The sequence below is a fragment of the Phalangium opilio genome, unplaced genomic scaffold (genome assembly GCF_054372755.1).
Source record: "Phalangium opilio isolate 3A_F unplaced genomic scaffold, DU_Popi_V2 ptg000390l_1, whole genome shotgun sequence".
Classification (NCBI taxonomy): domain Eukaryota; kingdom Metazoa; phylum Arthropoda; class Arachnida; order Opiliones; family Phalangiidae; genus Phalangium; species Phalangium opilio.
This window is the reverse complement of record NW_028324234.1, coordinates 7,595,303-7,735,257: the sequence shown is the minus strand read 5'-3', so window position 1 is coordinate 7,735,257 and position 139,955 is coordinate 7,595,303. Positions and strand designations below refer to the sequence as shown.

Genomic DNA, 139,955 nt, shown 5'->3' with positions numbered 1-139,955 from the left:
AACACCGCTCCCGGAGGGCTCGAACCACCAACCTATTGGTTAACAGCCGAACGCGCTAACCATTGCGCCACGGAAGCCCAAAAGTTAAATGCTCGTCAGGTATTGTGTAAAAACCTTGACTTTTTACGTCACATCTGAGACCTCACAACACCGCTCCCGGGTGGGCTTGAACCACCAACCTTTCGGTTAACAGCCGAACGCGCTAACCATTGCGCCACGGAAGCCCAAAAATTAAATGGTCGTCAGGTATTGTGGAAAAACTGTGGCTTTCTACGTTACATTTGAGATCCCACAACACCGCTCCCGAGTGGGCTCGAACCACCAACCTATTGGTTAACAGCCGAACGCGCTAACCATTGAGCCACGGAAGCTCAGAAATTAAATGGTTGTCAGGTATTGTGTAAAAACCTTGACTTTTTACGTCACATCTGAGACCTCACAACACCGCTCCCGGATGGGCTCGAACCACCAACCTTTCGATTAACAGCTGAACGCGCTAACCATTGCGCCACGGAAGCCCAAAAATTAAATGCTCGTCAGGTATTGTGTTAAAACCTTGACTTTTTACGTCACATCTGAGACCTCACAACACCGCTCCCGGATGGACTCGAACCACCAACCTATTGGTTAACAGCTGAACGCGCTAACCATTGCGCCACGGAAGCCCAAAAATTAAATGCTCGTCAGGTATTGTGTAAAAACCTTGACTTTTTACGTCACATCTGAGACCTCACAACACCGCTCCCGGGTGGGCTTGAACCACCAACCTTTCGGTTAACAGCCGAACGCGCTAACCCTTGCGCCACGGAAGCCCAAAAATTAAATGGTCGTCAGGTATTGTGTAAAAACCTTGACTTTTACGTCACATCTGAGACCTCACAACACCGCTCCCAGAGGGGCTCGAACCACCAACCTATTGGTAAACAGCCGAACGCTCTAACCATTGCGCCATGGAAGCCCAAAAATTAAATGGTCGTCAGGTATTGTGGAAAAACCTTGACTTTTTACGTCACATCTGAGACGGCACAACACCGCTCCCGGATGGGCTTGAACTACCAACCTTTCGGTTAACAGCCGAACGCGCTAAATATTGCGCCACGGAAGCCCAAGATTAAATGGTCGTCAGGTATTGTGGAAAAATTTTGGCTTTCTACGTTACATTTGAGACCCCACAACACCGCTCCCGGGTGGGCTCGAACCACCAACCCATTGGTTAACAGCCGAACGCGCTAACCATTGAGCCACGGAAGCTCAGAAATTAAATGGTTGTCAGGTATTGTGGAAAACCTTTGGCTTTCTACGTTACATTTGAGACCCCACAACACCTCTCCCGGGTGGGCTCGAACCACCAACCTTTCGATTAACAGCTGAACGCGCTAACCATTGCGCCACGGAAGCCCAAAAATTAAATGCTCGTCAGGTATTGTGTAAAAACCTTGACTTTTTAAGTCACATCTGAGACCTCACAACACCGCTCCCGGATGGGCTCGAACCACCAACCTATTGGTTAAAAGCCAAACGCGCTAACCATTGCGCCACGGAAGCCCAAAAGTTAAACGCTCGTCAGGTATTGTGTAAAAACCTTGACTTTTACGTCACATCTGAGACCTCACAACACCGCTCCCGGAGGGGCTCGAACCACCAACCTATTGGTTAACAGCCGAACGCGCTAACCATTGCGCCACGGAAGCCCAAAAATTAAATGGTCGTCAGGTATTGTGTAAAAACCTTGACTTTTACGTCACATCTGAGACCTCACAACACCGCTCCCAGAGGGGCTCGAACGACCAACCTATTGGTTAACAGCCGAACGCGCTAACCATTGCGCCACGGAAGCCCAAAAGTTAAATGCTCGTCAGGTATTGTGTAAAAACCTTGACTTTTTACGTCACATCTGAGACCTCACAACACCGCTCCCGGGTGGGCTTGAACCACCAACCTTTCGGTTAACAGCCGAACGCGCTAACCATTGCACCACGGAAGCCCAAAAATTAAATGGTCGTCAGGTATTGTGGAAAAACTTTGGCTTTCTACGTTACATTTGAGATCCCACAACACCGCTCCCGGGTGGGCTCGAACCACCTACCTATTGGTTAACAGCCGAACGCGCTAACCATTGAGCCACGGAAGCTCAGAAATTAAATGGTTGTCAGGTATTGTGTAAAAACCTTGACTTTTTACGTCACATCTGAGACCTCACAACACCGCTCCCGGATGGGCTCGAACCACCAACCTTTCGATTAACAGCTGAACGCGCTAACCATTGCGCCACGGAAGCCCAAAAATTAAATGCTCGTCAGGTATTGTGTTAAAACCTTGACTTTTTACGTCACATCTGAGACCTCACAACACCGCTCCCGGATGGACTCGAACCACCAACCTATTGGTTAACAGCTGAACGCGCTAACCATTGCGCCACGGAAGCCCAAAAATTAAATGCTCGTCAGGTATTGTGTAAAAACCTTGACTTTTTACGTCACATCTGAGACCTCACAACACCGCTCCCGGGTGGGCTTGAACCACCAACCTTTCGGTTAACAGCCGAACGCGCTAACCATTGCGCCACGGAAGCCCAAAAATTAAATGATCGTCAGTTATTGTGTAAAAACCTTGACTTTTACGTCACATCTGAGACCTCACAACACCGCTCCCAGAGGGGCTCGAACCACCAACCTATTGGTTAACAGCCGAACGCGCAAACCATCGCGCCACGGAAGCCCAAAAATTAAATGGTCGTCAGGTATTGTGGAAAAACCTTGACTTTTTACGTCACATCTGAGACGGCACAACACCGCTCCCGGATGGGCTTGAACTACCAACCTTTCGGTTAACAGCCGAACGCGCTAAATATTGCGCCACGGAAGCCCAAGATTAAATGGTCGTCAGGTATTGTGGAAAAATTTTGGCTTTCTACGTTACATTTGAGATCCCACAACACCGCTCCCGGGTGGGCTCGAACCACCAACCCATTGGTTAACAGCCGAACGCGCTAACCATTGAGCCACGGAAGCTCAGAAATTAAATGGTTGTCAGGTATTGTGGAAAACCTTTGGCTTTCTACGTTACATTTGAGACCCCACAACACCTCTCCCGGGTGGGCTCGAACCACCAACCTTTCGATTAACAGCTGAACGCGCTAACCATTGCGCCACGGAAGCCCAAAAACTAAATGCTCGTCAGGTATTGTGTAAAAACCTTGACTTTTTAAGTCACATCTGAGACCTCACAACACCGCTCCCGGATGGGCTCGAACCACCAACCTATTGGTTAAAAGCCAAACGCGCTAACCATTGCGCCACGGAAGCCCAAAAGTTAAACGCTCGTCAGGTATTGTGTAAAAACCTTGACTTTTACGTCACATCTGAGACCTCACAACACCGCTCCCGGAGGGGCTCGAACCACCAACCTATTGGTTAACAGCCGAACGCGCTAACCATTGCGCCACGGAAGCCCAAAAATTAAATGGTCGTCAGGTATTGTGTAAAAACCTTGACTTTTACGTCACATCTGAGACCTCACAACACCGCTCCCAGAGGGGCTCGAACGACCAACCTATTGGTTAACAGCCGAACGCGCTAACCATTGCGCCACGGAAGCCCAAAAGTTAAATGCTCGTCAGGTATTGTGTAAAAACCTTGACTTTTTACGTCACATCTGAGACCTCACAACACCGCTCCCGGGTGGGCTTGAACCACCAACCTTTCGGTTAACAGCCGAACGCGCTAACCATTGCACCACGGAAGCCCAAAAATTAAATGGTCGTCAGGTATTGTGGAAAAACTTTGGCTTTCTACGTTACATTTGAGATCCCACAACACCGCTCCCGGGTGGGCTCGAACCACCTACCTATTGGTTAACAGCCGAACGCGCTAACCATTGAGCCACGGAAGCTCAGAAATTAAATGGTTGTCAGGTATTGTGTAAAAACCTTGACTTTTTACGTCACATCTGAGACCTCACAACACCGCTTCCAGAGGGGCTCGAACGACCAACCTATTGGTTAACAGCCGAACGCGCTAACCATTGCGCCACGGAAGCCCAAAAGTTAAATGCTCGTCAGGTATTGTGTAAAAACCTTGACTTTTTACGTCACATCTGAGACCTCACAACACCGCTCCCGGGTGGGCTTGAACCACCAACCTTTCGGTTAACAGCCGAACGCGCTAACCATTGCACCACGGAAGCCCAAAAATTAAATGGTCGTCAGGTATTGTGGAAAAACTTTGGCTTTCTACGTTACATTTGAGATCCCACAACACCGCTCCCGGGTGGGCTCGAACCACCTACCTATTGGTTAACAGCCGAACGCGCTAACCATTGAGCCACGGAAGCTCAGAAATTAAATGGTTGTCAGGTATTGTGTAAAAACCTTGACTTTTTACGTCACATCTGAGACCTCACAACACCGCTCCCGGATGGGCTCGAACCACCAACCTTTCGATTAACAGCTGAACACGCTAACCATTGCGCCACGGAAGCCCAAAAATTAAATGCTCGTCAGGTATTGTGTTAAAACCTTGACTTTTTACGTCACATCTGAGACCTCACAACACCGCTCCCGGATGGACTCGAACCACCAACCTATTGGTTAACAGCTGAACGCGCTAACCATTGCGCCACGGAAGCCCAAAAATTAAATGCTCGTCAGGTATTGTGTAAAAACCTTGACTTTTTACGTCACATCTGAGACCTCACAACACCGCTCCCGGGTGGGCTTGAACCACCAACCTTTCGGTTAACAGCCGAACGCGCTAACCATTGCGCCACGGAAGCCCAAAAATTAAATGGTCGTCAGGTATTGTGTAAAAACCTTGACTTTTACGTCACATCTGAGACCTCACAACACCGCTCCCAGAGGGGCTCGAACCACCAACCTATTGGTTAACAGCCGAACGCGCTAACCATCGCGCCACGGAAGCCCAAAAATTAAATGGTCGTCAGGTATTGTGCAAAAACTTTGGCTTTCTACGTTACATTTGAGATCCCACAACACCGCTCCCGCGTGGGCTCGAACCACCAACCTATTGGTTAACAGCTGAACGCGCTAACCATTGCGCCACGGAAGCCCAAAAACTAAATGCTCGTCAGGTATTGTGAAAATCCTTGACTTTTTACGTCACATCTGAGACCTCACAACACCGCTCCCGGAGGGCTCGAACCACCAACCTATTGGTTAACAGCCGAACGCGCTAACCATTGCGCCACGGAAGCCCAAAAGTTAAATGCTCGTCAGGTATTGTGTAAAAACCTTGACTTTTTACGTCACATCTGAGACCTCACAACACCGCTCCCGGATGGGCTCGAACCACCAACCTTTCGATTAACAGCTGAACGCGCTAACCATTGCGCCACGGAAGCCCAAAAATTAAATGCTCGTCAGGTATTGTGTTAAAACCTTGACTTTTTACGTCACATCTGAGACCTCACAACACCGCTCCCGGATGGACTCGAACCACCAACCTATTGGTTAACAGCTGAACGCGCTAACCATTGCGCCACGGAAGCCCAAAAATTAAATGCTCGTCAGGTATTGTGTAAAAACCTTGACTTTTTACGTCACATCTGAGACCTCACAACACCGCTCCCGGGTGGGCTTGAACCACCAACCTTTCGGTTAACAGCCGAACGCGCTAACCATTGCGCCACGGAAGCCCAAAAATTAAATGGTCGTCAGGTATTGTGTAAAAACCTTGACTTTTACGTCACATCTGAGACCTCACAACACCGCTCCCAGAGGGGCTCGAACCACCAACCTATTGGTAAACAGCCGAACGCTCTAACCATTGCGCCATGGAAGCCCAAAAATTAAATGGTCGTCAGGTATTGTGGAAAAACCTTGACTTTTTACGTCACATCTGAGACGGCACAACACCGCTCCCGGATGGGCTTGAACTACCAACCTTTCGGTTAACAGCCGAACGCGCTAAATATTGCGCCACGGAAGCCCAAGATTAAATGGTCGTCAGGTATTGTGGAAAAATTTTGGCTTTCTACGTTACATTTGAGATCCCACAACACCGCTCCCGGGTGGGCTCGAACCACCAACCCATTGGTTAACAGCCGAACGCGCTAACCATTGAGCCACGGAAGCTCAGAAATTAAATGGTTGTCAGGTATTGTGGAAAACCTTTGGCTTTCTACGTTACATTTGAGACCCCACAACACCTCTCCCGGGTGGGCTCGAACCACCAACCTTTCGATTAACAGCTGAACGCGCTAACCATTGCGCCACGGAAGCCCAAAAATTAAATGCTCGTCAGGTATTGTGTAAAAACCTTGACTTTTTAAGTCACATCTGAGACCTCACAACACCGCTCCCGGATGGGCTCGAACCACCAACCTATTGGTTAAAAGCCAAACGCGCTAACCATTCCGCCACGGAAGCCCAAAAGTTAAACGCTCGTCAGGTATTGTGTAAAAACCTTGACTTTTACGTCACATCTGAGACCTCACAACACCGCTCCCGGAGGGGCTCGAACCACCAACCTATTGGTTAACAGCCGAACGCGCTAACCATTGCGCCACGGAAGCCCAAAAATTAAATGGTCGTCAGGTATTGTGTAAAAACCTTGACTTTTACGTCACATCTGAGACCTCACAACACCGCTCCCAGAGGGGCTCGAACGACCAACCTATTGGTTAACAGCCGAACGCGCTAACCATTGCGCCACGGAAGCCCAAAAGTTAAATGCTCGTCAGGTATTGTGTAAAAACCTTGACTTTTTACGTCACATCTGAGACCTCACAACACCGCTCCCGGGTGGGCTTGCACCACCAACCTTTCGGTTAACAGCCGAACGCGCTAACCATTGCACCACGGAAGCCCAAAAATTAAATGGTCGTCAGGTATTGTGGAAAAACTTTGGCTTTCTACGTTACATTTGAGATCCCACAACACCGCTCCCGGGTGGGCTCGAACCACCTACCTATTGGTTAACAGCCGAACGCGCTAACCATTGAGCCACGGAAGCTCAGAAATTAAATGGTTGTCAGGTATTGTGTAAAAACCTTGACTTTTTACGTCACATCTGAGACCTCACAACACCGCTCCCGGATGGGCTCGAACCACCAACCTTCGATTAACAGCTGAACGCGCTAACCATTGCGCCACGGAAGCCCAAAAATTAAATGCTCGTCAGGTATTGTGTTAAAATCTTGACTTTTTACGTCACATCTGAGACCTCACAACACCGCTCCCGGATGGACTCGAACCACCAACCTATTGGTTAACAGCTGAACGCGCTAACCATTGCGCCACGGAAGCCCAAAAATTAAATGCTCGTCAGGTATTGTGTAAAAACCTTGACTTTTTACGTCACATCTGAGACCTCACAACACCGCTCCCGGGTGGGCTTGAACCACCAACCTTTCGGTTAACAGCCGAACGCGCTAACCATTGCGCCACGGAAGCCCAAAAATTAAATGGTCGTCAGGTATTGTGTAAAAACCTTGACTTTTACGTCACATCTGAGACCTCACAACACCGCTCCCAGAGGGGCTCGAACCACCAACCTATTGGTTAACAGCCGAACGCGCTAACCATCGCGCCACGGAAGCCCAAAAATTAAATGGTCGTCAGGTATTGTGCAAAAACTTTGGCTTTCTACTTTACATTTGAGATCCCACAACACCGCTCCCGCGTGGGCTCGAACCACCAACCTATTGGTTAACAGCTGAACGCGCTAACCATTGCGCCACGGAAGCCCAAAAACTAAATGCTCGTCAGGTATTGTGAAAATCCTTGACTTTTTACGTCACATCTGAGACCTCACAACACCGCTCCCGGAGGGCTCGAACCACCAACCTATTGGTTAACAGCCGAACGCGCTAACCATTGCGCCACGGAAGCCCAAAAGTTAAATGCTCGTCAGGTATTGTGTAAAAACCTTGACTTTTTACGTCACATCTGAGACCTCACAACACCGCTCCCGGGTGGGCTTGAACCACCAACCTTTCGGTTAACAGCCGAACGCGCTAACCATTGCGCCACGGAAGCCCAAAAATTAAATGGTCGTCAGGTATTGTGGAAAAACTTTGGCTTTCTACGTTACATTTGAGATCCCACAACACCGCCCCGGGTGGGCTCGAACCACCAACCTATTGGTTAACAGCCGAACGCGCTAACCATTGAGCCACGGAAGCTCAGAAATTAAATGGTTGTCAGGTATTGTGTAAAAACCTTGACTTTTTACGTCACATTTGAGACCTCACAACACCGCTCCCGGATGGGCTCGAACCACCAACCTATTGGTTAACAGCCGAACGCGCTAACCATTGCGCCACGGAAGCCCAAAAGTTAAATGCTCGTCAGGTATTGTGTAAAAACCTTGACTTTTTACGTCACATCTGAGACCTCACATCGCCGCACCCGGATGGGCTCGAACCACCAACCTATTGGTTAACAGCCGAACGCGCTAACCATTGAGCCACGGAAGCTCAGAAATTAAATGGTTGTCAGGTATTGTGGAAAAACTTTGGCTTTCTACGTTACATTTGAGACCCCAACAACACCTCTCCCGGGTGGGCTCGAACCACCAACCTTTCGATTAACAGCTGAACGCGCTAACCATTGCGCCACGGAAGCCCAAAAATTAAATGCTCGTCAGGTATTGTGTTAAAACCTTGACTTTTTACGTCACATCTGAGACCTCACAACACCGCTCCCGGATGGACTCGAACCACCAACCTATTGGTTAACAGCCGAACGCGCTAACCATTGCGCCACGGAAGCCCAAAAGTTAAATGCTCGTCAGGTATTGTGTAAAAACCTTGACTTTTTACGTCACATCTGAGACCTCACAACACCTTTCCCGGATGGGCTCGAACCACCAACCTATTGGTAAACAGCCGAACGCTCTAACCATTGCGCCATGGAAGCCCAAAAATTAAATGGTCGTCAGGTATTGTGTTAAAATCTTGACTTTTTACGTCACATCTGAGACCTCACAACACCGCTCCCGGATGGACTCGAACCACCAACCTATTGGTTAACAGCTGAACGCGCTAACCATTGCGCCACGGAAGCCCAAAAATTAAATGCTCGTCAGGTATTGTGTAAAAACCTTGACTTTTTACGTCACATCTGAGACCTCACAACACCGCTCCCGGGTGGGCTTGAACCACCAACCTTTCGGTTAACAGCCGAACGCGCTAACCATTGCGCCACGGAAGCCCAAAAATTAAATGGTCGTCAGGTATTGTGTAAAAACCTTGACTTTTACGTCACATCTGAGACCTCACAACACCGCTCCCAGAGGGGCTCGAACCACCAACCTATTGGTTAACAGCCGAACGCGCTAACCATCGCGCCACGGAAGCCCAAAAATTAAATGGTCGTCAGGTATTGTGCAAAAACTTTGGCTTTCTACTTTACATTTGAGATCCCACAACACCGCTCCCGCGTGGGCTCGAACCACCAACCTATTGGTTAACAGCTGAACGCGCTAACCATTGCGCCACGGAAGCCCAAAAACTAAATGCTCGTCAGGTATTGTGAAAATCCTTGACTTTTTACGTCACATCTGAGACCTCACAACACCGCTCCCGGAGGGCTCGAACCACCAACCTATTGGTTAACAGCCGAACGCGCTAACCATTGCGCCACGGAAGCCCAAAAGTTAAATGCTCGTCAGGTATTGTGTAAAAACCTTGACTTTTTACGTCACATCTGAGACCTCACAACACCGCTCCCGGGTGGGCTTGAACCACCAACCTTTCGGTTAACAGCCGAACGCGCTAACCATTGCGCCACGGAAGCCCAAAAATTAAATGGTCGTCAGGTATTGTGGAAAAACTTTGGCTTTCTACGTTACATTTGAGATCCCACAACACCGCCCCGGGTGGGCTCGAACCACCAACCTATTGGTTAACAGCCGAACGCGCTAACCATTGAGCCACGGAAGCTCAGAAATTAAATGGTTGTCAGGTATTGTGTAAAAACCTTGACTTTTTACGTCACATTTGAGACCTCACAACACCGCTCCCGGATGGGCTCGAACCACCAACCTATTGGTTAACAGCCGAACGCGCTAACCATTGCGCCACGGAAGCCCAAAAGTTAAATGCTCGTCAGGTATTGTGTAAAAACCTTGACTTTTTACGTCACATCTGAGACCTCACATCGCCGCACCCGGATGGGCTCGAACCACCAACCTATTGGTTAACAGCCGAACGCGCTAACCATTGAGCCACGGAAGCTCAGAAATTAAATGGTTGTCAGGTATTGTGGAAAAACTTTGGCTTTCTACGTTACATTTGAGACCCCAACAACACCTCTCCCGGGTGGGCTCGAACCACCAACCTTTCGATTAACAGCTGAACGCGCTAACCATTGCGCCACGGAAGCCCAAAAATTAAATGCTCGTCAGGTATTGTGTTAAAACCTTGACTTTTTACGTCACATCTGAGACCTCACAACACCGCTCCCGGATGGACTCGAACCACCAACCTATTGGTTAACAGCCGAACGCGCTAACCATTGCGCCACGGAAGCCCAAAAGTTAAATGCTCGTCAGGTATTGTGTAAAAACCTTGACTTTTTACGTCACATCTGAGACCTCACAACACCTTTCCCGGATGGGCTCGAACCACCAACCTATTGGTAAACAGCCGAACGCTCTAACCATTGCGCCATGGAAGCCCAAAAATTAAATGGTCGTCAGGTATTGTGGAAAAACCTTGACTTTTTACGTCACATCTGAGACGGCACAACACCGCTCCCGGATGGGCTTGAACTACCAACCTTTCGGTTAACAGCCGAACGCGCTAAATATTGCGCCACGGTAGCCCAAGATTAAATGGTCGTCAGGTATTGTGGAAAAATTTTGGCTTTCTACGTTACATTTGAGATCCCACAACACCGCTCCCGGGTGGGCTCGAACCACCAACCTATTGGTTAACAGCCGAACGCGCTAACCATTGCGCCACGGAAGCCCAAAAGTTAAACGCTCGTCAGGTATTGTGTAAAAACCTTGACTTTTACGTCACATCTGAGACCTCACAACACCGCTCCCGGAGGTGCTCGAACCACCAACCTATTGGTTAACAGCCGAACGCGCTAACCATTGCGCCACGGAAGCCCAAAAAGTAAATGGTCGTCAGGTATTGTGTAAAAACCTTGACTTTTACGTCACATCTGAGACCTCACAACACCGCTCCCAGAGGGGCTCGAACGAGCAACCTATTGGTTAACAGGCGAACGCGCTAACCATTGCGCCACGGAAGCCCAAAAATTAAATGGTCGTCAGGTATTGTGCAAAAACTTTGGCTTTCTACGTTACATTTGAGATCCCACAACACCGCTCCCGCGTGGGCTCGAACCACCAACCTATTGGTTAACAGCTGAACGCGCTAACCATTGCGCCACGGAAGCCCAAAAACTAAATGCTCGTCAGGTATTGTGTAAAATCCTTGACTTTTTACGTCACATCTGAGACCTCACAACACCGCTCCCGGAGGGCTCGAACCACCAACCTATTGGTTAACAGCCGAACGCGCTAACCATTGCGCCACGGAAGCCCAAAAGTTAAATGCTCGTCAGGTATTGTGTAAAAACCTTGACTTTTTACGTCACATCTGAGACCTCACAACACCGCTCCCGGGTGGGCTTGAACCACCAACCTTTCGGTTAACAGCCGAACGCGCTAACCATTGCGCTACGGAAGCCCAAAAATTAAATGGTCGTCAGGTATTGTGGAAAAACTTTGGCTTTCTACGTTACATTTGAGATCCCACAACACCGCTCCCGGGTGGGCTCGAACCACCAACCTATTGGTTAACAGCCGAACGCGCTAACCATTGAGCCACGGAAGCTCAGAAATTAAATGGTTGTCAGGTATTGTGTAAAAACCTTGACTTTTTACGTCACATCTGAGACCTCACAACACCGCTCCCGGATGGGCTCCAACCACCAACCTGTTGGTTAACAGCCGAACGCGCTAACCATTGCGCCACGGAAGCCCAAAAGTTAAATGCTCGTCAGGTATTGTGTAAAAACCTTGACTTTTTACGTCACATCTGAGACCTCACAACACCGCCTCTGGATGGGCTCGAACCACCAACCTATTGGTTAACAGCCGAACGCGCTAACCATTGCGCTACGGAAGCCCAAAAGTTAAATGCTCGTCAGGTATTGTGTAAAAACCTTGACTTTTTACGTCACATCTGAGACCTCACATCACCGCTCCCGGATGGGCTCGAACCACCAACCTATTGGTTAACAGCCGAACGCGCTAACCATTGCGCCACGGAAGCTCAGAAATTAAATGGTTGTCAGGTATTGTGGAAAAACTTTGGCTTTCTACGTTACATTTGAGACCCCAACAACACCTCTCCCGGGTGGGCTCGAACCACCAACCTTTCGATTAACAGCTTAACGCGCTAACCATTGCGCCACGGAAGCCCAAAAATTAAATGCTCGTCAGGTATTGTGTTAAAACCTTGACTTTTTACGTCACATCTGAGACCTCACAACACCGCTCCCGGATGGACTCGAACCACCAACCTATTGGTTAACAGCAGAACGCGCTAACCATTGCGCCACGGAAGCCCAAAAATTAAATGCTCGTCAGGTATTGTGTAAAAACCTTGACTTTTTACGTCACATCTGAGACCTCACAACACCGCTCCCGGATGGACTCGAACCACCAACCTATTGGTTAACAGCCGAACGCGCTAACCATTGCGCCACGGAAGCCCAAAAGTTAAATGCTCGTCAGGTATTGTGTAAAAACCTTGACTTTTTACGTCACATCTGAGACCTCACAACACCTTTCCCGGATGGGCTCGAACCACCAACCTATTGGTAAACAGCCGAACGCTCTAACCATTGCGCCATGGAAGCCCAAAAATTAAATGGTTGTCAGGTATTGTGGAAAAACCTTGACTTTTTACGTCACATCTGAGACGGCACAACACCGCTCCCGGATGGGCTTGAACCACCAACCTTTCGGTTAACAGCCGAACGCGCTAACCATTGCGCCACGGAAGCCCAAAAATTAAATGGTCGTCAGGTATTGTGGAAAACTTTGGCTTTCTACGTTACATTCGAGATCCCACAACACCGCTCCCGGGTGGGCTTGAACTACCAACCTTTCGGTTAACAGCCGAACGCGCTAAATATTGCGCCACGGAAGCCCAAAGATTAAATGGTCGTCAGGTATTGTGGAAAAATTTTGGCTTTCTACGTTACATTTGAGATCCCACAACACCGCTCCCGGGTGGGCTCGAACCACCAACCTATTGGTTAACAGCCGAACGCGCTAACCATTGAGCCACGGAAGCTCAGAAATTAAATGGTTGTCAGGTATTGTGGAAAACCTTTGGCTTTCTACGTTACATTTGAGACCCCACAACACCTCTCCCGGGTGGGCTCGAACCACCAACCTATTGGTTAACAGCCGAACGCGCTAACCATTGCGCCACGGAAGCCCAAAAGTTAAATGCTCGTCAGGTATTGTGTAAAAACCTTGACTTTTTACGTCACATCTGAGACCTCACAACACCTTTCCCGGATGGGCTCGAACCACCAACCTATTGGTAAACAGCCGAACGCTCTAACCATTGCGCCATGGAAGCCCAAAAATTAAATGGTCGTCAGGTATTGTGGAAAAACCTTGACTTTTTACGTCACATCTGAGACTGCACAACACCGCTCCCGGATGGGCTTGAACCACCAACCTTTCGGTTAACAGCCGAACGCGCTAACCATTGCGCCACGGAAGCCCAAAAATTAAATGGTCGTCAGGTATTGTGGAAAACTTTGGCTTTCTACGTTACATTCGAGATCCCACAACACCGCTCCCGGGTGGGCTTGAACTACCAACCTTTCGGTTAACAGCCGAACGCGCTAAATATTGCGCCACGGAAGCCCAAAGATTAAATGGTCGTCAGGTATTGTGGAAAAATTTTGGCTTTCTACGTTACATTTGAGATCCCACAACACCGCTCCCGGGTGGGCTCGAACCACCAACCTATTGGTTAACAGCCGAACGCGCTAACCATTGAGCCACGGAAGCTCAGAAATTAAATGGTTGTCAGGTATTGTGGAAAACCTTTGGCTTTCTACGTTACATTTGAGACCCCACAACACCTCTCCCGGGTGGGCTCGAACCACCAACCTTTCGATTAACAGCTGAACGCGCTAACCATTGCGCCACGGAAGCCCAAAAATTAAATGCTCGTCAGGTATTGTGTAAAAACCTTGACTTTTTACGTCACATCTGAGACCTCACAACACCGCTCCCGGATGGGCTCCAACCACCAACCTATTGGTTAACAGCCAAACGCGCTAACCATTGCGCCACGGAAGCCCAAAAGTTAAATGCTCGTCAGGTATTGTGGAAAAACTTTGGCTTTCTACGTTACATTTAAGATCCCACAACACCGCTCCCGGGTGGGTTCGATCCACCAACCTATTGGCTAACAGCCGAACGCGCTAACCATTGAGCCACGGAAGCTCAGAAATTAAATGGTTGTCAGGTATTGTGTAAAAACCTTGACTTTTTACGTCACATCTGAGACCTCACAACACCGCTCCCGGATGGGCTTGAACCACCAACCTTTCGGTTAACAGCCGAACGCGCTAACCATTGCGCCACGGAAGCCCAAAAATTAAATGGTCGTCAGGTATTGTGGAAAACTTTGGCTTTCTACGTTACATTCGAGATCCCACAACACCGCTCCCGGGTGGGCTTGAACTACCAACCTTTCGGTTAACAGCCGAACGCGCTAAATATTGCGCCACGGAAGCCCAAAAATTAAATGCTCGTCAGGTATTGTGTAAAAACCTTGACTTTTTACGTCACATCTGAGACCTCACAACACCTTTCCCGGATGGGCTCGAACCACCAACCTATTGGTAAACAGCCGAACGCTCTAACCATTGCGCCACGGAAGCCCAAAAATTAAATGGTCGTCAGGTATTGTGGAAAAACCTTGACTTTTTACGTCACATCTGAGACGGCACAACACCGCTCCCGAATGGGCTTGAACCACCAACCTTTCGGTTAACAGCCGAACGCGCTAACCAATGCGCCACGGAAGCCCAAAAATTAAATGGTCGTCAGGTATTGTGGAAAACTTTGGCTTTCTACGTTACATTCGAGATCCCACAACACCGCTCCCGGGTGGGCTTGAACTACCAACCTTTCGGTTAACAGCCGAACGCGCTAAATATTGCGCCACGGAAGCCCAAAGATTAAATGGTCGTCAGGTATTGTGGAAAAATTGTGGCTTTCTACGTTACATTTGAGATCCCACAACACCGCTCCCGGGTGGGCTCGAACCACCAACCTATTGGTTAACAGCCGAACGCGCTAACCATTGAGCCACGGAAGCTCAGAAATTAAATGGTTGTCAGGTATTGTGGAAAACCTTTGGCTTTCTACGTTACATTTGAGACCCCACACCACCTCTCCCGAGTGGGCTCGAACCACCAACCTTTCGATTAACAGCTGAACGCGCTAACCATTGCGCCACGGAAGCCCAAAAATTAGATGCTCGTCAGGTATTGTGTAAAAACCTTGACTTTTACGTCACATCTGAGACCTCACAACACCGTTCCCGGAGGGGCTCGAACCACCAACCTATTGGTTAACAGCCGAACGCGCTAACCATTGCGCCACGGAAGCCCAAAAATTAATTGGTCGTCAGGTATTGTGTAAAAACCTTGACTTTTACGTCACCTCTGAGACCTCACAACACCGCTCCCAGAGGGGCTCGAACGACCAACCTATTGGTTAACAGCCGAACGCGCTAACCATTGCGCCACGGAAGCCCAAAAATTAAATGGTCGTCAGGTATTGTGCAAAAACTTTGGCTTTCTACGTTACATTTGAGATCCCACAACACCGCTCCCGCGTGGGCTCGAACCACCAACCTATTGGTTAACAGCTGAACGCGCTAACCATTGCGCCACGGAAGCCCAAAAACTAAATGCTCGTCAGGTATTGTGTAAAATCCTTGACTTTTTACGTCACATCTGAAACCTCACAACACCGCTCCCGGAGGGCTCGAACCACCAACCTATTGGTTAACAGCCGAACGCGCTAACCATTGCGCCACGGAAGCCCAAAAGTTAAATGCTCGTCAGGTATTGTGTAAAAACCTTGACTTTTTACGTCACATCTGAGACCTCACAACACCGCTCCCGGGTGGGCTTGAACTACCAACCTTTCGGTTAACAGCCGAACGCGCTAAATATTGCGCCACGGAAGCCCAAAGATTAAATGGTCGTCAGGTATTGTGGAAAAATTTTGGCTTTCTACGTTACATTTGAGATCCCACAACACCTTTCCCGGATGGGCTCGAACCACCAACCTATTGGTAAACAGCCGAACGCTCTAACCATTGCGCCATGGAAGCCCAAAAATTAAATGGTCGTCAGGTATTGTGGAAAAACCTTGACTTTTTACGTCACATCTGAGACTGCACAACACCGCTCCCGGATGGGCTTGAACCACCAACCTTTCGGTTAACAGCCGAACGCGCTAACCATTGCGCCACGGAAGCCCAAAAATTAAATGGTCGTCAGGTATTGTGGAAAACTTTGGCTTTCTACGTTACATTCGAGATCCCACAACACCGCTCCCGGGTGGGCTTGAACTACCAACCTTTCGGTTAACAGCCGAACGCGCTAAATATTGCGCCACGGAAGCCCAAAGATTAAATGGTCGTCAGGTATTGTGGAAAAATTTTGGCTTTCTACGTTACATTTGAGATCCCACAACACCGCTCCCGGGTGGGCTCGAACCACCAACCTATTGGTTAACAGCCGAACGCGCTAACCATTGAGCCACGGAAGCTCAGAAATTAAATGGTTGTCAGGTATTGTGGAAAACCTTTGGCTTTCTACGTTACATTTGAGACCCCACAACACCTCTCCCGGGTGGGCTCGAACCACCAACCTTTCGATTAACAGCTGAACGCGCTAACCATTGCGCCACGGAAGCCCAAAAATTAAATGCTCGTCAGGTATTGTGTAAAAACCTTGACTTTTTACGTCACATCTGAGACCTCACAACACCGCTCCCGGATGGGCTCCAACCACCAACCTATTGGTTAACAGCCAAACGCGCTAACCATTGCGCCACGGAAGCCCAAAAGTTAAATGCTCGTCAGGTATTGTGGAAAAACTTTGGCTTTCTACGTTACATTTAAGATCCCACAACACCGCTCCCGGGTGGGTTCGATCCACCAACCTATTGGCTAACAGCCGAACGCGCTAACCATTGAGCCACGGAAGCTCAGAAATTAAATGGTTGTCAGGTATTGTGTAAAAACCTTGACTTTTTACGTCACATCTGAGACCTCACAACACCGCTCCCGGATGGGCTCCAACCACCAACCTGTTGGTTAACAGCCGAACGCGCTAACCATTGCGCCACGGAAGCCCAAAAGTTAAATGCTCGTCAGGTATTGTGTAAAAACCTTGACTTTTTACGTCACATCTGAGACCTCACATCACCGCTCCCGGATGGGCTCGAACCACCAATATATTGGTTAACAGCCGAACGCGCTAACCAATGAGCCACGGAAGCTCAGAAATTAAATGGTTGTCAGGTATTGTGGAAAAACTTTGGCTTTCTACGTTACATTTGAGACCCCAACAACACCTCTCCCGGGTGGGCTCGAACCACCAACCTTTCGATTAACAGCTGAACGCGCTAACCATTGCGCCACGGAAGCCCAAAAATTAAATGCTCGTCAGGTATTGTGTTAAAACCTTGACTTTTTACGTCACATCTGAGACCTCACAACACCGCTCCCGGATGGACTCGAACCACCAACCTATTGGTTAACAGCCGAACGCGCTAACCATTGCGCCACGGAAGCCCAAAAGTTAAATGCTCGTCAGGTATTGTGTAAAAACCTTGACTTTTTACGTCACACCTGAGACCTCACAACACCTTTCCCGGATGGGCTCGAACCACCAACCTATTGGTAAACAGCCGAACGCTCTAACCATTGCGCCACGGAAGCCCAAAAATTAAATGGTCGTCAGGTATTGTGGAAAAACCTTGACTTTTTACGTCACATCTGAGACGGCACAACACCGCTCCCGAATGGGCTTGAACCACCAACCTTTCGGTTAACAGCCGAACGCGCTAACCAATGCGCCACGGAAGCCCAAAAATTAAATGGTCGTCAGGTATTGTGGAAAACTTTGGCTTTCTACGTTACATTCGAGATCCCACAACACCGCTCCCGGGTGGGCTTGAACTACCAACCTTTCGGTTAACAGCCGAACGCGCTAAATATTGCGCCACGGAAGCCCAAAGATTAAATGGTCGTCAGGTATTGTGGAAAAATTTTGGCTTTCTACGTTACATTTGAGATCCCACAACACCGCTCCCGGGTGGGCTCGAACCACCAACCTATTGGTTAACAGCCGAACGCGCTAACCATTGAGCCACGGAAGCTCAGAAATTAAATGGTCGTCAGGTATTGTGGAAAAACCTTGACTTTTTACGTCACATCTGAGACTGCACAACACCGCTCCCGGATGGGCTTGAACCACCAACCTTTCGGTTAACAGCCGAACGCGCTAACCATTGCGCCACGGAAGCCCAAAAATTAAATGGTCGTCAGGTATTGTGGAAAACTTTGGCTTTCTACGTTACATTCGAGATCCCACAACACCGCTCCCGGGTGGGCTTGAACTACCAACCTTTCGGTTAACAGCCGAACGCGCTAAATATTGCGCCACGGAAGCCCAAAGATTAAATGGTCGTCAGGTATTGTGGAAAAATTTTGGCTTTCTACGTTACATTTGAGATCCCACAACACCGCTCCCGGGTGGGCTCGAACCACCAACCTATTGGTTAACAGCCGAACGCGCTAACCATTGAGCCACGGAAGCTCAGAAATTAAATGGTTGTCAGGTATTGTGGAAAACCTTTGGCTTTCTACGTTACATTTGAGACCCCACAACACCTCTCCCGGGTGGGCTCGAACCACCAACCTTTCGATTAACAGCTGAACGCGCTAACCATTGCGCCACGGAAGCCCAAAAATTAAATGCTCGTCAGGTATTGTGTAAAAACCTTGACTTTTTACGTCACATCTGAGACCTCACAACACCGCTCCCGGATGGGCTCCAACCACCAACCTATTGGTTAACAGCCAAACGCGCTAACCATTGCGCCACGGAAGCCCAAAAGTTAAATGCTCGTCAGGTATTGTGGAAAAACTTTGGCTTTCTACGTTACATTTAAGATCCCACAACACCGCTCCCGGGTGGGTTCGATCCACCAACCTATTGGCTAACAGCCGAACGCGCTAACCATTGAGCCACGGAAGCTCAGAAATTAAATGGTTGTCAGGTATTGTGTAAAAACCTTGACTTTTTACGTCACATCTGAGACCTCACAACACCGCTCCCGGATGGGCTCCAACCACCAACCTGTTGGTTAACAGCCGAACGCGCTAACCATTGCGCCACGGAAGCCCAAAAGTTAAATGCTCGTCAGGTATTGTGTAAAAACCTTGACTTTTTACGTCACATCTGAGACCTCACATCACCGCTCCCGGATGGGCTCGAACCACCAATATATTGGTTAACAGCCGAACGCGCTAACCAATGAGCCACGGAAGCTCAGAAATTAAATGGTTGTCAGGTATTGTGGAAAAACTTTGGCTTTCTACGTTACATTTGAGACCCCAACAACACCTCTCCCGGGTGGGCTCGAACCACCAACCTTTCGATTAACAGCTGAACGCGCTAACCATTGCGCCACGGAAGCCCAAAAATTAAATGCTCGTCAGGTATTGTGTTAAAACCTTGACTTTTTACGTCACATCTGAGACCTCACAACACCGCTCCCGGATGGACTCGAACCACCAACCTATTGGTTAACAGCCGAACGCGCTAACCATTGCGCCACGGAAGCCCAAAAGTTAAATGCTCGTCAGGTATTGTGTAAAAACCTTGACTTTTTACGTCACACCTGAGACCTCACAACACCTTTCCCGGATGGGCTCGAACCACCAACCTATTGGTAAACAGCCGAACGCTCTAACCATTGCGCCACGGAAGCCCAAAAATTAAATGGTCGTCAGGTATTGTGGAAAAACCTTGACTTTTTACGTCACATCTGAGACGGCACAACACCGCTCCCGAATGGGCTTGAACCACCAACCTTTCGGTTAACAGCCGAACGCGCTAACCAATGCGCCACGGAAGCCCAAAAATTAAATGGTCGTCAGGTATTGTGGAAAACTTTGGCTTTCTACGTTACATTCGAGATCCCACAACACCGCTCCCGGGTGGGCTTGAACTACCAACCTTTCGGTTAACAGCCGAACGCGCTAAATATTGCGCCACGGAAGCCCAAAGATTAAATGGTCGTCAGGTATTGTGGAAAAATTTTGGCTTTCTACGTTACATTTGAGATCCCACAACACCGCTCCCGGGTGGGCTCGAACCACCAACCTATTGGTTAACAGCCGAACGCGCTAACCATTGAGCCACGGAAGCTCAGAAATTAAATGGTTGTCAGGTATTGTGGAAAACCTTTGGCTTTCTACGTTACATTTGAGACCCCACACCACCTCTCCCGAGTGGGCTCGAACCACCAACCTTTCGATTAACAGCTGAACGCGCTAACCATTGCGCCACGGAAGCCCAAAAATTAAATGCTCGTCAGGTATTGTGTAAAAACCTTGACTTTTACGTCACATCTGAGACCTCACAACACCGCTCCCGGAGGGGCTCGAACCACCAACCTATTGGTTAACAGCCGAACGCGCTAACCATTGCGCCACGGAAGCCCAAAAATTAATTGGTCGTCAGGTATTGTGTAAAAACCTTGACTTTTACGTCACATCTGAGACCTCACAACACCGCTCCCAGAGGGGCTCGAACGACCAACCTATTGGTTAACAGCCGAACGCGCTAACCATTGCGCCACGGAAGCCCAAAAATTAAATGGTCGTCAGGTATTGTGCAAAAACTTTGGCTTTCTACGTTACATTTGAGATCCCACAACACCGCTCCCGCGTGGGCTCGAACCACCAACCTATTGGTTAACAGCTGAACGCGCTAACCATTGCGCCACGGAAGCCCAAAAACTAAATGCTCGTCAGGTATTGTGTAAAATCCTTGACTTTTTACGTCACATCTGAAACCTCACAACACCGCTCCCGGAGGGCTCGAACCACCAACCTATTGGTTAACAGCCGAACGCGCTAACCATTGCGCCACGGAAGCCCAAAAGTTAAATGCTCGTCAGGTATTGTGTAAAAACCTTGACTTTTTACGTCACATCTGAGACCTCACAACACCGCTCCCGGGTGGGCTTGAACCACCAACCTTTCGGTTAACAGCCGAACGCGCTAACCATTGCGCCACGGAAGCCCAAAAATTAAATGGTCGTCAGGTATTGTGGAAAAACTGTGGCTTTCTACGTTACATTTGAGATCCCACAACACCGCTCCCGGGTGGGCTCGAACCACCAACCTATTGGTTAACAGCCGAACGCGCTAACCATTGAGCCACGGAAGCTCAGAAATTAAATGGTTGTCAGGTATTGTGTAAAAACCTTGACTTTTTACGTCACATCTGAGACCTCACAACACCGCTCCCGGATGGGCTCCAACCACCAACCTGTTGGTTAACAGCCGAACGCGCTAACCATTGCGCCACGGAAGCCCAAAAGTTAAATGCTCGTCAGGTATTGTGTAAAAACCTTGACTTTTTACGTCACATCTGAGACCTCACAACACCGCTCCCGGATGGGCTCGAACCACCAACCTATTGGTTAACAGCCGAACGCGCTAACCATTGCGCTACGGAAGCCCAAAAGTTAAATGATCGTCAGGTATTGTGTAAAAACCTTGACTTTTTACGTCACATCTGAGACCTCACATCACCGCTCCCGGATGGGCTCGAACCACCAACCTATTGGTTAACAGCCGAACGCGCTAACCATTGAGCCACGGAAGCTCAGAAATTAAATGGTTGTCAGGTATTGTGGAAAAACTTTGGCTTTCTACGTTACATTTGAGACCCCAACAACACCTCTCCCGGGTGGGCTCGAACCACCAACCTTTCGATTAACAGCTGAACGCGCTAACCATTGCGCCACGGAAGCCCAAAAATTAAATGCTCGTCAGGTATTGTGTTAAAACCTTGACTTTTTACGTCACATCTGAGACCTCACAACACCGCTCCCGGATGGACTCGAACCACCAACCTATTGGTTAACAGCTGAACGCGCTAACCATTGCGCCACGGAAGCCCAAAAATTAAATGCTCGTCAGGTATTGTGTAAAAACCTTGACTTTTTACGTCACATCTGAGACCTCACAACACCGCTCCCGGATGGACTCGAACCACCAACCTATTGGGTAACAGCCGAACGCGCTAACCATTGCGCCACGGAAGCCCAAAAGTTAAATGCTCGTCAGGTATTGTGTAAAAACCTTGACTTTTTACGTCATATCAGAGACCTCACAACACCTTTCCCGGATGGGCTCGAACCACCAACCTATTGGTAAACAGCCGAACGCTCTAACCATTGCGCCATGGAAGCCCAAAAATTAAATGGTTTTCAGGTATTGTGGAAAAACCTTGACTTTTTACGTCACATCTGAGACGGCACAACACCGCTCCCGGATGGGCTTGAACCACCAACCTTTCGGTTAACAGCCGAACGCGCTAACCATTGCGCCACGGAAGCCCAAAAATTAAATGGTCGTCAGGTATTGTGGAAAACTTTGGCTTTCTACGTTACATTCGAGATCCCACAACACCGCTCCCGGGTGGGCTTGAACTACCAACCTTTCGGTTAACAGCCGAACGCGCTAAATATTGCGCCACGGAAGCCCAAAGATTAAATGGTCGTCAGGTATTGTGGAAAAATTTTGGCTTTCTACGTTACATTTGAGATCCCACAACACCGCTCCCGGGTGGGCTCGAACCACCAACCTATTGGTTAACAGCCGAACGCGCTAACCATTGAGCCACGGAAGCTCAGAAATTAAATGGTTGTCAGGTATTGTGGAAAACCTTTGGCTTTCTACGTTACATTTGAGACCCCACAACACCTCTCCCGGGTGGGCTCGAACCACCAACCTTTCGATTAACAGCTGAACGCGCTAACCATTGCGCCACGGAAGCCCAAAAATTAAATGCTCGTCAGGTATTGTGTAAAAACCTTGACTTTTTACGTCACATCTGAGACCTCACAACACCGCTCCCGGATGGGCTCCAACCACCAACCTATTGGTTAACAGCCAAAGGCGCTAACCATTGCGCCACGGAAGCCCAAAAATTAAATGGTCGTCAGGTATTGTGGAAAAACTTTGGCTTTCTACGTTACATTTGAGATCCCACAACACCGCTCCCGGGTGGGTTCGATCCACCAACCTATCGGCTAAAGGCCGAACGCGCTAACCATTGAGCCACGGAAGCTCAGAAATTAAATGGTTGTCAGGTATTGTGTAAAAACCTTGACTTTTTACGTCACATCTGAGACCTCACAACACCGCTCCTGGATGGGCTCCATCCACCAACCTGTTGGTTAACAGCCGAACGCGCTAACCATTGCACCACGGAAGCCCAAAAGTTAAATGCTCGTCAGGTATTGTGTAAAAACCTTGACTTTTTACGTCACATCTGAGACCTCACAACACCGCTCCCGGATGGGCTCGAACCACCAACCTATTGGTTAACAGCCGAACGCGCTAACCATTGCGCCACGGAAGCCCAAAAGTTAAATGCTCGTCAGGTATTGTGTAAAAACCTTGACTTTTTACGTCACATCTGAGACCTCACATCACCGCTCCCGGATGGGCTCGAACCACCAACATATTGGTTAACAGCCGAACGCGCTAACCATTGAGCCACGGAAGCTCAGAAATTAAATGGTTGTCAGGTATTGTGGAAAAACTTTGGCTTTCTACGTTACATTTGAGACCCCAACAACACCTCTCCCGGGTGGGCTCGAACCACCAACCTTTCGATTAACAGCTGAACGCGCTAACCATTGCGCCACGGAAGCCCAAAAATTAAATGCTCGTCAGGTATTGTGTTAAAACCTTGACTTTTTACGTCACATCTGAGACCTCACAACACCGCTCCCGGATGGACTCGAACCACCAACCTATTGGTTAACAGCCGAACGCGCTAACCATTGCGCCACGGAAGCCCAAAAGTTAAATGCTCGTCAGGTATTGTGTAAAAACCTTGACTTTTTACGTCACACCTGAGACCTCACAACACCTTTCCCGGATGGGCTCGAACTACCAACCTATTGGTAAACAGCCGAACGCTCTAACCATTGCGCCACGGAAGCCCAAAAATTAAATGGTCGTCAGGTATTGTGGAAAAACCTTGACTTTTTACGTCACATCTGAGACGGCACAACGCCGCTCCCGAATGGGCTTGAACCACCAACCTTTCGGTTAACAGCCGAACGCGCTAACCATTGCGCCACGGAAGCCCAAAAATTAAATGGTCGTCAGGTATTGTGGAAAACTTTGGCTTTCTACGTTACATTCGAGATCCCACAACACCGCTCCCGGGTGGGCTTGAAAAACCAACCTTTCGGTTAACAGCCGAACGCGCTAAATATTGCGCCACGGAAGCCCAAAGATTAAATGGTCGTCAGGTATTGTGGAAAAATTTTGGCTTTCTACGTTACATTTGAGATCTCACAACACCGCTCCCGGGTGGGCTCGAACCACCAACCTATTGGTTAACAGCCGAACGCGCTAACCATTGAGCCACGGAAGCTCAGAAATTAAATGGTTGTCAGGTATTGTGGAAAACCTTTGGCTTTCTACGTTACATTTGAGACCCCACAACACCTCTCCCGGGTGGGCTCGAACCACCAACCTTTCGATTAACAGCTGAACGCGCTAACCATTGCGCCACGGAAGCCCAAAAATTAAATGCTCGTCAGGTATTGTGTAAAAACCTTGACTTTTTACGTCACATCTGAGACCTCACAACACCGCTCCCGGATGGGCTCCTTCCACCAACCTGTTGGTTAACAGCCGAACGCGCTAACCATTGCGCCACGGAAGCCCAAAAGTTAAATGCTCGTCAGGTATTGTGTAAAAACCTTGACTTTTTACGTCACATCTGAGACCTCACAACACCGCTCCCGGATGGGCTCGAACCACCAACCTATTGGTTAACAGCCGAACGCGCTAACCATTGCGCCACGGAAGCCCAAAAGTTAAATGCTCGTCAGGTATTGTGTAAAAACCTTGACTTTTTACGTCACATCTGAGACCTCACATCACCGCTCCCGGATGGGCTCGAACCACCAACATATTGGTTAACAGCCGAACGCGCTAACCATTGAGCCACGGAAGCTCAGAAATTAAATGGTTGTCAGGTATTGTGGAAAAACTTTGGCTTTCTACGTTACATTTGAGACCCCAACAACACCTCTCCCGGGTGGGCTCGAACCACCAACCTTACGATTAACAGCTGAACGCGCTAACCATTGCGCCACGGAAGCCCAAAAATTAAATGCTCGTCAGGTATTGTGTTAAAACCTTGACTTTTTACGTCACATCTGAGACCTCACAACACCGCTCCCGGATGGACTCGAACCACCAACCTATTGGTTAACAGCCGAACGCGCTAACCATTGCGCCACGGAAGCCCAAAAGTTAAATGCTCGTCAGGTATTGTGTAAAAACCTTGACTTTTTACGTCACACCTGAGACCTCACAACACCTTTCCCGGATGGGCTCGAACTACCAACCTATTGGTAAACAGCCGAACGCTCTAACCATTGCGCCACGGAAGCCCAAAAATTAAATGGTCGTCAGGTATTGTGGAAAAACCTTGACTTTTTACGTCACATCTGAGACGGCACAACGCCGCTCCCGAATGGGCTTGAACCACCAACCTTTCGGTTAACAGCCGAACGCGCTAACCATTGCGCCACGGAAGCCCAAAAATTAAATGGTCGTCAGGTATTGTGGAAAACTTTGGCTTTCTACGTTACATTCGAGATCCCACAACACCGCTCCCGGGTGGGCTTGAAAAACCAACCTTTCGGTTAACAGCCGAACGCGCTAAATATTGCGCCACGGAAGCCCAAAGATTAAATGGTCGTCAGGTATTGTGGAAAAATTTTGGCTTTCTACGTTACATTTGAGATCTCACAACACCGCTCCCGGGTGGGCTCGAACCACCAACCTATTGGTTAACAGCCGAACGCGCTAACCATTGAGCCACGGAAGCTCAGAAATTAAATGGTTGTCAGGTATTGTGGAAAACCTTTGGCTTTCTACGTTACATTTGAGACCCCACAACACCTCTCCCGGGTGGGCTCGAACCACCAACCTTTCGATTAACAGCTGAACGCGCTAACCATTGCGCCACGGAAGCCCAAAAATTAAATGCTCGTCAGGTATTGTGTAAAAACCTTGACTTTTTACGTCACATCTGAGACCTCACAACACCGCTCCCGGATGGGCTCGAACCACCAACCTATTGGTTAACAGCCAAACGTGCTAACCATTGCGCCATGGAAGCCCAAAAATTAAATGGTCGTCAGGTATTGTGGAAAAACTTTGGCTTTCTACGTTACATTTGAGATCCCACAACACCGCTCCCGGGTGGGCTCGAACCACCAACCTATTGGTTAACAGCCAAACGCGCTAACCATTGAGCCACGGAAGCTCAGAAATTAAATGGTTGTCAGGTATTGTGGAAAAACCTTGACTTTTTACGTCACACCTGAGACCTCACAACACCTTTCCCGGATGGGCTCGAACTACCAACCTATTGGTAAACAGCCGAACGCTCTAACCATTGCGCCACGGAAGCCCAAAAATTAAATGGTCGTCAGGTATTGTGGAAAAACCTTGACTTTTTACGTCACATCTGAGACGGCACAACGCCGCTCCCGAATGGGTTTGAACCACCAACCTTTCGGTTAACAGCCGAACGCGCTAACCATTGCGCCACGGAAGCCCAAAAATTAAATGGTCGTCAGGTATTGTGGAAAACTTTGGCTTTCTACGTTACATTCGAGATCCCACAACACCGCTCCCGGGTGGGCTTGAAAAACCAACCTTTCGGTTAACAGCCGAACGCGCTAAATATTGCGCCACGGAAGCCCAAAGATTAAATGGTCGTCAGGTATTGTGGAAAACCTTTGGCTTTCTACGTTACATTTGAGACCCCACAACACCTCTCCCGGGTGGGCTCGAACCACCAACCTTTCGATTAACAGCTGAACGCGCTAACCATTGCGCCACGGAAGCCCAAAAATTAAATGCTCGTCAGGTATTGTGTAAAAACCTTGACTTTTTACGTCACATCTGAGACCTCACAACACCGCTCCCGGATGGGCTCCTTCCACCAACCTGTTGGTTAACAGACGAACGCGCTAACCATTGCGCCACGGAAGCCCAAAAGTTAAATGCTCGTCAGGTATTGTGTAAAAACCTTGACTTTTTACGTCACATCTGAGACCTCACAACACCGCTCCCGGATGGGCTCGAACCACCAACCTTTCGATTAACAGCCGAACGCGCTAACCATTGCGCCACGGAAGCCCAAAAGTTAAATGCTCGTCAGGTATTGTGTAAAAACCTTGACTTTTACGTCACATCTGAGACCTCACAACACCGCTCCCGGATGGGCTCGAACCACCAACCTATTGGTTAACAGCCAAACGTGCTAACCATTGCGCCACGGAAGCCCAAAAATTAAATGGTCGTCAGGTATTGTGGAAAAACTTTGGCTTTCTACGTTACATTTGAGATCCCACAACACCGCTCCCGGGTGGGCTCGAACCACCAACCTTTCGATTAACAGCTGAACGCGCTAACCATTGCGCCACGGAAGCCCAAAAATTAAATGCTCGTCAGGTATTGTGTTAAAACCTTGACTTTTTACGTCACATCTGAGACCTCACAACACCGCTCCCGGATGGACTCGAACCACCAACCTATTGGTTAAAAGCCGAACGCGCTAACCATTGCGCCACGGAAGCCCAAAAGTTAAATGCTCGTCAGGTATTGTGTAAAAACCTTGACTTTTTACGTCACACCTGAGACCTCACAACACCTTTCCCGGATGGGCTCGAACTACCAACCTATTGGTAAACAGCCGAACGCTCTAACCATTGCGCCACGGAAGCCCAAAAATTAAATGGTCGTCAGGTATTGTGGAAAAACCTTGACTTTTTACGTCACATCTGAGACGGCACAACGCCGCTCCCGAATGGGCTTGAACCACCAACCTTTCGGTTAACAGCCGAACGCGCTAACCATTGCGCCACTGAAGCCCAAAAATTAAATGCTCGTCAGGTATTGTGTTAAAACCTTGACTTTTTACGTCACATCTGAGACCTCACAACACCGCTCCCGGATGGACTCGAACCACCAACCTAACGGTTAACAGCCGAACGCGCTAACCATTGCGCCACGGAAGCCCAAAAGTTAAATGCTCGTCAGGTATTGTGTAAAAACCTTGAGTTTTTACGTCACATCTGAGACCTCACAACACCTTTCCCGGATGGGCTCGAACCACCAACCTATTGGTAAACAGCCGAACGCGCTAACCATTGCGCCACGGAAGCCCAAAAATTAAATGGTCGTCAGGTATTGTGGAAAACTTTGGCTTTCTACGTTACATTCGAGATCCCACAACACCGCTCCCGGGTGGGCTTGAACTACCAACCTTTCGGTTAACAGCCGAACGCGCTAAATATTGCGCCACGGAAGCCCAAAAATTAAATGGTCGTCAGGTATTGTGGAAAACTTTGGCTTTCTACGTTACATTTGAGATCCCACAACACCGCTCCCGGGTGGGCTCGAACCACCAACCTATTGGTTAACAGCCGAACGCGCTAACCATCGAGCCACGGAAGCTCAGAAATTAAATGGTTGTCAGGTATTGTGTAAAAACCTTGACTTTTTACTTCACATCTGAGACCTCACAACACCGCTCCCGGATGGGCTAGAACCACCAACCTATTGGTTAACAGCCGAACGCGCTAACCATTGCGCCACGGAAGCCCAAAAGTTAAATGCTCGTTAGGTATTGTGTAAAAACCTTGACTTTTTACGTCACATCTGAGACCTCACAACACCGCTCCCGGATGGGCTCGAACCACCAACCTATTGGTAAACAGCCGAACGCGCTAACCATTGCGCCACGGAAGCCCAAAAATTAAATGGTCGTCAGGTATTGTGGAAAACTTTGGCTTTCTACGTTACATTCGAGATCCCACAACACCGCTCCCGGGTGGGCTTGAACTACCAACCTTTCGGTTAACAGCCGAACGCGCTAAATATTGCGCCACGGAAGCCCAAAGATTAAATGGTCGTCAGGTATTGTGGAAAAACTTTGGCTTTCTACGTTACATTTGAGATCCCACAACACCGCTCCCGGATGGGCTCGAACCACCAACCTATTAGTTAACAGCCGAACGCGCTAACCATTGCGCCACGGAAGCCCAAAAGTTAAATGCTCGTCAGGTATTATGTAAAAACCTTGACTTTTTACGTCACATCTGTGACCTCACAACACCGCTCCCGGATGGGGTCGAACCACCAACCTATTGGTTAACAGCCGAACGCGCTAACCATTGCGCCACGGAAGCCCAAAAGCTAAATGCTCGTCAGGTATTGTGCAAAAAACTTGACTTTTTACGTCACATCTGAGACCTCACAACACCGCTCCCGCATGGGCTCGAACCACCAACCTATTGGTTAACAGCCGAACGCGCTAACCATTGCGCCACGGAAGCCCAAAAGTTAAATACTCGTCAGGTATTGTGTAAAAACCTTGACTTCTTACGACACATCTGAGACCTCACAACACCGCTCCCGGATGGGCTCGAACCACCAACCTATTGGTTAACAGCCGAACGCGCTAACCATTGCGCCAGGGAAGCCCAAAAGTTAAATGCTCGTCAGGTATTGTGTAAAAACCTTGACTTTTTACGTCACATCTGAGACCTCACAACACCGCTCCCGGATGGGCTCGAACCACCAACCTATTGGTTAACAGCCGAACGCGCTAACCATTGCGCCACGGAAGCCCAAAAGTTAAATGCTCGTCAGGTATTATGTAAAAACATTGACTTTTTACGTCACATCTGAGACCTCACAACACCGCTTCCAGATGGGGTCGAACCACCAACCTATTGGTTAACAGCCGAACGCGCTAACCATTGCGCCAAGGAAGCCCAAAAATTAAATGGTCGTCATTTATTGTGCAAAAACTTTGGCTTTCTACGTTACATTTCAGATCCCACAACACCGCTCCCGGGTGGGCTCGAACCACCAACCTATTGGTTAACAGCCGAACGCGCTAACCATTGAGCCACGGAAGCTCAGAAATTAAATGGTTGTCAGGTATTGTGGAAAACCTTGACTTTTTACGTCACATTTGAGACCTCACGACACCGCTCCCAGATGGGCTCGAACCACCAACCTATTGGTTAACAGCCAAACGTGCTAACCATTGCGCCACGGAAGCCCAAAAATTAAATGGTCGTCAGGTATTGTGGAAAAACTTTGGCTTTCTACGTTACATTTGAGATCCCACAACACCGCTCCCGGGTGGGCTCGAACCACCAACCTATTGGTTAACAGCTGAACGCGCTAACCATTGCGCCACGGAAGCCCAAAAATTAAATGCTCGTCAGGTATTGTGTTAAAACCTTGACTTTTTACGTCACATCTGAGACCTCTCAACACCGCTCCCGGATGGACTCGAACCACCAACCTAATGGTTAACAGCCGAACGCGCTAACCATTGCGCCACGGAAGCCCAAAAGTTAAATGCTCGTCAGGTATTGTGTAAAAACCTTGACTTTTTACGTCACATCTGAGACCTCACAACACCTTTCCCTGATGGGCTCGAACCACCAACCTATTGGTAAACAGCCGAACGCGCTAACCATTGCGCCACGGAAGCCCAAAAATTAAATGGTCGTCAGGTATTGTGGAAAACTTTGGCTTTCTACGTTACATTCGAGATCCCACAACACCGCTCCCGGGTGGGCTTGAACTACCAACCTTTCGGTTAACAGCCGAACGCGCTAAATATTGCGCCACGGAAGCCCAAAGATTAAATGGTCGTCAGGTATTGTGGAAAAACTTTGGCTTTCTACGTTACATTTGAGATCCCACAACACCGCTCCCGGGTGGGCTCGAACCACCAACCTATTGGTTAACAGCCGAACGCGCTAACCATTGAGCCACGGAAGCTCAGAAATTAAATGGTTGTCAGGTATTGTGTAAAAACCTTGACTTTTTACGTCACATCTGAGACCTCACAACACCGCTCCCGGATGGGCTCGAACCACCAACCTATTGGTTAACAGCCGAACGCGCTAACCATTGCGCCACGGAAGCCCAAAAGTTAAATGCTCGTCAGGTATTATGTAAAAACCTTGACTTTTTACGTCACATCTGTGACCTCACAACACCGCTCCCGGATGGGGTCGAACCACCAACCTATTGGTTAACAGTCGAACGCGCTAACCATTGCGCCACGGAAGCCCAAAAATTAAATGGTCGTCATTTATTGTGCAAAAACTTTGGCTTTCTACGTTACATTTGAGATCCCACAACACCGCTCCCGGGTGGGCTCGAACCACCAACCTATTGGTTAACAGCCGAACGCGCTAACCATTGAGCCACGGAAGCTCAGAAATTAAATGGTTGTCAGGTATTGTGTAAAAACCTTGACTTTTTACGTCACATCTGAGACCTCACAACACCGCTCCCGGATGGGCTCGAACCACCAACCTATTGGTTAACAGCCGAACGCGCTAACCATTGCGCCACGGAAGCCCAAAAGTTAAATGCTCGTCAGGTATTATGTAAAAACCTTGACTTTTTACGTCACATCTGTGACCTCACAACACCGCTCCCGGATGGGGTCGAACCACCAACCTATTGGTTAACAGCCGAACGCGCTAACCATTGCGCCACGGAAGCCCAAAAGCTAAATGCTCGTCAGGTATTGTGCAAAAAACTTGACTTTTTACGTCACATCTGAGACCTCACAACACCGCTCCCGGATGGGCTCGAACCACCAACCTATTGGTTAACAGCCGAACGCGCTAACCATTGCGCCAAGGAAGCCCAAAAGTTAAATACTCGTCAGGTATTGTGTAAAAACCTTGACTTCTTACGTCACATCTGAGACCTCACAACACCGCTCCCGGATGGGCTCGAACCACCAACCTATTGGTTAACAGCCGAACGCGATAACCATTGCACCACGGAAGCCCAAAAGTTAAATACTCGTCAGGTATTGTGTAAAAACCTTGACTTCTTTGTCACATCTGAGACCTCACAACACCGCTCCCGGATGGGCTCGAACCACCAACCTATTGGTTAACAGCCGAACGCGCTAACCATTGCGCCACGGAAGCCCAAAAGTTAAATGCTCGTCAGGTATTGTGTAAAAACCTTGACTTTTACGTCACATCTGAGACCTCACAACACCGCTCCCGGATGGGCTCGAACCACCAACCTATTGGTTAACAGCCGAACGCGCTAACCATTGCGCCACGGAAGCCCGAAAGTTAAATGATCGTCAGCTATTATGTAAAAACCTGGACTTTTTACGTCACATCTGAGACCTCACAACACCGCTCCCGGATGGGGTCGAACCACCAACCTATTGGTTAACAGTCGAACGCGCTAACCATTGCGCCACGGAAGCCCAAAAATTAAATGGTCGTCATTTATTGTGCAAAAACTTTGGCTATCTACGTTACATTTCAGATCCCACAACACCGCTCCCGGGTGGGCTCGAACCACCAACCTATTGATTTACAGCCGAACGCGCTAACCATTGCGCCACGGAAGCCCAAAAGTTAAATGCTCGTCAGGAATTGTGTAAAAACCTTGACTTTTTACGTCACATCTGAGACCTCACAACACCGCTCCCGGATGGGGTCGAACCACCAACCTACTGGTTAACAGCCGAACGCGCTAACCATTGCGCCACGGAAGCCCAAAAATTAAATGGTCGTCATTTATTGTGCAAAAACTTTGGCTTTCTACGTTACATTTGAGATCCCACAACACCGCTCCCGGATGGGCTCGAACCACCAACCTATTGGTTAACAGCCGAACGCGCTAACCATTGCGCCACGGAAGCCCAAAAGTTAAATGCTCGTCAGGTATTGTGTAAAAACCTTGACTTTTTACGTCACATCTGAGACCTCACAACACCGCTCCCGGATGGGCTCGAACCACCAACCTATTGGTTAACAGCCGAACGCGCTAACCATTGCGCCACGGAAGCCCAAAAGCTAAATGCTCGTCAGGTATTGTGCAAAAACCATGGCTTTTTACGTCACATCTGAGACCTCACAACACCGCTCCCGGATGGGCTCGAACCACCAACCTATTGGTTAACAGCCGAACGCGCTAACCATTGCGCCACGGAAGCCCAAAAGTTAAATGCTCGACAGGTATTGTGTAAAAACCTTGACTTTTTACGTCACATCTGAGACCTCACAACACCGCTCCCGGATGGGCTCGAACCACCAACCTATTGGTTAACAGCCGAACGCGCTAACCATTGCGCCACGGAAGCCCAAAAGTTAAATGGTCGTCAGGTATTGTGGAAAAACTTTGGCTTTCTACGTTACATTTGAGATCCCACAACACCGCTCCCGGGTGGGCTCGAACCACCAACCTATTGGTTAACAGCCGAACGCGCTAACCATTGAGCCACGGAAGCTCAGAAATTAAATGGTTGTCAGGTATTGTGTAAAAACCTTGACTTTTTACGTCACATCTGAGACCTCACAACACCGCTCCCGGATGGGCTCGAACCACCAACCTATTGGTTAACAGCCGAACGCGCTAACCATTGCGCCACGGAAGCCCAAAAGTTAAATGCTCGTCAGGTATTATGTAAAAACCTTGACTTTTTACGTCACATCTGTGACCTCACAACACCGCTCCCGGATGGGGTCGAACCACCAACCTATTGGTTAACAGTCGAACGCGCTAACCATTGCGCCACGGAAGCCCAAAAATTAAATGGTCGTCATTTATTGTGCAAAAACTTTGGCTTTCTACGTTACATTTGAGATCCCACAACACCGCTCCCGGGTGGGCTCGAACCACCAACCTATTGGTTAACAGCCGAACGCGCTAACCATTGAGCCACGGAAGCTCAGAAATTAAATGGTTGTCAGGTATTGTGTAAAAACCTTGACTTTTTACGTCACATCTGAGACCTCACAACACCGCTCCCGGATGGGCTCGAACCACCAACCTATTGGTTAACAGCCGAACGCGCTAACCATTGCGCCACGGAAGCCCAAAAGTTAAATGCTCGTCAGGTATTATGTAAAAACCTTGACTTTTTACGTCACATCTGTGACCTCACAACACCGCTCCCGGATGGGGTCGAACCACCAACCTATTGGTTAACAGCCGAACGCGCTAACCATTGCGCCACGGAAGCCCAAAAGCTAAATGCTCGTCAGGTATTGTGCAAAAAACTTGACTTTTTACGTCACATCTGAGACCTCACAACACCGCTCCCGGATGGGCTCGAACCACCAACCTATTGGTTAACAGCCGAACGCGCTAACCATTGCGCCAAGGAAGCCCAAAAGTTAAATACTCGTCAGGTATTGTGTAAAAACCTTGACTTCTTACGTCACATCTGAGACCTCACAACACCGCTCCCGGATGGGCTCGAACCACCAACCTATTGGTTAACAGCCGAACGCGATAACCATTGCACCACGGAAGCCCAAAAGTTAAATACTCGTCAGGTATTGTGTAAAAACCTTGACTTCTTTGTCACATCTGAGACCTCACAACACCGCTCCCGGATGGGCTCGAACCACCAACCTATTGGTTAACAGCCGAACGCGCTAACCATTGCACCACGGAAGCCCAAAAGTTAAATGCTCGTCAGGTATTGTGTAAAAACCTTGACTTTTACGTCACATCTGAGACCTCACAACACCGCTCCCGGATGGGCTCGAACCACCAACCTATTGGTTAACAGCCGAACGCGCTAACCATTGCGCCACGGAAGCCCGAAAGTTAAATGATCGTCAGGTATTATGTAAAAACCTGGACTTTTTACGTCACATCTGAGACCTCACAACACCGCTCCCGGATGGGGTCGAACCACCAACCTATTGGTTAACAGTCGAACGCGCTAACCATTGCGCCACGGAAGCCCAAAAATTAAATGGTCGTCATTTATTGTGCAAAAACTTTGGCTATCTACGTTACATTTCAGATCCCACAACACCGCTCCCGGGTGGGCTCGAACCACCAACCTATTGATTTACAGCCGAACGCGCTAACCATTGCGCCACGGAAGCCCAAAAGTTAAATGCTCGTCAGGAATTGTGTAAAAACCTTGACTTTTTACGTCACATCTGAGACCTCACAACACCGCTCCCGGATGGGGTCGAACCACCAACCTACTGGTTAACAGCCGAACGCGCTAACCATTGCGCCACGGAAGCCCAAAAATTAAATGGTCGTCATTTATTGTGCAAAAACTTTGGCTTTCTACGTTACATTTGAGATCCCACAACACCGCTCCCGGATGGGCTCGAACCACCAACCTATTGGTTAACAGCCGAACGCGCTAACCATTGCGCCACGGAAGCCCAAAAGTTAAATGCTCGTCAGGTATTGTGTAAAAACCTTGACTTTTTACGTCACATCTGAGACCTCACAACACCGCTCCCGGATGGGCTCGAACCACCAACCTATTGGTTAACAGCCGAACGCGCTAACCATTGCGCCACGGAAGCCCAAAAGCTAAATGCTCGTCAGGTATTGTGCAAAAACCATGGCTTTTTACGTCACATCTGAGACCTCACAACACCGCTCCCGGATGGGCTCGAACCACCAACCTATTGGTTAACAGCCGAACGCGCTAACCATTGCGCCACGGAAGCCCAAAAGTTAAATGCTCGACAGGTATTGTGTAAAAACCTTGACTTTTTACGTCACATCTGAGACCTCACAACACCGCTCCCGGATGGGCTCGAACCACCAACCTATTGGTTAACAGCCGAACGCGCTAACCATTGCGCCACGGAAGCCCAAAAGTTAAATGCTCGTCAGGTATTGTGTAAAAACCTTGACTTTTTACGTCACATCTGAGAACTTACAACACCGCTCCCGGATGGGCTCGAACCACCAACCTATTGGTTAACAGCCGAACGCGCTAACCATTGCGCCACGGAAGCCCAAAAATTAAATGCTCGTCAGGTATTGTGTAAAAACCTTGACTTTTTACGTCACATCTGAGACCTTACAACACCGCTCCCGGATGGGCTCGAACCACCAACCTATTGGTTAACAGCCGAACGCGCTAACCATTGCGCCACGGAAGCCCAAAAGTTAAATGCTCGTTAGGTATTGTGTAAAAACCTTGACTTTTACGTCACATCTGAGACCTCACAACACCGCTCCCGGATGGGCTCGAACCACCAACCTATTGGTTAACAGCCGAACGCGCTAACCATTGCGCCACGGAAGCCCAAAAGTTAAATGCTCGTCAGGTATTATGTAAAAACCTTGACTTTTTACGTCACATCTGAGACCTCACAACACCGCTTCCGGATGGGGTCGAACCACCAACCTATTGGTTAACAGCCGAACGCGCTAACCATTGCGCCACGGAAGCCCAAAAATTAAATGGTCGTCATTTATTGTGCAAAAACTTTGGCTTTCTACGTTACATTTCAGATCCCACAACACCGCTCCCGGGTGGGCTCGAACCACCAACCTATTGGGTAACAGTCGAACGCGCTAACCATTGCGCCACGGAAGCCCAAAAATTAAATGGTCGTCATTTATTGTGCAAAAACTTTGGCTATCTACGTTACATTTCAGATCCCACAACACCGCTCCCGGGTGGGCTCGAACCACCAACCTATTGATTTACAGCCGAACGCGCTAACCATTGCGCCACGGAAGCCCAAAAGTTAAATGCTCGTCAGGAATTGTGTAAAAACCTTGACTTTTTACGTCACATCTGAGACCTCACAACACCGCTCCCGGATGGGGTCGAACCACCAACCTACTGGTTAACAGCCGAACGCGCTAACCATTGCGCCACGGAAGCCCAAAAATTAAATGGTCGTCATTTATTGTGCAAAAACTTTGGCTTTCTACGTTACATTTGAGATCCCACAACACCGCTCCCGGATGGGCTCGAACCACCAACCTATTGGTTAACAGCCGAACGCGCTAACCATTGCGCCACGGAAGCCCAAAAGTTAAATGCTCGTCAGGTATTGTGTAAAAACCTTGACTTTTTACGTCACATCTGAGACCTCACAACACCGCTCCCGGATGGGCTCGAACCACCAACCTATTGGTTAACAGCCGAACGCGCTAACCATTGCGCCACGGAAGCCCAAAAGCTAAATGCTCGTCAGGTATTGTGCAAAAGCCATGGCTTTTTACGTCACATCTGAGACCTCACAACACCGCTCCCGGATGGGCTCGAACCACCAACCTATTGGTTAACAGCCGAACGCGCTAACCATTGCGCCACGGAAGCCCAAAAGTTAAATGCTCGTCAGGTATTGTGTAAAAACCTTGACTTTTTACGTCACATCTGAGACCTCACAACACCGCTCCCGGATGGGCTCGAACCACCAACCTATTGGTTAACAGCCGAACGCGCTAACCATTGCGCCACGGAAGCCCAAAAGTTAAATGCTCGTCAGGAATTGTGTAAAAACCTTGACTTTTTACGTCACATCTGAGACCTCACAACACCGCTCCCGGATGGGGTCGAACCACCAACCTACTGGTTAACAGCCGAACGCGCTAACCATTGCGCCACGGAAGCCCAAAAATTAAATGGTCGTCATTTATTGTGCAAAAACTTTGGCTTTCTACGTTACATTTGAGATCCCACAACACCGCTCCCGGATGGGCTCGAACCACCAACCTATTGGTTAACAGCCGAACGCGCTAACCATTGCGCCACGGAAGCCCAAAAGTTAAATGCTCGTCAGGTATTGTGTAAAAACCTTGACTTTTTACGTCACATCTGAGACCTCACAACACCGCTCCCGGATGGGCTCGAACCACCAACCTATTGGTTAACAGCCGAACGCGCTAACCATTGCGCCACGGAAGCCCAAAAGCTAAATGCTCGTCAGGTATTGTGCAAAAACCATGGCTTTTTACGTCACATCTGAGACCTCACAACACCGCTCCCGGATGGGCTCGAACCACCAACCTATTGGTTAACAGCCGAACGCGCTAACCATTGCGCCACGGAAGCCCAAAAGTTAAATGCTCGTCAGGTATTGTGTAAAAACCTTGACTTTTTACGTCACATCTGAGACCTCACAACACCGCTCCCGGATGGGCTCGAACCACCAACCTATTGGTTAACAGCCGAACGCGCTAACCATTGCGCCAAAGAAGCCCAAAAGTTAAATGCTCGTCAGGAATTGTGTAAAAACCTTGACTTTTTACGTCACATCTGAGACCTCACAACACCGCTCCCGGATGGGGTCGAACCACCAACCTACTGGTTAACAGCCGAACGCGCTAACCATTGCGCCACGGAAGCCCAAAAATTAAATGGTCGTCATTTATTGTGCAAAAACTTTGGCTTTCTACGTTACATTTGAGATCCCACAACACCGCTCCCGGATGGGCTCGAACCACCAACCTATTGGTTAACAGCCGAACGCGCTAACCATTGCGTCACGGAAGCCCAAAAGTTAAATGCTCGTCAGGTATTGTGTAAAAACCTTGACTTTTTACGTCACATCTGAGACCTCACAACACCGCTCCCGGATGGGCTCGAACCACCAACCTATTGGTTAACAGCCGAACGCGCTAACCATTGCGCCACGGAAGCCCAAAAGTTAAATACTCGTCAGGTATTGTGTAAAAACCTTGACTTCTTACGTCACATCTGATACCTCACAACACCGCTCCCGGATGGGCTCGAACCACCAACCTATTGGTTAACAGCCGAACGCGCTAACCATTGCGCCACGGAAGCCCAAAAGTTAAATGCTCGTCAGGTATTGTGTAAAAACCTTGACTTTTTACGTCACATCTGAGACCTCACAACACCGCTCCCGGATGGGCTCGACCCACCAACCTATTGGTTAACAGCCGAAAGCGCTAACCATTGAGCCACGGAAGCTCAGAAATTAAATGGTTGTCAGGTGTTGTGGAAAACTTTGGCTTTCTACGTTACATTTGAGACCCCACAACACCTCTCCCGGGTGGGCTCGAACCACCAACCTTTCGATGAACAGCTGAACGCGCTAACCATTGCGCCACGGAATCCCAAAAATTAAATGCTCGTCAGGAATTGTGTAAAAACCTTGACTTTTTACGTCACATCTGAGACCTCACAACACCGCTCCTGGATGGGCTCGAACCACCAACCTATTGGTTAACAGCCGAACGCGATAACCATTGCGCCACGGAAGCCCAAAAGTTAAATACTCGTCAGGTATTGTGTAAAAACCTTGACTTCTTTGTCACATCTGAGACCTCACAACACCGCTCCCGGATGGGCTCGAACCACCAACCTATTGGTTAACAGCCGAACGCGCTAACCATGGCGCCACGGAAGCCCAAAAGTTAAATGCTCGTTAGGTATTGTGTAAAAACCTTGACTTTTACGTCACATCTGAGACCTCACAACACCGCTCCCGGATGGGCTCGAACCACCAACCTATTGGTTAACAGCCGAACGCGCTAACCATTGCGCCACGGAAGCCCAAAAGTTAAATGCTCGTCAGGTATTATGTAAAAACCTTGACTTTTTACGTCACATCTGAGACCTCACAACACCGCTTCCGGATGGGGTCGAACCACCAACCTATTGGTTAACAGCCGAACGCGCTAACCATTGCGCCACGGAAGCCCAAAAATTAAATGGTCGTCATTTATTGTGCAAAAACTTTGGCTTTCTACGTTACATTTCAGATCCCACAACACCGCTCCCGGGTGGGCTCGAACCACCAACCTATTGGTTAACAGTCGAACGCGCTAACCATTGAGCCACGGAAGCTCAGAAATTAAATGGTTGTCAGGTATTGTGGAAAACCTTGACTTTTTACGTCACATCTGAGACCTCACAACACCGCTCCCGGATGGGCTCGAACCACCAACCTATTGGTTAACAGCCGAACGTGCTAACCATTGCGCCACGGAAGCCCAAAAATTAAATGGTCGTCAGGTATTGTGGAAAAACTTTGGCTTTCTACGTTACATTTGAGATCACACAACACCGCTCCCGGGTGGGCTCGAACCACCAACCTATTGGTTAACAGCCGAACGCGCTAACCATTGCGCCAAGGAAGCCCAAAATTTAAATGCTCGTCAGGTATTGTGTAAAAACCTTGACTTTTTACGTCACATCTGAGACCTCACAACACCGCTCCCGGATGGGCTCGAACCACCAACCTATTGCTTAACAGCCGAACGCGCTAACCATTGCGCCACGGAAGCCCAAAAGTTAAATGCTCGTTAGGTATTGTGTAAAAACCTTGACCTTTACGTCACATCTGAGTCCTCACAACACCGCTCCCGGATGGGCTCGAACCACCAACCTATTGGTTAACAGCCGAACGTGCTAACCATTGCGCCACGGAAGCCCAAAAGTTAAATGCTCGTTAGGTATTGTGTAAAAACCTTGACCTTTACGTCACATCTGATACCTCACAACACCGCTCCCGGATGGGCTCGAACCACCAACCTATTGGTTAACAGCCGAACGCGCTAACCATTGCGCCACGGAAGCCCAAAAGTTAAATGCTCGTCAGGTATTGTGTAAAAACCTTGACTTTTTACGTCACATCTGAGACCTCACAACACCGCTCCCGGATGGGCTCGACCCACCAACCTATTGGTTAACAGCCGAAAGCGCTAACCATTGAGCCACGGAAGCTCAGAAATTAAATGGTTGTCAGGTGTTGTGGAAAACTTTGGCTTTCTACGTTACATTTGAGACCCCACAACACCTCTCCCGGGTGGGCTCGAACCACCAACCTTTCGATGAACAGCTGAACGCGCTAACCATTGCGCCACGGAATCCCAAAAATTAAATGCTCGTCAGGAATTGTGTAAAAACCTTGACTTTTTACGTCACATCTGAGACCTCACAACACCGCTCCTGGATGGGCTCGAACCACCAACCTATTGGTTAACAGCCGAACGCGATAACCATTGCGCCACGGAAGCCCAAAAGTTAAATACTCGTCAGGTATTGTGTAAAAACCTTGACTTCTTTGTCACATCTGAGACCTCACAACACCGCTCCCGGATGGGCTCGAACCACCAACCTATTGGTTAACAGCCGAACGCGCTAACCATGGCGCCACGGAAGCCCAAAAGTTAAATGCTCGTTAGGTATTGTGTAAAAACCTTGACTTTTACGTCACATCTGAGACCTCACAACACCGCTCCCGGATGGGCTCGAACCACCAACCTATTGGTTAACAGCCGAACGCGCTAACCATTGCGCCACGGAAGCCCAAAAGTTAAATGCTCGTCAGGTATTATGTAAAAACCTTGACTTTTTACGTCACATCTGAGACCTCACAACACCGCTTCCGGATGGGGTCGAACCACCAACCTATTGGTTAACAGCCGAACGCGCTAACCATTGCGCCACGGAAGCCCAAAAATTAAATGGTCGTCATTTATTGTGCAAAAACTTTGGCTTTCTACGTTACATTTCAGATCCCACAACACCGCTCCCGGGTGGGCTCGAACCACCAACCTATTGGTTAACAGTCGAACGCGCTAACCATTGAGCCACGGAAGCTCAGAAATTAAATGGTTGTCAGGTATTGTGGAAAACCTTGACTTTTTACGTCACATCTGAGACCTCACAACACCGCTCCCGGATGGGCTCGAACCACCAACCTATTGGTTAACAGCCGAACGTGCTAACCATTGCGCCACGGAAGCCCAAAAATTAAATGGTCGTCAGGTATTGTGGAAAAACTTTGGCTTTCTACGTTACATTTGAGATCACACAACACCGCTCCCGGGTGGGCTCGAACCACCAACCTATTGGTTAACAGCCGAACGCGCTAACCATTGCGCCAAGGAAGCCCAAAATTTAAATGCTCGTCAGGTATTGTGTAAAAACCTTGACTTTTTACGTCACATCTGAGACCTCACAACACCGCTCCCGGATGGGCTCGAACCACCAACCTATTGCTTAACAGCCGAACGCGCTAACCATTGCGCCACGGAAGCCCAAAAGTTAAATGCTCGTTAGGTATTGTGTAAAAACCTTGACCTTTACGTCACATCTGAGTCCTCACAACACCGCTCCCGGATGGGCTCGAACCACCAACCTATTGGTTAACAGCCGAACGTGCTAACCATTGCGCCACGGAAGCCCAAAAATTAAATGGTCGTCAGGTATTGTGGAAAAACTTTGGCTTTCTACGTTACATTTGAGATCACACAACACCGCTCCCGGATGGGCTCGAACCACCAACCTATTGGTTAACAGCCGAACGCGCTAACCATTGCGCCAAGGAAGCCCAAAATTTAAATGCTCGTCAGGTATTGTGTAAAAACGTTGACTTTTTACGTCACATCTGAGACCTCACAACACCGCTCCCGGATGGGCTCGAACCACCAACCTATTGGTTAACAGCCGAACGCGCTAACCATTGCGCCAAGGAAGCCCAAAATTTAAATGCTCGTCAGGTATTGTGTAAAAACCTTGACTTTCTACGTTACATTTGAGATCCCACAACACCGCTCCCGGATGGGCTCGAACCACCAACCTATTGGTTAACAGCCGAACGCGCTAACCATTGCGCCATGGAAGCCCAAAAGTTAAATGCTCGTCAGGTATTGTGTAAAAACCTTGACTTTTTACGTCACATCTGAGACCTCACAACACCGCTCCCGGATGGGCTCGAACCACCAACCTATTGGTTAACAGCCGAACGCGCTAACCATTGCGCCACGGAAGCCCAAAAGTTAAATACTCGTCAGGTATTGTGTAAAAACCTTGACTTCTTACGTCACATCTGAGACCTCACAACACCGCTCCCGGATGGTCTCGAACCACCAACCTATTGGTTAACAGCCGAACGCGCTAACCATTGCGCCACGGAAGCCCAAAAGTTAAATACTCGTCAGGTATTGTGTAAAAACCTTGACTTCTTTGTCACATCTGAGACCTCACAACACCGCTCCCGGATGGGCTCGAACCACCAACCTATTGGTTAACAGCCGAACGCGCTAACCATTGCGCCAGGGAAGCCCAAAAGTTAAATGCTCGTCAGGTATTGTGTAAAAACCTTGACTTTTTACGTCACATCTGAGACCTTACAACACCGCTCCCGGATGGGCTCGAACCACCAACCTATTGGTTAACAGCCGAACGCGCTAACCATTGCGCCACGGAAGCCCAAAAATTAAATGCTCGTCAGGTATTGTGTAAAAACCTTGACTTTTTACGTCACATCTGAGACCTTACAACACCGCTCCCGGATGGGCTCGAACCACCAACCTATTGGTTAACAGCCGAACGCGCTAACCATTGCGCCACGGAAGCCCAAAAGTTAAATGCTCGTTAGGTATTGTGTAAAAACCTTGACTTTTACGTCACATCTGAGACCTCACAACACCGCTCCCGGATGGGCTCGAACCACCAACCTATTGGTTAACAGCCGAACGCGCTAACCATTGCGCCACGGAAGCCCAAAAGTTAAATGCTCGTCAGGTATTATGTAAAAACCTTGACTTTTTACGTCACATCTGAGACCTCACAACACCGCTTCCGGATGGGGTCGAACCACCAACCTATTGGTTAACAGCCGAACGCGCTAACCATTGCGCCACGGAAGCCCGAAAATTAAATGGTCGTCATTTATTGTGCAAAAACTTTGGCTTTCTACGTTACATTTCAGATCCCACAACACCGCTCCCGGGTGGGCTCGAACCACCAACCTATTGGTTAACAGTCGAACGCGCTAACCATTGCGCCACGGAAGCCCAAAAATTAAATGGTCGTCAGGTATTGTGGAAAAACTTTGGCTTTCTACGTTACATTTGAGATCACACAACACCGCTCCCGGGTGGGCTCGAACCACCAACCTATTGGTTAACAGCCGAACGCGCTAACCATTGCGCCAAGGAAGCCCAAAATTTAAATGCTCGTCAGGTATTGTGTAAAAACCTTGACTTTTTACGTCACTTCTGAGACCTCACAACACCGCTCCCGGATGGGCTCGAACCACCAACCTATTGGTTAACAGCCGAACGCGCTAACCATTGCGCCACGGAAGCCCAAAAGTTAAATGCTCGTCAGGTATTATGTAAAAACCTTGACTTTTTACGTCACATCTGAGACCTCACAACACCGCTTCCGGATGGGGTCGAACCACCAACCTATTGGTTAACAGCCGAACGCGCTAACCATTGCGCCACGGAAGCCCAAAAATTAAATGGTCGTCATTTATTGTGCAAAAACTTTGGCTTTCTACGTTACATTTCAGATCCCACAACACCGCTCGCGGGTGGGCTCGAACCACCAACCTATTGGTTAACAGTCGAACGCGCTAACCATTGAGCCACGGAAGCTCAGAAATTAAATGGTTGTCAGGTATTGTGGAAAACCTTGACTTTTTACGTCACATCTGAGACCTCACAACACCGCTCCCGGATGGGCTCGAACCACCAACCTATTGGTTAACAGCCGAACGTGCTAACCATTGCGCCACGGAAGCCCAAAAATCAAATGGTCGTCAGGTATTGTGGAAAAACTTTGGCTTTCTACGTTACATTTGAGATCACACAACACCGCTCCCGGGTGGGCTCGAACCACCAACCTATTGGTTAACAGCCGAACGCGCTAACCATTGCGCCAAGGAAGCCCAAAATTTAAATGCTCGTCAGGTATTGTGTAAAAACCTTGACTTTTTACGTCACTTCTGAGACCTCACAACACCGCTCCCGGATGGGCTCGAACCACCAACCTATTGGTTAACAGCCGAACGCGCTAACCATTGCGCCACGGAAGCCCAAAAGTTAAATGCTCGTTAGGTATTGTGTAAAAACCTTGACTTTTTACGTCACATCTGAGACCTCACAACACCGCTCCCGGATGGGCTCGAACCACCAACCTATTGGTTAACAGCCGAACGTGCTAACCATTGCGCCACGGAAGCCCAAAAGTTAAATGCTCGTCAGGTATTATGTAAAAACCTTGATTTTTACGTCACATCTGAGACCTCACAACACCGCTCCCGGATGGGGTCGAACCACCAACCTATTGGTTAACAGCCGAACGCGCTAACCATTGCGCCACGGAAGCCCAAAAATTAAATGGTCGTCATTTATTGTGCAAAAACTTTGGCTTTCTACGTTACATTTCAGATCCCACAACACCGCTCCCGGGTGGGCTCGAACCACCAACCTATTGGTTAACAGCCGAACGCGCTAACCATTGAGCCACGGAAGTTCAGAAATTAAATGGTTGTCAGGTATTGTGGAAAACCTTGACTTTTTACGTCACATCTGAGACCTCACAACACCGCTCCCGGATGGGCTCGAACCACCAACCTATTGGTTAACAGCCGAACGTGCTAACCATTGCGCCACGGAAGCCCAAAAATTAAATGGTCGTCAGGTATTGTGGAAAAACTTTGGCTTTCTACGTTACATTTGAGATCACACAACACCGCTCCCGGGTGGGCTCGAACCACCAACCTATTGGTTAACAGCCGAACGCGCTAACCATTGCGCCAAGGAAGCGCAAAATTTAAATGCTCGTCAGGTATTGTGTAAAAACCTTGACTTTTTACGTCACATCTGAGACCTCACAACACCGCTCCCGGATGGGCTCGAACCACCAACCTATTGCTTAACAGCCGAACGCGCTAACCATTGCGCCACGGAAGCCCAAAACCTAAATGCTCGTCAGGTATTGTGCAAAAACCTTGACTTTTTACGTCACATCTGAGACCTCACAACACCGCTCCCGGATGGGCTCGAACCACCAACCTATTGGTTAACAGCCGAACGCGCTAACCATTGCGCCACGGAAGCCCAAAAGTTAAATGCTCGTCAGGTATTATGTAAAAACCTTGACTTTTTACGTCACATTTGAGACCTCACAACACCGCTCCCGGATGGTCTCGAACCACCAACCTATTGGTTAACAGCCGAACGCGCTAACCATTGAGCCAAGGAAGCTCAGAAATTAAATGGTTGTCAGGTATTGTGGAAAACCTTGACTTTTTACGTCACATCTGAGACCTCACAACACCGCTCCCGGTTGGGCTCGAACCACCAACCTATTGGTTAACAGCCGAACGTGCTAACCATTGCGCCACGGAAGCCCAAAAGTTAAATGCTCGTCAGGTATTGTGTAAAAACCTTGACTTTTTACGTCACATCTGAGACCTCACAACACCGCTCCCGGATGGGCTCGAACCACCAACCTATTGGTTAACAGCCGAACGCGCTAACCATTGCGCCACGGAAGCCCAAAATTTAAATGCTCGTCAGGTATTGTGTAAAAACCTTGACTTTTTACGTCAAATCTGAGACCTCACAACACCGCTCCCGGATGGGGTCGAACCACCAACCTATTGGTTAACAGCCGAACGCGCTAACCATTGCGCCACGGAAGCTCAGAAATTAAATGGTTGTCAGGTATTGTGGAAAAACTTTGACTTTTTACGTCACATCTGAGACCTCACAACACCGCTCCCGGATGGGCTCGAACCACCAACCTATTGGTTAACAGCAGAACGTGCTAACCATTGCGCCACGGAAGCCCAAAAATTAAATGGTCGTCAGGTATTGTGTAAAAACTTTGGCTTTCTACGTTACATTTGAGATCACACAACACCGCTCCCGGGTGGGCTCGAACCACCAACCTATTGGTTAACAGCCGAACGCGCTAACCATTGCGCCACGGAAGCCCAAAAGCTAAATGCTCGTCAGGTATTGTGTAAAAACCTTGACTTTTTACGTCACATCTGAGACCTCACACCACCGCTCCCGGATGGGCTCGAACCACCAACCTATTGGTTAACAGCCGAACGCGCTAAATATTGCGCCACGGAAGCCCAAAAGTTAAATGCTCGTCAGGTATTGTGTAAAAACCTTGACTTTTTACGTCACATCTGAGACCTCACAACACCGCTCCCGGATGGGCTCGAACCACCAACCTATTGGTTAACAGCCGAACGCGCTAACCATTGCGCCACGGAAGCCCAAAAATTAAATGGTCGTCAGGTATTGTGGAAAAACTTTGGCTTTCTACGTTACATTTGAGATCACACAACACCGCTCCCGGGTGGGCTCGAACCACCAACCTATTGGTTAACAGCTGAACGCGCTAACCATTGAGCCACGGAAGATCAGAAATTAAATGGTTGTCACGTATTGTGGAAAAGTTTTGACTTTTAACGCTACATCTGAGACCCCACAACACCTCTTCCGTGTGGGCTCGAACCACCAACCTTTCGATTAAGAGCTGGACGCGCTAATTACTGCGCCACGGAAGCCCAAAAATTAAATGTTCGTCAGGTATCTTGGAAAAACTCTGACATTTTACGTAACATCTGAGACGTCACAACACCGCTCCCGGATGGGCTCGAACCACCAACCTTTCGGTTAACCGCCGAACGTGCTAGCCATTGCGCCACGGACGCCCAAAACTTAAATGGTTGTCAGGTATTGTTGAAAAGTTACGACTTTTCACGCTACATCTGAGACCCCACAAATCCTCTCTCGTTTGGGCTCGAACCACCAACCTTTCGGTTAACAGCTGAACGCACTAACCATTGCGCCACGGAAGCCCAAAAATTAAATGGTCGTCAGGTATTGTAGAAAAACTTTGACTTTTTACTTCACATCCGAGACCTCACAACACCGCTCCCGGATGGGCTCGAACCACCAACCTTTCGATTAACAGCCGAACGCGCTAACCATTGAGCCACGGAAGCTCAGAAATTAAATGGTTGTCACGTATTGTGGAAAAGTTTTGACTTTTTACGCTACATCTGAGACCCCACAAAACCTCTCTCGTTTGGGCTCGAACCACCAACCTTTCGGTTAACAGCTGAACGCGCTGACCATTGCGCCACTGAAGCCCAAAAATTAAATCTTCGTCAGGTATTGTTCAAAAACTCCGACATTTTACGTTACATCTGAGACGTCACAACACTTCTCCCGGATGGGCTCGAACCACCAACCTATTGGTTAATAGCCGAACCCGCTAACCATTGCGCCACTGAAGCCCAAAAATTAAATTTTCGTCAGGTATTGAGGTAAAACTTTGACTTTTTACTTCACATCTGAGGCCTCACAACACCGCTCCCGGATGGGCTCGAACCACCAACCTTTCGGTTAACAGCCGAACGCGCTAACCATTGCGCCACGGACGCCCAAAAAAAATGGTCGTCAGGTATTGCGGAAAAACTTTGGCTATTTACGTTACATTTGAGATCCAAAAACATCGCTCCCGGGTGGGCTCGAACCACCAAGCTATTGGTTAACAGCCGAACGCGCTAACCATTGAGCCACGAAAGATCAGAAAATAAATGGTTATCACGTATTATGGAAAAAGTTTGACTTTTCACGCTACATCTGAGACCTCACAACACCTCTCCCGGGTGGGCTCGAACCACCAACCTTTCGATTAACAGCTGAACGCGCTAACCATTGCGCCACGGAAGCCCAAAAATTAAATGCTCGTTGGTATTGTGGAAAAACTCTGACATTTTACGTTACATCTGAGACGTCACAACACCGCTCCCGGGAGGGCTCGAACCACCAACCTTTCGGTTAACAGCTGAACGCGCTGACCATTGCGCCACTGAAGCTCAGAAATTAAATGGTTGTCACGTATTGTGGAAAAGTTTTGACTTTTTACGCTACATCTGAGACCCCACATCACCTCTTCCGGGTGGGCTCGAACCACCAACCTTTCGGTTAACAGCCGAACGCGCTAACCATTCGCCACGGACGCCCAAAAATTAATTAGTCGTCAGGTATTGTGGAAACACTTTGGCTATTTACGTTACATTTGAGATCCAAAAACGCCGCTCCCGGGTGGGCTCGAACCACCAACCTATTGGTTAACAGCCGAACGCGCTAACCATTGAGCCACGGAAGCTCAGAAATTAAATGGTTGTCAGGTATTGTTGAAAAGTTACGACTTTTCACGCTACATCTGAGACCCCACAAAACCTCTCTCGTTTGGGCTCGAACCACCAACCTTTCGGTTAACAGCTGAACGCGCTGACCATTGCGCCACTGAAGCCCAAAAATTAAATGTTCGTCAGGTATTGTGGAAAAACTCTGACATTTTACGTTACATCTGAGACGTCACAACGCTTCTCCCGGATGGGCTCGAACCACCAACCTATGGGTTAATAGCCGAACGCGCTAACCATTGAGCCACAGAAGCTCAGAAATTAAATGGTTGTTAGGTTTTGTGGATAAGTTATGACTTTTTACGTTACATCTGAGACCCTACAACACCTCTCCCAGGTGGGCTCGAACCACCACCCTTTCGGTTAACAGCCGAACGCGCTAACCATTGCGCCAAGGAAGCCCAAAAATTAAATGGAAGTCAGGTATTGTGGAAAAACTTTGGTTTTCTACGTTACATTTGAGATCCCACAACACCGCTCCCGGGTGGGCTCGAACCACCAACCTTTCGATTAACAGCTGGACGCGCTAATTATTGCGCCACGGAAGCCCAAAAATTAAATGTTCGTCAGGTATTGTGGAAAAACTCTGACATTTTACGTAACATCTGAGACGTCACAACACCGCTCCCGGATGGGCTCGAACCACCAACCTTTCGGTTAACAGCCGAACGCGCTAACCATTGTGCCACGGACGCCCAAAAAAAATGGTCGTCAGGTATTGTGGAAAATCTTTGGCTTTTTACGTTACATTAGAGATCCCACAACACCGCTCTCGGGTGGGCTCGAACCACCAACCTTTCGGTTAACAGCCGAACGCGCTAACCATTGCGCAACGGAAGCCCAAATATTAAATGGTCGTCAGGTATTGAGGTAAAACTTTGACTTTTTACTTCACATCTGAGACCTCACAACACCGCTCCCGGCTGGGCTCGAACCACCAACCTTTCGGTTAACAGCCGAACGCGCTAACCATTGCGCCACGGACGCCCAAAAATTAAATGGTCGTCAGGTATTATGGAAAAAGTTTGACTTTTCACGCTACATCTGAGACCACACAACACCGCTCCCGGATGGGCTCGAAAAACCAACCTTTCGATTAACAGCCGAACGCGCTAACATTGAGCCACGGAAGCCCAAAAATTAAATGTTCGTCAGGACAATAAATAAAAATGTACCTCGATTTTTAATAACATTTTCAAAATCGACGTTTCACGGCCAAAGAAGCATATTTTGAGTATTTCTTCACTATTTACAAATATATTCACTGAAACCATTATTTTTATACTTTTTGCTTTAATTCAAGCAAATGTAACGATATTCAATCAAAAAACTGTTAAAATTAAATTTTTCAATAAGAAATCGTTGTCACGGATTTTGTATCTTGAAGAAGAAAAACATGCGATTTTTTCGGTACTTTTTTGAATGCATTTTTTTCTGGAGAAATTTTTGACCGAATTCAGCTTAATTCCCTATAAAACACTCATTAAAAGTGATTTCATCTCGATTGAACAATAATTAAAAATGTACCTCGATTTTTAATAACATTTTCAAAATCGACGTTTCACGGCCAAAGAAGCATACTTTGAGTATTTCTTCACTATTTTCAAATATATTCATTGAAACCATTAATTTTATACTTTTTGCTTTAATTCAAGCAATGTAACGATATTCATTCAAAAAACTGTTAAAATTCAATTTTCAATAAGAAATCGTATTCACGGATTTTGTGTCTTGAAGAAGAAAAACCTGCGATTTTTTCGGTACTTTTTTGAATGAATTTTTTTCTGGAGAAATTTTTGACCGAATTCTGCTTAATTCCCTATAAAACACTCATTAAAAGTGATTTCATCTCGATTGAACAATAAATAAAAATGTACCTCGATTTTTAATAACATTTTCAAAATCGACGTAACTCGGCCTAAGAAAAACATTTTGAGTATTTGTTCACTGTTTTCAAATATAACCACTGAAACCATTATTTTTGTAATTTTTGCGTTAATTCAAGCAAATGTAACGATAGTCATTCAACAAACTGTTAAAATTCAATTTTAAATAAGAAATCGTTGTCACGGATTTTGTATCTTGAAGAAGAAAAACATGCGATTTTTTCGGTACTTTTTTGAATGCATTTTTTTCTGGAGAAATTTTTGACCGAATTCAGCTTAATTTCCTATAAAACACTCATTGAAAGTGATTTCATCTCGATTGAACAATAATTAAAAATTTACCTCGATTTTTAATAACATTTTCAAAATCGACGTTTTACGGCCAAAGAAGCATACTTTGAGTATTTCTTCACTATTTTCAAATATATTCATTGAAACCATTATTTTTATACTTTTTGCTTTAATTCAAGCAATGTAACGATATTCATTCAAAAAACTGTTAAAATTCAATTTTCAATAAGAAATCGTATTCACGGATTTTGTGTCTTGAAGAAGAAAAACCTGCTATTTTTTCGGTACTTTTTTGAATGCATTTTTTTCTGGAGAAATTTTTGACCGAATTCAGCTTAATTCCCTATAAAACACTCATTAAAAGTGATTTCATCTCGATTGAACAATAAATAAAAATGTACCTCGATTTTTAATAACATTTTCAAAATCGACGTAACTCGGCCTAAGAAAAACATTTTGAGTATTTGTTCACTGTTTTCAAATATAACCACTGAAACCATTATTTTTGTAATTTTTGCGTTAATTCAAGCAAATGTAACGATATTCATTCAACAAACTGTTAAAATTCAATTTTAAATAAGAAATCGTTGTCACGGATTTTGTATCTTGAAGAAGAAAAACATGCGATTTTTTCGGTACTTTTTTCAATGCATTTTTTTCTGGAGAAATTTTTGACCGAATTCAGCTTAATTTCCTATAAAACACTCATTGAAAGTGATTTCATCTCGATTGAACAATAATTAAAAATTTACCTCGATTTTTAATAACATTTTCAAAATCGACGTTTCACGGCCAAAGAAGCATACTTTGAGTATTTCTTCACTATTTTCAAATATATTCATTGAAACCATTAATTTTATACTTTTTGCTTTAATTCAAGCAATGTAACGATATTCATTCAAAAACTGTTAAAATTCAATTTTCAATAAGAAATCGTATTCACGGATTTTGTGTCTTGAAGAAGAAAAACCTGCGATTTTTTCGGTACTTTTTTGAATGAATTTTTTCCTGGAGAAATTTTTGACCGAATTCTGCTTAATTCCCTATAAAACACTCATTAAAAGTGATTTCATCTCGATTGAACAATAATTAAAAATGTACCTCGATTTTTAATAACATTTTAAAAATCGACGTTTCACCGCCAACGAAGCATATTTTGAGTATTTCTTCACTATTTACAAATATATTCACTGAAACCATTATTTTTATACTTTTTGCTTTAATTCAAGCAAATGTAACGATATTCAATCAAAAAACTGTTAAAATTAAATTTTTCAATAAGAAATCGTTGTCACGGATTTAAAATGTTATTAAAAATCGAGGTACATTTTTATTTATTGTTCAATCGAGATGAAATCACTTTTAATGAGTGTTTTATAGGGAATTAAGCTGAATTCGGTCAAAAATTTCTCCAGAAAAAAAAGCATTCAAAAAAGTACCGAAAAAATCGCAGGTTTTTCTTCTTCAAGACACAAAATCCGTGAATACGATTTCTTATTGAAAATTGAATTTTAACAGTTTTTTGAATGAATATCGTTACATTGCTTGAATTAAAGCAAAAAGTAAAAAAATAATGGTTTCAGTGGTTATATTTGAAAATAGTGAAGAAATACTCAAAATATGCTTCTTTGGCCGTGAAACGTCGATTTTGAAAATGTTATTAAAAATCGAGGTACATTTTTATTTATTGTCCTGACGAACATTTAATTTTTGGGCTTCCGTGGCTCAATGTTAGCGCGTTCGGCTGTTAATCGAAAGGTTGGTGGTTCGAGCCCATCCGGGAGCGGTGTTGTGAGGTCTCAGATGTAGCGTGAAAAGTCAAACTTTTTCCATAATACCTGACGACCATTTAATTTTTGGGCGTCCGTGGCGCAATGGTTAGCGCGTTCGGCTGTTAACCGAAAGGTTGGTGGTTCGAGCCCAGCCGGGAGCGGTGTTGTGAGGTCTCAGATGTGAAGTAAAAAGTAAAGTTTTACCTCAATACCTGACGACCATTTAATATTTGGGCTTCCGTTGCGCAATGGTTAGCGCGTTCGGCTGTTAACCGAAAGGTTGGTGGTTCGAGCCCACCCGGGAGCGGTGTTGTGGGATCTCTAATGTAACGTAAAAAGCCAAAGATTTTCCACATTACCTGACGACCATTTTTTTTTGGGCGTCCGTGGCGCAATGGTTAGCGCGTTCGGCTGTTAACCGAAAGGTTGGTGGTTCGAGCCCATCCGGGAGCGGTGTTGTGACGTCTCAGATGTTACGTAAAATGTCAGAGTTTTTACACAATGCCTGACGAACATTTAATTTTTGGGCTTCCGTGGCGTAATAATTAGCGCGTCCAGCTGTTAATCGAAAGGTTGGTGGTTCGAGCCCACCCGGGAGCGGTGTTGTGGGATCTCAAATGTAACGTAGAAAACCAAAGTTTTTCCAAAATACCTGGCTACCATTTAATTTTTGGGCTTCCTTGGCGCAATGGTTAGCGCGTTCGGCTGTTAACCGAAAGGGTGGTGGTTCGAGCCCACCTGGGAGAGGTGTTGTAGGGTCTCAGATGTAACGTAAAAAGTCATAACTTATCCACAAAACCTAACAACCATTTAATTTCTGAGCTTCTGTGGCTCAATGGTTAGCGCGTTCGGCTATTAACCCATAGGTTGGTGGTTCGAGCCCATCCGGGAGAAGCGTTGTGACGTCTCAGATGTAACGTAAAATGTCAGAGTTTTTCCACAATACCTGACGAACATTTAATTTTTGGGCTTCAGTGGCGCAATGGTCAGCGCGTTCAGCTGTTAACCGAAAGGTTGGTGGTTCGAGCCCAAACGAGAGAGGTTTTGTGGGGTCTCAGATGTAGCGTGAAAAGTCGTAACTTTTCAACAATACCTGACAACCATTTAATTTCTGAGCTTCCGTGGCTCAATGGTTAGCGCGTTCGGTTGTTAACCAATAGGTTGGTGGTTCGAGCCCACCCGGGAGCGGCGTTTTTGGATCTCAAATGTAACGTAAATAGCCAAAGTTTTTCCACAATACCTGACGACTATTTAATTTTTGGGCGTCCGTGGCGAATGGTCAGCGCGTTCAGCTGTTAACCGAAAGGTTGGTGGTTCGAGCCCTCCCGGGAGCGGTGTTGTGACGTCTCAGATGTAACGTAAAATGTCAGAGTTTTTCCACAATACCTGACGAGCATTTAATTTTTGGGCTTCCGTGGCGCAATGGTTAGCGCGTTCAGCTGTTAATCGAAAGGTTGGTGGTTCGAGCCCACCCGGGAGAGGTGTTGTGAGGTCTCAGATGTAGCGTGAAAAGTCAAACTTTTTCCATAATACGTGATAACCATTTATTTTCTGATCTTTCGTGGCTCAATGGTTAGCGCGTTCGGCTGTTAACCAATAGGTTGGTGGTTCTAGCCCATCCGGGAGCGGTGTTGTGATGTCTCAGATGTAACGTAAAATGTCAGAGTTTTTCCACAATACCTGACGAACACTTAATTTTTGGGCTTCCGTGGCGCAATGGTTAGCGCGTTCAGCTGTTAATCGAAAGGTTGGTGGTTTGAGCCCACCCGGAAGAGGTGATGTGGGGTCTCAGATGTAGCGTAAAAAGTCAAAACTTTTCCACAATACCTGACGAGCATTTAATTTTTGGGCTTCCGTGGCGCAATGGTTAGCGCGTTCAGCTGTTAATCGAAAGGTTGGTGGTTCGAGCCCACCTGGGAGAGGTGTTGTGAGGTCTCAGATGTAGCGTGAAAAGTCAAACTTTTTCCATAATACGTGATAACCATGTATTTTCTGATCTTTCGTGGCTCAATGGTTAGCGCGTTCGGCTGTTAACCAATAGCTTGGTGGTTCGAGCCCACCCGGGAGCGGTGTTTTTGGATCTCAAATGTAACGTAAATAGCCAAAGTTTTTCCGCAATACCTGACGACCATTTTTTTTTGGGCGTCCGTGGCGCAATGGTTAGCGCGTTCGGCAGTTAACGGAAAGGTTGGTGGTTCGAGCCCATCCGGGAGCGGTGTTGTGAGGCCTCAGATGTGAAGTAAAAAGTCAAAGTTTTACCTCAATAACTGACGAAAATTTAATTTTTGGGCTTCAGTGGCGCAATGGTTAGCGCGTTCGGCTATTAACCAATAGGTTGGTGGTTCGAGCCCATCCGGGAGAAGTGTTGTGACGTCTCAGATGTAACGTAAAATGTCGGAGTTTTTCCACAATACCTGACGAACATTTAATTTTTGGGCTTCAGTGGCGCAATGGTCAGCGCGTTCAGCTGTTAACCGAAAGGTTGGTGGTTCGAGCCCAAACGAGAGAGGTTTTGTGGGGTCTCAGATGTAGCGTGAAAAGTCGTAACTTTTCAACAATACCTGACAACCATTTAATTTCTGAGCTTCCGTGGCTCAATGGTTAGCGCGTTCGGCTGTTAACCAATAGGTTGGAGGTTCTAGCCCACCCGGGAGCGGTGTTGTGATGTCTCAGATGTAACGTAAAATGTCAGAGTTTTTCCACAATACCTGACGAACATTTAATTTTTGGGCTTCCGTGGCGCAATGGTTAGCGCGTTCAGCTGTTAATCGAAAGGTTGGTGGTTCGAGCCCACCCGGGAGAGGTGTTGTGAGGTCTCAGATGTAGCGAGAAAAGTCAAACTTTTTCCATAATACGTGATAACCATTTATTTTCTGATCTTTCGTGGCTCAATGGTTAGCGCGTTCGGCTGTTAACCAATAGGTTGGTGGTTCTAGCCCATCCGGGAGCGGTGTTGTGATGTCTCAGATGTAACGTAAAATGTCAGAGTTTTTCCACAATACCTGACGAACACTTAATTTTTGGGCTTCCGTGGCGCAATGGTTAGCGCGTTCAGCTGTTAATCGAAAGGTTGGTGGTTTGAGCCCACCCGGAAGAGGTGATGTGGGGTCTCAGATGTAGCGTAAAAAGTCAAAACTTTTCCACAATACGTGACAACTATTTAATTTCTGAGCTTCAGTGGCGCAATGGTCAGCGCGTTCAGCAGTTAACCGAAAGGTTGGTGGTTCGAGCCCTCCCGGGAGCGGTGTTGTGACGTCTCAGATGTAACGTAAAATGTCAGAGTTTTTCCACAATACCTGACGAGCATTTAATTTTTGGGCTTCCGTGGCGCAATGGTTAGCGCGCTCAGCTGTTAATCGAAAGGTTGGTGGTTCGAGCCCACCCGGGAGAGGTGTTGTGAGGTCTCAGATGTAGCGTGAAAAGTCAAACTTTTTCCATAATACGTGATAACCATTAATTTTCTGATCTTTCGTGGCTCAATGGTTAGCGCGTTCGGCTGTTAACCAATAGCTTGGTGGTTCGAGCCCACCCGGGAGCGGTGTTTTTGGATCTCAAATGTAACGTAAATAGCCAAAGTTTTTCCGCAATACCTGACGACCATTTTTTTTGGGCGTCCGTGGCGCAATGGTTAGCGCGTTCGGCAGTTAACCGAAAGGTTGGTGGTTCGAGCCCATCCGGGAGCGGTGTTGTGAGGCCTCAGATGTGAAGTAAAAAGTCAAAGTTTTACCTCAATACCTGACGAAAATTTAATTTTTGGGCTTCAGTGGCGCAATGGTTAGCGCGTTCGGCTATTAACCAATAGGTTGGTGGTTCGAGCCCAAACGAGAGAGGTTTTGTGGGGTCTCAGATGTAGCGTGAAAAGTCGTAACTTTTCAACAATACCTGACAACCATTTAATTTCTGAGCTTCCGTGGCTCAATGGTTAGCGCGTTCGGCTGTTAACCAATAGGTTGGTGGTTCGAGCCCACCCGGGAGCGGCGTTTTTGGATCTCAAATGTAACGTAAATAGCCAAAGTTTTTCCACAATACCTGACGACTATTTAATTTTTGGGCGTCCGTGGCGAATGGTTAGCGCGTTCGGCTGTTAACCGAAAGGTTGGTGGTTCGAGCCCACCCGGAAGAGGTGATGTGGGGTCTCAGATGTAGCGTAAAAAGTCAAAACTTTTCCACAATACGTGACAACCATTTAATTTCTGAGCTTCAGTGGCGCAATGGTCAGCGCGTTCAGCTGTTAACCGAAAGGTTGGTGGTTCGAGCCCTCCCGGGAGCGGTGTTGTGAGGTCTCAGATGTAGCGTGAAAAGTCAAACTTTTTCCATAATACGTGATAACCATTTATTTTCTGATCTTTCGTGGCTCAATGGTTAGCGCGTTCGGCTGTTAACCAATAGGTTGGTGGTTCTAGCCCATCCGGGAGCGGTGTTGTGATGTCTCAGATGTAACGTAAAATGTCAGAGTTTTTCCACAATACCTGACGAGCATTTAATTTTTGGGCTTCCGTGGCGCAATGGTTAGCGCGCTCAGCTGTTAATCGAAAGGTTGGTGGTTCGAGCCCACCCGGGAGAGGTGTTGTGAGGTCTCAGATGTAGCGTGAAAAGTCAAACTTTTTCCATAATACGTGATAACCATTTATTTTCTGATCTTTCGTGGCTCAATGGTTAGCGCGTTCGGCTGTTAACCAATAGGTTGGTGGTTCTAGCCCATCCGGGAGCGGTGTTGTGATGTCTCAGATGTAACGTAAAATGTCAGAGTTTTTCCACAATACCTGACGAACACTTAATTTTTGGGCTTCCGTGGCGCAATGGTTAGCGCGTTCAGCTGTTAATCGAAAGGTTGGTGGTTTGAGCCCACCCGGAAGAAGTGATGTGGGGTCTCAGATGTAGCGTAAAAAGTCAAAACTTTTCCACAATACGTGACAACCATTTAATTTCTGAGCTTCAGTGGCGCAATGGTCAGCGCGTTCAGCAGTTAACCGAAAGGTTGGTGGTTCGAGCCCTCCCGGGAGCGGTGTTGTGACGTCTCAGATGTAACGTAAAATGTCAGAGCTTTTCCACAATACCTGACGAGCATTTAATTTTTGGGCTTCCGTGGCGCAATGGTTAGCGCGTTCAGCTGTTAATCGAAAGGTTGGTGGTTCGAGCCCACCCGGGAGAGGTGTTGTGAGGTCTCAGATGTAGCGTGAAAAGTCAAACTTTTTCCATAATACGTGATAACCATTTATTTTCTGATCTTTCGTGGCTCAATGGTTAGCGCGTTCGGCTGTTAACCAATAGGTTGGTGGTTCTAGCCCATCCGGGAGCGGTGTTGTGATGTCTCAGATGTAACGTAAAATGTCAGAGTTTTTCCACAATACCTGACGAACACTTAATTTTTGGGCTTCCGTGGCGCAATGGTTAGCGCGTTCAGCTGTTAATCGAAAGGTTGGTGGTTTGAGCCCACCCGGAAGAAGTGATGTGGGGTCTCAGATGTAGCGTAAAAAGTCAAAACTTTTCCACAATACGTGACAACCATTTAATTTCTGAGCTTCAGTGGCGCAATGGTCAGCGCGTTCAGCAGTTAACCGAAAGGTTGGTGGTTCGAGCCCTCCCGGGAGCGGTGTTGTGACGTCTCAGATGTAACGTAAAAAGTCAAAGTTTTACCTCAATACCTGACGAAAATTTAATTTTTGGGCTTCAGTGGCGCAATGGTTAGCGCGTTCGGCTATTAACCAATAGGTTGGTGGTTCGAGCCCATCCGGGAGAAGTGTTGTGACGTCTCAGATGTAACGTAAAATGTCAGAGTTTTTCCACAATACCTGACGAACATTTAATTTTTGGGCTTCCGTGGCGCAATGGTTAGCGCGTTCAGCTGTTAATCGAAAGGTTGGTGGTTCGAGCCCACCCGGGAGAGGTGTTGTGAGGTCTCAGATGTAGCGTGAAAAGTCAAACTTTTTCCATAATACGTGATAACCATTTATTTTCTGATCTTTCGTGGCTCAATGGTTAGCGCGTTCGGCTGTTAACCAATAGCTTGGTGGTTCGAGCCCACCCGGGAGCGGTGTTTTTGGATCTCAAATGTAACGTAAATAGCCAAAGTTTTTCCGCAATACCTGACGACCATTTTTTTTGGGCGTCCGTGGCGCAATGGTTAGCGCGTTCGGCAGTTAACCGAAAGGTTGGTGGTTCGAGCCCATCCGGGAGCGGTGTTGTGAGGCCTCAGATATGAAGTAAAAAGTCAAAGTTTTACCTCAATACCTGACGAAAATTTAATTTTTGGGCTTCAGTGGCGCAATGGTTAGCGCGTTCGGCTATTAACCAATAGGTTGGTGGTTCGAGCCAATCCGGGAGAAGTGTTGTGACGTCTCAGATGTAACGTAAAATGTCGGAGTTTTTCCACAATACCTGACGAACATTTAATTTTTGGGCTTCAGTGGCGCAATGGTCAGCGCGTTCAGCTGTTAACCGAAAGGTTGGTGGTTCGAGCCCAAACGAGAGAGGTTTTGTGGGGTCTCAGATGTAGCGTGAAAAGTCGTAACTTTTCAACAATACCTGACAACCATTTAATTTCTGAGCTTCCGTGGCTCAATGGTTAGCGCGTTCAGCTGTTAATCGAAAGGTTGGTGGTTTGAGCCCACCCGGAAGAAGTGATGTGGGGTCTCAGATGTAGCGTAAAAAGTCAAAACTTTTCCACAATACGTGACAACCATTTAATTTCTGAGCTTCAGTGGCGCAATGGTCAGCGCGTTCAGCAGTTAACCGAAAGGTTGGTGGTTCGAGCCCTCCCGGGAGCGGTGTTGTGACGTCTCAGATGTAACGTAAAAAGTCAAAGTTTTACCTCAATACCTGACGAAAATTTAATTTTTGGGCTTCAGTGGCGCAATGGTTAGCGCGTTCGGCTATTAACCAATAGGTTGGTGGTTCGAGCCCATCCGGGAGAAGTGTTGTGACGTCTCAGATGTAACGTAAAATGTCAGAGTTTTTCCACAATACCTGACGAACATTTAATTTTTGGGCTTCCGTGGCGCAATGGTTAGCGCGTTCAGCTGTTAATCGAAAGGTTGGTGGTTCGAGCCCACCCGGGAGAGGTGTTGTGAGGTCTCAGATGTAGCGTGAAAAGTCAAACTTTTTCCATAATACGTGATAACCATTTATTTTCTGATCTTTCGTGGCTCAATGGTTAGCGCGTTCGGCTGTTAACCAATAGCTTGGTGGTTCGAGCCCACCCGGGAGCGGTGTTTTTGGATCTCAAATGTAACGTAAATAGCCAAAGTTTTTCCGCAATACCTGACGACCATTTTTTTTGGGCGTCCGTGGCGCAATGGTTAGCGCGTTCGGCAGTTAACCGAAAGGTTGGTGGTTCGAGCCCATCCGGGAGCGGTGTTGTGAGGCCTCAGATGTGAAGTAAAAAGTCAAAGTTTTACCTCAATACCTGACGAAAATTTAATTTTTGGGCTTCAGTGGCGCAATGGTTAGCGCGTTCGGCTATTAACCAATAGGTTGGTGGTTCGAGCCAATCCGGGAGAAGTGTTGTGACGTCTCAGATGTAACGTAAAATGTCGGAGTTTTTCCACAATACCTGACGAACATTTAATTTTTGGGCTTCAGTGGCGCAATGGTCAGCGCGTTCAGCTGTTAACCGAAAGGTTGGTGGTTCGAGCCCAAACGAGAGAGGTTTTGTGGGGTCTCAGATGTAGCGTGAAAAGTCGTAACTTTTCAACAATACCTGACAACCATTTAATTTCTGAGCTTCCGTGGCTCAATGGTTAGCGCGTTCGGCTGTTTACCAATAGGTTGGAGGTTCTAGCCCATCCGGGAGCGGTGTTGTGATGTCTCAGATGTAACGTAAAATGTCAGAGTTTTTCCACAATACCTGACGAACATTTAATTTTTGGGCTTCCGTGGCGCAATGGTTAGCGCGTTCAGCTGTTAATCGAAAGGTTGGTGGTTCGAGCCCACCCGGGAGAGGTGTTGTGAGGTCTCAGATGTAGCGAGAAAAGTCAAACTTTTTCCATAATACGTGATAACCATTTATTTTCTGATCTTTCGTGGCTCAATGGTTAGCGCGTTCGGCTGTTAACCAATAGGTTGGTGGTTCTAGCCCATCCAGGAGCGGTGTTGTGATGTCTCAGATGTAACGTAAAATGTCAGAGTTTTTCCACAATACCTGACGAACACTTAATTTTTGGGCTTCCGTGGCGCAATGGTTAGCGCGTTCAGCTGTTAATCGAAAGGTTGGTGGTTTGAGCCCACCCGGAAGAGGTGATGTGGGGTCTCAGATGTAGCGTAAAAAGTCAAAACTTTTCCACAATACGTGACAACTATTTAATTTCTGAGCTTCAGTGGCGCAATGGTCAGCGCGTTCAGCAGTTAACCGAAAGGTTGGTGGTTCGAGCCCTCCCGGGAGCGGTGTTGTGACGTCTCAGATGTAACGTAAAATGTCAGAGTTTTTCCACAATACCAGACGAGCATTTAATTTTTGGGCTTCCGTGGCGCAATGGTTAGCGCGTTCAGCTGTTAATCGAAAGGTTGGTGGTTCGAGCCCACCCGGGAGAGGTGTTGTGAGGTCTCAGATGTAGCGTGAAAAGTCAAACTTTTTCCATAATACGTGATAACCATTAATTTTCTGATCTTTCGTGGCTCAATGGTTAGCGCGTTCGGCTGTTAACCAATAGCTTGGTGGTTCGAGCCCACCCGGGAGCGGTGTTTTTGGATCTCAAATGTAACGTAAATAGCCAAAGTTTTTCCGCAATACCTGACGACCATTTTTTTTGGGCGTCCGTGGCGCAATGGTTAGCGCGTTCGGCAGTTAACCGAAAGGTTGGTGGTTCGAGCCCATCCGGGAGCGGTGTTGTGAGGCCTCAGATGTGAAGTAAAAAGTCAAAGTTTTACCTCAATACCTGACGAAAATTTAATTTTTGGGCTTCAGTGGCGCAATGGTTAGCGCGTTCGGCTATTAACCAATAGGTTGGTGGTTCGAGCCCATCCGGGAGAAGTGTTGTGACGTCTCAGATGTAACGTAAAATGTCGGAGTTTTTCCACAATACCTGACGAACATTTAATTTTTGGGCTTCAGTGGCGCAATGGTCAGCGCGTTCAGCTGTTAACCGAAAGGTTGGTGGTTCGAGCCCAAACGAGAGAGGTTTTGTGGGGTCTCAGATGTAGCGTGAAAAGTCTTAACTTTTCAACAATACCTGACAACCATTTAATTTCTGAGCTTCCGTGGCTCAATGGTTAGCGCGTTCGGCTGTTAACCAATAGGTTGGAGGTTCTAGCCCATTCGGGAGCGGTGTTGTGATGTCTCAGATGTAACGTAAAATGTCAGAGTTTTTCCACAATACCTGACGAACATTTAATTTTTGGGCTTCCGTGGCGCAATGGTTAGCGCGTTCAGCTGTTAATCGAAAGGTTGGTGGTTCGAGCCCACCCGGGAGAGGTGTTGTGAGGTCTCAGATGTAGCGAGAAAAGTCAAACTTTTTCCATAATACGTGATAACCATTTATTTTCTGATCTTTCGTGGCTCAATGGTTAGCGCGTTCGGCTGTTAACCAATAGGTTGGTGGTTCTAGCCCATCCAGGAGCGGTGTTGTGATGTCTCAGATGTAACGTAAAATGTCAGTTTTTCCACAATACCTGACGAACACTTAATTTTTGGGCTTCCGTGGCGCAATGGTTAGCGCGTTCAGCTGTTAATCGAAAGGTTGGTGGTTTGAGCCCACCCGGAAGAGGTGATGTGGGGTCTCAGATGTAGCGTAAAAAGTCAAAACTTTTCCACAATACGTGACAACTATTTAATTTCTGAGCTTCAGTGGCGCAATGGTCAGCGCGTTCAGCAGTTAACCGAAAGGTTGGTGGTTCGAGCCCTCCCGGGAGCGGTGTTGTGACGTCTCAGATGTAACGTAAAATGTCAGAGTTTTTCCACAATACCTGACGAGCATTTAATTTTTGGGCTTCCGTGGCGCAATGGTTAGCGCGTTCAGCTGTTAATCGAAAGGTTGGTGGTTCGAGCCCACCCGGGAGAGGTGTTGTGAGGTCTCAGATGTAGCGTGAAAAGTCAAACTTTTTCCATAATACGTGATAACCATTAATTTTCTGATCTTTCGTGGCTCAATGGTTAGCGCGTTCGGCTGTTAACCAATAGCTTGGTGGTTCGAGCCCACCCGGGAGCGGTGTTTTTGGATCTCAAATGTAACGTAAATAGCCAAAGTTTTTCCGCAATACCTGACGACCATTTTTTTTTGGGCGTCCGTGGCGCAATGGTTAGCGCGTTCGGCAGTTAACCGAAAGGTTGGTGGTTCGAGCCCATCCGGGAGCGGTGTTTTGAGGCCTCAGATGTGAAGTAAAAAGTCAAAGTTTTACCTCAATACCTGACGAAAATTTAATTTTTGGGCTTCAGTGGCGCAATGGTTAGCGCGTTCGGCTATTAACCAATAGGTTGGTGGTTCGAGCCCATCCGGGAGAAGTGTTGTGACGTCTCAGATGTAACGTAAAATGTCGGAGTTTTTCCACAATACCTGACGAACATTTAATTTTTGGGCTTCAGTGGCGCAATGGTCAGCGCGTTCAGCTGTTAACCGAAAGGTTGGTGGTTCGAGCCCAAACGAGAGAGGTTTTGTGGGGTCTCAGATGTAGCGTGAAAAGTCTTAACTTTTCAACAATACCTGACAACCATTTAATTTCTGAGCTTCCGTGGCTCAATGGTTAGCGCGTTCGGCTGTTAACCAATAGGTTGGAGGTTCTAGACCATTCGGGAGCGGTGTTGTGATGTCTCAGATGTAACGTAAAATGTCAGAGTTTTTCCACAATACCTGACGAACATTTAATTTTTGGGCTTCCGTGGCGCAATGGTTAGCGCGTTCAGCTGTTAATCGAAAGGTTGGTGGTTTGAGCCCACCCGGAAGAGGTGATGTGGGGTCTCAGATGTAGCGTAAAAAGTCAAAACTTTTCCACAATACGTGACAACTATTTAATTTCTGAGCTTCAGTGGCGCAATGGTCAGCGCGTTCAGCAGTTAACCGAAAGGTTGGTGGTTCGAGCCCTCCCGGGAGCGGTGTTGTGACGTCTCAGATGTAACGTAAAATGTCAGAGTTTTTCCACAATACCTGACGAGCATTTAATTTTTGGGCTTCCGTGGCGCAATGGTTAGCGCGTTTAGCTGTTAATCGAAAGGTTGGTGGTTCGAGCCCACCCGGGAGAGGTGTTGTGAGGTCTCAGATGTAGCGTGAAAAGTCAAACTTTTTCCATAATACGTGATAACCATTAATTTTCTGATCTTTCGTGGCTCAATGGTTAGCGCGTTCGGCTGTTAACCAATAGCTTGGTGGTTCGAGCCCACCCGGGAGCGGTGTTTTTGGATCTCAAATGTAACGTAAATAGCCAAAGTTTTTCCGCAATACCTGACGACCATTTTTTTTTGGGCGTCCGTGGCGCAATGGTTAGCGCGTTCGGCAGTTAACCGAAAGGTTGGTGGTTCGAGCCCATCCGGGAGCGGTGTTGTGAGGCCTCAGATGTGAAGTAAAAAGTCAAAGTTTTACCTCAATACCTGACGAAAATTTAATTTTTGGGCTTCAGTGGCGCAATGGTTAGCGCGTTCGGCTATTAACCAATAGGTTGGTGGTTCGAGCCCATCCGGGAGAAGTGTTGTGACGTCTCAGATGTAACGTAAAATGTCGGAGTTTTTCCACAATACCTGACGAACATTTAATTTTTGGGCTTCAGTGGCGCAATGGTCAGCGCGTTCAGCAGTTAACCGAAAGGTTGGTGGTTCGAGCCCAAACGAGAGAGGTTTTGTGGGGTCTCAGATGTAGCGTGAAAAGTCGTAACTTTTCAACAATACCTGACAACCATTTTATTTCTGAGCTTCCGTGGCTCAATGGTTAGCGCGTTCGGCTGTTAACCAATAGGTTGGAGGTTCTAGCCCATCCGGGAGCGGTGTTGTGATGTCTCAGATGTAACGTAAAATGTCAGAGTTTTTCCACAATACCTGACGAACATTTAATTTTTGGGCTTCCGTGGCGCAATGGTTAGCGCGTTCAGCTGTTAATCGAAAGGTTGGTGGTTCGAGCCCACCCGGGAGAGGTGTTGTGAGGTCTCAGATGTAGCGAGAAAAGTCAAACTTTTTCCATAATACGTGATAACCATTTATTTTCTGATCTTTCGTGGCTCAATGGTTAGCGCGTTCGGCTGTTAACCAATAGGTTGGTGGTTCTAGCCCATCCAGGAGCGGTGTTGTGATGTGTCAGATGTAACGTAAAATGTCAGAGTTTTTCCACAATACCTGACGAACACTTAATTTTTGGGCTTCCGTGGCGCAATGGTTAGCGCGTTCAGCTGTTAATCGAAAGGTTGGTGGTTTGAGCCCACCCGGAAGAGGTGATGTGGGGTCTCAGATGTAGCGTAAAAAGTCAAAACTTTTCTACAATACGTGACAACTATTTAATTTCTGAGCTTCAGTGGCGCAATGGTCAGCGCGTTCAGCAGTTAACCGAAAGGTTGGTGGTTCGAGCCCTCCCGGGAGCGGTGTTGTGACGTCTCAGATGTAACGTAAAATGTCAGAGTTTTTCCACAATACCTGACGAGCATTTAATTTTTGGGCTTCCGTGGCGCAATGGTTAGCGCGTTCAGCTGTTAATCGAAAGGTTGGTGGTTCGAGCCCACCCGGGAGAGGTGTTGTGAGGTCTCAGATGTAGCGTGAAAAGTCAAACTTTTTCCATAATACGTGATAACCATTTATTTTCTGATCTTTCGTGGCTCAATGGCTAGCGCGTTCGGCTGTTAACCAATAGCTTGGTGGTTCGAGCCCACCCGGAGCGGTGTTTTTGGATCTCAAATGTAACGTAAATAGCCAAAGTTTTTCTACAATACCTGACGACCATTTAATTTTTGGGCTTCCGTGGCGCAATGGTTAGTGCGTTCAGCTGTTAACCGAAAGGTTGGTGGTTCGAGCCCATCCGGGAGCGGTGTTGTGAGGTCTCGGATGTGAAGTAAAAAGTCAAAGTTTTATCTCAATACCTGACGAAAATTTAATTTTTGGGCTTCATTGGCGCAATGGTCAGCGCGTTCAGCTGTTAACCGAAAGGTTGGTGGTTCGAGCCCTCCCGGGAGCGGTGTTGTGACGTCTCAGATGTAACGTAAAATGTCAGAGTTTTTCCACAATACCTGACGAGCATTTAATTTTTGGGCTTCCGTGGCGCAATGGTTAGCGCGTTCAACTGTTAATCGAAAGGTTGGTGGTTCGAGCCCACCCGGGAGAGGTGTTGTGAGGTCTCAGATGTAGCGTGAAAAGTCAAACTTTTTCCATAATACGTGATAACCATTTATTTTCTGATCTTTCGTGGCTCAATGGTTAGCGCGTTCGGCTGTTAACCAATAGCTTGGTGGTTCGAGCCCACCCGGAGCGGTGTTTTTGGATCTCAAATGTAACGTAAATAGCCAAAGTTTTTCTACAATACCTGACGACCATTTAATTTTTGGGCTTCCGTGGCGCAATGGTTAGTGCGTTCAGCTGTTAACCGAAAGGTTGGTGGTTCGAGCCCAAACGAGAGAGGATTTGTGGGGTCTCAGATGTAGCGTGAAAAGTCGTAACTTTTCAGCAATACCTGACAACCATTTAATTTTTGGGCGTCCGTGGCGCAATGGTTAGCGCGTTCGGCTGTTAACCGAAAGGTTGGTGGTTCGAGCCCATCCGGGAGCGGTGTTGTGACGTCTCAGATGTTACGTAAAATGTCAGAGTTTTTCCACAATACCTGACGAACATTTAATTTTTGGGCTTCCGTGGCGCAGTAATTAGCGCGTCCAGCTCTTAATCGAAAGGTTGGTGGTTCGAGCCCACACGGAAGAGGTGTTGTGGGGTCTCAGATGTAGCGTGAAAAGTCAAACTTTTTCCATAATACGTGATAACCATTTATTTTCTGATCTTTCGTGGCTCAATGGTTAGCGCGTTCGGCTGTTAACCAATAGCTTGGTGGTTCGAGCCCACCCGGGAGCGGTGTTTTTGGATCTCAATTGTAACGTAAATAGCCAAAGTTTTGCCGCAATACCTGACGACCATTTAATTTTTGGGCGTCCGTGGCGAATGGTATTGTGCAAAAAACTTGACTTTTTACGTCACATCTGAGACCTCACAACACCGCTCCCGGATGGGCTCGAACCACCAACCTTTCGATTAACAGCTGAACGCGCTAACCATTGCGCCACGGAAGCCCAAAAATTAAGTGTTCGTCAGGTATTGTGGAAAAACTCTGACATTTTACGTTACATCTCAGACATCACAACACCGCTCCCGGATGGGCTAGAACCACCAACCTATTGGTTAACAGCCGAACGCGCTAACCATTGAGCCACGAAAGATCAGAAAATAAATGGTTATCACGTATTATGGAAAAAGTTTGACTTTTCACGCTACATCTGAGACCTCACAACACCTCTCCCGGGTGGGCTCGATTCACCAACCTTTCGATTAACAGCTGAACGCGCTAACCATTGCGCCACGGAAGCCCAAAAATTAAATGCTCGTCAGGTATTGTGGAAAAACTCTGACATTTTACGTTACATCTGAGACGTCACAACACCGCTCCCGGGAGGGCTCGAACCACCAACCTTTCGGTTAACAGCTGAACGCGCTGACCATTGCGCCACTGAAGCCCAAAAATTAAATTTTCGTCAGGTATCGTGGAAAAACTCTGACATTTTACGTAACATCTGAGACGTCACAACACCGCTCCCGGATGGGCTCGAACCACCAACATTTCGGTTAACAGCCGAACGCGCTAGCCATTGCGCCACGGACGCCCAAAAATTAAATGGTTGTCAGGTATTGTTGAAAAGTTACGACTTTTCACGCTACATCTGAGACCCCACAAATCCTCTCTCGTTTGGGCTCGAACCACCAACCTTTCGGTTAACAGCTGAACGCACTAACCATTGCGCCACGGAAACCCAAAAATTAAATGGTCGTCAGGTATTGTAGAAAAACTTTGGCTATTTACGTTAAATTTGAGATCCAAAAACACCGCTCCCGGGTGGGCTCGAACCACCAAGCTATTGGTTAACAGCCGAACGCGCTAACCATTGAGCCACGAAAGATCAGAAAATAAATGGTTATCACGTATTATGGAAAAAGTTTGACTTTTCACGCTACATCTGAGACCCCACAACACCTCTTCCGTGTGGGCTCGAACCACCAACCTTTCGATTAAGAGCTGGACGCGCTAATTACTGCGCCACGGAAGCCCAAAAATTAAATGCTCGTCAGGTATTGTGGAAAAACTCTGACATTTTACGTTACATCTGAGACGTCACAACACCGCTCCCGGGAGGGCTCGAACCACCAACCTTTCGGTTAACAGCTGAACGCGCTGACCATTGCGCCACTGAAGCCCAAAAATTAAATTTTCGTCAGGTATTGAGATAAAACTTTGACTTTTTACTTCACATCCGAGACCTCACAACACCGCTCCCGAATGGGCTCGAACCACCAACCTTTCGGTTAACAGCTGAACGCGCTGACCATTGCGCCACTGAAGCTCAGAAATTAAATGGTTGTCACGTATTGTGGAAAAGTTTTGACTTTTTACGCTACATCTGAGACCCCACATCACCTCTTCCGGGTGGGCTCGAACCACCAACCTTTCGGTTAACAGCCGAACGCGCTAACCATTCGCCACGGACGCCCAAAAATTAAATAGTCGTCACTTTGGCTATTACGTTACATTTGAGATCCAAAAACGCCGTAACTTTTCAACAATACCTGACAACCATTTAATTTCTGAGCTTCCGTGGCTCAATGGTTAGCGCGTTCGGCTGTTAACCAATAGGTTGGTGGTTCGAGCCCACCCGGGAGCGGCGTTTTTGGATCTCAAATGTAACGTAAATAGCCAAAGTGACGACTATTTAATTTTTGGGCGTCCGTTAATTAAATGTTCGTCAGGTATTGTGGAAAAACTCTGACATTTTACGTTACATCTGAGACGTCACAACGCTTCTCCCGGATGGGCTCGAACCACCAACCTATGGGTTAATAGCCGAACGCGCTAACCATTGAGCCACAGAAGCTCAGAAATTAAATGGTTGTTAGGTTTTGTGGATAAGTTATGACTTTTTACGTTACATCTGAGACCCTACAACACCTCTCCCAGGTGGGCTCGAACCACCACCCTTTCGGTTAACAGCCGAACGCGCTAACCGGTTCACGTCCTATCGCCGACGTTAGCAGCGTCGAGCGCAGTCAGTACTTGGGAATACTGCGTGCCGTTGGTTTTTCACTTTTGTTTCCTCTTTTAAATTCCACCCGATTTGAAAAAAGCACACATATCTTCATTTTGTTATTGTTTTATATAGATGAAAGTTAATTAAATTCAAATTATTAACTAGCACTCTCGGCAACGGCCATATCACACTGAATACAACGGTTCTCGTCCGATAACCGAAGTTAAGCAGCGACGAGCGCATACAGTACTTGGGAACACTGCGTGCCGTTGGCTTTTTCACTTTTTTTTCCTCTTTTAAATTTTAATAGATATGAAAAAAGCAAACACGTTTTTTTTGTTATTGTTTTAAAAAGATGAAGGATAATTTGTCTCACTTAATTTAAATTCGAATTATTAACTAGCACTCTCGGCAACGGCCATATCACGCTGAAAACACCGGTTCTAGTTCTATCACCGAAGTTAAGCACCGTCGAGCGCAGTCAGTACTTGGGAGGGAGACCACTTAGGAACACTGCGTGCTGTTGGTTTTTTCACTTTTTTTTCCTCTTTTAAATTCCAATAGATATGAAAAAAGCAAACTTATTTTCTTTTTGTTATTGTTTTAAAATGATGAAGGTTAATTTGTCTCACTTAATTTAAATTCGAATTATTAACTAGCGCTCTCGGCAACGACCATATCACGCTGAATACACCGGTTCTCGTCCGATCACCGAAGTTAAGCAGCGTCGAGCGCAGTCAGTACTTGGGAGGGAGACCACTTACGAACACTGCGTGCCGTTGGCTTTTTCACTTTTTTTTCCACTTTTATATTCCAATAAATTTCAAAAAAGCAAACATATTTTCTTTTTGTTATTGTTTTAAAAAGATGAAGGTTAATTTGTCTCACTTAATTTAAATTCAAATTATTAACTAGCACTCTCAGCAACGGCCATATCACGCTGAAAACACCGGTTCTAGTCCTATCACCGAAGTTAAGCACCGTCGAGCGCAGTCAGTACTTGGGAGGGAGACCACTTAGGAACACTGCGTGCTGTTGGTTTTTTCACTTTTTTTCCTCTTTTAAATTCCAATAGATATGAAAAAAGCAAACTCATTTTCTTTTTGTTATTGTTTTAAAATGATGAAGGTTAATTTGTCTCACTTAATTTAAATTCGAATTATTAACTAGCACTCTCGGCAACGACCATATCACGCTAAATACACCGGTTCTCGTCCGTTTACCGAAGTTAAGCAGCGTCGAGCGCAGTCAGTACTTGGGAGGGAGACCACTTAGGAACACTGCGTGCCGTTGGCTTTTTCACTTTTTTTTCCTCTTTTAAATTTTAATAGATATGAAAAAAGCAAACATGTTTTTTTTGTTATTGTTTTAAAAGGATGAAGGTTAATTTGTCTCACTTAATTTAAATTCGAATTATTAACTAGCACTCTCGGCAACGGCCATATCACGCTGAAAACACCGGTTCACGTCCGATCAACGAAGTTAAGCAGCGTCGAGCGCATACAGTACTTGGTATATTGCGTGCCGATGGCTTTTTCACTTTTGTTTCCTCTTCTAAATTGCAAAAGATATGAAAAAAGCAAACGTATCTTCTTTTTGTTATTGTTTTATAAAGATGAAGGTTAATTAAATTCAAATTATTAACTAGCACTCTCGGCAACGGCCATATCACGCTGAATACACCGGTTCTCGTCCGATAACCGAAGTTAAGCAGCGTCGAGCGCAGTCAGTACTTGGGAGGGCGACCACTTAGGAACACTGCGTGCCGTTGGCTTATTCACTTTTTTTTCCTCTTTTAAATTTTAATAGATATGAAAAAAGCAAACTTGTTTTCATTTTGTTATTGTTTTAAAATGATGAAGGTTAATTTGTCTCACTTAATTTAAATTCGAATTATTAACTAGCACTCTCGGCAACGACCATATCACGCTGAATACACCGGTTCTCGTCCGATCACCGAAGTTAAGCAGCGTCGAGCGCAGTCAGTACTTGGGAGGGAGACCACTTAGGAACACTGCGTGCCGTTGGCTTTTTCACTTTTTTTTCCTCTTTTAAATTTTAATAGATATGAAACAAGTTGGGAAAACCAAATTATTACCTCTCCGAGTCATGAGGTCTACTACTACAAACTTATTTACCTAGATATGGAATTATTTCACTTTTTTGAATTAAAAATTTACGAAATATTGAAGCAGTATTCCAAACGTAGCGAATGTACAGTAGAGCAGACGACATTTCACATCGAATAAGGATAAATCTTGGTTACATGGAAATCAGTTAATGGGGAAAAGAACAGGAAATGAAGTCTACGCTTCAGTTGTTTACCCTATATTCTGATAGCTACATTCACTACTGGTTTGCAGTGTAAACACTATCGTCTCGTCTCACCTCAACAATATTCTTAGTTTGCCAACATGAATGTTAACGTTAAATAACACCAAAGCTAAATTGTAGCTAGACGCACTAATAGTCAATGCGCACCATAAAGAGAATAATAAGTCTGTAGCTACTACCAGTTTACCATAAGCCCTTTTACTAATCTAATTGCCACCATGATCTTTTCTTCTATTATAAAATCTTAACCTGATTATCTAATAGTGTATTTAACTTTTACTCTGAACCGTTAATGTCTCTTCATTTTAGACACGAAAATCGAAGCCAAAAGTTTACTTCACCTCAGGCCTCAATTATATACTCTTTGTTTCACTAAGACTATTGCGAATAACGCTTGTTATACCCGCCGGAGTCTAGGTCTTAGTTTTCTTCATGAAATCACTAAACCAAGGATTATTCTATATACAGATGTAGTATAGCTTAAGTAATATATTAACAGCCATTTCAAATAACAATATTAAAAAAAATCTTTGGAATATCAAAATGAAACAGAGTTTTAAAGCCACAAAAGTACTAAATGCATCATAATTACGAAAAATACTTCCACATATTCACTTTATATTATGGAAAAAGGGAATATTAAGGTTCTGTATGATTTCTTAACACATCAACACAAGGCTAACTGCTAACGCGACGCACTAGTGTAACAATGGACGGACTCACAGACAAAAACATAAGCTGCTTTTTAACTCTTTCCGTATTAATTTTGAGTTGAGAAACAAGATTATCTTAAATATTAAAATAAATATAATAAGTATTATATATTTTCTTCGTCAGTTGTTTGCCTTATTGAGCGTTACATCGTTTTGATAAAGAACAATTAAACATTCTTCAGAGACCTGACTAATATTGGCGTTTGAAATGAAGCATCCGTCGGTTGCTTCGCCTTGCTCAAATAGGTAGTATATAAGGGTGTCGAACTACACTTCAAGGCAAGAACAAGAAATTTTTACTTCAAAAAAGTGAAATAATTCCATATCTAGGTAAATAAGTTTGTAGTAGTAGACCTCTTGACTCGGAGAGGTAATAATTAGGTTTTCCCAACTTGTTTCATATCTATTAAAATTTAAAAGAGGAAAAAAAAGTGAAAAAGCCAACGGCACGCAGTGTTCCTAAGTGGTCGCCCTCCCAAGTAGTGACTGCGCTCGACGCTGCTTAACTTCGGTTATCGGACGAGAACCGGTGTATTCAGCGTGATATGGCCGTTGCCGAGAGTGCTTGTTAATAATTTGAATTTAATTAACCTTCATCTTTATAAAATAATAACAAAAAGAAGATACGTTTGCTTTTTTCATATCTTTTGCAATTTAAAAGAGGAAACAAAAGTGAAAAAGCCATCGGCACGCAGTATACCCAAGTACTGTATGCGCTCGACGCTGCTTAACTTCGTTGATGGGACGTGAACCGGTGTTTTCAGCGTGATATGGCCGTTGCCGAGAGTGCTAGTTAATAATTCGAATTTAAATTAAGTGAGACAAATTAACCTTCATCCTTTTAAAACAATAACAAAAAAAACATGTTTGCTTTTTTCATATGTATTAAAATTTAAAAGAGGAAAAAAAAGTGAAAAAGCCAACGGCACGCAGTGTTCCTAAGTGGTCTCCCTCCCAAGTACTGACTGCGCTCGACGCTGCTTAACTTCGGTGAACGGACGAGAACCGGTGTATTCAGCGTGATATGGTCGTTGCCGAGAGTGCTAGTTAATAATTCGAATTTAAATTGAGTGAGACAAATTTACCTTCATCATTTTAAAACAATAACAAAAAGAAAATGAGTTTGCTTTTTTCATATCTATTGGAATTTAAAAGAGGAAAAAAAAGTGAAATAGCCAACAGCACGCTGTGTTCCTTAGTGGTCTCCCTCCCAAGTAGTGACTGCGCTCGACGCTGCTTAACTTCGGTGATCGGACGAGAACCGGTGTCTTCAGCGTGATATGGCCGTTGCCGAGAGTGCTAGATAATAATTCGAATTTAAATTAAGTGAGACAAATTAACCATCATCTTTTTAAAACAATAACAAAAAGAAAATATGTTTGCTTTTTTGAAATTTATTGGAATATAAAAGTGGAAAAAAAAGTGAAAAAGCCAACGGCACGCAGTGTTCGTAAGTGGTCTCCCTCCCAAGTACTGACTGCGCTCGACGCTGCTTAACTTCGGTGATCGGACGAGAACCGGTGTTTTCAGCGTGATATGGCCGTTGCCCAGAGTGCTATTTAATAATTTGAATTTAATTAACCTTCATCTTTATAAAACAATAACAAAAAGAAGATATGTATGCTTTTTTCATATCTATTGGAATTTAAAAGTGGAAAAAAAGTGAAAAACCAACGGCACGCAGTGTTCCTAAGTGGTCTCCCTCCCATGTACTGACTGCGCTCGACGCTGCTTAACTTCGGTGATAGGACTAGAACCGGTGTTTTCAGCGCGATATGGCCGTTGGCGAGAGTGCTAGTTAATAAATCGAATTTAAATTAAGTGAGACAAATTAACCTTCATCTTTTTAAAACAATAACAAAAAGAAAATATGTTTGCTTTTTGAAATTTATTGGAATATAAAAGTGGAAAAAAAAGTGAAAAAGCCAACGGCACGCAGTTTTCGTAAGTGGTCTCCCTCCCAAGTACTGACTGCGCTCGACGCTGCTTAACTTCGGTGATCGGACGAGAACCGGTGTTTTCAGTGTGGTATGGCCGTTGCCCAGAGTGCTATTTAATGATTTGAATTTAATTAACCTTCATCTTTATAAAACAATAACAAAAAGAAGATATGTTTGCTTTTTTCATATCTGATGGAATTTAAAAGAGGAAATAAAAGTGAAAAAGCCAACGGCAAGCAGAGTTTCCAAGTACTGACTGCGCTCGACGCTGCTTAACTTCGGTGATCGGACGAGAACCGGTGTCTTCAGCGGCTGTTGCCGAGAGTGCTAGACAAATTGGACTATAACATATCCTAAGGACATCCCGGTATCTCTAGTAGAGTTATGGGCCTGCAAAGTATAGTCTAATGCATTTTCTATGGAGGGGTTTGTTTGTTCACGTATTGCTTAATTACTTGACCCTGTTCTTTCGATTAAAAATAATAACATAGCTTCAGTGTAGCGGTTATCGCATCCGCCTCACTCCCGGAAGGCCACAGGTTCGAAACCGCGAAGTTTTTTTTTTTTGCTTGGAACATGCAAAGACCTTTATAATTATCCGAACATTTGTGTCAAGCTCACATTATTTACATCCCCGTATCTCTGGTAGAACCAGAGTGACGAGCCTCCAGAATTTAGTCTAATGTATTTCCTATGGAGGGGTTTGTTTGTTTACAATTAGCTTAATTACTCGACTACTGTTTGTCGTAGCCCTAATTCTTAGTATGGCTAGATGGGGGACAAATTGGTCTATAACATACTCAAACGACATCCCCGTATCTCCAGTAGAAACAGAGTTACGAGCCTGCAAAGTTTATTTTCAAAAATCAAAAGTAACCTTCTAACAATAAGTGAGAAAAAAAATAAGTTGACGACGATATTGAGGTAGCCTCAAGTTTAAAGTATCCTTGTATGGGGAGCAAAGAGTACTATAACATATCCAAAGGAGATCCCAGTATCTCTTGTAGAACAAGAGATATGAGCCTCCAAAGTTTAGTGCAAAAATCATAAGTAACATAATAAAAATAAGTGAGACGATACCAAAGTTGACGAACATTTTGCTTAATATCTCGGCCCCTGTTTGTCGTAGCTCAATGTTTTTAGTACGGTTAGATGGGGGACAAATTGGACTATAAAATACTCAAAGGACATCCCCGTATCTCCAGTAGAAACAGAGTTACGAGCCTGCAAAGTATAGTCTAATGCATTTCCTAAGGAGGGGTTGTTTGTTTACGTTTAGCTTAATTACTCGGCCCCTGTTTGTCGTAGCTCAATGTTTTTAGTATGGTTAGATGGGGGACAAATTGGACTATAAAATACTCAAAGGACATCCCCGTATCTAAAGTAGAAACACAGTTACGAGCCTGCAAAGTATAGTCTAACTCATTTCCTATGGAGGGGGTTTGTTTCTTTAATTATTAACTAGCACTCTCGGCAACGGCCATATCACGCTGCAAACACCGGTTCTCGTCCGATCACCGGAGTTAAGCAGCGTCGAGCGCATACAGTACTTGGGAATACTGCGTGCCGTTGGTTTTTCACTTTTGTTTTCTCTTTTAAATTCCACCCGATATGAAAAAAGCAAACATATCTTCTTTTTGTTATTGTTTTATAAAGATGAAAGTTAATTAAATTCAAATTATTAACTAGCATTCTCGGCAACGGCCATATCACGCTGAATACACCGGTTCTCGTCCGATAACAGAAGTTAGGCAGCGTCGAGCGCAGTCACTACTTGGGAGGGAGACCACTTAGGAACACTGCGTGCCGTTGGCTTTTTCACTTTTTTTTCCTCTTTTAAATTTTAATAGATATGAAAAAAGCAAACATGTTTTCATTTTGTTATTGTTTTAAAATGATGAAGGTTAATTTGTCTCACTTAATTTAAATTCGAATTTTTAACTAGCACTCTCGGCAACGGCCATATCACGCTGAGAACACCGGTTCTCGTCCGATCGCCGACGTTAGCAGCGTCGAGCGCAGTCAGTACTTGGGAATACTGCGTGCCGTTGGCTTTTTGACTTTTGTTTCCTCTTTTAAATTCCACCCGATATGAAAAAAGCAAACATATCTTCTTTTTGTTATTGTTTTATAAAGATGAAGGTTAATTTGTCTCACTTAATTTAAATTCGAATTTTTAACTAGCACTCTCGGCAACGGCCATATCACGCTGAGAACACCGGTTCTCGTCCGATCGCCGACGTTAGCAGCGTCGAGCGCAGTCAGTACTTGGGAATACTGCGTGCCGTTGGTTTTTCACTTTTGTTTCCTCTTTAAAATTCCACCCGATATGAAAAAAAGCAAACATATCTTCTTTTTGTTACTGTTTTATAAAGATGAAAGTTGATTTAATTCAAATTATTAACTAGCACTCTCGGCAACGGCCATAACACGCTGAATACACCGGTTCTCGTCCGATCACCGAAGTTAAGCAGCGTCGAGCGCAGTCAGTACTTGGGAGGGAGACCACTTAGGAACACTGCGTGCCGTTGGGTTTTTCACTTTTTTTCCTCTTTTAAATTTTAAAAGATATGAAAAAAGCAAACATGTTTTTTTTGTTATTGTTTTAAAATTATGAAGGTTAATTTGTCTCACTTAATTTAAATTCGAATTATTAACTAGCACTCTCGGCAACGGCCATATCACGCTGAAAACAGCGGTTTTCGTCCTATCACCGAAGTTAAGCAGCGTCGAGCGCATACAGTACTTGGGAATACTGCGTTCCGTTGGTTTTTCACTTTTGTTTCCTCTTTTAAATTCCACCCGATATGAAAGAAGCAAACATATCTTCTTTTTGTTATTGATTTATAAAGATGAAAGTTAATTAAATTCAAATTATTAACTAGCACTCTCGGCAACGGCCATATCACGCTGAATACACCGGTTCTCGTCCGATAACCGAAGTTAAGTAGCGTCGAGCGCAGTCAGTACTTGGGAACACTGCATGCCGATGGCTTTTTCACTTTTGTTTCCTCTTAAATTCCACCAGATATGGAAAAACAAACATATCTTCTTATTGTTATTTTTTATAAAGATGAAGGTTAATTAAGTTCAAATTATTAACTAGCACTCTCGGGAACGGCCATATCACGCTCAATACATCGGTTCTCGTCCGATCACCGAAGTTAAGCAGCGTCGAGCGCAGTCAGCACTTGGGAGGGCGACCACTTAGGAACACTGCGTGCCGTTAGCTTTTTCACTTTTTTTTCCTCTTTTAAATTTTAATAGATATGAAAAAAGGAAACATATCTTCTTTTTTGTTATTGTTTTATAAAGATGAAAGTTAATTAAATTCAAATTATTAACTAGCACTCTCGGCAACGGCCATATCACGCTTAATACACCGGTTCTCGTCCGATAACCGAAGTTAAGCAGCGTCGAGCGCAGTCAGTACTTGGGAGGGAGACTACTTAGGAACACTGCGTGCCGTTGATTTTTTCACTTTTTTTTCCTCTTATAAATTTTAATAGATATGAAAAAAGCAAACATGTTTTTTGTTATTGTTTTAAAATGATGAAGGTTAATTTGTCTCACTTAATTTAAATTCGAATTTTTAACTAGCACTCTCGGCAACGGCCATATCACGCTGAGAACACCGGTTCTCGTCCGATCGCCGACGTTAGCAGCGTCGAGCGCAGTCAGTACTTGGGAATACTGCGTGCCGTTGGTTTTTCACTTTTGTTTCCTCTTTAAAATTCCACCCGATATGAAAAAAGCAAACATATCTTCTTTTTGTTACTGTTTTATAAAGATGAAAGTTGATTTAATTCAAATTATTAACTAGCACTCTCGGCAACGGCCATAACACGCTGAATACACCGGTTCTCGTCCGATCACCGAAGTTAAGCAGCGTCGAGCGCAGTCAGTACTTGGGAGGGAGACCACTTAGGAACACTGCGTGCCGTTGGGTTTTTCACTTTTTTTCCTCTTTTAAATTTTAAAAGATATGAAAAAAGCAAACATGTTTTTTTTTTGTTATTGTTTTAAAATTATGAAGGTTAATTTGTCTCACTTAATTTAAATTCGAATTATTAACTAGCACTCTGGGCAACGGCCATATCACGCTGAAAAAAGCGGTTTTCGTCCTATCACCGAAGTTAAGCAGCGTCGAGCGCATACAGTACTTGGGAATACTGCGTTCCGTTGGTTTTTCACTTTTGTTTCCTCTTTTAAATTCCACCCGATATGAAAGAAGCAAACATATCTTCTTTTTGTTATTGATTTATAAAGATGAAAGTTAATTAAATTCAAATTATTAACTAGCACTCTCGGCAACGGCCATATCACGCTGAATACACCGGTTCTCGTCCGATAACCGAAGTTAAGCAGCGTCGAGCGCAGTCAGTACTTGGGAACACTGCATGCCGATGGCTTTTTCACTTTTGTTTCCTCTTAAATTCCACCAGATATGGAAAAACAAACATATCTTCTTATTGTTATTTTTTATAAAGATGAAGGTTAATTAAGTTCAAATTATTAACTAGCACTCTCGGGAACGGCCATATCACGCTCAATACATCGGTTCTCGTCCGATCACCGAAGTTAAGCAGCGTCGAGCGCAGTCAGCACTTGGGAGGGCGACCACTTAGGAACACTGCGTGCCGTTAGCTTTTTCACTTTTTTTTCCTCTTTTAAATTTTAATAGATATGAAAAAAGGAAACATATCTTCTTTTTTGTTATTGTTTTATAAAGATGAAAGTTAATTAAATTCAAATTATTAACTAGCACTCTCGGCAACGGCCATATCACGCTTAATACACCGGTTCTCGTCCGATAACCGAAGTTAAGCAGCGTCGAGCGCAGTCAGTACTTGGGAGGGAGACTACTTAGGAACACTGCGTGCCGTTGATTTTTTCACTTTTTTTTCCTCTTATAAATTTTAATAGATATGAAAAAAGCAAACATGTTTTTTGTTATTGTTTTAAAATGATGAATGTTAATTTGTCTCACTTAATTTAAATTCGAATTATTAACAAGCACTCTCGGCAACGGCCATATCACGCTGAAAACACCGGTTTTCTTCCGATCACCGAAGTTAAGCAGCGTCGAGCGCATACAGTACTTGGGAATACTGCGTTCCGTTGGTTTTTCACTTTTGTTTCCTCTTTTAAATTCCACCCGATATGAAAGAAGCAAACATATTGCAGCGGTTTCGTCCAGAAACCGTTGCAGACGACAGTGGACGGAAGCTTAAAAATTTCAAACCTCTGGCTTATGCTCAGTCCACTGCCGTCAAGTAACTACCGCGACCCCACACATCTAGTTCTTTCCGGTTGCCACCCTTCCCCCCTTTACGGAAAGGAGTTAGCATCCCACTGGGAAGGAATATAAGAAAAATTTTCTATTGTATAACGCATTCGCATTGACACCCGGGTACAATGTAGTCGTCACCATTTTTGCTGAACCTCATGGTTCAAGTTTCGTCTTTTATGATTTATATTTAATTTACGTTTAAGTTATGTTTAATAAAAGTCAAAGAGTTTTTGATTCATCAATATGTCTTCTAATTTAAATTAAGTTAAAAGTTAGTCTCCAACCACGGATCTCCGATAGCGGCACAACCAAGAAGAACCTGGGTAATATGATTTTAACACTTAGCGTTGTGACTACGGTCCTTCTTTATAAGGATTGACTGAACGCCTTGTACACGGAAACATTTTTTCCGTTACAATTGGTGCCGTGTACCCAGTGAGACGAACCCCGTGTTACAAATAATATCGTGACCGTCGTTTTTAACCCTCGGTTCTTGCTTTTCCCGTCCCGTCGCTTTTCTTCTCCGTCGGGGTGTTCGGGCCCGATTCGCGAGCTTCGTTACAGGTTAGTTCTAGTTTGAGCAAGATCGTCGCCATCTTGGAACTCTCCCTTCTTGAACAATCGAAGACGCATTTCCCAAATTTAGTTTTAAATCGAATTGAATCATGGATTTTATTTATTCTACCAGTGATCTAGATTAGAATTATTTATTTTTAGAATTAAATCTCGTGATAAACTAAATTATTTTTCGGCTAGATAAAATTTTTGAATTTAATTATTTTTGAAATTTTAATGAGTCATCCCGAATCGTGCCCGAGTTTCAAATTATATCGCGGAAGCCAAGATTCGGAAAATTCTTCGGTCTTATCCCGTGAGTCGGACATTTCGAAATACACGTAGCCGGTAGCTAAGCCTAACCTCGTGGTGCAAGGCGAGATACGCCGATATGGCCCTCAGAGATTGTTAGTCTCCGGATTGGCACATTCATATTCGAATTAAACTTGATAAATCTTATCGGACTTTTCACTCAACCCAATCAAGAGACTTTATAACATTTTACTCGGAATTAACGAACTTTACAAACATTCGCAACCAAACGATATCGGACTAAGTGACAGTGCCCCACCATAGTTGTTAATACCCATAGTCTTGCGTAATTTACGGATCACTTCCCTACCCAGACTTAACGTATCATAACAAGACGGTCCCCAAACATTTACTTCCGGCGTAATAGTGCTACGCGTAATAAACTATATTTCCCCACCATACCAAATCTCACGCCTGCGGATGTATCAATCACCGGCCAAGAATTGCAACAACTGACCAAGAAAACCCTAATGGACATCACCACCGCTGATCAGATAGATCCCGGAACGGAACCACACCAACTAGAGACCCCAAATGGATATCACCACCGCTGATCAGACAGATCCCGGAACGGAATTCCCCACCCAATAGAGACCCCAACTGGACATCGCCACCGCAGATCAGACGATCCCGGAAAGGAAATCCACCCGAACCCTCCTCACGATTATGACGAAATCCGTATCCGATACCGACAAACTCTCCGAACAAACGCACCACCATCTCCACGGAAGCATCCATCCACGAATGAAGACGCCCCAGGAAGACTAACTTACATAAACCTTAATTTAATTTTATAACAATGTATAAAATTTTTCATTGGGGGGTAGAATGCAGCGGTTTCGTCCAGAAACCGTTGCAGACGACAGTGGACGGAAGCTTAAAAATTTCAAACCTCTGGCTTATGCTCAGTCCACTGCCGTCAAGTAACTACCGCGACCCCGTACATCTAGTTCTTTCCGGTTGCCACCCTTCCCCCCTTTACGGAAAGGAGTTAGCATCCCACTGGGAAGGAATATAAGAAAAATTTTCTATTGTATAACGCATTCGCATTGACACCCGGGTACAATGTAGTCGTCACCATTTTTGCTGAACCTCATGGTTCAAGTTTCGTCTTTTATGATTTATATTTAATTTACGTTTAAGTTATGTTTAATAAAAGTCAAAGAGTTTTTGATTCATCAATATGTCTTATAATTTAAATTAAGTTAAAAGTTAGTCTCCAACCTCGGATCTCCGATAGCGGCACAACCAAGAAGAACCTGGGTAATATGATTTTAACACTTAGCGTTGTGACTACGGTCCTCCTTTATAAGGATTGACTGAACGCCTTGTACACGGAAACATTTTTTCCGTTACAATATCTTCTTTTTGTTATTGTTTTATAAAGATGAAAGTTAATTAAATTCAAATTATTAACTAGCACTCTCGGCAACGGCCATATCACGCTGAATACACCGGTTCTCGTCCGATAACCGAAGTTAAGCAGCGTCGAGCGCAGTCAGTACTTGGGAACACTGCTTGCCGATGGCTTTTTCACTTTTGTTTCCTCTTAAATTCCACCAGATATGAAAAAACAAACATATCTTCTTATTGTTATTTTTTATAAAGATGAAGGTTAATTAAGTTCAAATTATTAACTTACACTCTCGGCAACGGCCATATCACGCTGAATACACCGGTTCTCGTCCGATCACCGAAGTTAAGCAGCGTCGAGCGCAGTCAGTACTTGGGAGGGCGACCACTTAGGAACACTGCGTGCCGTTAGCTTTTTCACTTTTTTTTCCTCTTTTAAATTCCAATAGATATGAAAAAAGCAAACATATTTTCCTTTTGTTATTGTTTTAAAAAGATGAAGGTTAATTTGTCTCACTTAATTTAAATTCGAATTATTATCTAGCACTCTCGGCAACGGCCATATCACGCTGAGAACACCGGTTCTCGTCCGATCGCCGACGTTAGCAGCTTCGAGCGCAGTCAGTACTTGGGAATACTGCGTGCCGTTGGCTTTTTCACTTTTGTTTCCTCTTTTAAATTCCACCCGATATGAAAAAAGCAAACATATCTTCTTTTTGTTATTGTTTTATAAAGATGAAAGTTGATTTAATTCAAATTATTAACTAGCACTCTCGGCAACGGCCATAACACGCTGAATACACCGGTTCACGTCCGATCAATGAAGTTAAGCAGCGTCGAGCGCAGTCAGTACTTGGGAGGGAGACCACTTAGGGACACTGCGTGCCGTTGGGTTTTTCACTTTTTTTTCCTCTTTTAAATTTTAATAGATATGAAAAAAGCAAACATGTTTTTTTGTTATTGTTTTAAAATTATGAAGGTTAATTTGTCTCACTTAATTTAAATTCGAATTATTAACTAGCACTCTCGGCAACGGCCATATCACGCTGAAAACACCGGTTCTCGTCCGATCACCGAAGTTAAGCAGCGTCGAGCGCATACAGTACTTGGGAATACTGCGTGCCGTTGGCTTTTTCACTTTTGTTTCCTCTTTCAAATTCCACCAAATATGAAAAAAGCAAACATATCTTCTTTTAGTTATTGTTTTATAAAGATGAAAGTTAATTAAATTAAAATTATTAACTAGCACTCTCGGCAACGGCCATATCACGCTGAATACACCGGTTCTCGTCCGATAACTGAAGTTAAGCAGCGTCGAGCGCAGTCACTACTTGGGAGGGAGACCACTTAGGAACACTGCGTGCCGTTGGCTTTTTCACTTTTTTTTCCTCTTTTAAATTTTAATAGATATGAAAAAAGCAAACATGTTTTCATTTTGTTATTGTTTTAAAATGATGAAGGTTAATTTGTCTCACTTAATTTAAATTCGAATTATTAACTATCACTCTCGGCAACGACCATATCACGCTGAATACAGCGGTTCTCGTCCGATCACCGAAGTTAATTAGCGTCGAGCGCAGTCAGTACTTGGGATGGAGATTACTTAGGAACACTGCGTGCCGTTGGCGTTTTCACTTTTTTTTCCTCTTTTAAATTTTAATAGATATGAGAAAAGCAAACATATCTTCTTTTTTGTTATTATTTTATAAAGATGAAAGTTAATTAAATTCAAATTATTAACTAGCACTCTCGGCAACGGCCATATCACGCTGAATACACCGGTTCTCGTCCGATAACCGAAGTTAATTAGCGTCGAGCGCAGTCAGTACTTGGGAGGGAGACCACTTAGGAACACTGCGTGCCGTTGATTTCTTCACTTTTTTTTCCTCTTATAAATTTTAATAGATATGAAAAAAGCAAACATGTTTTTTTGTTATTGTTTTAAAATGATGAAGGTTAATTTGTCTCACTTAATTTAAATTCGAATTATTAACAAGCACTCTCGGCAACGGCCATATCACGCTGAAAACACCGGTTTTCGTCCGATCACCGAAGTTAAGCAGCGTCGAGCGCATACAGTACTTGGGAATACTGCGTTCCGTTGGTTTTTCACTTTTGTTTCCTCTTTTAAATTCCACCCGATATGAAAGAAGCAAACATATCTTCTTTTTGTTATTGTTTTATAAAGATGAAAGTTAATTAAATTCAAATTATTAACTAGCACTCTCGGCAACGGCCATATCACGCTGAATACACCGGTTCTCGTCCGATAACCGAAGTTAAGCAGCGTCGAGCGCAGTCAGTACTTGGGAACACTGCATGCCGTTGGCTTTTTCACTTTTGTTTCCTCTTTTAAATTCCACCCGATATGAAAAAAGCAAACATATCTTCTTTTTGTTATTGTTTTATAAAGATGAAAGTTAATTAAATTAAAATTATTAACCAGCACTCTCGGCAACGGCCATATAACGCTGAATACAACGGTTCTCGTCCGATAACCGATGTTAAGCAGCGTCGAGCACAGTCACTACTTGGGAGGGAGACCACTTAGGAACACTGCGTGCCGTTGGCTTTTTCACTTTTTTTTCCTCTTTTAAATTTTAATAGATATGAAAAAAGCAAACATGTTTTTATTTTGTTATTGTTTTAAAATGATGAAGGTTAATTTGTCTCACTTAATTTAAATTCGAATTATTAACTAGCACTCTCGGCAACGACCATATCACGCTAAATACAGCGGTTCTCGTCCGATCACCGAAGTTCAGCAGCGTCGAGCGCAGTCAGTACTTGGGAGGGAGACCACTTAGGAACACTACGTGCCGTTGGCTTTTTCACTTTTTTTTCCTCTTTTAAATTTTAATAGATATAAAAAAAGCAAACATGTTTTTTGTTATTGTTTTAAAATGATGAAGGTTAATTTGTCTCACTTAATTTAAATTCGAATTATTAACTAGCACTCTCGGCAACGGCCATATCACGCTGAGAACACCGGTTCTCGTCCGATCGCCGACGTTAGCAGCGTCCAGCGCAGTCAGTACTTGGGAATACTGCGTGCCGTTGGCTTTTTCACTTTTGTTTCCTCTTTTAAATTCCACCCGATATGAAAAAAGCAAACATATTTTCTTTTTGTTATTGTTTTAAAATGATGAAGGTTAATTTGTCTCACTTAATTTAAATTCGAATTATTAACTAGCACTCTCGGCAACGGCCATATCACGCTGAGAACACCGGTTCTCGTCCGATCGCCGACGTTAGCAGCGTCGAGCGCAGTCAGTACTTGGGAATACTGCAAGCCGTTGGCTTTTTCACTTTTGTTTCCTCTTTTAAATTCAACCCGATATGAAAAAAGCAAACTTATTTTCTTTTTGTTATTGTTTTAAAAAGATGATGGTTAATTTGTCTCACTTAATTTAAATTCGAATTATTACCTAGCACTCTCGGCAACGGCCATATCACGCTGAATACACCGGTTCTCGTCCGATAACCGAAGTTAAGCAGCGTCGAGCGCATACAGTACTTGGGAATACTGCGTGCCGTTGGCTTTTTCACTTTTGTTTCCTCTTTCAAATTCCACCAAATATGAAAAAAGCAAACATATCTTCTTTTTGTTATTGTTTTATAAAGATGAAAGTTAATTAAATTAAAATTATTAACTAGCACTCTCGGCAACGGCCATATCACGCTGGATACACCGGTTCTCGTCCGATAACCGAAGTTTAGCAGCGTCGAGCGCAGTCACTACTTGGGAGGGAGACCACTTAGGAACACTGCGTGCCGTTGGCTTTTTCACTTTTTCTTTCCTCTTTTAAATTTTAATGGATATGAAAAAAGCACACATGTTTTCATTTTGTTATTGTTTTAAAATGATGGTTAAATGTCTCACTTAATTTAAATTCGAATTATTAACTAGCACTCTCGGCAACGACCATATCACGCTGAAAACACCGGTTCACGTCCGATCACCGAAGTTAAGCAGCGTCGAGCGCATACAGTACTTGGGTATACTGCGTGCCGTTTGCTTTTTCACTTTTGTTTCCTCTTTTAAATTCCACCAGATATGAAAAAAGCAAACATATCTTCTTTTTTGTTATTGTTTTATAAAGATGAAAGTTAATTAAATTCAAATTATTAACTAGCACTCTCGGCAACGGCCATATCAAGCTGAATACTCCGGTTCTCGTCCGATAACCGAAGTTAAGCAGCGTCGAGCGCAGTCACGACTTGGGAGGGAGACCACTTAGGAACACTGCGTGCCGTTGGCTTTTTCACTTTTTTTTCCTCTTTTAAATTTTAATAGATATGTAAAAAGCAAACAGGTTTTCTTTTTGTTATTGTTTTAAAATGATGAAGGTTAATTTGTCTCACTTAATTTAAATTCGAATTATTAACTAGCATTGTCGGCAACGGCCATATCACGCTGAAAACACTGGTTCACGTCCGATCACCGAAGTTAAGCAGCGTCGAGCGCAGTCAGTACTTGGGAGGGCGACCACTTAGGAACACTGCGTGCAGCTAGCTTTTTCACTTTTTTTTCCTCTTTTAAATTCCAATAGATATGAAAAAAGCAAATATATTTTCTTTTTGTTATTGTTTTAAAAAGATGAAGGTTAATTTGTCTCACTTTATTTAAATTCGAATTATTATCTAGCACTCTCGGCAACGGCCATATCACGCTGAGAACACCGGTTCTCGTCCGACCGCCGACGTTAGCAGCGTCGAGCGCAGTCAGTACTTGGGAATACTGCGTGCCGTTGGCTTTTTCACTTTTGTTTCCTCTTTTAAATTCCACCCGATATGAAAAAAGCAAACGTATTTTCTTTTTGTTATAGTTTTATAAAGATGAAAGTTAATTAAATTAAAATTATTAACTAGCACTCTCGGCAACGGCCATATCACGCTGAATACACCGGTTCTCGTCCGATAACCGAAGTTAAGCAGCGTCGAGCGCAGTCAGTACTTGGGAGGGCGACCACTTAGGAACACTGCGTGCCGTTGGCTTTTTCACTTTTTTTCCTCTTTTAAATTTTAATAGATATGAAAAAAGCAAACACGTTTTCTTTTTGTTATTGTTTTAAAATGATGAAGGTAAATTTGTCTCACTTAATTTAAATTCGAATTATTATCTAGCACTCTCGGCAACGGCCATATCACGCTGAGAACACCGGTTCTCGTCCGATCGCCGACGTTAGCAGCGTCGAGCGCAGTCAGTACTTGGGAATACTGCGTGCCGTTGGCTTTTTCACTTTTGTTTCCTCTTTCAAATTCCACCAGATATGAAAAAAGCAAACATATCTTCTTTTTGTTATTGTTTTATAAAGATGAAAGTTAATTAAATTCAAATTATTAACTAGCACTCTCGGCAACGGCGATATCACGCTGAATACACCGGTTCTCGTCCGATAACCGAAGTTAAGCAGCGTCGAGCTAAGTCACTACTTGGGAGGGAGACCACTTAGGAACACTGCGTGCCGTTGGCTTTTTCACTTTTTTTTCCTCTTTTAAATTTTAATAGATATGAAAAAAGCAAACATGTTTTCTTTTTGTTATGGTTTTAAAATGATGAAGGTTAATTTGTCTCACTTAATCTAAATTCGAATTATTAACTAGCACTCTCGGCAACGGCCATATCACGCTGAAAACACCGGTTCACGTCCGATCACCGAAGTTAAGCAGCGTCGAGCGCATACAGTACTTGGGAATACTGCGTGCCGTTGGCTTTTTCACTTTTGTTTCCTCTTTCAAATTCCACCAGATATGAAAAAAGCAAACATATCTTCTTTTTTGTTATTGTTTTATAATGATGAAAGTTAATTAAATTCAAATTATTAACTAGCACTCTCGGCAACGGCCATATCACGCTGAATACACCGGTTCTCGTCCGATAACCGAAGTTAAGCAGCGTCGATGGCAGTCACTACTTGGGAGGGAGACCACTTAGGAACACTGCGTGCCGTTGGCTTTTTCACTTTTTTTTCCTCTTTTAAATTTTAATAGATATGAAAAAAGCAAACATGTTTTCTTTTTGTTATTGTTTTAAAATGATGAAGGTTAATTTGTCTCACTTAATTTAAATTCGAATTATTAACTAGCACTCTCGGCAACGGCCATATCACGCTGAAAACACCGGTTCACGTCCGATCACCGAAGTTAAGCAGCGTCGAGCGCATACAGTACTTGGGAATACTGCGTGCCGTTTGTTTTTTCACTTTTGTTTCCTCTTTTAAATTCCACCAGATATGAAAAAAGCAAACATATCTTCTTTTTGTTATTGTTTTATAAAGATGAAGGTTAATTAAATTCAAATTATTAACTAGCACTCTCGGCAGCGGCTGTTGTTGTTTGACGCAAGAACGACTCTGGGTTTAACTGGTTATAAACTCTTTATTAATTTAATTAAAACATTAATATTAATATCCGGGAACAATACACTGAACTGACTTTGAGAACTGACCAACGTTATCGGAATGTTATCCGGTTATATAGTTAAGGCATCGCGATAAAAAATAAAGATTATTAGAATGACCGCGATGCATAAAAAACACAAGTGTAGAAAATATAATCTGGATGTAGATAAAAAACAACCGGTATTATCTCTAATTTACAACAGTCCCTCTTAATATCGGTGGTTTCAATCTTCTATCCAGGGGGTGGTCATTTAATTATTTCCAGTCCAAGGGCTTTGACGCAGAGGAGATGCTTCGGACGGAACAGGCTCTTTGTACAGATGTCAGCTGGCATTTCCTCTGTTGGTAGATACCGGACGGCTATATGTCCCTCTTCTTCCAGGTCGCTGGTCCATTTCTTTTCTCTGGCAATGATCGACTTGTCGAACCGGGTTGACTTTATGATTTCTTCGAGGGATTCTGTTAATCCTTCCGGGACGACCATATATTTTTCCTCCTCGAGTTCGCCATTAAGGTAGGCCGTGACGACATCCATTTGGTTGACTTCCAAACCGATTTCCACAGCAAGGGCCATGAGCAGTCTTATGGAGCTGGATCTAATGACGGGTGCGAACGTCTCTTGGTAGTCGATCCCTGGTCTCTGGGCAAAACCTTTCGCTACGAGCCTGGCTTTCCTTTTCTCTACTTCTCCGCTGGGTAAGTACTTCGTTCGGAAGACTAGGCGATTTCCAAGGACCTTCTGGTTTTCCGGACAGTCAACGATGTCCCAGGTTTCGCACTTGATAAGCGAAACGAACTCTTCCGTTACTGCTTTCCTCCAATCGTTTGCGTACGGAGAAGCCAGGGCTTGCTTCATGGACAAAAGTTCTGATAAGATGGCTAGGTTTGCTGACTCATCGGGCAGGGTTTCTTGCTCGTCAGTAGCCTCTTCAGTAGACTCTTCTGAGACGCTCGGAATCATGTTGAATGATTTCTTCGGTCGTCCGGGTACTCCAGTTCTTATTTTCTTCGGTCTTCCAGGACCTTTCTTCAGAACGAGGGTTTCTGAGGGTTCTTCGAAGACGTCCTCGTTTTCCTGGTCATTATATTCTTCCGGGGTTTCATCTTTGAACTCCTTTTTGACTTCTTTGAATTCTTCTCTGCCAGACGGTTTTGCAGCGTGTGTAGTGGCCGGGACTTCGATTTCGCCTTTAGCTTTGCTTCCGTATTTCAGGTTGACTTCTGGAGTGACGAAATCATCATATCCGCCTTGTTTATTTAATTCTCCCAGGAACTTGACATTTCGACTTCGGTAAATTTGCTTCTCGGACGGAACCCATAGTCGATAGGCCTTCGAGACTTGAGAATAGCCGATGAAAACGCATTCTTTGCTCCTGGCTGCAAACTTCCCCTTCCTTTTATTTTCGTCCAACAGCAAAGCTTTGTCGCCGAAAATCTTCAAATGTTGCAGGGATGGCTTCTTTCCGGTCCATCTGGTAAATGGTACTTCTCCATTTACGCTTCGGGAAGGACAACTGTTTCGAATGTAATTAGCAGTGGCCATCGCTTCTGCCCAGAATGATGGTGGAAGTTGCGCTTGTATCATCATACATCGGGCCATATCCAGGAGTGTTCTGATCTTTCTTTCAGCAATGCCATTCTGTTCCGGGGTGTATGGTACGGTGAGTCTTCTTTTTATCCCAGAGTTTTTCAGGAATCTGTCGAATTCATTGTTGCAGTATTCGGTTCCGTTGTCGGACTGCAAGGTCTTGATTTTTCTCCCGGTTTCCACTTCAGCTCGATGCTTGAATTCTTTGAAGGCTTTCAACACTTCGCTCTTGGGTTTTAAAAAGCTGACTTCACTCCACCGGGAATAATCATCAGTGAAAACGACGATGTACTTGGCTCCACTCATCGACGTTACTCTCATCGGGCCGCATACGTCAGAGTGTACTATTTCCAGGACATGCGAGGTTCGGCTATCTTCCGATTTCGGGAACGGCTCCTTCGATTGCTTTCCTTTGATACAGATTTGGCAGATTCCCAGGCTCCCATCTTTTTCAATGTTGAGTCCCGTAGCCAAATTCTTCCGGGCCATTTCCTTTAAACTTCTCTCGTTCAAGTGACCGAGTAGGAAATGCCAGTTCTCCAGGTTGCTTCTAGGCTTTATTTCCGCTTGCACTGCATGGACCGTTTCTTCAGCCTTTCTCAGGAAATAAAGGTCTCCAACTCTGTCAGCAACTGCAAACACTTCTCCGGTTGCCGTTTTAATCCAGGCCTGCGACTTCTTGAATGTGACCTCATGTCCTTTGTCTGTCATCTTGGCAATGGATAGGAGATTTGTTCTTAAATCCGGGACATGAAGGGCTCGTTCCAGGCGAAGAATTCGATTGTCGCTGCCATTCGTTGCGTTTACTTTTACTTCGCCAACACCTCGTATCTTCGTTGGATCTGCAGTGGCCAGGTTTAAAGATTTCGTGGTCTCTTCGTAATCATTGAAGCAGTCTCTGCTGGAAGTCATATGCGAGGTGGCTCCGCTGTCCAGGCACCAAGAATCGTTATCAGCCTTCAGGTGCAATGCGAATTCTTCCTCGGCCAAATTTTCTGCCAGTACATGATGGGCGTTTTCCTTCTTTCTGGTTTTTCTTTCTGAACCATTGTCTCTGTCGGGGCAATCGGCTACCTTGTGGCCGGGTTTCCTGCATCCATGACACTTGTACTTGAAGGTCGTGCTTCCTCGTCCACGTAAGCCTCTTCCTCTACCCCTTTCTGCAGTTTTCCGGGAAAAGTGGTTACTGCCCATCATCGCATTCTGCACGGGTTCGTCTTCCCTTGAGTTCTTGGCGTCCGATTCCTCCAGGATCTTTATTTTCAAGGCTTCCGGATCAGGTAACGTATCCCTGGACTCTATTGCGCACCGGAAGTTCTCGAACGATTCTGGTAGACTGTATAACAACATAATGGCCAGTAGGTCGTCGTTTACAGCTACTCCCATGTCAGCCAACTTGCCTACTGCGTCGAAGAATTCTCGGACGTGATCCCGGACATCTTCTCCCTCCTTCATTTTCTTGAGGGTCAGTTTCTTCAGCAGCGTGGCTTTCCGGGCAGGTCCACTGGACTGGTAGATGGATTCGAGCTTCTGCCATAGTTCCCGTGAGGTCGTGCAATTCTTTACTTGCTTCAACTCCGACGGACTGATCGACAAGATTAGGTCCGCTCTTGGTTTTCGATCATTACTGTCCCAGGTAGCGACCGCCTGGGCGTTTCCTTCCGTTCCCCGCACCGGAGTTGGCCTCGTTGAAGTTCCATCTACGTACTCCCAGAGGTCGTTCTTTTGAAGCAGGGCTTCCACTTGCATTTTCCAGGTATCATAATTATCTTTAGTTAACGTCTCGAATCGTCCCAGGTGATTTCCGGCCATTCTACGTTTGACTCCGCACCTTAAAGGATAATCTTCCCGGCGTTGAACTTCTTATGACTTCTAAACCTCTGCGCAGTGGAAGCGTGCTGGGCCCATAACCTGTTGTTGTTTGACGCAAGAACGACTCTGGGTTTAACTGGTTATAAACTCTTTATTAATTTAATTAAAACATTAATGTTAATATCCGGGAACAATACACTGAACTGACTTTGAGAACTGACCAACGTTATCGGAATGTTATCCGGTTATATAGTTAAGGCATCGCGATAAAAAATAAAGATTACAAGAATGACCGCGATGCATAAAAAACACAAGTGTAGAAAATATAATCTGGATATAGATAAAAAACAACCGGTATTATCTCTAATTTACAACAGCGGCCATATCACGCTGAATACACCGGTTCTCGTCCGATAACCGAAGTTAACCAGCGTCGAGCGCAGTCAGTACTTGGGAGGGCGACCACTTAGGAACACTGCGTGCCGTTGGCTTTTTCACTTTTTTTTCCTCTTTTAAATTTTAATAGATATGAAAAAAGCAAACACGTTTTCTTTTTGTTATTGTTTTAAAATAATGAAGGTTAATTTGTCTCACTTAATTTAAATTCAAATTATTAACTAGCATTCTCGGCAACGGCCATAACACGCTGAATACACCGGTTCACGTCCGATCACCGAAGTTAAGCAGCGTCGAGCGCATACAGTACTTGGGAATACTGCGTGCCGTTGGCTTTTTCACTTTTGTTTCCTCTTTCAAATTCCACCAGATATGAAAAAAGCAAACATATCTTCTTTTTTGTTATTGTTTTATAATGATGAAAGTTAATTAAATTCAAATTATTAACTAGCACTCTCGGCAACGGCAATTTCACGCTGAATACCCCGGTTCTCGTCCGATAACCGAAGTTAAGCAGCGTCGAGCGCAGTCACTACTTGCGAGGGAGACCACTTAGGAACACTGCGTGCCGTTGGCTTTTTCACTTTTTTTTCCTCTTTTAAATTTTAATAGATATGAAAAAAGCAAACATGTTTTCTTTTTGTTATTGTTTTAAAATGATGAAGGTTAATTTGTCTCACTTAATTTAAATTCGAATTATTAACTAGCACTCTCGGCAACGGCCATATCACGCTGAAAACACCGGTTCACGTCCGATCACCGAAGTTAAGCAGCGTCGAGCGCATACAGTACTTGGGAATACTGCGTGCCGTTTGTTTTTTCACTTTTGTTTCCTCTTTTAAATTCCACCAGATATGAAAAAAGCAAACATATCTTCTTTTTGTTATTGTTTTATAAAGATGAAGGTTAATTAAATTCAAATTATTAACTAGCACTCTCGGCAACGGCCATATCACGCTGAATTCACCGGTTCTCGTCCGATAACCAAAGTTAAGCAGCGTCGAGCGCAGTCAGTACTTGGGAGGGCGACAACTTAGGAACACTGCGTGCCGTTAGCTTTTTCACTTTTTTTTCCTCTTTTAAATTCCAATAGATATGAAAAAAGCAAACATATTTTCTTTTTGTTATTGTTTGAAAAAGATGAAGGTTAATTTGTCTCACTTAATTTAAATTCGAATTATTATCTAGCACTCTCGGCAACGGCCATATCACGCTGAGAACACCGGTTCTCGTCCGATCGCCGACGTTAGCAGCGTCGAGCGCAGTCAGTACTTGGGAATACTGCGTGCCGTTTGCTTTTTCACTTTTGTTTCCTCTTTCAAATTCCACCAGATATGAAAAAAGCAAACATATCTTCTTTTTGTTATTGTTTTATAAAGAAGAAAGTTAATTAAATTCAAATTATTAACTAGCATTCTCGGCAACGGCCATAACACGCTGAATACACCGGTTCACGTCCGATCACCGAAGTTAAGCAGCGTCGAGCGCATACAGTACTTGGGAATACTGCGTGCCGTTGGCTTTTTCACTTTTGTTTCCTCTTTCAAATTCCACCAGATATGAAAAAAGCAAACATATCTTCTTTTTTGTTATTGTTTTATAATGATGAAAGTTAATTAAATTCAAATTATTAACTAGCACTCTCGGCAACGGCAATTTCACGCTGAATACCCCGGTTCTCGTCCGATAACCGAAGTTAAGCAGCGTCGAGCGCAGTCACTACTTGCGAGGGAGACCACTTAGGAACACTGCGTGCCGTTGGCTTTTTCACTTTTTTTTCCTCTTTTAAATTTTAATAGATATGAAAAAAGCAAACATGTTTTCTTTTTGTTATTGTTTTAAAATGATGAAGGTTAATTTGTCTCACTTAATTTAAATTCGAATTATTAACTAGCACTCTCGGCAACGGCCATATCACGCTGAAAACACCGGTTCACGTCCGATCACCGAAGTTAAGCAGCGTCGAGCGCATACAGTACTTGGGAATACTGCGTGCCGTTTGTTTTTTCACTTTTGTTTCCTCTTTTAAATTCCACCAGATATGAAAAAAGCAAACATATCTTCTTTTTGTTATTGTTTTATAAAGATGAAGGTTAATTAAATTCAAATTATTAACTAGCACTCTCGGCAACGGCCATATCACGCTGAATTCACCGGTTCTCGTCCGATAACCGAAGTTAAGCAGCGTCGAGCGCAGTCATTACTTGGGAGGGAGACCGCTTAGGAACACTGCGTGCCGTTGGCTTTTTCACTTTTTTTTCCTCTTTTAAATTTTAATAGATATGAAAAAAGCAAACATTTTTTCTTTTTGTTAATGTTTTAAAATGATGAAGGTTAATTTGTCTCACTTAATTGAAATTCGAATTATTAACTAGCACTCTCGGCAACGGCCATATCACGCTGAAAACACCGGTTCACGTCCGATCACCGAAGTTAAGCAGCGTCGAGCGCATACAGTACTTGGGAATACTGCGTGCCGTTTGTTTTTTCACTTTTGTTTCCTCTTTTAAATTCCACCAGATATGAAAAAAACAAACATATCTTCTTTTTGTTATTGTTTTATAAAGATGAAGGTTAATTAAATTCAAATTATTAACTAGCACTCTCGGCAACGGCCATATCACGCTGAATTCACCGGTTCTCGTCCGATAACCGAAGTTAAGCAGCGTCGAGCGCAGTCATTACTTGGGAGGGAGACCGCTTAGGAACACTGCGTGCCGTTGGCTTTTTCACTTTTTTTTCCTCTTTTAAATTGTAATAGATATGAAAAAAGCAAACATGTTTTCTTTTTGTTAATGTTTTAAAATGATGAAGGTTAATTTGTCTCACTTAATTGAAATTCGAATTATTAACTAGCACTCTCGGCAACGGCCATATCACGCTGAAAACACCGGTTCACGTCCGATCACCGAAGTTATGCAGCGTCGAGCGCATACAGTACTTGGGAATACTGCGTGCCGTTTGTTTTTTCACTTTTGTTTCCTCTTTTAAATTCCACCAGATATGAAAAAAGCAAACATATCTTCTTTTTGTTATTGTTTTATAAAGATGAAGGTTAATTAAATTCAAATTATTAACTAGCACTATCGGCAACGGCCATATCACGCTGAATTCACCGGTTCTCGTCCGATAACCGAAGTTAAGCAGCGTCGAGCGCAGTCATTACTTGGGAGGGAGACCGCTTAGGAACACTGCGTGCCGTTGGCTTTTTCACTCTTTTTTCCTCTTTTAAATTTTAATAGATATGAAAAAAGCAAACATGTTTTCTTTTTGTTAATGTTTTAAAATGATGAAGGTTAATTTGTCTCACTTAATTGAAATTCGAATTATTAACTAGCACTCTCGGCAACGGCCATATCACGCTGAAAACACCGGTTCACGTCCGATCACCGAAGTTAAGCAGCGTCGAGCGCATACAGTACTTGGGAATACTGCGTGCCGTTTGTTTTTTCACTTTTGTTTCCTCTTTTAAATTCCACCAGATATGAAAAAAGCAAACATATCTTCTTTTTGTTATTGTTTTATAAAGATGAAGGTTAATTAAATTCAAATTATTAACTAGCACTGTCGGCAACGGCCATATCACGCTGAATACACCGGTTCTCGTCCGATAACCAAAGTTAAGCAGCGTCGAGCGCAGTCAGTACTTGGGAGGGCGACCACTTAGGAACACTGCGTGCCGTTGGCTTTTTCACTTTTTTTCCTCTTTTAAATTTTAATAGATATGAAAAAAGCAAACATGTTTTCTTTTTGTTATTGTTTTAAAATGATGAAGGTTAATTTGTCTCACTTAATTTAAAGTCGAATTATTAACTAGCACTCTCGGCAACGGCCATATCACGATGAAAACACCGGTTCACTTCCGATCACCGAAGTTATGCAGCGTCGAGCGCATACAGTACTTGGGAATACTGCGTGCCGTTTGTTTTTTCACTTTTGTTTCCTCTTTTAAATTCCACCAGATATGAAAAAAGCAAACATATCTTCTTTTTGTTATTGTTTTATAAAGATGAAGGTTAATTAAATTCAAATTATTAACTAGCACTCTCGGCAACGGCCATATCAAGCTGAATTCACCGGTTCTCGTCCGATAACCGAAGTTAAGCAGCGTCGAGCGCAGTCACTACTTGGGAGGGAGACCACTTAGGAACACTGCGTGCCGTTGGCTTTTTCACTTTTTTTTCCTCTTTTAAATTTTAATAGATATGAAAAAAGCAAACATGTTTTCTTTTTGTTATTGTTTTAAAATGATGAAGGTTAATTTGTCTCACTTAATTTAAATTCGAATTATTAACTAGCACTCTCGGCAACGGCCATATCACGCTGAAAACACCGGTTCTCGTCCGATCGCCGACGTTAGCAGCGTCGAGCGCAGTCAGTACTTGGGAATACTGCGTGCCGTTTGCTTTTTCACTTTTGTTTCCTCTTTCAAATTCCATCAGATATGAAAAAAGCAAACATATCTTCTTTTTGTTATTGTTTTATAATGATAAAAGTTAATTAAATTCAAATTATTAACTAGCACTCTCGGCAACGGCCATATCACGCTGAATACACCGGTTCTCGTCCGATAACCGAAGTTAAGCAGCGTCGAGCGCAGTCACTACTTGGGAGGGAGACCACTTAGGAACACTGCGTGCCGTTGGCTTTTTCACTTTTTTTTCCCCATTTAAATTTTAATAGATATGAAAAAAGCAAACATGTTTTCTTTTTGTTATCGTTTTAAAATGATGAAGGTTAATTTGTCTCACTTAATTTAAATTCGAATTATTAACTAGCACTCTCGACAACGGCCATATCACGCAGAAAACAATGGTTCACGTCCGATCACCGAAGCTAAGCAGCGTCGAGCGCATACAGTACTTGGGGATACTGCGTGCCGTTTCTTTTTTCACTTTTGTTTCCTCTTTTAAATTCCACCAGATATGAAAAAAGCAAACATATCTTCTTTTTGTTATTGTTTTATAAAGATGAAGGTTAATTAAATTCAAATTATTAACTAGCACTGTCGGCAACGGCCATATCACGCTGAATACACCGGTTCTCGTCCGATAACCAAAGTTAAGCAGCGTCGAGCGCAGTCAGTACTTGGGAGGGCGACCACTTAGGAACACTGCGTGCCGTTAGCTTTTTCACTTTTTTTTCCTCTTTTAAATTCCAATAGATATGAAAAAAGCAAACATATTTTCTTTTTGTTATTGTTTGAAAAAGATGAAGGTTAATTTGTCTCACTTAATTTAAATTCGAATTATTATCTAGCACTCTCGGCAACGGCCATATCACGCTGAGAACACCGGTTCTCGTCCGATCGCCGACGTTAGCAGCGTCGAGCGCAGTCAGTACTTGGGAATACTGCGTGCCGTTTGCTTTTTCACTTTTGTTTCCTCTTTCAAATTCCACCAGATATGAAAAAAGCAAACATATCTTCTTTTTGTTATTGTTTTATAAAGATGAAGGTTAATTAAATTCAAATTATTAACTAGCACTCTCGGCAACGGCCATATCAAGCTGAATTCACCGGTTCACGTCCGATAACCGAAGTTAAGCAGCGTCGAGCGCAGTCACTACTTGGGAGGGAGACCACTTAGGAACACTGCGTGCCGTTGGCTTTTTCACTTTTTTTTCCTCTTTTAAATTTTAATAGATATGAAAAAAGCAAACATGTTTTCTTTTTGTTATTGTTTTAAAATGATGAAGGTTAATTTGTCTCACTTAATTTAAATTCGAATTATTAACTAGCACTCTCGGCAACGGCCATATCACGCTGAAAACACCGGTTCTCGTCCGATCGCCGACGTTAGCAGCGTCGAGCGCAGTCAGTACTTGGGAATACTGCGTGCCGTTTGCTTTTTCACTTTTGTTTCCTCTTTCAAATTCCATCAGATATGAAAAAAGCAAACATATCTTCTTTTTGTTATTGTTTTATAATGATGAAAGTTAATTAAATTCAAATTATTAACTAGCACTCTCGGCAACGGCCATATCACGCTGAATACACCGGTTCTCGTCCGATAACCGAAGTTAAGCAGCGTCGAGCGCAGTCACTACTTGGGAGGGAGACCACTTAGGAACACTGCGTGCCGTTGGCTTTTTCACTTTTTTTTCCCCATTTAAATTTTAATAGATATGAAAAAAGCAAACATGTTTTCTTTTTGTTATCGTTTTAAAATGATGAAGGTTAATTTGTCTCACTTAATTTAAATTCGAATTATTAACTAGCTTTCTCGACAACGGCCATATCACGCAGAAAACAATGGTTCACGTCCGATCACCGAAGCTAAGCAGCGTCGAGCGCATACAGTACTTGGGGATACTGCGTGCCGTTTCTTTTTTCACTTTTGTTTCCTCTTTTAAATTCCACCAGATATGAAAAAAGCAAACATATCTTCTTTTTGTTATTGTTTTATAAAGATGAAGGTTAATTAAATTCAAATTATTAACTAGCACTCTCGGCAACGGCCATATCACGCTGAATACACCGGTTCTCGTCCGATAACCGAAGTTAAGCAGCGTCGAGCGCAGTCACTACTTGGGAGGGAGACCACTTAGGAACACTGCGTGCCGTTGGCTTTTTCACTTTTTTTTCCTCTTTTAAATTTTAATAGATATGAAAAAAGCAAACATATCTTCTTTTTGTTATTGTTTTATAAAGATGAAGGTTAATTAAATTCAAATTATTAACTAGCACTGTCGGCAACGGCCATATCACGCTGAATACACCGGTTCTCGTCCGATAACCAAAGTTAAGCAGCGTCGAGCGCAGTCAGTACTTGGGAGGGCGACCACTTAGGAACACTGCGTGCCGTTAGCTTTTTCACTTTTTTTTCCTCTTTTAAATTCCAATAGATATGAAAAAAGCAAACATATTTTCTTTTTGTTATTGTTTGAAAAAGATGAAGGTTAATTTGTCTCACTTAATTTAAATTCGAATTATTATCTAGCACTCTCGGCAACGGCCATATCACGCTGAGAACACCGGTTCTCGTCCGATCGCCGACGTTAGCAGCGTCGAGCGCAGTCAGTACTTGGGAATACTGCGTGCCGTTTGCTTTTTCACTTTTGTTTCCTCTTTCAAATTCCATCAGATATGAAACAAGTCGGGAAAACCAAAATATTACCTCTCCGTGTCGAGAAGATTATATAACCTTAAGTATCCAATGAAAACGTCGACCTTTTGCCCTCATCCTTTCCCGCGCTTTGCGCTTCCGCATTTCATCCTTACTCTCAACATTATCTTCCTCCATTTTACATACTAGCTGAGTTGCCCGCCCTACGGGCGGGCTGCCTCAGCTAGCAAACTCCCCCAATATATTGGCCCCGAAGGCTCAACGTGGAGGGCGCGCGGAGAGGAAGAGAGAAAACGACCCCCAATATCTTGCCCCCAAAAGCCTCGCGCGCGGAGAGGAAGAGAGAAAACGACCCCCAATATCTTGCCCCCAAAAGCCTCAACGTGGAGAGTCAGAGAGAAAACGAATAAAATCGCGAGGGAGAAAAACGCGTCTGTAAAGGGTTTTCATTTAAAGTTAATTAAAAAGTTAATGGAGTTACGGGTGTAAATCGAAATCAGCGATTCACAGGGAAAGGTGTTCTTTCCGGACGAAAATGTTCGAAACCGTCCCTCGATCGTAACGCTGTGAAAAGAAGGTGTTAAAACGCGTTCAGAAAGGAAAAACGTGAAAAAACGCGTCTGTAAAGGGTTTTCATTTAATGTTAATTAAAAGGTTAATTGAGGTACGGGTGTAAATCGAAATGCGCGATTGAGACGGAAAGGCATTCTTTCCGGAGAATAATTTTCGAAACTGTCACGCGATCCTAACGCTGTGAAAAGAAGGTGTGAAAACGCGTTCTGAAAGGCGCGATGAGACGACGACGACGACGACGACGACTGGCTTTTTATTATGTAGATAAAAATCAAATACTCACAAAAAGAAGTGGCAAAAACCTGCTGGCTCTTTACAACCACTTAATTTGACTTAATAGCCAATTTCCAACAACAATAATATACCGGTAGTTTAATTGACAACCTACTAGCATCGAAATTCTCATAAGGAATGGCTCCGGCGGATAAAAAACGGCAATTTTCAACTAGGTGGGCGTTATCTCATAAGATTTGAAAAATATCATTTGTCTTTTTTACCAATGCCTAACCGTTTGGATTTTTTAAAGCAGTCTTAGCACCAAAAAATATTTTTGAATGAGGATAAAAAAGGTCTGTCCTCTCGTAATTTTTTAAGCTTTTATCATGATTACTCTATACAACAGTAACAAGGAGTATAAACGCAATAGTGGAAGCAGTATTTTTTTCCCAAAACAATCTCGCTTATGTTTATGCAATGAATGAAATATATCACAATGAACGGGCCTTGATAGATATAGGAGGCAATGAAGGAAATATATCGCATGCACGGGCCTTGGTAGATATAGGAGGCAATGATAATCTCTCTCTTTGCACGAGAGGTTTATCTTTAATATTTAAATAAATATAATTATTTTTAATTATTTTAATCTTCAATAATTAACATTAATAATAGTTAAATCGTTTAAAATAAAGTTATACTTATTATCTTCTCAAACTTTGCTAATATTGACGTTTAAAGTGAAGGGTACCCCTCTTCCCGCTTTCTTCAAATTTTGGGGTATATATACGATTCGTTTCCATTATAATAGTAAGGAAAAACCGCAAATGCGAAAACCTTTGGTAGCGATCCTACCTTAGGGAGGCTAGACGTTTCTCGTAACCCTAGCTGATCGCCGCGTATATCCTAAAACCAAACGATGATAATGGAGTAGAAGCCAATGATACAGATTGGTGTCTATGTGGAATAGACGGAAGACCAGTGGATGGTGGTGTTAGAAGGCAGTGTAAGTGCAGACGGGTGTCAATGTGGGATTGACAAAGAACAGAAGATGGTGGTGATTAGAAGCCAGTATGTACAGACTGGTGTCCACGTGGAATGGACGAAGACCAGACGATGGTGGTGATTAGCAGCCAGTAAGAACAGACTAGTGTCCGTGTGGTATGGACAAAGACCAGAAGATTGGTGGTGTGAGAACTCAAGTAGAGGAGCCATTTCCGTGACTGTGAAAGCAGTTCGGAAATGGCGAACACGTTTGCTCCGATACGCAAACTGTGAACGCGGTCACGTGGGTGTAACAACGGACAGACAGACACACACACAGACAGACAGACACACAGACAGACACGGCCGTTACAGAACCTCTCCTGGACTACGTCACACGGAGAGGTAAAAAGCAAACATATCTTCTTTTTGTTATTGTTTTATAATGATGAAAGTTAATTAAATTCAAATTATTAACTAGCACTCTCGGCAACGGCCATATCACGCTGAATAAACCGGTTCTCGTCCGATAACCGAAGTTAAGCAGCGTCGAGCGCAGTAACTACTTGGGAGGGAGACCACTTAGGAACACTGCGTGCCGTTGGCTCTTTCACTTTTTTTTCCCCATTTAAATTTTAATAGATATGAAAAAAGCAAACATGTTTTCTTTTTGTTATTGTTTTAAAATGATGAAGGTTAATTTGTCTCACTTAATTTAAATTCGAATTATTAACTAGCACTCTCGACAACGGCCATATCACGCAGAAAACACTGGTTCACGTCCGATCACCGAAGTTAAGCAGCGTCGAGCGCATACAGTACTTGGGAATACTGCGTGCCGTGTCTTTTTTCACTTTTGTTTCCTCTTTTAAATTCCACCAGATATGAAAAAAGGAAACATATCTTCTTTTTGTTATTGTTTTATAAAGATGAAGGTTAATTAAATTCAAATTATTAACTAGCACTCTCGGCAACGGCCATATCACGCTGAATACACCGGTTCTCGTCCGATACCCGAAGTTAAGCAGCGTCGAGCGCAGTCACTACTTGCGAGGGAGACCACTTAGGAACACTGCGTGCCGTTGGCTTTTTCACTTTTTTTCCTCTTTTAAATTTTAATAGATAAGAAAAAAGCAAACATGTTTTCTTTTTGTTATTGTTTTAAAATGATGAAGGTTAATTTGTCTCACTTAATTTAAATTCGAATTATTAACTAGCACTCTCGGCAACGGCCATATCAGGCTGAAAACACCGGTTCTCGTCCGATCGCCGACGTTAGCAGCGTCGAGCGCAGTCAGTACTTGGGAATACTGCGTGCCGTTTGCTTTTTCACTTTTGATTCCTCTTTCAAATTCCATCAGATATGAAAAAAGCAAACATATCTTCTTTTTGTTATTGTTTTATAATGATGAAAGTTAATTAAATTCAAATTATTAACGAGCACTCTCGGCAACGGCCATATCACGCTGAATACACCGGTTCTCGTCCGATAACCGAAGTTAAGCAGCGTCGAGCGCAGTCACTACTTGGGAGGGAGACCACTTAGGAACACTGCGTGCCGTTGGCTCTTTCACTTTTTTTTCCCCATTTAAATTTTAATAGATATGAAAAAAGCAAACATGTTTTCTTTTTGTTATTGTTTTAAAATGATGAAGGTTAATTTGTCTCACTTAATTTAAATTCGAATTATTAACTAGCACTCTCGACAACGGCCATATCACGCAGAAAACACTGGTTCACGTCCGATCACCGAAGTTAAGCAGCGTCGAGCGCATACAGTACTTGGGAATACTGCGTGCCGTGTCTTTTTTCACTTTTGTTTCCTCTTTTAAATTCCACCAGATATGAAAAAAGCAAACATATCTTCTTTTTGTTATTGTTTTATAAAGATGAAGGTTAATTAAATTCAAATTATTAACTAGCACTCTCGGCAACGGCCATATCACGCTGAATACACCGGTTCTCGTCCGATACCCGAAGTTAAGCAGCGTCGAGCGCAGTCACTACTTGGGAGGGAGACCACTTAGGAACACTGCGTGCCGTTGGCTTTTTCACTTTTTTTTCCTCTTTTAAATTTTAATAGATAAGAAAAAAGCAAACATGTTTTCTTTTTGTTATTGTTTTAAAATGATGAAGGTTAATTTGTCTCACTTAATTTAAATTCGAATTATTAACTAGCACTCTCGGCAACGGCCATATCACGCTGAAAACACCGGTTCACGTCCGATCACCGAAGTTAAGCAGCGTCGAGCGCATACAGTACTTGGGAATACTGCGTGCCGTGTCTTTTTTCACTTTTGTTTCCTCTTTTAAATTCCACCAGATATGAAAAAAGGAAACATATCTTCTTTTTGTTATTGTTTTATAAAGATGAAGGTTAATTAAATTCAAATTATTAACTAGCACTCTCGGCAACGGCCATATCACGCTGAATACACCGGTTCTCGTCCGATACCCGAAGTTAAGCAGCGTCGAGCGCAGTCACTACTTGCGAGGGAGACCACTTAGGAACACTGCGTGCCGTTGGCTTTTTCACTTTTTTTCCTCTTTTAAATTTTAATAGATAAGAAAAAAGCAAACATGTTTTCTTTTTGTTATTGTTTTAAAATGATGAAGGTTAATTTGTCTCACTTAATTTAAATTCGAATTATTAACTAGCACTCTCGGCAACGGCCATATCAGGCTGAAAACACCGGTTCTCGTCCGATCGCCGACGTTAGCAGCGTCGAGCGCAGTCAGTACTTGGGAATACTGCGTGCCGTTTGCTTTTTCACTTTTGATTCCTCTTTCAAATTCCATCAGATATGAAAAAAGCAAACATATCTTCTTTTTGTTATTGTTTTATAATGATGAAAGTTAATTAAATTCAAATTATTAACGAGCACTCTCGGCAACGGCCATATCACGCTGAATACACCGGTTCTCGTCCGATAACCGAAGTTAAGCAGCGTCGAGCGCAGTCACTACTTGGGAGGGAGACCACTTAGGAACACTGCGTGCCGTTGGCTCTTTCACTTTTTTTCCCCATTTAAATTTTAATAGATATGAAAAAAGCAAACATGTTTTCTTTTTGTTATTGTTTTAAAATGATGAAGGTTAATTTGTCTCACTTAATTTAAATTCGAATTATTAACTAGCACTCTCGACAACGGCCATATCACGCAGAAAACACTGGTTCACGTCCGATCACCGAAGTTAAGCAGCGTCGAGCGCATACAGTACTTGGGAATACTGCGTGCCGTGTCTTTTTTCACTTTTGTTTCCTCTTTTAAATTCCACCAGATATGAAAAAAGCAAACATATCTTCTTTTTGTTATTGTTTTATAAAGATGAAGGTTAATTAAATTCAAATTATTAACTAGCACTCTCGGCAACGGCCATATCACGCTGAATACACCGGTTCTCGTCCGATACCCGAAGTTAAGCAGCGTCGAGCGCAGTCACTACTTGGGAGGGAGACCACTTAGGAACACTGCGTGCCGTTGGCTTTTTCACTTTTTTTTCCTCTTTTAAATTTTAATAGATAAGAAAAAAGCAAACATGTTTTCTTTTTGTTATTGTTTTAAAATGATGAAGGTTAATTTGTCTCACTTAATTTAAATTCGAATTATTAACTAGCACTCTCGGCAACGGCCATATCACGCTGAAAACACCGGTTCACGTCCGATCACCGAAGTTAAGCAGCGTCGAGCGCATACAGTACTTGGAAATACTGCGTGCCGCTTGTTTTTTCACTTTTGTTTCTTCTTTTAAATTCCACCAGATATGAAGAAAGCAAACATATCTTATTTTTGTTATTGTTTTATAATGATGAAAGTTAATTAAATTCAAATTATTAACGAGCACTCTCGGCAACGGCCATATCACGCTGAATACACCGGTTCTCGTCCGATAACCGAAGTTAAGCAGCGTCGAGCGCAGTCACTACTTGGGAGGGAGACCACTTAGGAACACTGCGTGCCGTTGGCTCTTTCACTTTTTTTCCCCATTTAAATTTTAATAGATATGAAAAAAGCAAACATGTTTTCTTTTTGTTATTGTTTTAAAATGATGAAGGTTAATTTGTCTCACTTAATTTAAATTCGAATTATTAACTAGCACTCTCGACAACGGCCATATCACGCAGAAAACACTGGTTCAGGTCCGATCACCGAAGTTAAGCAGCGTCGAGCGCATACAGTACTTGGGAATACTGCGTGCCGTGTCTTTTTTCACTTTTGTTTCCTCTTTTAAATTCCACCAGATATGAAAAAAGCAAACATATCTTCTTTTTGTTATTGTTTTATAAAGATGAAGGTTAATTAAATTCAAATTATTAACTAGCACTCTCGGCAACGGCCATATCACGCTGAATACACCGGTTCTCGTCCGATACCCGAAGTTAAGCAGCGTCGAGCGCAGTCACTACTTGGGAGGGAGACCACTTAGGAACACTGCGTGCCGTTGGCTTTTTCACTTTTTTTTCCTCTTTTAAATTTTAATAGATAAGAAAAAAGCAAACATGTTTTCTTTTTGTTATTGTTTTAAAATGATGAAGGTTAATTTGTCTCACTTAATTTAAATTCGAATTATTAACTAGCACTCTCGGCAACGGCCATATCACGCTGAAAACACCGGTTCACGTCCGATCACCGAAGTTAAGCAGCGTCGAGCGCATACAGTACTTGGAAATACTGCGTGCCGCTTGTTTTTTCACTTTTGTTTCTTCTTTTAAATTCCACCAGATATGAAGAAAGCAAACATATCTTCTTTTTGTTATTGTTTTATAAAGATGAACGTTAATTAAATTCAAATTATTAACAAGCACTCTCGGCAACGGCCATATCACGCTGAATACACCGTTTCTCGTCCGATAACCGAACTTAAGCAGCGTCGAGCGCAGTCACTACTTGGGAGGGCGACCACTTAGGAACACTGCGTGCCGTAAGCTTTTTCACTTTTTTTTTGCTCTTTTAAATTCCAATAGATATGAAAAAAGCAAACATATTTTCTTTTTGTTATTGTTTGAAAAAGATGAAGGTTAATTTGTCTCACTTAATTTAAATTCGAATTATTATCTAGCACTCTCGGCAACGGCCATATCACGCTGAATACACCGGTTCTCGTCAGATAACCGACGTTAGCAGCGTCGAGCGCAGTCAGTACTTGGGAATACTGCGTGCCGTTTGCTTCTTCACTTTTGTTTCCTCTTTCAAATTCCACCAGATATGAAAAGAGCAAACATATCTTCTTTTTGTAGTTGTTTTATAAAGATGAAAGTTAATTAAATTCAAATTATTAACTAGCACTCTCGGCAACGGCCATATCACGCTGTATACACCGATTCTCGTCAGAATACCGAAGTTAAGCAGCGTCGAGCGCAGTCATTACTTGGGAGGGAGACCACTTAGGAACACTGCGTGCCGTTGGCTTTTTCACTTTTATTCCTCTTTTAAATTTTAATAGATATGAAAAAAGCAAACACGTTTTCTTTTTGTTATTGTTTTAAAATGATGAAGGTTAATTTGTCTCACTTAATTTAAATTCGAATTATTAACTAGCTTTCTCGGCAACGGCCATATCACGCTGAAAACACCGGTTCACGTCCGATCACCGAAGTTAAGCAGCGTCGAGCGCATACAGTACTTGGGAATACTGCGTGCCGTTGGCTTTTTCACTTTTGTTTCCTCTTTCAAATTCCACCAGATATGAAAAAAGCAAACATATCTTCTTTTTTGTTATTGTTTTATAAAGATGAAAGTTAATTAAATTCAAATTTTTAACTAGCACTCTCGGCAACGGCCATATAACGCTGAATACACCGGTTCTCGTCCGATAACCGAAGTTAAGCAGCGTCGAGCGCAGTCACTACTTGGGAGGGAGACCACTTAGGAACACTGCGTGCCGTTGGCTTTTTCACTTTTTTTTCCTCTTGTAAATTTTAATAGATATGAAAATAGAAAACATGTTTTCTTTTTGTTATTGTTTTAAAATGATGAAGGTTAATTTGTCTCACTTAATTTAAATTCGAATTATTAACTAGCACTCTCGGCAACGGCCATATCACGCTGAAAACACCGTTTCACGTCCGATCACCGAAGTTAAGCAGCGTCGAGCGCATACAGTACTTGGGAATACTGCGTGCCGTTGGCTTTTTCACTTTTGTTTCCTCTTTCAAATTCTACCAGATATGAAAAAAGCAAACATATCTTCTTTTTGTTATTGTTTTATAAAGATGAAAGTTAATTAAATTCAAATTATTAACTAGCACTCTCGGCAACGGCCATATCACGCTGAATACACCGGTTCTCGTCAGATAACCGAAGTTAAGCAGCGTCGAGCGCAGTCAGTACTTGGGAGGGCGACCACTTAGGAACACTGCGTGCCGTTGGCTTTTTCACTTTTTTTCCTCTTTTAAATTTTTGATAGATATGAAAAAAGCAAACACGTTTTCTTTTTGTTATTGTTTTAAAATGATGAAGGTTAATTTGTCTCACTTAATTTAAATTCGAATTATTAACTAGCACTCTCGGCAACGGCCATATCACGCTGAAAACACCGGTTCACGTCCGATCACCGAAGTTAAGCAGCGTCGAGCGCATACAGTACTTGGGAATACTGCGTGCCGTTGGCTTTTTCACTTTTGTTTCCTCTTTCAAATTCCACCAGATATGAAAAAAGCAAACATATCTTCTTTTTTGTTATTGTTTTATAAAGATGAAAGTTAATTAAATTCAAATTATTAACGAGCACTCTCGGCAACGGCCATATCACGCTGAATACACCGGTTCTCGTCCGATAACCGAAGTTAAGCAGCGTCGAGCGCAGTCACTACTTGGGAGGGAGACCACTTAGGAACACTGCGTGCCGTTGGCTCTTTCACTTTTTTTTCCCCATTTAAATTTTAATAGATATGAAAAAAGCAAACATGTTTTCTTTTTGTTATTGTTTTAAAATGATGAAGGTTAATTTGTCTCACTTAATTTAAATTCGAATTATTAACTAGCTTTCTCGGCAACGGCCATATCACGCTGAAAACACCGGTTCACGTCCGATCACCGAAGTTAAGCAGCGTCGAGCGCATACAGTACTTGGGAATACTGCGTGCCGTTGGCTTTTTCACTTTTGTTTCCTCTTTCAAATTCCACCAGATATGAAAAAAGCAAACATATCTTCTTTTTTGTTATTGTTTTATAGTGATGAAAGTTAATTAAATTCAAATTATTAACTAGCACTCTCGGCAACGGCCATATAACGCTGAATACACCGGTTCTCGTCCGATAACCGAAGTTAAGCAGCGTCGAGCGCAGTCACTACTTGGGAGGGAGACCACTTAGGAACACTGCGTGCCGTTGGCTTTTTCACTTTTTTTCCTCTTTTAAATTTTAATAGATAAGAAAAAAGCAAACATGTTTTCTTTTTGTTATTGTTTTAAAATGATGAAGGTTAATTTGTCTCACTTAATTTAAATTCGAATTATTAACTAGCACTCTCGGCAACGGCCATATCACGCTGAAAACACCGGTTCACGTCCGATCACCGAAAATAAGCTGCGTCGAGCGCATACAGTACTTGGAAATACTGCGTGCCGTTTGTTTTTTCACTTTTGTTTCTTCATTTAAATTCCACCAGATATGAAAAAAGCAAACATATCTTATTTTTGTTATTGTTTTATAAAGATGAAAGTTAATTAAATTCAAATTTTTAACTAGCACTCTCGGCAACGGCCATATCACGCTGAATACACCGTTTCTCGTCCGATAACCGAAGTTAAGCAGCGTCGAGCGCAGTCACTACTTGGGAGGGCGACCACTTAGGAACACTGCGTGCCGTAAGCTTTTTCACTTTTTTTTCCTCTTTTAAATTCCAATAGATATGAAAAAAGCAAACATATTTTCTTTTTGTTATTGTTTGAAAAAGATGAAGGTTAATTTGTCTCACTTAATTTAAATTCGAATTATTATCTAGCACTCTCGGCAACGGCCATATCACGCTGAATACACCGGTTCTCGTCAGATAACCGACGTTAGCAGCGTCGAGCGCAGTCAGTACTTGGGAATACTGCGTGCCGTTTGCTTCTTCACTTTTGTTTCCTCTTTCAAATTCCACCAGATATGAAAAGAGCAAACATATCTTCTTTTTGTAGTTGTTTTATAAAGATGAAAGTTAATTAAATTCAAATTATTAACTAGCACTCTCGGCAACGGCCATATCACGCTGTATACACCGATTCTCGTCAGAATACCGAAGTTAAGCAGCGTCGAGCGCAGTCATTACTTGGGAGGGAGACCACTTAGGAACACTGCGTGCCGTTGGCTTTTTCACTTTTTTTCCTCTTTTAAATTTTAATAGATATGAAAAAAGCAAACACGTTTTCTTTTTGTTCTTGTTTTAAAATGATGAAGGTTAATTTGTCTCACTTAATTTAAATTCGAATTATTAACTAGCTTTCTCGGCAACGGCCATATAACGCTGAAAACACCGGTTCACGTCCGATCACCGAAGTTAAGCAGCGTCGAGCGCATACAGTACTTGGGAATACTGCGTGCCGTTGGCTTTTTCACTTTTGTTTCCTCTTTCAAATTCCACCAGATATGAAAAAAGCAAACATATCTTCTTTTTTGTTATTGTTTTATAAAGATGAAAGTTAATTAGATGTTATTGTACTAACCGAGACGTTTCAAATCAGGGAAAATTCGGAATTTTCAATAAAAGGTTATAGCCATGTTTTTTCAAATGTATTTCAAAATAGGAATGATGGGGTAGTTATCTATATAAAAAATGATTTAACTTACGTCATAAACAATCTAGAAATTTCCGGGGCAACTGTTAAATGTGTTGATGTTAAATTGCCTAATAATATAATTTATAAAGTAATTGGTTGCTACCGTTCACCAAGTAACAATGTCACGGAATTTATTGATGACCTATATACAAAATTATCACGAGATATAAGCGTAGGAAACGTGATCTGGACAGGAGACTTAAATATAGATTTACTGACCCCAGAAGAGCAAACTGTCTCCGATTATCTAACTACCCTATACGAGAAAGGTTTTTTCTCGTGTATTAATAGTCCAATTAGAGAGACGCCTACATCCAAATCATGTATTGACCATATATTTGTAAAACAGAACAAGAACAATGAAGTAATTTCGGTCATACATGAAGTTAAAATTACTGGTCACTACGCAGTTTTAATTAATATATCTGGTGCACGCGAAACTAAGAGTCATAATAAACAGAAAGTAATAAACGAAATTGACTATAACAAACTTATCGATGATATACAAAAAGAAACATGGGTCAATGTCCTCTCAGAAAAAGACCCAAATGAAGCGTCGAAATTATTTGTAAAAACATTGCAACAACACATCAATTTAAATTTAAATAAAAGATATATTAGTTATTCGCATAAACAACAAAAACTAAAACCTTGGATAACCTATTCTTTAATTATTTCAATTAGGAAAAGAGACTCATTGGCAAAAAGAACTAAAATAGAACCGTTTAACACTGATTTAAAAAATTATTACCTAAAATACCGAAATAAATTAACGAAAATAATAAGACTAGTAAAAAACGATTATTATAAAAATAAAATTGACAAATGTAAACAAGATCCTAAAGAAATGTGGAAAATTATAAATGAGTCAACAAATAAGTATAAACAACCCAATCAAATTGATAAAATTAACTATAAAAACCACATTTATAGAAGTGATAATCAACCTCTAGAAGTAGCCGACTCCTTTAATGAATATTTCTCCTCGCTTGGAGAAAATTTAGCCAAAGACATAATGTCGAAAACTATAGACACGCCAATAACTCTAGATTCCAGCGACACTAACTCTAAATCGTTATTTTTCTTGCCGATTACTCCAGTTGATATTACAAAAGTTATTGATACCCTTAAAAACTCTAATTCAAAAGGTCACGATGATATAGATATAAAAACTTTAAAAAAACTTAAACAATTCATAGCAATTCCGCTATCGCATATTATAAACACATCCTTAACAAATGGGGTTTTTCCTAATATTCTCAAGAGAGCAATAGTTGTACCGATCTTTAAATCAGGCGATAAGACCGACTTAGGTAATTACCGACCGATATCTCTCCTTAGCAATATTTCAAAAATATACGAAAAAATTATCAAGAACCAACTAACAGAATTCTTAGAGAAATGCAATTATTTTTCTACAAACCAATATGGCTTTAGAAAAGGTCTAAACACTAGTGACGCGATTCTAAAAGTAACGGAGACATTATACAAGACCATAGACCAAAACAAAAAATCTATCGGTATATTCCTCGATTTAAGGAAAGCTTTCGATACGGTCTCCCATCCTATACTCATTCAAAAACTTGAGAAAGCTGGCGTACGTGGGGTACCACTAGACTGGTTTAAAAGTTACTTGAGCGGAAGAGAAACAGTTGTGAAAATAAATAATACGATAAGTAATACTCACGTTGTGAGGTTCGGAATACCACAGGGAACAATCATTGGCCCGGTGCTATTCCTAATTTATATAAACGACTTATGTAACACAAAAATTCATGGCAAATTGATATCTTTTGCCGATGATACCACTTTATTATTTGAAGGTAATACTTGGCTGGAAGTAATAGAGAAAGCACAAAAGGACTTGAACTTAATCCACACGAAATTGAACCAAAACTTGCTAACTCTAAATACTAACAAAACTAAATACATCTGTTTCTCTTCAAGAACGATAGAAAACTTACCAGATGAAATTAAAATCCACGCCAGTAACGATTGCAACAATTGCACCGCAAAATGTCTCATTATAGAAAAAGTTAACCAAATTAAATATCTAGGAATAATAATTGACAGTAACCTAAGATGGAGAGATCATGTAGGTCACGTAACAAAGAAAATACGATCGTGCTTGTATAAATTCTACAATGTCCGTAATTTTCTGGAACTTCCATGGCTAAAGAGGATATATTACGCCCTAATACAGTCCGTCATATCATATGGTATAATAGGCTGGGGAGGGACATACGAGAGTATTTTAGAACCTTTGGAAGTTCTACAACGAAAAATTATACGTATATGCTTGAGGAGAGATTATCGTTACCCGAGTCGACTACTTCATAAGGAGTTTAAAGTATTCTCTGTCAAACATTTATATGGAAAAGAAATACTGTTGTATACATACAAGAGCAAAAATTATATGGAATATACAAATAGTTATACCACTAGATTTATGACAAAGGGTAATTTATTAATTCCCAAAACTAGTAAAACCATAGGTCAAAAACATGCCTCTTATTTAGGTCCGAAATTATTTAACATATTAGATAATGATATAAAGAAGTGCTGCAGTCTAGAAATATACCGTAAAAAAATTATAGCATGGCTCATAGAAGTCAAATACTCCACGCTAACCTCTATTCTCAATAATGTCTAACGAAAGTACTATTTTATTAGCAATTAATTACTTTCTGGTTAATCAAAAGATGTACGAAGTTCCCCAAATTATTCAAGTATAACAATTATAATAATTACATTAATTTAAATATAACTATATACATAACCCTGCCACGCACGAGCTTACACTCATGTGGCAAAGGGTAGATGTACCATTTTTGTATGAAAATTTATGAGTAACATAGACATCAATAAATTAATAATAATAATAATAATAATAATTAAATTCAAATTTTTAACTAGCACTCTCGGCAACGGCCATATAACGCTGAATACACCGGTTCTCGTCCGATAACCGAAGTTAAGCAGCGTCGAGCGCAGTCACTACTTGGGAGGGAGACCACTTAGGAACACTGCGTGCCGTTGGCTTTTTCACTTTTTTTTCCTCTTGTAAATTTTAATAGATATGAAAAAAGCAAACATGTTTTCTTTTTGTTATTGTTTTAAAATGATGAAGGTTAATTTGTCTCACTTAATTTAAATTCGAATTATTAACTAGCACTCTCGGCAACGGCCATATCACGCTGAAAACACCGTTTCACGTCCGACACCGAAGTTAAGCAGCGTCGAGCGCATACAGTACTTGGGAATACTGCGTGCCGTTGGCTTTTTCACTTTTGTTTCCTCTTTCAAATTCTACCAGATATGAAAAAAGCAAACATATCTTCTTTTTGTTATTGTTTTATAAAGATGAAAGTTAATTAAATTCAAATTATTAACTAGCACTCTCGGCAACGGCCATATCACGCTGAATACACCGGTTCTCGTCAGATAACCGAAGTTAAGCAGCGTCGAGCGCAGTCAGTACTTGGGAGGGCGACCACTTAGGAACACTGCGTGCCGTTGGCTTTTTCACTTTTTTTCCTCTTTTAAATTTTAATAGATATGAAAAAAGCAAACACGTTTTCTTTTTGTTATTGTTTTAAAATGATGAAGGTTAATTTGTCTCACTTAATTTAAATTCGAATTATTAACTAGCACTCTCGGCAACGGCCATATCACGCTGAAAACACCGGTTCACGTCCGATCACCGAAGTTAAGCAGCGTCGAGCGCATACAGTACTTGGGAATACTGCGTGCCGTTGGCTTTTTCACTTTTGTTTCCTCTTTCAAATTCCACCAGATATGAAAAAAGCAAACATATCTTCTTTTTTGTTATTGTTTTATAGTGATGAAAGTTAATTAAATTCAAATTATTAACTAGCACTCTCGGCAACGGCCATATAACGCTGAATACACCGGTTCTCGTCCGATAACCGAAGTTAAGCAGCGTCGAGCGCAGTCACTACTTGGGAGGGAGACCACTTAGGAACACTGCGTGCCGTTGGCTTTTTCACTTTTTTTCCTCTTTTAAATTTTAATAGATAAGAAAAAAGCAAACATGTTTTCTTTTTGTTATTGTTTTAAAATGATGAAGGTTAATTTGTCTCACTTAATTTAAATTCGAATTATAAACTAGCACTCTCGGCAACGGCCATATCACGCTGAAAACACCGGTTCACGTCCGATCACCGAAAATAAGCTGCGTCGAGCGCATACAGTACTTGGAAATACTGCGTGCCGTTTGTTTTTTCACTTTTGTTTCTTCATTTAAATTCCACCAGATATGAAAAAAGCAAACATATCTTATTTTTGTTATTGTTTTATAAAGATGAACGTTAATTAAATTCAAATTATTAACTAGCACTCTCGGCAACGGCCATATCACGCTGAGTACACCGTTGCTCGTCTGATAACCGAAGTTAAGCAGCGTCGAGCGCAGTCAGTGCTTGGGAGGGCGACCACTTAGGAACACTGCGTGCCGTAAGCTTTTTCACTTTTTTTTCCTCTTTTAAATTCCAATAGATATGAAAAAAGCAAACATATTTTCTTTTTGTTATTGTTTTAAAATGATGAAGGTTAATTTGTCTCACTTAATTTAAATTCGAATTATTAACTAGCACTCTCGGCAACGGCCATATCACGCTGAAAACACCGGTTCACGTCCGATCACCGAAGTTAAGCAGCGTCGAGCGCATACAGTACTTGGGAATACTGCGTGCCGTTGGCTTTTTCACTTTTGTTTCCTCTTTCAAATTCCACCAGATATGAAAAAAGCAAACATATCTTCTTTTTTGTTATTGTTTTATAAAGATGAAAGTTAATTAAATTCAAATTATTAACTAGCACTCTCGGCAACGGCCATATAACGCTGAATACACCGGTTCTCGTCCGATAACCGAAGTTAAGCAGCGTCGAGCGCAGTCACTACTTGGGAGGGAGACCACTTAGGAACACTGCGTGCCGTTGGCTTTTTCACTTTTTTTTCCTCTTGTAAATTTTAATAGATATGAAAAAAGCAAACATGTTTTCTTTTTGTTATTGTTTTAAAATGATGAAGGTTAATTTGTCTCACTTAATTTAACTTCGAATTACTAACTAGCACTCTCGGCAACGGCCATATCACGCTGAAAACACCGGTTCACGTCCGATCACCGAAGTTAAGCAGCGTCAAGCGCATACAGTACTTGGGAATACTGCGTGCCGTTGGCTTTTTCACTTATGTTTCCTCTTTCAACTTCCACCAGATATGAAAAAAGCAAACATATCTTCTTTTTGTTATTGTTTTATAAAGATGAAAGTTAATTAAATTCAAATTATTAACTAGCACTCTCGGCAACGGCCATATCACGCTGAATACACCGGTTCTCGTCAGATAACCGAAGTTAAGCAGCGTCGAGCGCAGTCAGTACTTGGGAGGGCGACCACTTAGGAACCAGAGCTGTGCTAATTAATTAGTTAGCTAATTTAATTTCTAATTAATTAGCAACATTTACTAATTGAAAATGGTAATTGAATTTTAATACCTTAGTGCTAATTGAGAAGTAATTCTAATTAATTAGTATGAATCGGAAAGGCAATTATCTAATTAAAATTTAAATAGATTAAATTAGCCAATTAGATTTAGGATTAACTAATTAGCCAATTAGATTTAGGATTAACTAATTAGCCAATTGGATTTTCAATTAATCTTTTAGGCCAATTTGTTGTAAAAAATCGAGGAATTAGCTCTTGATTCATCTATTTGAATATTAAAAAGCCTTATTATATCAATGAGGAAACCTTAGTGCTACTCTAAATTTTTCAGCTCCTCAAATATGAGAGAATACTAGTACTAGTAGAAAATTTCGTAGTTCGCAACTGTCCCATTTCGAAATTTCGATTGTTTTACCTACTCGAATTAATAGCAGTGCGCATGTATTTACTACTCAGGAGTCCATTATAGGAACTGTGGCAAGAAAATGGAGAAATGAGACAAATTTTAACATGAAGGAAGGCTCGAGGCTTGTCTCATTTTTCGAGAATAATTCATGCCTTCCGTACCCGTTTTTCAATGGCATTAAAACATTAAACTTTGCATTACCAAAGTACTAAATCCATGGGCACTTTTAAACTTTTATGTTTACTTATGGTTTCTTTTTTACCTTAATTAGAAAATAGTAATTCTAATTAATTAGTTTGATAAATAAATGTCTAAATTCTAATTGAATTGAATTAGTTTCTATGTCTAATTGCTAATTGGCTAATTAATTAGTTCATAAATATTTCCCTAATTGCTAATTTGCTAATTAATTAGCTCATAAATATTTCCCTAATTGCTAATTTTAATTCAATTAGTTGTCAGCTAATTAGCACAGCTCTGTTAGGAACACTGCGTGCCGTTAGCTTTTTCACTTTTTTTTCCTCTTTTAAATTCCAATAGATATGAAAAAAGCAAACATATTTTCTTTTTGTTATTGTTTGAAAAAGATGAAGGTTAATTTGTCTCACTTAATTTAAATTCGAATTATTATCTAGCACTCTCGGCAACGGCCATATCACGCTGAGAACACCGGTTCTCGTCCGATCGCCGACGTTAGCAGCGTCGAGCGCAGTCAGTACTTGGGAATACTGCGTGCCGTTTGCTTTTTTCACTTTAGTTTCCTCTTTCAAATTCCACCAGATATGAAAAAAGCAAACAAATCTTCTTTTAGTTATTGTTTTATAAAGATGAAAGTTAAATAAATTCAAATTATTAACTAGCACTCTCGGCAACGGCCATGTCACGCTGAATACACCGATTCTCGTCCGATAACCGAAGTTAAGCAGCGTCGAGCGCAGTCATTACTTGGGAGGGAGACCACTTAGGAACACTGCGTGCCGTTGGCTTTTTCACTTTTTTTTCCTCTTTTAAATTTTAATAGATATGTAAAAAGCAAACAGGTTTTCTTTTTGTTATTGTTTTAAAATGATGAAGGTTAATTTGTCTCACTTAATTTAAATTCGAATTATTAACTAGCACTCTCGGCAACGGCCATATCACGCTGAAAACACCGGTTCCCGTCGGATCACCGAAGTTAAGCAGCGTCGAGCGCATACAGTACTTGGGAATACTGCGTGCCGTTTGTTTTTTCACTTTTGTTTCCTCTTTTAAATTCCACCAGATATGAAAAAAGCAAACATATCTTCTTTTTGTTATTGTTTTATAAAGATGAACGTTAATTAAATTCAAATTATTAACTAGCACTCTCGGCAACGGCCATATCACGCTGAATACCCCGGTTCTCGTCCGATAACCGAAGTTAAGCAGCGTTGAGCGCAGTCAGTACTTGGGAGGGCGACCACTTAGGAACACTGCGTGCCGTTAGCTTTTTCACTTTTTTTTTCTCTTTTAAATTCCAATAGATATGAAAAAAGCAAACATATTTTCTTTTTGTTATTGTTTGAAAAAGATGAAGGTTAATTTGTCTCACTTAATTTAAATTCGAATTATTATCTAGCACTCTCGGCAACGGCCATATCACGCTGAGAACACCGGTTCTCGTCCGATCGCCGACGTTAGCAGCGTCGAGCGCAGTCAGTACTTGGGAATACTGCGTGCCGTTTGCTTTTTTCACTTTAGTTTCCTCTTTCAAATTCCACCAGATATGAAAAAAGCAAACAAATCTTCTTTTAGTTATTGTTTTATAAAGATGAAAGTTAAATAAATTAAAATTATTAACTAGCACTCTCGGCAACGGCCATGTCACGCTGAATACACCGATTCTCGTCCGATAACCGAAGTTAAGCAGCGTCGAGCGCAGTCAGTACTTGGGAGGGCGACCACTTAGGAACACTGCGTGCCGTTAGCTTTTTCACTTTTTTTTTCTCTTTTAAATTCCAATAGATATGAAAAAAGCAAACATATTTTCTTTTTGTTATTGTTTGAAAAAGATGAAGGTTAATTTGTCTCACTTAATTTAAATTCGAATTATTATCTAGCACTCTCGGCAACGGCCATATCACGCTGAGAACACCGGTTCTCGTCCGATAGCCGACGTTAGCAGCGTCGAGCGCAGTCAGTACTTGGGAATACTGCGTGCCGTTTGCTTTTTTCACTTTAGTTTCCTCTTTCAAATTCCACCAGATATGAAAAAAGCAAACAAATCTTCTTTTAGTTATTGTTTTATAAAGATGAAAGTTAAATAAATTCAAATTATTAACTAGCACTCTCGGCAACGGCCATGTCACGCTGAATACACCGATTCTCGTCCGATAACCGAAGTTAAGCAGCGTCTAGCGCAGTCATTACTTGGGAGGGAGACCACTTAGGAACACTGCGTGCCGTAGGCTTTTTCACTTTTTTTGCCTCTTTTAAATTTTAATAGATATGAAAAAAGCAAACACGTTTTCTTTTTGTTATTGTTTTAAAATGATGAAGGTTAATTTGTCTCACTTAATTTAAATTCGAATTATTAACTAGCACTCTCGGCAACGGCCATATCACGCTGAAAACACCGGTTCTCGTCCGATCGCCGACGTTAGCAGCGTCGAGCGCAGTCAGTACTTGGGAATGCTGCGTGCCGTTTGCTTTTTTCACTTTAGTTTCCTCTTTCAAATTCCACCAGATATGAAAAAAGCAAACAAATCTTCTTTTAGTTATTGTTTTATAAAGATGAAAGTTAATTAAATTCAAATTATTAACTAGCACTCTCGGCAACGGCCATATCACTCTGAATACACCGATTCTCGTCCGATAACCGAAGTTAAGCAACGTCGAGCGCAGTCATTACTTGGGAGGGAGACCACTTAGGAACACTGCGTGCCGTTGGCTTTTTCACTTTTTTTTCCTCTTTTAAATTTTAATAGATATGAAAAAAGCAAAAATATTTTCTTTTTGTTATTGTTTGAAAAATATGAAGGTTAATTTGTCTCACTTAATTTAAATTCGAATTATTATCTAGCACTCTCGGCAACGGTCATATCACGCTGAAAACACCTGTTCACGTCCGATAACCGAAGTTAAGCAGCGTCGAGCGCATACAGTACTTGGGAATACTGCGTGCCGTTGGCTTTTTCACTTTTGTTTCCTCTTTCAAATTCCACCAGATATGAAAAAAGCAAACATATCTTCTTTTTGTTAATGTTTTATAAAGATGAAGGTTAATTAAATTCAAATTATTAACTTGCACTCTCGGCAACGGCCATATCACGCTAAATACACCGGTTCTCGTCCGATAACCGAAGTTAAGCAGCGTCGAGCGCAGTCAGTACTTGGGAGGGCGACCACTTAGGAACACTTCGTGCCGTTAGCTTTTTCACTTTTTTTCCTCTTTTAAATTCCAATAGATATGAAAAAAGCAAACATATTTTCTTTTTGTTATTGTTTGAAAAAGATGAAGGTTGTTTTGTCTCACTTAATTTAAATTCGAATTATTAACTAGCACTCTCGGTAACGGCCATATCACGCTGAATACACCGGTTCACGTCCGATCACCGAAGTTAAGCAATACGTGAACAAACAATTCCCTCCATAGAAAATGCATTAGACTATACTTTGCAGGCTCGTAACTCTGTTTCTACTGGAGATACGGAGATGTCCTTTGAGTATGTTATAGACCAATTTGTCCCCCATCTAGCCATACTAAGAATTAGGGCTACGACAAACAGTAGTCGAGTAATTAAGCTAATCGTAAACAAACAAACCCCTCCATAGGAAATACATTAGACTAAATTCTGGAGGCTCGTAACTCTGGTTCTACCAGAGATACGGGGATGTAAATAATGTGACCTTGACACAAATGTTCGGATAATTATAAAGGTCTTTGCATGTTCCAAGCAAAAAAAAAAAAAAACTTCGCGGTTTCGAACCTGTGGGCCTCCGAGAGTGAGTCGGATGCGATAACCGCTACACTAAAGATATGTTATTATTTTTAATCGAAAGAACAGGGTCAAGTAATTAAGCAATACGTGAACAACCAAACCCCTCCATAGAAAATGCATTAGACTATACTTTGCAGGCCCATAACTCTGTGTCTACTAGAGATACCGGGATGTCCTTAGGATATGTTATAGTCCAATTTGTCCTTCATCTAACCATACTAAAAACTTTGGGCTACGACAAACAGGGGCCGAGTACTTAAGCAAAACGTAAAGAAACAAACCCCCTCCATAGGAAATGAGTTAGACTATAATTTGCAGGCTCGTAACTCTGTTTCTACTGGAGATACGAGGATGTCCTTAGGATATGTTATAGTCCAAATTGTCCCCCATCTAAACATACTAAAAACTTTGGGCTACGACAAACAGGGGCCGAGTACTTAAGTTAAACGTAAACAAACAACCCCTCCATAGGAAATGCATTAGACTATACTTTGCAGGCTCGTAACTCTGTTTCTACTGGAGATACGGGGATGTCCTTTGAGTATGGTTTAGTCCAATTTGTCCCCCATCTAACCATACTAAAAACATTGAGCTACGACAAACAGGGGCCGAGTAATTAAGCTAAACGTAAACAAACAACCCGTTCATAGGAAATGCATTAGACTATACTTTGCAGGCCCATAACTCTGTGTCTACTAGAGATACGGGGATGTCCTTAGGATATGTTAAAGTCCAAATTGTCCCCCATCTAACCATACTAAAAACATTGAGCTACGACAAACAGGGGCCGCGATATTAAGCAAAATGTTCGTCAACTTTGGTATCGTCTCACTTATTTTATTATGTTACTTATGATTTTTGCACTAAACTTTGGAGGCTCATAACTCTTGTTCTACAAGAGATACTGGGATCTCCATTGGATATGTTATAGCACTCTTTGCTCCCCATACAAGGATACTTTTTTCTTGAGGCTACCTCAATATCGTCGTCAACTTATTTTTTGTCTCACTTATTGTTAGAAGGTTACTTTTGATTTTTGAAAATAAACTTTGCAGGCTCGTAACTCTGTTTCTACTGGAGATACGGGGATGTCCTTTGAGTATGTTATAGACCAATTTGTCCCTCATCTAGCCATACTAAGAATTAGGGCTACGACAAACAGTAGTCGAGTAATTAAGCTAATCGTAAACAAACAAACCCCTCCATAGGAAATACATTAGACTAAATTCTGGAGGCTCGTAACTCTGGTTCTACCAGAGATACGGGATGTAAATAATGTGACCTTGACACAAATGTTCGGATAATTATTGTTGTATAATGTAAAAAACTATGTTAGTTAAAAAACTATTTTATCTATTGGCATAAGATAAAACAAGAGTGAAACCGAGTCTTCCTTATCGGTAGATATATTTCAAGGAAGCACTTCTCTTAAGATCAGCTACCATGTAACAACGCTTACTTTTTATCGTGACAAATAAATCTTTTATTATGCACAAACGTTTATTAAAATAATCAAATAGAAAACTACAACATGGTGTCAGAAGTGGGGTAATTTTTATAATTCAGGCCCAACCACCCACTCGCGTATCGTTACAAATATGATGGCCTCCTTCAAAAGTCCCGAACCTTTTACACCTGGGAACAGTCCAGCGGAAGCCTGGGAGGCTTACAAGGAACGCTTCAAAATTTACGCCATTGCCTCAAAACTTAACAAGGAAGAGCATGAACTGCAACTTAATGTATTTCTACACGTCATCGGTACGGAGGGACTACGGATTTACAAAACACTCTCGTTTACATCCACCATCGGCAATCGTACGCTACAAAACGTCTATGATGCCTTCGACGCCTATTATAAACCATATAAAAACGTAACCTATTCTCGGTACAAGTTCTTTACAACGAAACAAGAGTCAGGCGAACCATTCGATGTCTACCTGACGAAAATCAAAACTCTCGCAGCCCAATGTAATCTGGACAAACCCAACCTGACGGACTCGCTGGTAGCCACCCAGATTGCGATAGGAACGACCAATGCCGAGGTTCGAAAACAACTACTAAAACTAGAACCACTCTCGCTGGGCCAAGCTATAGCCAGAGCCCAAGCTGAGGAAACGTCCATGCAGCAGGCCCAAGTAATCAATCCAACAAAATCCATACTCACCTCCTCATACGGACAGCCAGAGCAGGAATATTCTATGGTACATGAAGTGAATAGCCTCACTAACGTCCAACACTGGCGCGACCGCCAATCTACAAGCCAATATCATGCACAACGGGGTCGGCCAAGGACTCGCAACAACAATTACCACCAAATCGCTCCAGACAGGAACAACTTCCGCCCAACCTCGCAATTTCGATCCGCTGTGCCGCCACGACGTCGACCAAGCCAGAATTCTGCATCTTCAGACCCAACCTGCACACGATGCGGTCTGCGACACCTATCACAACAATGTCCCGCAATGGGATCCACATGTCGGGCTTGCGGAGGACCGAACCACTGGTCAACGGTTTGCCGTGCCATCAATGAACTTAATGCTTATCTACCAATTTCCCGTACCACTGACGAAGAACACGGACACAACATCCGACGTGTAGACGAAATAATGTATGACGACAACCACACAATCCAAAATGACGAATTCTTGTACTTATCTTCTCTGACACTACACGCAACATTTGCAAATCTGGAAGATGACCATCTCTGGCGGGCACAACTCATGGTGGCGAATACACCGACTACCTTTAAAATCGATACGGGCTCCCAAGTCAACGTTATTCCGGAAGTACTGTACTCTCGGCTACATCCACGGCCCGCCATGTTAACCCCAAGACACATAATCAAAGCATATTCTGGGATTGCTGTCGAAGTTCTGGGTATGACTCAACTCATCTGCTCCTCAAACCTCGCCTCCATACCGCTCGACTTCTATATAACGCCAAAGGATCAAACTCCCATCATTGGAGCGAGTGCATCTCGAAAACTCGGCCTAATCACAAGATTACCACACAATGAACATAGCGCAATTCCCCCATTCATGGCACTCCAACCTGCCGTTGATATTAGGACTCTACCGCAAGCAACCGCGTCCCTACATTCTTGCACAGTGCCACCTGATGTTGCGACTAGCACGCCACAAGAAATAATGAAGAGATTCCCTGATGTTTTTGACACGGTAGGAAAACTCCCGGGACAACATCACATGAAACTTCGCCCGGATGCGATCCCAACAAGAACACCAGCCCGCAAAATCCCGATCCAACTGATTCCACGGGTTCAAGCCGAAATACAACGCATGGTCGCTGCTCAGGTCATAGTTCCTGTCACCGAACACACAGAATGGCTTCATCCAATGGTAGTGGTTCCCAAACCAGGCAATGGCATCCGCATTTGTTTGGATCCGCGCAATTTGAACAAGGCACTATTAAGAGAACACTATCCCATGCCAACATCCCATCAAATCTTCTCTGAGTTATCTGACGCCCAAGTTTTCACCGCATTGGATGCCAAATCGGCCTTTTGGCAAATCGAACTTACACCAGAGAGCTCTCGAATGTGCACCTTTGCAACGCCATTTGGAAATTTCCGATTCACGCGTCTACCCTACGGGATATCCACTGCTTCTGAATACTGCCAAAGGATAATGAATTCTATATTTGGCGATATACCTCGAACACGAATTGCCACAGACGACTTCCTTATACACGGTTCAAACGAAGCAGAACACAACAAAATCCTATATACAGTATTGGAACGGGCGCAAAGAAAAGGACTGATGTTTAATTCCAAAAAGATCCAACTAGCCGTTACCCGCATCAAATATCTCGGTCATATCATATCTCCCAAGGGCGTCGAAACTGATCCGGAGAAGGTTGGAGCGATCAGAGAACTACCACCACCAGCGGACAAACCGGCACTACTAAGATTTCTGGGCATGGTTAACTTCATGGCAAATGATATTTCTGGATATTCCGAACGAACTGCTCCCCTACGGCCTCTTCTCAAGCAAGACACAGTATTTCGATGGGACGAAACCCACCAAGACGCTTATGACGACTTGAAACAAGCCATCACTTAAGCGCCAGTGTTAACATTTTACAATCCCAAACTACATAACACTGTATCCGTCGACGCTAGTCAACATGGAATTGGTGCCGTACTTCTGCAGCAAGGCAAACCTATTGAATACGCGTCGATGACCTTTACATCCGCACAAACGCGCTACGCTCAAATTGAAAAGGAGCTGCTCGCCATATTATATGCATGCGAACACTTTCATTATTATGTGGCAGCCGCCCCACTAACAGTGCAGACAGACCACAAGCCGCTGCTTGCCATTATCCGGAAGCCGTTCCATCTTCTCTCTCCGAGGCTCCAGCGCCTAACATTGCGGTTGGCGCGGTATGACCCGACATTAATTTATGTTCCTGGTACCAAGCTTTTCATCGCTGACGCCCTCTCGAGAGTACCACAACCCAACTGCACAATGACAACGGACTTTTTGGAAGGTCCCGCTGCAACAATATATACTCTGACCACTCTTTCCGATGACCGACTCCGCAAGTTCCAACACGCAACAAATCAAGATCCTGACCTGCAACAGATTCAAAGCTACGTGGAAAATGGCTGGCCCTTGCATCACAAGTCAATCCGTCTTCCTGGCGTAAGGGCATTCTGGGCACTACAGGAGGAAATACACTCACAGAACGGACTCCTATACAGAGGCGATCGTCTGTTGGTTCCGGCAATATTACAAGGAGACACTATGAAGCAGATACACGCCATACATCAAGGTGTTACAGCTTGTCTCGCAAAAGCCAAAATGAATGTATACTGGCCGACAATGACTGCCGACATTACCAGATTTATAGCAAATTGCCCCGTTTGCAAGGAAAGAGAACGCGCAAACACTGCGATGCCTTTACATCCCTTGACAATTCCACCACATCCATGGCACACGGTCTCGTCTGATCTGTTCAAATTCCGCTCTAAAAACTATATTCTTCTGATTGACCACTTTTCGAAATATGTAGAAGCCCAAGAATTGACAACTACGAATGCTGAAGCTGTCATCAAGTTCCTAACACCAAATTTTGCCCGCCATGGCATTCCAAGACGTTTTCAGTCGGACAATGGACCACCCTACTCCTCATACATGTTTACGAAATTTCTCGAAAAATGGGGCGTGGAACAAATCACATCGAGTCCTTATCACCCGCAAAGTAATGGATTAGCAGAGCGCATGGTCCAAACGCTAAAGAGCTACCTAGCTAAATCGCATCCTGAAGGCAAAAACCTCAATCAAATCTTGCTAGAATACCGGACGACTCCATTGGAAAATCTTCTCACACCTGCAGAAATGCTAATGGGGAGAAAACTTCGTAGTCCCATCACAATGAATGACGCATCACTCAACCCGAATTTTCCGACACAAGAAATCATATCTGGACTACAACCCAGACAGTTCACCATGCAAAGACATGATGACACAAAACCGCATAGAAATCTACGTCCACTCGAGATAGGGGAGAAAGTCTGGTACTTCGTGGGAACACGTTCTTAGAAACCAGCAATAATACTCCAAAAAGCTACCTCCCCAGATTCCTACATCATAGAAACGGAACAAAATCAAATTTTCCGGCGATCAAGAATTCACCTTCGCCCTCAAACTCAACGAAAACCCGACAATCAAAATAAGCCAGAAATTCCGAGAAGGATTAACGCACAAAGATTTCAAAACAACTCATGTGCAAACCTCCTTGAAGAAGCTTTCAACAAAACCCCTAAAGTGGCTCATTATGCGTACAAACCTGTCGCTGTGACAGAGACGACGTCTCCGAGATCTTCCAGTGCATTGACAGATCACTCCCAGCGATCATCTATCCTACCTAATCTTCCTGATATCCATGAATTAGATGCTAACCACCCTTTAGAATCACACATCGTGATCCCATCAAGACAATCCCTGCAAGAGACGTCAACACGTGATGAAACCGGGCCAAGGATGATCCCACAACAAACTGCTCTAATAAAATCTCGACCACCAACCGTACCACCTTTCCCACAAACAATTGTCAAGACACCCACTTCATCGTATGGACGACCATTGAAAACCCCGGCGTGGTTCTCACCTGCATAGACCGTATAAAAAAAAAAAAAAGCTTGTTGTATAATGTAAAAAACTATGTTAGTTAAAAAAATATTTTATCTATTGGCATAAGATAAAACAAGAGTGAAACCGAGTCTTCCTTATCGGTAGATATATTTCAAGGAAGCACTTCTCTTAAGATCAGCTACCATGTAACAACGCGTACTTTTTATCGTGACAAATAAATCTTTTATTATGCACAAACTTTTATTAAGATAATCAAATAGAAAACTACAACAATTATAAAAAAAAAACTTCGCGGTTTCGAACCTGTGGCCTTCCGGGAGTGAGGCGGATGCGATAACCGCAACACTAAAGATATGTTATTATTTTTAATCGAAAGAACAGGGTCAAGTAATTAAGCAATACGTGAACAAACAAACCCCTCCATAGAAAATGCATTAGACTATACTTTGCAGGCTCGTACCTCTGTTTCTACAGTAGATACGGGGATGTCCTTTGAGTATGTTATAGTCCAATTTTTCCCCCATCTAACCATACTAAAAACATTGAGCTACAACAAACAGGGGCCGAGTAATTAAGCTAAACGTAAACAAACAACCCGTCCATAGGAAATGCATTAGACTATACTTTGCAGGCCCATAACTCTGTGTCTACTAGAGATACGGGGATGTCCTTAGGATATGTTATAGTCCAAATTGTCCCCCATCTAACCATACTAAAAACATTGAGCTACGACAAACAGGGGCCGAGATATTAAGCAAAATGTTCGTCAACTTTGGTATCGTCTCACTTATTTTTATTATGTTACTTATGATTTTTGCACTAAACTTTGGAGGCTCATAACTCTTGTTCTACAAGAGATACTGGGATCTCCTTTGGATATGTTATAGTACTCTTTGCTCCCCATACAAGGATACTTTAAACTTGAGGCTACCTCAATATCGTCGTCAACTTATTTTTTGTCTCACTTATTGTTAGAAGGTTACTTTTGATTTTTGAAAAAAAATTTTGCAGGCTCGTAACTCTGTTTCTACTGGAGATACGGGGATGTCCTTTGAGTATGTTATAGGCCAATTTGTCCCCCATCTAGCCATACTAAGAATTAGGGCTACGACAAACAGTAGTCGAGTAATTAAGCTAATCGTAAACAAACAAACCCCTCCATAGGAAATACATTAGACTAAATTCTGGAGGCTCGTAACTCTGGTTCTACCAGAGATACGGGGATGTAAATAATGTGACCTTGACACAAATGTTCGGATAATTATAAAGGTCTTTGCATGTTCCAAGCAAAAAAAAACTTCGCGGTTTTGAACCTGTGGCCTTCAGGGAGTGAGGCGGATGCGATAACCGCAACACTAAAGATATGTTATTATTTTTAATCGAAAGAACAGGGTCAAGTAATTAAGCAATACGTGAACAAACAAACCCCTCCATAGAAAATGCATTAGACTATACTTTGCAGGCCCATAACTCTGTGTCTACTAGAGATACCGGGATGTCCTTAGGATATGTTATAGTCCAATTTGTCCTTCATCTAATCATTTTAAAAACTTTGGGCTACGACAAACAGGGGCCGAGTAATTAAGCTAAACGTAAACAAACAACCCCTCCATAGGAAATGCATTAGACTATACTTTGCAGGCCCATTACTCTGTGTCTACTAGAGATACGGGGATGTCCTTAGGATATGTCATAGTCCAATTTGTCCCCCATCTAACCATACTAAAAACTTTGGGCTACGACAAACAGGGGCCGAGTAATTAAGCTAAACGTAAACAAACAACCCCTCCATAGGAAATGCATTAGACTATACTTTGCAGGCTCGTAACTCTGTTTCTACTGGAGATACGGGGATGTCCTTTGAGTATGTTATAGACCAATTTGTCCCCCATCTAGCCATACTAAGAAATAGGGCTACGACAAACAGTAGTCGAGTAATTAAGCTAATCGTAAACAAACAAACCCCTCCATAGGAAATACATTAGACTAAATTCTGGAGGCTCGTAACTCTGGTTCTACCAGAAATACGGGGATGTAAATAATGTGACCTTGACACAAATGTTCGGATAATTATAAAGGTCTTTGCATGTTCCAAGCAAAAAAAAAAAAACTTCGCGGTTTCGAACCTGTGGCCTTCCGGGAGTGAGACGGATGCGATAACCGCTACACTAAAGATATGTTATTATTTTTAATCGAAAGAACAGGGTCAAGTAATTAAGCAATACGTGAACAAAAAAACCCCTCCATAGAAAATGCATTAGACTATACTTTGCAGGCTCGTAACTCTGTTTCTACTGGAGATACAAGGATGTCCTTTGAGTATGTTATAGTCCAATTTGTCCCCCATCTAACCATACTAAAAACATTAAGCTACGACAAACAGGGGCCGCGATATTAAGCAAAATGTTCGTCAACTTTGGTACCGTCTCACTTATTTTATTATGTTACTTATGATTTTTGCACTAAAATTTGGAGGCTCATAACTCTTGTTCTACAAGAGATACTGGGATCTCCTTTGGATATGTTATAGTACTCTTTGCTCCCCATACAAGGATACTTTAAACTTGAGGCTACCTCAATATCGTCGTCAACTTATTTTTTGTCTCACTTATTGTTAGAAGGTTACTTTTGATTTTTGAAAAAAAATTTTGCAGGCTCGTAACTCTGTTTCTACTGGAGATACGGGGATGTCCTTTGAGTATGTTATAGACCAATTTGTCCCCCATCTAGCCATACTAAGAATTAGGGCTACGACAAACAGTAGTCGAGTAATTAAGCTAATCGTAAACAAACAAACCCCTCCATAGGAAATATATTAGACTAAATTCTGGAGGCTCGTAACTCTGGTTCTACCAGAGATACGGGGATGTAAATAATGTGACCTTGACACAAATGTTCGGATAATTATAAAGGTCTTTGCATGTTCCAAACAAAAAAAAAAAAACTTCGCGGCTTCGAACCTGTGGCCTTCCGGGAGTGAGGCGGATGCGATAACCGCTACACTAAAGATATTTTATTATTTTTAATCGAAGGAACAGGGTCAAGTAATTAAGCAATACGTGAACAAACAAACCCCTCCATAGAAAATGCATTAGACTATACTTTGCAGGCTCGTAACTCTGTTTTTACTGGAGATACGGGGATGTCCTTTGAGTATGTTATAGACCAATTTGTCCCCCATCTAGCCATACTAAGAATTAGGGCTACGACAAACAGCAGTCGAGTAATTAAGCTAGTCGTAAACAAACAAACCCCTCCATAGGAAATACATTAGACTAAATTCTGGAGGCTCGTAACTCTGGTTCTACCAGAGATATGGGGATGTAAATAATGTGACCTTGACACAAATGTTCGGATAATTATAAAGGTCTTTGCATGTTCCAAGCAAAAAAAAAAACTTCGAGGTTTCGAACCTGTGGCCTTCCGGGAGTGAGGCGGATGCGATAACCGCTACACTAAAGATATGTTATTATTTTTAATCGAAGGAACAGGGTCAAGTAATTAAGCAATACATGAACAAACAAACCCCTCCATAGAAAATGCTTTAGACTATACTTTGCAGGCTCGTAACTCTGTTTCTACTGGAGATACGGGGATGTCCTTGTAGTACGTTATAGTCCAATTTGTCCCCCATCTAACCATACTAAAAACATTGAGCTACGACAAACAGGGGCCGAGTAATTAAGCTAAACGTAAACAAACATGCCGTCCATAGGAAATGCATTAGACTATACTTTGCAGGCCCATACCTCTGTGTCTACTAGAGAAACGGGGATGTCCCTCGGATATGTTATAGTCCAAATTGTCCCCCATCTAACCATACTAAAAACATTGAGCTACGACAAAGAGGGGCCGCGATATTAAGCAAAATGTTCGTCAACTTTGGTACCGTCTCACTTATTTTATTATGTTACTTATGATTTTTGCACTAAACTTTGGAGGCTCATAACTCTTGTTCTACAAGAGATACTGGGATCTCCTTTGGATATGTTATAGTACTCTTTGCTCCCCATACAAGGATACTTTAAACTTGAGGCTACCTCAATATCGTCGTCAACTTATTTTTTGTCTCACTTATTGTTAGAAGGTTACTGTTGATTTTTGAAAAAAAATTTTGCAGGCTCGTAACTCTGTTTCTACTGGAGATACGGGGATGTCCTTTGAGTATGTTATAGACCAATTTGTCCCCCATCTAGCCATACTAAGAATTAGGGCTACGACAAACAGTAGTCGAGTAATTAAGCTAATCGTAAACAAACAAACCCCTCCATAGGAAATATATTAGACTAAATTCTGGAGGCTCGTAACTCTGGTTCTACCAGAGATACGGGGATGTAAATAATGTGACCTTGACACAAATGTTCGGATAATTATAAAGGTCTTTGCATGTTCCAAACAAAAAAAAAAACTTCGCGGCTTCGAACCTGTGGCCTTCCGGGAGTGAGGCGGATGCGATAACCGCTACACTAAAGATATGTTATTATTTTTAATCGAAGGAACAGGGTCAAGTAATTAAGCAATACGTGAACAAACAAACCCCTCCATAGAAAATGCATTAGACTATACTTTGCAGGCTCGTAACTCTGTTTTTACTGGAGATACGGGGATGTCCTTTGAGTATGTTATAGACCAATTTGTCCCCCATCTAGCCATACTAAGAATTAGGGCTACGACAAACAGCAGTCGAGTAATTAAGCTAGTCGTAAACAAACAAACCCCTCCATAGGAAATACATTAGACTAAATTCTGGAGGCTCGTAACTCTGGTTCTACCAGAGATATGGGGATGTAAATAATGTGACCTTGACACAAATGTTCGGATAATTATAAAGGTCTTTGCATGTTCCAAGCAAAAAAAAAAAACTTCGCGGTTTCGAACCTGTGGCCTTCCGGGAGTGAGGCGGATGCGATAACCGCTACACTAAAGATATGTTATTATTTTTAATCGAAGGAACAGGGTCAAGTAATTAAGCAATACATGAACAAACAAACCCCTCCATAGAAAATGCTTTAGACTATACTTTGCAGGCTCGTAACTCTGTTTCTACTGGAGATACGGAAATGTCCTTTGAGTACGTTATAGTCCAATTTGTCCCCCATCTAACCATACTAAAAACATTGAGCTACGACAAACAGGGGCCGAGTAATTAAGCTAAACGTAAACAAACAACCCGTCCATAGGAAATGCATTAGACTATACTTTGCAGGCCCATAACTCTGTGTCTACTAGAGATACGGGGATGTCCTTAGGATATGTTAAAGTCCAATTTGTCCCCCATCTAACCATACTAAAAACATTGAGCTACGACAAACAGGGGCCGAGTAATTAAGCTAAACGTAAACAAACAACCCGTCCATAGGAAATGCATTAGACTATACTTTGCAGGCCCATAACTCTGTTTCTACTGGAGATACGGGGATGTCCTTTGAGTATGTTATAGTCCAATTTGTCCCCCATCTAACCATACTAAAAACATTAAGCTACGACAAACAGGGGCCGCGATATTAAGCAAAATGTTCGTCAACTTTGGTACCGTCTCACTTATTTTATTATGTTACTTATGATTTTTGCACTAAACTTTGGAGGCTCATAACTCTTGTTCTACAAGAGATACTGGGATCTCCTTTGGATATGTTATAGTACTCTTTGCTCCCCATACAAGGATACTTTAAACTTGAGGCTACCTCAATATCGTCGTCAACTTATTTTTTGTCTCACTTATTGTTAGAAGGTTACTTTTGATTTTTGAAAAAAAATTTTGCAGGCTCGTAACTCTGTTTCTACTGGAGATACGGGGATGTCCTTTGAGTATGTTATAGACCAATTTGTCCCCCATCTAGCCATACTAAGAATTAGGGCTACGACAAACAGTAGTCGAGTAATTAAGCTAATCGTAAACAAACAAACCCCTCCATAGGAAATATATTAGACTAAATTCTGGAGGCTCGTAACTCTGGTTCTACCAGAGATACGGGGATGTAAATAATGTGACCTTGACACAAATGTTCGGATAATTATAAAGGTCTTTGCATGTTCCAAACAAAAAAAAAAACTTCGCGGCTTCGAACCTGTGGCCTTCCGGGAGTGAGGCGGATGCGATAACCGCTACACTAAAGATATGTTATTATTTTTAATCGAAGGAACAGGGTCAAGTAATTAAGCAATACGTGAACAAACAAACCCCTCCATAGAAAATGCATTAGACTATACTTTGCAGGCTCGTAACTCTGTTTTTACTGGAGATTCGGGGATGTCCTTTGAGTATGTTATAGACCAATTTGTCCCCCATCTAGCCATACTAAGAATTAGGGCTACGACAAACAGCAGTCGAGTAATTAAGCTAGTCGTAAACAAACAAACCCCTCCATAGGAAATACATTAGACTAAATTCTGGAGGCTCGTAACTCTGGTTCTACCAGAGATATGGGGATGTAAATAATGTGACCTTGACACAAATGTTCGGATAATTATAAAGTTCTTTGCATGTTCCAAGCAAAAAAAAAAAACTTCGCGGTTTCGAACCTGTGGCCTTCCGGGAGTGAGGCGGATGCGATAACCGCTACACTAAAGATATGTTATTATTTTTAATCGAAGGAACAGGGTCAAGTAATTAAGCAATACATGAACAAACAAACCCCTCCATAGAAAATGCTTTAGACTATACTTTGCAGGCTCGTAACTCTGTTTCTACTGGAGATACGGGGATGTCCTTTGAGTACGTTATAGTCCAATTTGTCCCCCATCTAACCATACTAAAAACATTGAGCTACGACAAACAGGGGCCGAGTAATTAAGCTAAACGTAAACAAACATGCCGTCTATAGGAAATGCATTAGACTATACTTTGCAGGCCCATACCTCTGTGTCTACTAGAGAAACGGGGATGTCCCTAGGATATGTTATAGTCCAAATTGTCCCCCATCTAACCATACTAAAAACATTGAGCTACGACAAAGAGGGGCCGCGATATTAAGCAAAATGTTCGTCAACTTTGGTACCGTCTCACTTATTTTATTATGTTACTTATGATTTTTGCACTAAACTTTGGAGGCTCATAACTCTTGTTCTACAAGAGATACTGGGATCTCCTTTGGATATGTTATAGTACTCTTTGCTCCCCATACAAGGATACTTTAAACTTGAGGCTACCTCAATATCGTCGTCAACTTATTTTTTGTCTCACTTATTGTTAGAAGGTTACTTTTGATTTTTGAAAAAAATTTTGCAGGCTCGTAACTCTGTTTCTACTGGAGATACGGGGATGTCCTTTGAGTATGTTATAGACCAATTTGTCCCCCATCTAGCCATACTAAGAATTAGGGCTACGACAAACAGTAGTCGAGTAATTAAGCTAATCGTAAACAAACAAACCCCTCCATAGGAAATATATTAGACTAAATTCTGGAGGCTCGTAACTCTGGTTCTACCAGAGATACGGGGATGTAAATAATGTGACCTTGACACAAATGTTCGGATAATTATAAAGGTCTTTGCATGTTCCAAACAAAAAAAAAAACTTCGCGGCTTCGAACCTGTGGCCTTCCGGGAGTGAGGCGGATGCGATAACCGCTACACTAAAGATATGTTATTATTTTTAATCGAAGGAACAGGGTCAAGTAATTAAGCAATACGTGAACAAACAAACCCCTCCATAGAAAATGCATTAGACTATACTTTGCAGGCTCGTAACTCTGTTTTTACTGGAGATTCGGGGATGTCCTTTGAGTATGTTATAGACCAATTTGTCCCCCATCTAGCCATACTAAGAATTAGGGCTACGACAAACAGCAGTCGAGTAATTAAGCTAGTCGTAAACAAACAAACCCCTCCATAGGAAATACATTAGACTAAATTCTGGAGGCTCGTAACTCTGGTTCTACCAGAGATATGGGGATGTAAATAATGTGACCTTGACACAAATGTTCGGATAATTATAAAGGTCTTTGCATGTTCCAAGCAAAAAAAAAAAACTTCGCGGTTTCGAACCTGTGGCCTTCCGGGAGTGAGGCGGATGCGATAACCGCTACACTAAAGATATGTTATTATTTTTAATCGAAGGAACAGGGTCAAGTAATTAAGCAATACATGAACAAACAAACCCCTCCATAGAAAATGCTTTAGACTATACTTTGCAGGCTCGTAACTCTGTTTCTACTGGAGATACGGGGATGTCCTTTGAGTACGTTATAGTCCAATTTGTCCCCCATCTAACCATACTAAAAACATTGAGCTACGACAAACAGGGGCCGAGTAATTAAGCTAAACGTAAACAAACATGCCGTCCATAGGAAATGCATTAGACTATACTTTGCAGGCCCATACCTCTGTGTCTACTAGAGAAACGGGGATGTCCCTAGGATATGTTATAGTCCAAATTGTCCCCCATCTAACCATACTAAAAACATTGAGCTACGACAAAGAGGGGCCGCGATATTAAGCAAAATGTTCGTCAACTTTGGTACCGTCTCACTTATTTTATTATGTTACTTATGATTTTTGCACTAAACTTTGGAGGCTCATAACTCTTGTTCTACAAGAGATACTGGGATCTCCTTTGGATATGTTATAGTACTCTTTGCTCCCCATACAAGGATACTTTAAACTTGAGGCTACCTCAATATCGTCGTCAACTTATTTTTTGTCTCACTTATTGTTAGAAGGTTACTTTTGATTTTTGAAAAAAATTTTGCAGGCTCGTAACTCTGTTTCTACTGGAGATACGGGGATGTCCTTTGAGTATGTTATAGACCAATTTGTCCCCCATCTAGCCATACTAAGAATTAGGGCTACGACAAACAGTAGTCGAGTAATTAAGCTAATCGTAAACAAACAAACCCCTCCATAGGAAATATATTAGACTAAATTCTGGAGGCTCGTAACTCTGGTTCTACCAGAGATACGGGGATGTAAATAATGTGACCTTGACACAAATGTTCGGATAATTATAAAGGTCTTTGCATGTTCCAAACAAAAAAAAAACTTCGCGGCTTCGAACCTGTGGCCTTCCGGGAGTGAGGCGGATGCGATAACCGCTACACTAAAGATATGTTATTATTTTTAATCGAAGGAACAGGGTCAAGTAATTAAGCAATACGTGAACAAACAAACCCCTCCATAGAAAATGCATTAGACTATACTTTGCAGGCTCGTAACTCTGTTTTTACTGGAGATACGGGGATGTCCTTTGAGTATGTTATAGACCAATTTGTCCCCCATCTAGCCATACTAAGAATTAGGGCTACGACAAACAGCAGTCGAGTAATTAAGCTAGTCGTAAACAAACAAACCCCTCCATAGGAAATACATTAGACTAAATTCTGGAGGCTCGTAACTCTGGTTCTACCAGAGATATGGGGATGTAAATAATGTGACCTTGACACAAATGTTCGGATAATTATAAAGGTCTTTGCATGTTCCAAGCAAAAAAAAAAAACTTCGCGGTTTCGAACCTGTGGCCTTCCGGGAGTGAGGCGGATGCGATAACCGCTACACTAAAGATATGTTATTATTTTTAATCGAAGGAACAGGGTCAAGTAATTAAGCAATACATGAACAAACAAACCCCTCCATAGAAAATGCTTTAGACTATACTTTGCAGGCTCGTAACTCTGTTTCTACTGGAGATACGGAAATGTCCTTTGAGTACGTTATAGTCCAATTTGTCCCCCATCTAACCATACTAAAAACATTGAGCTACGACAAACAGGGGCCGAGTAATTAAGCTAAACGTAAACAAACAACCCGTCCATAGGAAATGCATTAGACTATACTTTGCAGGCCCATAACTCTGTTTCTACTGGAGATACGGGGATGTCCTTTGAGTATGTTATAGTCCAATTTGTCCCCCATCTAACCATACTAAAAACATTAAGCTACGACAAACAGGGGCCGCGATATTAAGCAAAATGTTCGTCAACTTTGGTACCGTCTCACTTATTTTATTATGTTACTTATGATTTTTGCACTAAACTTTGGAGGCTCATAACTCTTGTTCTACAAGAGATACTGGGATCTCCTTTGGATATGTTATAGTACTCTTTGCTCCCCATACAAGGATACTTTAAACTTGAGGCTACCTCAATATCGTCGTCAACTTATTTTTTGTCTCACTTATTGTTAGAAGGTTACTTTTGATTTTTGAAAAAAAATTTTGCAGGCTCGTAACTCTGTTTCTACTGGAGATACGGGGATGTCCTTTGAGTATGTTATAGACCAATTTGTCCCCCATCTAGCCATACTAAGAATTAGGGCTACGACAAACAGTAGTCGAGTAATTAAGCTAATCGTAAACAAACAAACCCCTCCATAGGAAATATATTAGACTAAATTCTGGAGGCTCGTAACTCTGGTTCTACCAGAGATACGGGGATGTAAATAATGTGACCTTGACACAAATGTTCGGATAATTATAAAGGTCTTTGCATGTTCCAAACAAAAAAAAAACTTCGCGGCTTCGAACCTGTGGCCTTCCGGGAGTGAGGCGGATGCGATAACCGCTACACTAAAGATATGTTATTATTTTTAATCGAAGGAACAGGGTCAAGTAATTAAGCAATACGTGAACAAACAAACCCCTCCATAGAAAATGCATTAGACTATACTTTGCAGGCTCGTAACTCTGTTTTTACTGGAGATACGGGGATGTCCTTTGAGTATGTTATAGACCAATTTGTCCCCCATCTAGCCATACTAAGAATTAGGGCTACGACAAACAGCAGTCGAGTAATTAAGCTAGTCGTAAACAAACAAACCCCTCCATAGGAAATACATTAGACTAAATTCTGGAGGCTCGTAACTCTGGTTCTACCAGAGATATGGGGATGTAAATAATGTGACCTTGACACAAATGTTCGGATAATTATAAAGGTCTTTGCATGTTCCAAGCAAAAAAAAAAAACTTCGCGGTTTCGAACCTGTGGCCTTCCGGGAGTGAGGCGGATGCGATAACCGCTACACTAAAGATATGTTATTATTTTTAATCGAAGGAACAGGGTCAAGTAATTAAGCAATACATGAACAAACAAACCCCTCCATAGAAAATGCTTTAGACTATACTTTGCAGGCTCGTAACTCTGTTTCTACTGGAGATACGGGGATGTCCTTTGAGTACGTTATAGTCCAATTTGTCCCCCATCTAACCATACTAAAAACATTGAGCTACGACAAACAGGGGCCGAGTAATTAAGCTAAACGTAAACAAACATGCCGTCCATAGGAAATGCATTAGACTATACTTTGCAGGCCCATACCTCTGTGTCTACTAGAGAAACGGGGATGTCCCTAGGATATGTTATAGTCCAAATTGTCCCCCATCTAACCATACTAAAAACATTGAGCTACGACAAAGAGGGGCCGCGATATTAAGCAAAATGTTCGTCAACTTTGGTACCGTCTCACTTATTTTATTATGTTACTTATGATTTTTGCACTAAACTTTGGAGGCTCATAACTCTTGTTCTACAAGAGATACTGGGATCTCCTTTGGATATGTTATAGTACTCTTTGCTCCCCATACAAGGATACTTTAAACTTGAGGCTACCTCAATATCGTCGTCAACTTATTTTTTGTCTCACTTATTGTTAGAAGGTTACTTTTGATTTTTGAAAAAAATTTTGCAGGCTCGTAACTCTGTTTCTACTGGAGATACGGGGATGTCCTTTGAGTATGTTATAGACCAATTTGTCCCCCATCTAGCCATACTAAGAATTAGGGCTACGACAAACAGTAGTCGAGTAATTAAGCTAATCGTAAACAAACAAACCCCTCCATAGGAAATATATTAGACTAAATTCTGGAGGCTCGTAACTCTGGTTCTACCAGAGATACGGGGATGTAAATAATGTGACCTTGACACAAATGTTCGGATAATTATAAAGGTCTTTGCATGTTCCAAACAAAAAAAAAACTTCGCGGCTTCGAACCTGTGGCCTTCCGGGAGTGAGGCGGATGCGATAACCGCTACACTAAAGATATGTTATTATTTTTAATCGAAGGAACAGGGTCAAGTAATTAAGCAATACGTGAACAAACAAACCCCTCCATAGAAAATGCATTAGACTATACTTTGCAGGCTCGTAACTCTGTTTTTACTGGAGATACGGGGATGTCCTTTGAGTATGTTATAGACCAATTTGTCCCCCATCTAGCCATACTAAGAATTAGGGCTACGACAAACAGCAGTCGAGTAATTAAGCTAGTCGTAAACAAACAAACCCCTCCATAGGAAATACATTAGACTAAATTCTGGAGGCTCGTAACTCTGGTTCTACCAGAGATATGGGGATGTAAATAATGTGACCTTGACACAAATGTTCGGATAATTATAAAGGTCTTTGCATGTTCCAAGCAAAAAAAAAAACTTCGCGGTTTCGAACCTGTGGCCTTCCGGGAGTGAGGCGGATGCGATAACCGCTACACTAAAGATATGTTATTATTTTTAATCGAAGGAACAGGGTCAAGTAATTAAGCAATACATGAACAAACAAACCCCTCCATAGAAAATGCTTTAGACTATACTTTGCAGGCTCGTAACTCTGTTTCTACTGGAGATACGGAAATGTCCTTTGAGTACGTTATAGTCCAATTTGTCCCCCATCTAACCATACTAAAAACATTGAGCTACGACAAACAGGGGCCGAGTAATTAAGCTAAACGTAAACAAACAACCCGTCCATAGGAAATGCATTAGACTATACTTTGCAGGCCCATAACTCTGTGTCTACTAGAGATACGGGGATGTCCTTAGGATATGTTAAAGTCCAATTTGTCCCCCATCTAACCATACTAAAAACATTGAGCTACGACAAACAGGGGCCGAGTAATTAAGCTAAACGTAAACAAACAACCCGTCCATAGGAAATGCATTAGACTATACTTTGCAGGCCCATAACTCTGTTTCTACTGGAGATACGGGGATGTCCTTTGAGTATGATATAGTCCAATTTGTCCCCCATCTAACCATACTAAAAACATTAAGCTACGACAAACAGGGGCCGCGATATTAAGCAAAATGTTCGTCAACTTTGGTACCGTCTCACTTATTTTATTATGTTACTTATGATTTTTGCACTAAACTTTGGAGGCTCATAACTCTTGTTCTACAAGAGATACTGGGATCTCCTTTGGATATGTTATAGTACTCTTTGCTCCCCATACAAGGATACTTTAAACTTGAGGCTACCTCAATATCGTCGTCAACTTATTTTTTGTCTCACTTATTGTTAGAAGGTTACTTTTGATTTTTGAAAAAAAATTTTGCAGGCTCGTAACTCTGTTTCTACTGGAGATACGGGGATGTCCTTTGAGTATGTTATAGACCAATTTGTCCCCCATCTAGCCATACTAAGAATTAGGGCTACGACAAACAGTAGTCGAGTAATTAAGCTAATCGTAAACAAACAAACCCCTCCATAGGAAATATATTAGACTAAATTCTGGAGGCTCGTAACTCTGGTTCTACCAGAGATACGGGGATGTAAATAATGTGACCTTGACACAAATGTTCGGATAATTATAAAGGTCTTTGCATGTTCCAAACAAAAAAAAAACTTCGCGGTTTCGAACCTGTGGCCTTCCGGGAGTGAGGCGGATGCGATAACCGCTACACTAAAGATATGTTATTATTTTTAATCGAAGGAACAGGGTCAAGTAATTAAGCAATACATGAACAAACAAACCCCTCCATAGAAAATGCTTTAGACTATACTTTGCAGGCTCGTAACTCTGTTTCTACTGGAGATACGGGGATGTCCTTTGAGTACGTTATAGTCCAATTTGTCCCCCATCTAACCATACTAAAAACATTGAGCTACGACAAACAGGGGCCGAGTAATTAAGCTAAACGTAAACAAACATGCCGTCCATAGGAAATGCATTAGACTATACTTTGCAGGCCCATACCTCTGTGTCTACTAGAGAAACGGGGATGTCCCTAGGATATGTTATAGTCCAAATTGTCCCCCATCTAACCATACTAAAAACATTGAGCTACGACAAAGAGGGGCCGCGATATTAAGCAAAATGTTCGTCAACTTTGGTACCGTCTCACTTATTTTATTATGTTACTTATGATTTTTGCACTAAACTTTGGAGGCTCATAACTCTTGTTCTACAAGAGATACTGGGATCTCCTTTGGATATGTTATAGTACTCTTTGCTCCCCATACAAGGATACTTTAAACTTGAGGCTACCTCAATATCGTCGTCAACTTATTTTTTGTCTCACTTATTGTTAGAAGGTTACTTTTGATTTTTGAAAAAAATTTTGCAGGCTCGTAACTCTGTTTCTACTGGAGATACGGGGATGTCCTTTGAGTATGTTATAGACCAATTTGTCCCCCATCTAGCCATACTAAGAATTAGGGCTACGACAAACAGTAGTCGAGTAATTAAGCTAATCGTAAACAAACAAACCCCTCCATAGGAAAT

The 139,955-nt window shown here is 43.2% G+C and overlaps 1 protein-coding gene, 6 non-coding genes and 84 pseudogenes across 7 annotated transcripts; 82 read left to right on the top strand and 9 right to left on the bottom strand.

The window, feature by feature from the left end:
- Positions 1-32,739: 32,739 nt before the first annotated feature.
- Positions 32,740-32,812, bottom strand: TRNAY-GUA (transfer RNA tyrosine (anticodon GUA)). The gene has a single exon. It is a non-coding gene; the product is annotated as a tRNA-Tyr (tRNA).
- Positions 32,813-35,236: 2,424 nt separating this feature from the next.
- Positions 35,237-35,309, bottom strand: TRNAY-GUA (transfer RNA tyrosine (anticodon GUA)). The gene has a single exon. It is a non-coding gene; the product is annotated as a tRNA-Tyr (tRNA).
- Positions 35,310-36,852: 1,543 nt separating this feature from the next.
- TRNAY-GUA (transfer RNA tyrosine (anticodon GUA)) lies at positions 36,853-36,925 on the bottom strand. Its single transcript has one exon. It is a non-coding gene; the product is annotated as a tRNA-Tyr (tRNA).
- A 32,758-nt stretch (positions 36,926-69,683) lies between these two features.
- Positions 69,684-69,802, top strand: LOC149596908 (5S ribosomal RNA; annotated as a pseudogene).
- Positions 69,803-69,939: 137 nt separating this feature from the next.
- LOC149596907 (5S ribosomal RNA) lies at positions 69,940-70,058 on the top strand (annotated as a pseudogene).
- A 137-nt stretch (positions 70,059-70,195) lies between these two features.
- On the top strand, positions 70,196-70,314 carry LOC149596906 (5S ribosomal RNA; annotated as a pseudogene).
- A 136-nt stretch (positions 70,315-70,450) lies between these two features.
- Positions 70,451-70,569, top strand: LOC149596905 (5S ribosomal RNA; annotated as a pseudogene).
- Positions 70,570-70,928: 359 nt separating this feature from the next.
- Positions 70,929-71,047, top strand: LOC149596904 (5S ribosomal RNA; annotated as a pseudogene).
- Positions 71,048-71,184: 137 nt separating this feature from the next.
- LOC149596903 (5S ribosomal RNA) lies at positions 71,185-71,303 on the top strand. The gene has a single exon (XR_016379492.1). It is a non-coding gene; the product is annotated as a 5S ribosomal RNA (ribosomal RNA).
- Positions 71,304-72,758: 1,455 nt separating this feature from the next.
- LOC149596902 (5S ribosomal RNA) lies at positions 72,759-72,877 on the bottom strand (annotated as a pseudogene).
- A 360-nt stretch (positions 72,878-73,237) lies between these two features.
- Positions 73,238-73,356, bottom strand: LOC149596901 (5S ribosomal RNA; annotated as a pseudogene).
- Positions 73,357-73,493: 137 nt separating this feature from the next.
- On the bottom strand, positions 73,494-73,612 carry LOC149596900 (5S ribosomal RNA; annotated as a pseudogene).
- Positions 73,613-73,749: 137 nt separating this feature from the next.
- LOC149596899 (5S ribosomal RNA) lies at positions 73,750-73,868 on the bottom strand. Its single transcript, XR_016379490.1, has one exon. It is a non-coding gene; the product is annotated as a 5S ribosomal RNA (ribosomal RNA).
- A 120-nt stretch (positions 73,869-73,988) lies between these two features.
- Positions 73,989-74,107, bottom strand: LOC149596898 (5S ribosomal RNA; annotated as a pseudogene).
- Positions 74,108-74,243: 136 nt separating this feature from the next.
- LOC149596897 (5S ribosomal RNA) lies at positions 74,244-74,362 on the bottom strand (annotated as a pseudogene).
- Positions 74,363-75,732: 1,370 nt separating this feature from the next.
- LOC149596896 (5S ribosomal RNA) lies at positions 75,733-75,835 on the top strand (annotated as a pseudogene).
- Positions 75,836-75,956: 121 nt separating this feature from the next.
- On the top strand, positions 75,957-76,075 carry LOC149596895 (5S ribosomal RNA; annotated as a pseudogene).
- Positions 76,076-76,675: 600 nt separating this feature from the next.
- Positions 76,676-76,794, top strand: LOC149596894 (5S ribosomal RNA; annotated as a pseudogene).
- Positions 76,795-77,373: 579 nt separating this feature from the next.
- On the top strand, positions 77,374-77,492 carry LOC149596893 (5S ribosomal RNA; annotated as a pseudogene).
- A 123-nt stretch (positions 77,493-77,615) lies between these two features.
- On the top strand, positions 77,616-77,734 carry LOC149596892 (5S ribosomal RNA; annotated as a pseudogene).
- A 356-nt stretch (positions 77,735-78,090) lies between these two features.
- Positions 78,091-78,209, top strand: LOC149596891 (5S ribosomal RNA; annotated as a pseudogene).
- Positions 78,210-78,790: 581 nt separating this feature from the next.
- Positions 78,791-78,909, top strand: LOC149596890 (5S ribosomal RNA; annotated as a pseudogene).
- A 123-nt stretch (positions 78,910-79,032) lies between these two features.
- LOC149596889 (5S ribosomal RNA) lies at positions 79,033-79,151 on the top strand (annotated as a pseudogene).
- A 2,917-nt stretch (positions 79,152-82,068) lies between these two features.
- LOC149596888 (5S ribosomal RNA) lies at positions 82,069-82,187 on the top strand. The gene has a single exon (XR_016379491.1). It is a non-coding gene; the product is annotated as a 5S ribosomal RNA (ribosomal RNA).
- A 361-nt stretch (positions 82,188-82,548) lies between these two features.
- On the top strand, positions 82,549-82,667 carry LOC149596887 (5S ribosomal RNA; annotated as a pseudogene).
- A 134-nt stretch (positions 82,668-82,801) lies between these two features.
- LOC149596886 (5S ribosomal RNA) lies at positions 82,802-82,904 on the top strand (annotated as a pseudogene).
- Positions 82,905-83,026: 122 nt separating this feature from the next.
- Positions 83,027-83,145, top strand: LOC149596885 (5S ribosomal RNA; annotated as a pseudogene).
- A 137-nt stretch (positions 83,146-83,282) lies between these two features.
- LOC149596884 (5S ribosomal RNA) lies at positions 83,283-83,401 on the top strand (annotated as a pseudogene).
- A 123-nt stretch (positions 83,402-83,524) lies between these two features.
- Positions 83,525-83,643, top strand: LOC149596883 (5S ribosomal RNA; annotated as a pseudogene).
- Positions 83,644-84,001: 358 nt separating this feature from the next.
- Positions 84,002-84,104, top strand: LOC149596882 (5S ribosomal RNA; annotated as a pseudogene).
- Positions 84,105-84,226: 122 nt separating this feature from the next.
- Positions 84,227-84,345, top strand: LOC149596881 (5S ribosomal RNA; annotated as a pseudogene).
- A 137-nt stretch (positions 84,346-84,482) lies between these two features.
- Positions 84,483-84,601, top strand: LOC149596880 (5S ribosomal RNA; annotated as a pseudogene).
- A 611-nt stretch (positions 84,602-85,212) lies between these two features.
- On the top strand, positions 85,213-85,315 carry LOC149596879 (5S ribosomal RNA; annotated as a pseudogene).
- A 122-nt stretch (positions 85,316-85,437) lies between these two features.
- LOC149596878 (5S ribosomal RNA) lies at positions 85,438-85,556 on the top strand (annotated as a pseudogene).
- A 360-nt stretch (positions 85,557-85,916) lies between these two features.
- On the top strand, positions 85,917-86,035 carry LOC149596877 (5S ribosomal RNA; annotated as a pseudogene).
- Positions 86,036-86,172: 137 nt separating this feature from the next.
- LOC149596876 (5S ribosomal RNA) lies at positions 86,173-86,291 on the top strand (annotated as a pseudogene).
- A 361-nt stretch (positions 86,292-86,652) lies between these two features.
- On the top strand, positions 86,653-86,771 carry LOC149596875 (5S ribosomal RNA; annotated as a pseudogene).
- A 360-nt stretch (positions 86,772-87,131) lies between these two features.
- Positions 87,132-87,250, top strand: LOC149596874 (5S ribosomal RNA; annotated as a pseudogene).
- Positions 87,251-87,387: 137 nt separating this feature from the next.
- LOC149596873 (5S ribosomal RNA) lies at positions 87,388-87,490 on the top strand (annotated as a pseudogene).
- A 123-nt stretch (positions 87,491-87,613) lies between these two features.
- Positions 87,614-87,732, top strand: LOC149596872 (5S ribosomal RNA; annotated as a pseudogene).
- A 4,217-nt stretch (positions 87,733-91,949) lies between these two features.
- LOC149596871 (5S ribosomal RNA) lies at positions 91,950-92,068 on the top strand (annotated as a pseudogene).
- A 137-nt stretch (positions 92,069-92,205) lies between these two features.
- On the top strand, positions 92,206-92,308 carry LOC149596870 (5S ribosomal RNA; annotated as a pseudogene).
- Positions 92,309-92,431: 123 nt separating this feature from the next.
- LOC149596869 (5S ribosomal RNA) lies at positions 92,432-92,550 on the top strand (annotated as a pseudogene).
- A 362-nt stretch (positions 92,551-92,912) lies between these two features.
- On the top strand, positions 92,913-93,031 carry LOC149596868 (5S ribosomal RNA; annotated as a pseudogene).
- A 361-nt stretch (positions 93,032-93,392) lies between these two features.
- On the top strand, positions 93,393-93,495 carry LOC149596867 (5S ribosomal RNA; annotated as a pseudogene).
- Positions 93,496-93,618: 123 nt separating this feature from the next.
- Positions 93,619-93,737, top strand: LOC149596866 (5S ribosomal RNA; annotated as a pseudogene).
- A 362-nt stretch (positions 93,738-94,099) lies between these two features.
- LOC149596865 (5S ribosomal RNA) lies at positions 94,100-94,218 on the top strand (annotated as a pseudogene).
- A 362-nt stretch (positions 94,219-94,580) lies between these two features.
- Positions 94,581-94,699, top strand: LOC149596864 (5S ribosomal RNA; annotated as a pseudogene).
- A 362-nt stretch (positions 94,700-95,061) lies between these two features.
- Positions 95,062-95,180, top strand: LOC149596863 (5S ribosomal RNA; annotated as a pseudogene).
- A 362-nt stretch (positions 95,181-95,542) lies between these two features.
- On the top strand, positions 95,543-95,661 carry LOC149596862 (5S ribosomal RNA; annotated as a pseudogene).
- Positions 95,662-96,022: 361 nt separating this feature from the next.
- LOC149596861 (5S ribosomal RNA) lies at positions 96,023-96,141 on the top strand (annotated as a pseudogene).
- A 361-nt stretch (positions 96,142-96,502) lies between these two features.
- Positions 96,503-96,621, top strand: LOC149596860 (5S ribosomal RNA; annotated as a pseudogene).
- A 362-nt stretch (positions 96,622-96,983) lies between these two features.
- LOC149596859 (5S ribosomal RNA) lies at positions 96,984-97,102 on the top strand (annotated as a pseudogene).
- A 361-nt stretch (positions 97,103-97,463) lies between these two features.
- On the top strand, positions 97,464-97,582 carry LOC149596858 (5S ribosomal RNA; annotated as a pseudogene).
- Positions 97,583-97,943: 361 nt separating this feature from the next.
- On the top strand, positions 97,944-98,062 carry LOC149596857 (5S ribosomal RNA; annotated as a pseudogene).
- A 362-nt stretch (positions 98,063-98,424) lies between these two features.
- Positions 98,425-98,543, top strand: LOC149596856 (5S ribosomal RNA; annotated as a pseudogene).
- Positions 98,544-98,665: 122 nt separating this feature from the next.
- Positions 98,666-98,784, top strand: LOC149596855 (5S ribosomal RNA; annotated as a pseudogene).
- Positions 98,785-101,301: 2,517 nt separating this feature from the next.
- On the top strand, positions 101,302-101,420 carry LOC149596854 (5S ribosomal RNA; annotated as a pseudogene).
- A 362-nt stretch (positions 101,421-101,782) lies between these two features.
- LOC149596853 (5S ribosomal RNA) lies at positions 101,783-101,901 on the top strand (annotated as a pseudogene).
- A 360-nt stretch (positions 101,902-102,261) lies between these two features.
- On the top strand, positions 102,262-102,380 carry LOC149596852 (5S ribosomal RNA; annotated as a pseudogene).
- Positions 102,381-102,742: 362 nt separating this feature from the next.
- On the top strand, positions 102,743-102,861 carry LOC149596851 (5S ribosomal RNA; annotated as a pseudogene).
- Positions 102,862-103,223: 362 nt separating this feature from the next.
- Positions 103,224-103,342, top strand: LOC149596850 (5S ribosomal RNA; annotated as a pseudogene).
- A 360-nt stretch (positions 103,343-103,702) lies between these two features.
- On the top strand, positions 103,703-103,821 carry LOC149596849 (5S ribosomal RNA; annotated as a pseudogene).
- A 361-nt stretch (positions 103,822-104,182) lies between these two features.
- On the top strand, positions 104,183-104,301 carry LOC149596848 (5S ribosomal RNA; annotated as a pseudogene).
- Positions 104,302-104,663: 362 nt separating this feature from the next.
- LOC149596847 (5S ribosomal RNA) lies at positions 104,664-104,782 on the top strand (annotated as a pseudogene).
- A 361-nt stretch (positions 104,783-105,143) lies between these two features.
- LOC149596846 (5S ribosomal RNA) lies at positions 105,144-105,262 on the top strand (annotated as a pseudogene).
- Positions 105,263-106,105: 843 nt separating this feature from the next.
- Positions 106,106-106,224, top strand: LOC149596845 (5S ribosomal RNA; annotated as a pseudogene).
- Positions 106,225-106,360: 136 nt separating this feature from the next.
- LOC149596844 (5S ribosomal RNA) lies at positions 106,361-106,463 on the top strand (annotated as a pseudogene).
- A 123-nt stretch (positions 106,464-106,586) lies between these two features.
- LOC149596843 (5S ribosomal RNA) lies at positions 106,587-106,705 on the top strand (annotated as a pseudogene).
- A 362-nt stretch (positions 106,706-107,067) lies between these two features.
- On the top strand, positions 107,068-107,186 carry LOC149596842 (5S ribosomal RNA; annotated as a pseudogene).
- A 137-nt stretch (positions 107,187-107,323) lies between these two features.
- On the top strand, positions 107,324-107,426 carry LOC149596841 (5S ribosomal RNA; annotated as a pseudogene).
- Positions 107,427-107,549: 123 nt separating this feature from the next.
- Positions 107,550-107,668, top strand: LOC149596840 (5S ribosomal RNA; annotated as a pseudogene).
- A 137-nt stretch (positions 107,669-107,805) lies between these two features.
- On the top strand, positions 107,806-107,908 carry LOC149596839 (5S ribosomal RNA; annotated as a pseudogene).
- Positions 107,909-108,031: 123 nt separating this feature from the next.
- LOC149596838 (5S ribosomal RNA) lies at positions 108,032-108,150 on the top strand (annotated as a pseudogene).
- A 361-nt stretch (positions 108,151-108,511) lies between these two features.
- Positions 108,512-108,630, top strand: LOC149596837 (5S ribosomal RNA; annotated as a pseudogene).
- Positions 108,631-108,991: 361 nt separating this feature from the next.
- LOC149596836 (5S ribosomal RNA) lies at positions 108,992-109,110 on the top strand (annotated as a pseudogene).
- Positions 109,111-109,246: 136 nt separating this feature from the next.
- Positions 109,247-109,349, top strand: LOC149596835 (5S ribosomal RNA; annotated as a pseudogene).
- A 3,151-nt stretch (positions 109,350-112,500) lies between these two features.
- Positions 112,501-112,619, top strand: LOC149596834 (5S ribosomal RNA; annotated as a pseudogene).
- A 361-nt stretch (positions 112,620-112,980) lies between these two features.
- Positions 112,981-113,099, top strand: LOC149596833 (5S ribosomal RNA; annotated as a pseudogene).
- A 136-nt stretch (positions 113,100-113,235) lies between these two features.
- On the top strand, positions 113,236-113,338 carry LOC149596832 (5S ribosomal RNA; annotated as a pseudogene).
- A 123-nt stretch (positions 113,339-113,461) lies between these two features.
- On the top strand, positions 113,462-113,580 carry LOC149596831 (5S ribosomal RNA; annotated as a pseudogene).
- Positions 113,581-114,197: 617 nt separating this feature from the next.
- LOC149596830 (5S ribosomal RNA) lies at positions 114,198-114,300 on the top strand (annotated as a pseudogene).
- Positions 114,301-114,423: 123 nt separating this feature from the next.
- LOC149596829 (5S ribosomal RNA) lies at positions 114,424-114,542 on the top strand (annotated as a pseudogene).
- A 137-nt stretch (positions 114,543-114,679) lies between these two features.
- On the top strand, positions 114,680-114,782 carry LOC149596828 (5S ribosomal RNA; annotated as a pseudogene).
- A 1,537-nt stretch (positions 114,783-116,319) lies between these two features.
- LOC149596827 (5S ribosomal RNA) lies at positions 116,320-116,438 on the top strand (annotated as a pseudogene).
- Positions 116,439-116,800: 362 nt separating this feature from the next.
- LOC149596826 (5S ribosomal RNA) lies at positions 116,801-116,919 on the top strand (annotated as a pseudogene).
- A 362-nt stretch (positions 116,920-117,281) lies between these two features.
- Positions 117,282-117,400, top strand: LOC149596825 (5S ribosomal RNA; annotated as a pseudogene).
- A 362-nt stretch (positions 117,401-117,762) lies between these two features.
- Positions 117,763-117,881, top strand: LOC149596824 (5S ribosomal RNA; annotated as a pseudogene).
- A 362-nt stretch (positions 117,882-118,243) lies between these two features.
- On the top strand, positions 118,244-118,362 carry LOC149596823 (5S ribosomal RNA; annotated as a pseudogene).
- A 362-nt stretch (positions 118,363-118,724) lies between these two features.
- On the top strand, positions 118,725-118,843 carry LOC149596822 (5S ribosomal RNA; annotated as a pseudogene).
- Positions 118,844-121,009: 2,166 nt separating this feature from the next.
- On the top strand, positions 121,010-123,490 carry LOC149596821 (uncharacterized). The gene has a single exon (XM_089861437.1). It carries the CDS (start codon positions 121,010-121,012, stop codon positions 123,488-123,490), a length of 2,481 nt encoding a protein of 826 aa, XP_089717563.1.
- Positions 123,491-139,955: the final 16,465 nt, after the last annotated feature.

Bases quoted from the DNA above. Each gene is read 5' to 3' on its own strand.
- LOC149596821 (XM_089861437.1), top strand. From the start codon at position 121,010: ATGATGGCCTCCTTCAAAAGTCCCGAACCTTTTACACCTGGGAACAGT.